Genomic DNA, 132,440 nt, shown 5'->3' on the forward strand with positions numbered 1-132,440 from the left:
ATTGTGGGGCTGGTGCGGGATCGGGCAGTGTTTCGTTCTGCTGTGCATGGGGTCGCTATGAGTCGGAAACGACTCGACGGCACTTAACAACTAACAATAGTGGGCCAATGATGCTTGATCTTTAGGGACTGCCTTTTCCCTGAGGGGGAGGCATTCACTGTGTCTGGCTCTTGCTCATGTGTTTCCCAGCGCCTGGCACATTTTGGTGTCTGGGATTATCAGGAGATCCTGTTTCTAAGGAGGTTGGGACAGAGCCCAGGATGCTGGGTGCCATCAGGGAATGTAAGTTATTACCGTATTAGTGGGGTACTGAGATGCAGTCTGATGACTCCCCTGAGATCACAGCCACATCCACAGCAGAGGTGGTGGCAACACAGATCAGTTGGATTTGGTGGCACCGTCAGGGATTGAGTAGGACCCTGTCCAGGTCCTGGGGAGAATATTCTGTCCTGGGCTAGGGGGCAGCAGTGTACTGAGGCAGGGTCTCTGAGCACCGGGTGCCCATGGCTGCCCCCGACAAGGCTGGAGGGCTGGTGGCATTGAGGCTGCAGCCTGGCACTGTTCCGAACTGAGTGGAGTTTGTTTGGCCAACCGCTCAGTGGCTCATGGCTGGGGCCTGGGTGCCTAGAGGCTCTTGGCTGCCCTCTGCTGGACTCTGCTGACCTCAGTCTGGGTGTGCAAGCGATACCAAAGAAGCCTAATTAAGAAGAGAAATGCCTTGTGAACAAATGTAGTCATGTCATTCTCACACGCTTCCCTGGGTCCTCCAGCTCTCACCCAGACCTTCTGGCAGGACACAGTGCCCTGCCACCACCCTCCAGGGTCTACAGTTGGTCCTGCTTCCCTTCCCTGAAGCCCTATCAGACTCATCTCTGCTCTCTGAAAATGATGAGTGTCTAGGGTTTTTGTTTCATTTTTTTCTGTACCCGAAACCTTCGCTCATGCTGTCTCTCCTACCTGGAGTGTCCTTCTCACCCCGATGAGCTCACACTAACCTTCTAAGCCTCTAGGCTTCCACAGTGCCCTCAACCCCACCCAGTGCCCCCTTCTGTCCAACCTTTAGCACCTGGGGTTGTGCATCTTTCTGGGGACTTTCTCTCCTCCCTGGGACTGTGAGCTCAAGGGGGGACGAACGACATCCGATTCCTCCTTGTGTTCATCTCCTGGGAACGAGCCCAGAGCAGCGGTGAGAGGGCTTGAGGGATGTTGTGGAGGCATTCACTCATTCTGCTTATTTATTGAATCCTATAGCATCCAGGGCATGCCAAATGATGACTTGCCCTGCCTAGATCCTGTATAGTCAAGTCTCTTATCAGGAAGTAGACTTACTTAGAACAGAGCCCAAATCTTACTCTTTTTTTTGTTTTGTTTTTTGCATTCACCAAAGCAGAAAGTTGGTCACACAGGAAAGACACAAACTTTTCCAATAGTAGATTCTCATGGAGGCAGGTGGATAAGGCTTTGTTTACCTCATTTCACACAAAAGACCCAGAACAGTACTGAAAGGGAATTCAACCTTTGAGGAACATTTGTTGAACGCATAGTTGTGACCAACATTAGTTCCAGGCACCTGGAAGGCCATTTGTGCATTTGTACCTAGAATTGTGCCTGACAAGTGATGGGTGCTTGATAGGTATTTTTTGAATAAGTAAATTCAATCTGCAGTCGTGGAAGCCGTCATGTACTTGCTATATAAATTGTGCAAGTCACTTCACCTTAAATTTCCATCAGTAAAATTGGTTGAATTACATACTTAGCTCTTTGGGTTGCTGACAAAATGAAATAACTCTTCCAATAATAATAGCTAACTTATTGAACTGATGCTATGTGCTAGGATAGATGTGTTACATGTCCGATCTTCAATGCTCACAGCAGCCCATTTAAAAAATTGAGAGAAAAGTTACCACTTCAACCATTTGAAAGTGTACAATTCAGTGGTTTTTAGTATATTCAAAATGTTGTGCAAACATCACCACTAATTACGGAACATTCTCATCACTCCAAAAAGAAACTCTGTACCCATTAAATAGCCACTCCCTATTTCACCCTTCTCCTAGCCCCCAGAAGCCACTAATCTACTATCCCTAAGAATTTGCCTATTCAGGACATTTCATGTAAATGGAATCATGTAATATGTGGCCTTTTGTGTCTAACGTCTTTCACCTGGCTATGAGTCGGAAACGACTCAATGGCACTTAACAACAACAACAACGTTTTCAAAGTTCATCTATGTGGTGCCATGTATCAGTACCTTATTCTTTTTTTGTGGCTGAATGATATCCCACTTATACGACACTTTATTGGTTCATAAGGAGCTCTGGTGGTGTAGTGGATAAGGCACTTGACTGCTAACTGGAAGATCAGCAGTTCAAACCTGCCAGCTGCTCCACAGAAGGACAACAAAGTGATCTACTTCTGTAAAGATTTACAGCCTTGGAAACCCAATTGGGGGTCACTATGAATCAGAAATGACTTGATTGCAATGAGTTTTTGGTTTGGTTTTATTGATTCATGAATTAATGAACATTTAGGTTGTTTTCACTGTTTGGAGATGATGAATTATGCTACTGTGGACATTTGTGTACGAGTTTTTGTGTGAACTTGTGCTTTCAATTTTTTGGGGTATATGTCTAGGAATGGAATTGCTGGGTCATATGTTAACTCTAAGGTGCTCTGGTGGCACAGTGGTTAAGCATTAGGATATTAACCAAAGAGTCGGTGGATCGAACCCACTAGCAGCTCTGTGGGAGAAAGATGTAGCAGTTGGCTTCCGTAAAGATTTAAAGCTTTGTAAACTCTATGGGGCAGTCCTACTCTGTCCTGTAGGGTCACTATGAGTCAGAAACAACTCTACAGCAAAGGGTTTGGTTTTTCCAGTTAGCATGTTTTGTTGTTGTTAGGTGCCATTGATCACCTCAAACCCCATGTACAACAGAATGAAACAACACCTGGCCCTGCACCATCCTCACAATTCTTGATAGACTTGACCCTATCAATGCAGCCACTGTGTCAATCCATCTCTTTTTTAATTTTTATTGTGATTTGGGTGCAAGTTTACAGAGCAAATTAATTTTCCATACAGCAATTCACACACATTGTGCCCAATCCATCTTGTTGAGAGTCTTCCCCTTTTTTGCTGACCCTCTAGTTTACCAACCACGATCTCCTTCTCGAGGGAACTGTCCTTTCTGACAACATGACCAAAGTACATGAGATGAAGTCTGGCCAGTCTCACTTTCAAGGGTCATTCCGGCTGCACTTCTTCCAGGACAGATTTGTGATTTGTTCGTTCTTCTGGCAGTCCATGATATTTTTAATATTCTTTGCCAACACCACAATTCAAAGGCATCAACTCTTCTTGTCTTCCTTATTCATTGTCCAGCTTTCACATGCATATGAGGCTATTGAAAATACCATGCTTGGGTTGGGTGACATCTTTGCTTCTAACACTTTAAAGAAGTCTGTTGCATCAGATTTGCCCTGTGCAATACATCTGAATTCTTGCCTGCTGCTTCCATGGGTGTTGATTGTGGATCCAAGTAAAATGAAATCCCTGAATACTTCAATCTTTTCTCCATTTATCATGATGTTGCTTATCAGCCCAGTTGGGAGGATTTTTGTTTTATGTTGAGGTGTAATCCATACTGAAGACTGTAGTCTTTGGTCTTCATCAGTAAGTGCTTCAACTTTCACTTTCAGCAAGCAAGGTTGTGTCATTGGCCTATCACAGGTTGTTAAGTGTTAATGAGTCTTCCTCCAATCTGAGGCTGCATTCTTCTTCATACAGTCCAGCTAGTTAGTACATGTAAAGTGACATCCTGTTGTGTTTTTGATTTGTGATTCTTTTATACTTAATGATGTTCATCATATTTTCATGTGCTTATTGGCCATTTCACAGAAGTCTTTTGAAGTAGGTATCTCCATTTTACGGTGGAAGAAACATTCAGAGTAAGCTGATTCGCACAATGCAAGGAGTCATTGGGCTTGGGCCTCGTTGTGTCTGTCTCCAAAGCCCATGCCCTTCCCTTTCGCTGCCCGGCATAGATGAATTAACAGTAAAAATATAGGTCTGGTCTGGGCGGTTGGAGAACCTGGTCTCTGGTCTGGTCATTCACCTTGGCCAAGTCCTTCCTCCTCTCCGGGCCGGTCTCCTTCCCGCCACTGGGGGCGGTAGACGCCAAACATCTCCCGACTAGTCTAGGGATCGCCCTCCCGCGGAGTTTGCCCCGCCCTTTTAGCCCAGGTCGCCGGCGGCGCCGGAAATGACCGGCCCTTTTTCTTTGTCCCCGCCCTCGGCCCGGAAGTGCTTGTTCGGGAAGATGGCAGCTGTGTCGGTGTGTGAGCGACCGGTTGGAGGTTTCTCGTTTGATAATTGCCGCAGGTGTGCCTTGTGAGGGGCTGGGTACGGGGCAGGATTGAGACTGCGGTGCTTAGATCGGGACTCGGCCGAGGTTTAATCCGGAAGGTCTGACTGTGGGTTAGACTACGAGGCCTGCGGCCCCTCGGCTTGTGTGACTCAGGGCAATGAGGGCCTGAGCGCGGGTTTCTCCTGAAGCCGGGTCAGCCCTCCCACCTACTCAGCTCCCTTGGACATCATCTCCTTAGGCGAATCGCAGCCCTTTTCTGAGGAGCTTTTGTCTAAAAAGCGGAGACAGTACCCCTGATACTGGGAGGGCTCAGTGAACAGATGAGCGTGACAGCACAGTAGTTTTCCTTTTTCTGAGTTCCCTATGGCGCGCTCCCGGGCCAGTGCAGCGCAATGTGGTTCTGCCCTTCAGCATTTTGCTCTCTCATTTGCACTCAGGAATGCCGTCTTGGAAGCCGAGTTTGCAAAGAAAGGCTACAAGCTTCCCGCAGCCCGGAAAACTGGCACGACCATCGCGGGAGTGGTCTATAAGGTAAGCTTGAGCAGAAGTAACTGGATTGGACACAGGAACCAGACCGCTCAGTCTCCTTGCCCTCTCCTTGCTCGATCTGGAAGTGCTGATGTTACAGGGTACCCCAGGAAAAGGCCCTTGAGGAGCGAGTGCGTTTGTTTACAGTTCTCATTTTCTCTGTTTGCAGAGCTATTGACTGGAGGGTAATTTGCTTTTTTAAGCTACTGCTGTAGGAAGCAGGATGATACAAGGGAATATTTCGGGTTTGACATTTATCATTTCACTTCTGTGCTGCTTCCAGCCTTGGACAGGTCACTCCTCACAGTCATCTTCACCTCAACCAGCAAATGGAGGTGATGATTCCTGCCTTAAATTGTTGTAAGGGTCAAAAGAGATAATGATTACTGCTGTAATTATGTAAAGAATGACATATTTTAAAAAAGAAACTGACAGAGACAGCTCTTTGGACGGAAAGATTTCTGGATTTTCATCCAGACTTGCCCTAGCTTGTTGTTACTGTTCGGTGCTGTGGAGTTGATTGTGACTTACCGTGACCCTGTGTACAACAGAAGGCAACACTGCCTGGTCCGTGCCCTCCTTAAACCTGTTGCTGTGTTTGAGCCCATTGTTGCAGCCACTGTGTCAGTCTGTCTTGTTGAAGGAGCTTCCTCTTTTTTGTTCACCTTCTACTTTAACAAGAATGATGTCCTTCTTTAGGGACGTCCCTCCTTGATAACATGCCTAAGTACAGGAGATAAGTAAAATCCTCACTTCTAAGGAGGATTCTGGTTGTACTTCTTCCGAGACAGATTTGTTTATTCTTTTGGCAGTCCATGGTATATTCAGTATTCTTTGCCAATACCATGATTCAAAGACAACAATTCTTTGTTCTTCCTTATTCATTGTCCAGCTTTTGCGTGCACATGGGTCAATTGAAAATACCATGGCTTGGATCAGGTGCATAATTGTCCTTAAAGTGATGAAGCTTTGTTTTTTATAAGGCATTCACTGAATCTCTGAGGCTTATTTTTGAAATCTGAAAATGGGGTTGGCAATTCCTGCCACCTACTCAGGATTCAACTAATAAGGTTTATTCATGAGCCTTTTTTTGAACTTATAGTTCAGTATTTTCGGGACCTTTGGCTGGGGATAGGGGGTTGAGGAGTCTGTGGATAGCTAACGTTGTTTAAGTTAAACTAGTGAGCAGTCGTTTTTCTAAAATTGTTTCAAAACTTTTTTTTTGTGAATAGGATGGCATAGTTCTTGGAGCAGATACAAGGGCAACTGAAGGAATGGTTGTTGCTGACAAGAACTGTTCAAAAATACACTTCATATCTCCTAACATTTAGTAAGTATTGATTAGTTTAAATAGCTGTGTATTTTCAAATATTTTGTTGTTGGGTGCTGTCAGATTGATTCCAACTCATAGCAACTCTGTGTGACAGAGTTGACAGAGTAGAACTGCCCCAAAGTGTTTTCTTGACTGTAATCTTGATGAATATAGAAACCTACAAGGCCAAAATTGAATGTATTACCTTCCTTATTAAAACTTAATGCTCAACCTGTATTTTCTGTCTCTCTTGTTGGAATTTCCACCTACCCTGTCACCAAAGCTAGGCATCTTCAAGTCCTCTCTTTGCTTTACTCTCTAATGCGATTGATAGCCACTTTTGCCTTCCATGTGCCTCTTGAGTCATTCACTTATAACCTTTCTACTGGTACTGCAAAAAGAACAAGGAGGCCACATGTTCTGACCTCCTCTAATCCCACAAGAGGAAGACAGAGTCATCATCAATAACTCAAGGCCTGTTCCTGCCAGGCCGGACATGCTGCCTCCCTCCAGCCTTTTCTCCAACCGTTCCTCCCAAAGCACCCATCACTTCTCTCTTGGGTTCGCTTATGCACTGCATTGGCCACACAGAGCTCACAGATTATGGGGTTTATTAGGGAAGCACCACAGGCTACAATTCGAGTTCAGGAAAAATGCTCAGTCTCTCTCCCAGCCCACTGTCCCTCAGCCAACAGTCTCTCGCAGTCTCTTTCCCAGCAGTGTTGGTCCCTTGGTGTCTCGCTCAGCAATGCGTGTCTCTTGTGTCTCTTTCCCAGCAGCACGTGTCTCTTTCAGGGGCAGGTGTCTCTTTCAGCAGCACGTCTTCCTCAACCTAGTTCTGCCTCTAGGAGGCCTCCTTTTGAGCCCGACAGGGTGGTCAAACTAGCCAATCATAGCATCAGAACTCTAAGCACTTGAGAGAGAGTGGGCACCTCCCAGAACATTGTTTTATGCCACTCCCAAAAGAAATCCTCCAGGTGAACAACTTCAGCAATCAGGAGCTCCTCAGTTGCTCATAGAAAATCCCACCTTGGAGTTTACAAAGACTTATGGGTAGAAAAGCCACACTAAGTAATTTACTACACCGCAGGTACAGTCTTGATTCACATTCCACCTCCCACCCCCCAATTGATCTATTACAGTTGTCATTAGGTTGCCTCTCTGTCTTGGTCTCTTCTTTTTATTTTTATTCCCCTGCCATGTTAATGTTTGTAAAATACAGATCTCATTATGTCCCTTATGTGTTCAAAAACTTGAAGAGACTTCATGTTTCCACCTTGTTTTCAGAATAAAATCAAAACTCGGCAGCATATTTCACGTCTAATATGGTCTACCAGCAGCTCATCTTGGTACTACTTTTCACCTGTCATCACTCCAGGCTATAGTTTCACTGGACTGAAGGATATCCTTCGTGTATAGTACATTCTTCAAGCATTTGCTACCTTTGCTTGTGCCAGCCCTACTGCTTAGAAGTGCTCTTTCTATTGAACCCACTCCTGTGGCTTTCGGGGAAACAAAAGACAGGCAGATGAGCTGAACATTTACATTAGGTGATACACGCCTTAGGAGTTCTGGTGGTGTAGTGCCTAAGGCACGTGACTGCTAACCAGAAGGCTGGCGGTTCAAACCCATCAGCCACTCCTCGGAAGGAAGGTTGGGCAATCTACTTCCTCAGTGATGCTGCTTCGGAAACCCGTGGAGGGGTCGCTGTGAGTTGGTTTCGACTCAACGGCAGTGAGTAGATACACTCCTTGGAGAGATCAGTCATGGGAGAATAGAAGGGCTGTATATGCACAGAGACAGCTCGGGGGGCAGGGGAGTGCATGGGAGGGAAGGACACAGGGAGAAATGGCTATGGGGAGGAAGTGGGAGGAGAGCTGTTGCATTGTGGGAGATTGCAGTCCAGTCAGAGTCATGAGACAAAGTGTATGTGAGCTACTGTATGGAAGATTAATTTGCTCTGTAAACTTTCACCTAAATCACAATGAAAGAAAAAAAAAAGAAGAATAAGTGCTCTTTCCATCTTCTCTGCTTGTAGAGCATTTTTATTCATCCAAATCCAGCTTATGGGAAACCTCTCGAAGATCAGAATTCATTGCTCTCATAGTAGTTTTGTCCCAATGGTACTATATTATATGGGGTATTAGAATTTTTTGTCTCCATGTGTCTTCCACTCATCTATGAATTCATGTACCAGGATATGTTATATATATATTTTTTATTTCTGGCACTTAATAAAATCACTGGTACATGGCAGATACTTGATAAATGTTGAGTTGCAAGATTTTTCATTTGTCGATATATTTGATATCTTTGCATAAATGCATATGAAGTGTCCTCATACTTTTTCACAATTATGTATTCCTCCATAGTAAGGATATGTGTTGTTGTTAGGTGCTGTCAAGTCAATTTTAACTCATAGTGACCCCATGTGACAGAGTGGACCTGCTCCATAGGGTTTTCAGTCTGTAATCTTTATGGGAACAGATGTCCAGATCTCCCGTGGAGTTGCTGGTTCTACCCACCACCTTTTAGTTTGCAGCTGAGTGCTTAACCATTACACCTGAGGCCTTCTTGAATTCCAAGATTTTGAAGAAAGCTGTTCTTTTATAAAAGTTGGATATATTTGTAGGGTTAATAAAATGCATTTTCTGTTAGGAGCATGGAAGCAAATGATTTGAAGTATTCCGTTGAGTCACAGAGAATGCGCTTGCACATAACTGGATGAGTATTTTCAGTTTTAATGTTTTGTTACAAGATTGGTTAGACATAACAGTTAACCCATTGCCACTGAGTCAGTTTCAACTCATAGTGACCCTGTGTAGTCCCTGTGTAGGACTCAAAACATCTCTACACATGAACTCTGTGGAAGTTATCTAAGAAGCTTCACTTCTGATTGTGTCTTATGGTAACTGAAGGAGCTTTAGTGGTGCAGTAGTTAAAATATTTGGCTGTCTGGAATTGAACCCATACCTGTGGCTTCCAGCCAAACAAAAGACAGGCATATGAGTTGAACATGTACATGAGGTAGATACAGTCCTTGGAGAGAACAATCATGGGAGAAAGAAGGGCTGTTTATGCACAGGGAGATAGTGCAGGGGGCAGGAGTGCATGGAGGGATGGACACAGGGAAGAGGTAACTATCGTAAGAAAGTGGGAGGGGAGCTGTTGCATTGGGGTAAATTATGGTCAATGTCATGAGACAACGTGTGTGTGAACGGCTGTATGGAAAGTGAATTTGCTCTGTAAATTTTCACTCAAATCACAACTTAAATAAAAAAAGAAACAGCCAAAAAAAAAAATTTGGCTGCTAACCAAACAAAAGTCAGTGGTTCAAACCCATCAGCCTCTCCATGGAAGAAAGATGAAGGAGTCTGCTTCCGTATGATTACAGCCTTGCAAACCTTATGGGGCAGTTCTCCTTTGTCCTATAGGGTCGCTGTGAGTCAGAATTGACTTGATGGAGTTGGGTTTGGTGTTTTGGTATGGTGATTGACTTTCAGCTAAATTTCTAATCATGTGTTTTAGTTGTTGTGGTGCCGGCACAGCTGCAGACACAGACATGACTACCCAGCTCATTTCTTCCAACTTGGAACTCCACTCCCTCTCCACTGGCCGCCTTCCCAGAGTTGTGACAGCCAATCGGATGCTGAAGCAGATGCTTTTCAGGTAAGGGTCCAGCATGGGGGTTTCTATATTATCTTTTTCTCACGTCTTAGTAGATTTTCAGCAAAGGGAAGCCTAGAAGGTAGAGCAGAAGTGTTCAGAAATAGGCATTTGTTTCAGGAATTAATTTTTATTGAAAAAAAATCTAATTTCATAAGGCTTTTAATAGTGCATTTGAATTTATGCAGTCAGATTTTTGTCACGGATAAATTGCATGTGACCCATTAAGTCATTTCATGAGACATAGTGATATGGGTGTAAGGAACTTTTTTGCTCATAGTTAGAAAAGCTGGAAGGAACCTGTGAGGTCATCTTGTGAAACCCTGTGTGTGCCTTCCCCGTCACATGCCCACATACATATGAACACAAATACTTTTTTTCCCCTTCTTTTCTAGGGGCAAAGTAACAATGAAAAGAAGTTTGATATTTGTTACTGGCAGTGAGTGGGCATAATAATACTAGCCAACATTTTTCTGTCTCACTCTGTGACAGGCCCTGCTTTACATATGATCTTACTTCATTCTCTTAACTCTGAGAGAGGGGCTGTTATCATCCTCTGTTTATAAATTAACGAATTGAGTTTAAAAAGGTAAAATAATTGTCTGACTTGATCTTCACTCTTGGCTGGCTTCCACAGACAGTCCATACTAGTAGTTTTGTTTCTCTTTCTCCTTTAATAATCACAGCATCACTTTATCTTTATATAGTTCTAGGCTTTCAAATTTAAGTCCATTTTCTTATTTGTTCCTCCTAAGATGCAGTGTATTACAATGGAAATAGCCTGGACGTTGAGTCCTGAATTTGAATCCTGGCTTTCTCTTTTGGGACTTGTATTATTTTTAACAAATTCTTGCCTCTTTCCCTTATCTGTAGAATGAATGTTGTAAGAATTAAAGGCAGCATGAATAGAAAGCAAAGGTGAGAAACTGGCAGCTCACAGGCCACTTTGTAGCCTGGAGAGAAATTTTACTTGGGTCACATGTTACTTAAAAAAAAAAAAAAAAAAATAGTGGCCAATAACTATCAGTTGGGAGATTTTAATGAGAAAGTCTGCATTTCCAGCTTCTTTTTTTTTAAAATTGTGATTTGGGTGAAAGTTTACAGAGCAAGTTCACTTTCCATACAGCAGCTCGCATATACTTTGTCTCATGACATTGACTACAGTTTCCCACAATGCATTTCCAGCTGCTTTTGTGAAATTCAGAAAGAAGGTGGGATAATGCATCGTAGTGGTCTTTTGGAGGAGAGTGTGTCTGTTGCTTTTAGAGGGTGTCTGTGGGCTGCAGACCCTGCCTGGCTCACTTCACTTTCCTTCCTGCCTGGCCTTTGCCTTTCTTTGAATTTGCAGCTTCTCAGGTACATGTCTAGCATAGCTCCCAGTCATATAGTTCCCATTTTACAGATGAGGCGATCAAGATGAAGAGTCACGTGAACAGGAAGCCTAGTCCTGTCTACGTAATTCCTGCTCTGGCTATAACCAAACCTAACCAACTGCCATCGAGTCATTTCCAACCCATACCAGCCCTATACTGAGCTCTTATATCAGTGATTTCTGTTTATTAGTGTGCATAATTATCATTCTGAATTACTGGTTGTCAAATAAATTCTAGTACAATGTGAGTAGAACTTGTTAAAAGCATATCTATTAAGATATGCTGAAGATACTTGTGTATTTTGACTTAAATCCAAAGCTCCCTCTGGTGGCACATGTGGTGCATTGCATTTAAAATCATTTTTAAACTTGTAAAATTGTTCGAAATAGAGTATTTCAAGATTCCTCACAGTGCTATTTAAAGCATTTAACTAAATAATGTAGCACGTTTCTGTGAATCTCTTTAGAATGTTTTAGAAATTCTAAATTGTTTTTTTTCAACGTTTTATCATTTTTAGTTTAATATACTTGTAAAGGTTAGATTGAGTTAGTTTTGAAAGGAAATTTAAAAAATTAAATGAACAGATTTATCGTCCTTTATGTCTTCTGACATTTTGGATGAGTTACATAAAATGAGAGTGGTGTTTTTTTTTTTTTTTTTAAAAAAAAAACCAGCATAGGGTTTAACTTGAACTTTGATTCAAGTCCCATCTTATACCACCTAGAGCTCAGTAACCTTGGGCAATTCACCTTACCTTTCTTAGGGTCAGTTTTTTCCTGCAATAAAATGAGGATAGTTTCTTTCTTTCTGACTTTGAGGAGTAAATGAATACAGAAGGAAGATTTATGAAAATGCCAAGGACAGGGCCTGATGAAAAGGGCTTTTGTGTTAGAATGTGCATGGTCCTGTCAATTCCAGCTCATAGTGACCCCGTTGACAAAGTAGAGTTAATCTCTACGGAAGCAGATCCCCAGGTCTCCTGTGGACCCACTGGTGGATTTGAACTGCCAGTCTTTAAGTTAGCCAACTGCTTAACCATTGTGCTACCAGGACTCCTTATGATGGACAGTCTTAACACCAGACTCACTGCCACCGACTCAATTCCAACTCACAGTGACCCACGTTGGGTTTCTGAGGCTGTAAATCTTTACGGAAGTAGATTGGTACATCTTCATTCCACGGAACAGCTGGTGGGTTTAAATCACTGACCTTCTGGTTAGCAGCCAGATGCTATCAGCAGTGCTGAAAAAGAGTTCAGAATGTACTCTTCTTGCTATTAATGAACATTTGTTTCCCCCTGAATAGCCATTTCCTCATATGTGAGTCAGTGAGAAAGAGAGTTTGATAAAACAGAAGTGGGCATTTTCCCCTTACTTGAGCAATACCTTTATGCCTTTTACATGTAGGATGGCAAGATGTTGAAGATGTAAGGTGATACTTGATTCTTTTCAGCACGGAATCTCCTTGTTGAGTGTAACAGAAATATGCTTTCTTTGTGCGGTATTCCTTATTTGGAAAATTCTCATTGGAATCCGTAGAGGCCCTCTTATTTATTTTATTATATTAATTGTAGTAATACCCATTCATTGTAGCAAATTTGGAAAATACTGAAAAGCCCAAAGGAAAAAAATAGAATTTTGATGTTCAAAGAGAATCTATCTATTTTGTTTTGGTGATATACTTATTCTTTTTTACCTTTTAAGTTTTTTTTCTTTTGTCAAATATTTGTATATGTTCGTGGTAAAAAGTTAGAAGATACAGAGAAGTAAAAAGAAAAAATATAAAAGCTATCCATGTTGTGTATTAATAATGTATGTGTACTAATGCATTGTATGTGCACTAACTGCTGGCAGATGAGCGTGCCTATTCTGTATTAGTAATACATACTAATGCACACGCTACTGTGGTCCAGGAATTTGCATTTTCAAAGTCCCTGGCAATGCCAGCAAGTATTCAGGGTTGAGAACGGTGCCTCATACAGAACTTTAGCAATGCTGCTTCATTAGTATTAGTATATTACTACTGCCTCAGTGGACAGTGTATTAGTGTACACACATTTTTTTTTCATGTTTACTAGTATACATTTTGTTTTATAAAACTGGGATCATAGTTGTATGCTGTCCTACAGCCTAAAATTTTCACCTAACACTACATCTTGAATAGTTTTCCATGTTGGAACATTTCAAACTGAAAATACTCCCCCCCTTTTTTTTAAGTAATTTATGATCATTATTAAAAACTCAGCTACTTAAAAAAATGTGAAAAGAAGGTAAATACTGCCTGATGTTCTGCTTAAACACAGGCATTTTACAGCTTTTGAGATCTAGTCTTTCTGACCTTCTCTACATATAGACTCATATTTATGCATTTAGAAAGATGGAATCCTACTATAAGTGCTATTTTGTAACTTACCCTATTCATTTTTCTTTTTGAAGAGCTAAAGGCTCACAGCGGTGAATTTTAAATCCAGCATGTCTGTCTAGCAAAGCAATTCTAATGGTAAAATATTGAACCAAATACAGGGAAAAGAATCTGTAGAAATGGAAAGCCAACAAGGTAATAGGCTCCAAGGAACAAATAACAGGCACAAGTAAATGGGAATGTTCCCGTGTCAGATGTATTCTATCTATATCCCTGAAGAGTTGTGTGGGTGGTAGCTGTGCATTTATAGGCTATCATGGAGTAATGGCCTCATTCATATCCTTCAGTGATGAAATACTTCTTTTTTTTTACTCCATGTGACCTCCTGTCTGTAGTTTTAATTTTGAGGATTTATTCAAAGGAAAAGGTGTTTTGACATGAGCCATTTTCCTACAAAGCTCTGGTGATGTTGCTAACTTGAACAGTTTGAGTATAGCGACTCCTCATTGTTAATCTTGAAGGTAGCTTCTCTGTTGATCACAAAAGGGTGCTGATGATCTTTGGAGTGAGCCAAACTTGGCTCTGAACCCTGGCTCTGAGACATTGTGTAAGTACTTAGATGTTTTTGGGCCTTGGTTTTCTCATCTGTAACATGAGGATTATAGTACCCTCTTTTAAAGGTGATTGTGAAAGATTAGGTGAAATAAGGTATGTGGAGTACCTCACACAGTTTACAGTTTATATCGGCTGATGGTAGATGTCCAACTAATGCTATTTTTATTGCTAATTGTTCTCATCGAAACAGTAACCTCTGAATGAAACAGTTTCAGTATAGGAAGCTTTTTGTCTGATTTTCATGCAGTTTTTGGTTAAGTTACAGTGACACAATGTAGACTCATTTTTTTTTTTCTCTCTTATGCATACTCTGATCACCAGGTATCAAGGTTACATTGGTGCAGCCCTAGTTTTAGGTGGAGTAGATGTTACTGGACCTCACCTCTACAGCATCTATCCTCATGGATCAACTGATAAATTGCCTTATGTCACCATGGGTGAGTGTAATGTTTCTCTAATGTTTCCCAATCTTCTTATGTACCAGGATAGTCTCTTAAAGAGGTGGACTAGTTCCTGTTAGAGGAGGCAGTGCAATACAGTGCTGAGTCATTCAACAAATACAGTACTTATTGAATGCCTACTATGTATTAGGCCCTGCTCTAGGAGCTTGGAATATACTAGTGAACAAAATAGAGGTAAAGATTCCTACCCACAAGGAGTTCATATTTTAGGGGGTAGGGAGACAATAAACAATTTTAAGTATATCGGGAGCTCTGTTGGTATAGTTGTTAAGGCATTTGGCTGCTAACCAGAAGGTTGGTTGTTCAAACCCACTAGCCGCTCTGTGGAAGAAAGATGCAGCAGTCTGCTTCTGTAAAAATTTACAGCCTTAGAAACCCTACAGGGGTCGCTATGAGTCAGAAACGACTTGATGGCAGTAAGTTTGGTTTTAAGCTATAATAAGTATCTGGGAAGAGAGGTCAGGCAGTCTGTTTCTGAAACTCAGCCAGTGAAAACCCTAAGGATCACACAGTCCAGTCCCCAGTTGACCACAGGGGTGGCAGCGTTTCATTTAGTTGCACGTGGGGTTGCCGTGAAATGGCAACTAACAACAGCATAATGTTTATAATATGTTAGAAAGTGGTAAATACTGGGCGAAAAAAAGTAATGGAATGATACCGTAAAAGATTTTGTAGTTATATGGTATTTTACTGTTGAGGGAATTGGGTGAAGGATAGATGGAAACTCTGTATTATTTCTTACATCTGCATGTGATTGTACAGTGATCTGAAAACAAAAAGTAAAAAAATTAATGCAGGGTAAGGGGACTTGGGAGTGGTGGGCGGAGGGTGGGGTGGGATACAGATTACAGCATTAAATAGGACAGTTAGGGTAGGTCTGTGAAAAAGGTGAGATTTAAGTAGGGGGTCTGCCAGCCAGAGGGAAGGTTAGAGTGGAAGCCTATGGCAGATATATACGAATAGGCTTGGTTTTTTCTTTTTAAGCTGAAGTGACTGAGGTCTCTCTTTTCCACTGGCTCTCTGAGGAACCATGGGTATCTTTTAACTCCTCTGTGATCACTGGCTGCCTCATCTGTGAAATGGTGTCAGTAATGTTTACCTTTCCAGTGTTGTGATACTTAGAAATAGTGTGTATGAAGCATCTGGTCTCATGCTTGGCCTATAAATGGGAGCTCCTCTTTGTAGACCAGCTTTTTACATTTGTGTTTTCACTCTAACTGCAAGATAAGAGGATTTCTTTTAATAACCCACCCACCCCCCAAAATGATAAAATCATGTTTAGAAGAATTGAGATTTTCAAATTCTAGCCTTTATGTTAAATTACTGGGTCCCATTGTGTAAGGTCCAGAAGTTTGAACAGGTCTTGTTTTTCCAGCTGTTGTTTGTAGCTTACATTTCTTGCCTTGGTATCTTGGCTCTGCAGAGCTAGGAGTACTGCTCCTTTGGATAGTTTGGAAATTGCCGGTTTGAGACTGTTATTCCACTGTGTTATCTAGCCTTTTATAAAATTTATACAATGTATGTTCCTGGTTTGTTGAGAATGATTTACCCCCCCTCCCCCAATACCATAAAGATAAATCTTGGCAGTTATTTTAAAATGAAAATACAGTAATTTTAGAATTGTTCTGAATTGCCTTTCTCAAGTATATTCATCTCTTCATCAAAGTATTGTTGTTATTTCTCTGCATATAATTCCTTTAAAATGGTGGTAAAAGTGGAATAACCTTTTCCGTTAAGTAATTTTATTTAGTTTTACTTGAAAACCCAAACTTACAGAAAAGTTACGGTATTGTAAAATGTGTGATCATAAACCCTTTGTGCAGATTTGTCAACTGATACTTTACTACATCTCATACAGTTTTATTTCTTTCATTTTTTAAACAGGAAAATTGGATTGTTTTCTCTTGCTTTAGAACTATAATAATTTGTCTTCTGAGCTTAATGCTGGATTTAGAAGTTATTGAAAGTGAATAGACAAACAGATTTGTGTCTGCACATTTCACTCTGCAACCACTTTGTACTTTGTCCTGACCAATGGTGATCTTGCATCTTGTCAGTCCTAATTTAAGTCCAAGGTGATGGTTCCACAGTCCTGTGAGCTTATAGGACATAACCTGTGTAGAAACTTTATTCCACACAATCTGGTTTTGCTATCACTACAAGGTCAGCCTTTAGTAAAACAGTATCTGAATTTTAATACTGCTGTTCTGAGGTACCATCAAGTCGGTTCTGACTCATAGCAGCCTTGTGTACAACAGAACAAAACACTGCCTGGTCCTGTGCCATCCCCACAATTGTTGTTATGTTTGAGCCCATTGTTCAGCCCACTGTGTCCGTCCATCTCGATGATGCGGAGGGCCTTCCTTTTTCGATGAACCTCTACTTTACCAAGCATGATATCCCTCTCTGGGGCTTGATCCCGCATGGTAACATGTTCAAAGTACATGAGATAGTCTCACCATCCTTGTTTCTAAGGAGCATTCTGGCTGTACTTCTTCATTCTTCTAGCAGTCCATGGTATATTCACTATTCTCCAACACCATAATTCAGATGCATTACTTCTTTTTGGTCTTCCTTATTCATTGTCCAGCTTCCATATGCCTATGAGGTTATTGAAAATACGTGGTTTGGGTTAGGCACATCTTAGTCCTCAAAGTGACATCTTTGCTTTTAACACCCAGAAGAGGTCTTTTGCAGCAGATTGGCCCAATGCAGTATGTCATTTGATTTCTTGGCTGTTACTTCCATAGGCATTGATTGTGGCGCCAAGTAAAATGAAATCCTTGACAACTTCATTCTTTTCTCTGTTTGTCATGATGTTGCTTATTGGTCTAATTGTGAGGATTTTTGTTTTCTTAATGTTGAGGTGTAGTCTGCACTGAAGGCTGTATCTTTGATCTGTTTTCCTCAGTAAGTGCTTCACGTCCTCTTCACTTTTAGTAAAGGTTGTGTGAGCTGCATATTACAGGTTGTTAATGAGTCTTCCTAATTTTAATACACGAGTAAATTATTATTTTGAGGTTATATTTATGAAATATTTATTGGATGCTTTAGCTATAGCATGTAGAGATAAATAGCAGGTAGAGATAAATATGACGGTCCTTGCCCTCAAGCTACGTGCAGTCTGATGGGGAAGACGGATAAACTAACAAGGGCAGTGGGAGCTGAAGGGAGTCCTAAAAGAAGAATAATACTTTCATTTATCAGCTATTTTTTTTTTAGCATCTACTGTGTATTAAGTGCTGCACTACAGTAATCAACAAAAGCATCTGCCCTGAAAGTTTACAGTGTCATGGCATAGGGTATGGAACAGGCATTAAACAAGTATATAAAAACTCAAAAACCAGACTCACTGCCATTGAGTCGATTCTGACTCATGGCGACCCCCATTGGGTTTTGAAGGCTGTAAATCTTTATGGAAGCAGACTGCTTCATCTTTCTTCTGCGGAGCAGCTGGTGGGTTTGAACTACCAGTGTATTATTAGCAGCCAAATGCTTTAACCACTACACCACCTGAGTTCCTTAAATAAATATATATACATATTAATATAAAAGAACACATTGTGATAAGCACCCTAGAAGAAAAGAACAGTAATAAGAGAGGAAGGGATATGTGGATAATGGGTATTTCAGAAGTCTTCACTGCACAAGTGACTTAAAAACATTTTCTAATGACAGTAATTTATGGGCCTCATAAAACATTCAAGTGGAACAAGTATTACAGGAAAAACGTGTCTCTAGTCCATATCCCTCCCCCAGAGTAACCACTGTTAAGTGTTTATTGTGTTTTCTTCCAGAAAATGTTTTATGAATACACATCCCTTCATATCTACCCATCCATCCGTCTGTCATCTTTCCCTTCCAAAAATACACAGAGATCATTTTATACATAATATTCTTCCATTACGATTTAACTTACTTTGCAGATGTCTTTGTATCAGCATATGTAGATCTGTATCATTTCTTAATAGCTGCACATTGCGTTATGTGGCTGTAACACGAGTTACTGACCCATTCCTATTGGCTGGGTATCTGGTTTTCAGAATTTTGTAACCAGTGTGTCTTGGTGGACTTGTGCAAGTATGTACCTGAGAAAAATTCCTAGTAGTGGCATATCTGTATTAGGTATATGCATGCGTCGATCATAATTTTCTGTTGCAAAAATGGAATCACTGCATGGTCTAAGGAAAGTAGAAGTTTTACAAATGATAGCAGCTGTCTCACAAAATAATTGAGAGGATGAGAAGTAGACTTAGGGTCACAAGCCAGGAACATTGTCAAAGATCATGCTGCAGAGTAGCCATTGCAGCTGAGTACATGGTGCTCCAGTCTGCATTGCTGGCACCCTGCTCACTCCACTGCCCTGGCTGCTTCCTCTTATGCCTTTCACTGCCCTGAGAGTCCCCTGTCGGGGAGAGTGGGTGCTGCTGACTGGTGAAGCTCAACCTGCCACTCATAAGGTGGCGAGTTCCCCAGATGTAGGAAGCAACTGCAGATGCCAGGCAGCCCAGAAGAGTGACAGATGGCCAGACGGTGCATTTCACCTTCTGAAGCTGTTGCCAAATTGCACTCCAAAAAGACTGTGCTTGTTTGCACTCCTACCAGCAGATTATGAGGATGCCTTTCTCTCACGGCCTCCCTTTGGATGTTTTTGTCAGTGTAATAGGGAAAAAGGGAAAGATGTAATACTTAAGCTGAGACCTGAATGGTAAGTAGGAATTCTCCAGGAATTTGCCCCCTACACGCTGCCCATACCCCACCCCTAAGGGAAAGTTTACTCCAGGCCCTGTAGTGTACAAAGGATCAGTGTGATCAAGGGACAGAAAGGCTGGCATTGGCTGGCTGGATGAGGCAAGTGCAGCGTTGTGTGCGGGGAGGCTGGTGGGGCAGAGTATTCCATGTAGAGGGCACAGCAGAGGCAAAGACATGGAGGGGTGACGAGGATTGGCGTGTTCTGAAGGGTGGACTGAGGCAGGCTGGAGAAGGGCCGGAGAGGATCCAGATAACCAGACCACGTGGTTTTGATTTTTTTCCTGGAGGTTCCTGTCTAATGTTTTCAGGCTAGGGGATGGTAGGAATAGATTTGCTTATTAGAAAGAGCAATCTAATGGCTGTGGGAGGGAGATTGGCCCGAGAGAATCTGGGGTGGCAAATTGCATCCTGGCCAGAAATACTGAGAGGAGAGACAGGTCCAGTGCTGTGGGGGAGCACTCAAAGAAACCAGCCAACCCTTAGGCCAGATCCCAGGTCTCTGTTGTCAGTTTTCCTTGCTGACTGTTGGCTGCAGTGTTATAGTAACTCCTCTACCTGGTGCCACCTCCCCTAATTGGGTTCTAGATCTCTTTTCCAGTCTTATTTCCTGTTCTTCCTCTGCTTGTACCCTGGGCCTTTTTGGCAGCAGGCCCTTGGCCCTTCCCTGAATGCGCTTTCACACCCATGCCGCAGTGCTGCCTTCTTTAGAAATTCCTTTTCTGCCTGGTGGGCCCCTATTCATCTTCTAGCCCAGAAGCTATGCCCTAGTGTCTACCCCAGGCTGGAATAGCAAGTCCCTCTTTTAGGATTTGGTGTGAAACAGGGATTCCAGGATTCCAGCCCTTGTCTTTCTCATCCCTGTGAAATTTTGAGATATCTACTTCCTCTCAGAATCTGACAGTTCTGGGTGGCTCAGTGAAACTTTACTGATGGTGAGTTAATTTTCTGATTCTTTACCTTACTTATACCAAAGAATCCCTAAAACTTAGTGTTGGAAACCTTAGCTCCTCTTTATTGTCTGTGAATAAGCAGTTTACAGTAACCCTGGAAACATGGTGGTTTAGATTGTGTCATTTGTGTGATTTCAGGTCCTCTTTTATTTATTTTTTTCAGTTTAGTGTATTTTACATTTAAAGCATATTTCTGGAGTGTGAGTGCTGTCATTCTATTTTCGGTTAAAGTTCTATGCAAGGCATGCTGTTTTCTTGTTGAGAAACCTGAAGCTTAGAGAGCTGTAATAGTTTACCTTTTACTCAGCCCATACATAAGTGGCAGAGTTGGAGACGGAGCTGTTGTCTCCCAGCTCCAGCAGGCCCCCATACAACACAGCTGCTGGCATTTTATCATTTTACAGATGTTCTATCATTAATCTAGTAACCCTTGTTTCTCGATTCCAAGAATATTTATACAAATTCCTGATGGGCATTTATTTTTTGGCAGATTCTTGACTTCTCAATATGTATATTTTTATCCTTGTTAGAATAAAAACGTATTTTCTGAAACAGCTCTACAGTATCAAAGGAGATTAAAAACAAAACAAAAAAACCATTGGCCTCAGCCCTGCTACCCCAAGCCGACATGGTTTTTTTGTTTCTTTGCAGTCCAAGCGCATTGCAAAGAGGAGCCCTTTACTAGAGAATATGAAACACCATTTCTGTATTGCCCTGGGCTTTTCCCTCTTTTAGTCTCTTTCAGCCTCTGTTCACTTTGGAGTCGCTCGCATGTGTCTTTCCCGTGGGTAGTGGGTGTTCAGGACTGCTGGTCTTCTAATGACTGAATGCAGTCTGATTTTGGGTTTTTGTTGTTTTTCTTTCTATCTTTCCTTTTTTTTTTTTTTGAAGGAGTTTGGGGATTTGATATTGCGAGAACTTCGGCATTGCCAACATTTGGTGGCTTTTGCTTGGTTGCCATTTTAACAGATTTTTAAGTTTGTAATTCAGTGACATTGATTGCATTCACCATCTTCTACCATCAACACTATCCACTTCCAAAGTTTTATATAACCCTGGAGGCTTTTGTTTTAATTCATATTATTTTGGGTGCACTACAAACTAAACCTTAAATGACAAGTAAAATACAAAACTAAAAACCAGGCCACTTGCTCTCATTCGATTCTGATTCATGATGACCCAGTGTGTGTCATGGTAGAATTGTGCCCCCCAAGATGAGGTGCTCCTGTGGAGCAGTAGCATTCCCTGTGGGATTGAGGCTTTCCGTAAGTGTAGCTTAAGTGAGAAAATGAATATTTCATCTGAATTCACATGTTTTAGTTAAATTGTGCTTTTTTTATTATCAGAAATAAAAACTTTGTAATTAACCCCCCTCCCCCAGTGATTTGACAATAATAGCTGGAAGGTACAAATTACCCATAAGACAAGGTTGTCTAAATTTTGTCTACCCATGGGCCTGTATTGGCAACCAGCCAGGTGCCTGAAGACTGCTCTTAATTTACATTGAATAGAAGACACCTGTCTTGTCTTGCTCATCTTTAACTTGCTGCCACAGCTTGATGCCACATTGAGCCAGGGTCCAGGAGACTCCTCTCTGAGGGCTTCCCTTCCCAAGGGTTTACTTGGGAGAAGAATGTATTGCACTCTTTGTGCTATGGCCCTTAAACCTTTGTAGATAGGATGTTAACAATAGCAGCATTCATCCATTCCAACTGTAACACCAGCAACTCTTGTGGGGTGTTATACTAATTTAATCTCTGCAACACTCAGTGAGGCAGGAACTATCATCCCTGTCTTACAGATGAGGAAACTGAAAGAGAGGTTACTTGCCAAGGTCACACAGCTGTGAAGTGCGGGAGCTGGCATGGTAACTCCAGTCTCTGTGGCTTTCCTCCTTTGGCTGTGTTAGTGCTGCAAGTGGTATGTGACCTGCTGTCCAGACCAAATGTGATTTGGTCTGTTCTCACAAAAGAAGAAAAGGCCCCTGAGGTTTCATTTAATTATTTCTTTTGTATGAGATTGTAGGTGATTGAGTGTGATTGTTGAAAGCCAGGCAAAAATTCCTTGACTTTTCTTTATTAAGAAGGGGAAAAGAGTTTTAGTCATATTTTTTATCGACAAAAAGTGGGTTTTTTTAGCTCTCAGATTAATTAGCTTATTCTTTTAACTTGCCAGCTTTTCTTTATTAGGCGTACTGAAGTGTCAGAAGCAGCTTGGGGACCATCCTTTGCTATTAGTTTGGCAGTGCTTCTTGTAGCAGCATTGGCAAGGTACAGAACATTTTTATTTTTGCCCACTTATTCACATGGAGAATTAACATGAATAAAATTTCAAGTATGGTATTCCTGGAAATGAGGCCCTTGGACAATTTAGGAATACTAAGTTAAGGAATAAACATTGGTATGCACCATTGGGAAGACTTGGGGTCACTGCCAGGGCCATCCAGGTAAAATTCTGTCTCCAGGTAAACTGGTTATACAATTTCCTAATTACTGGAATGCATCTACTCAATCCCAGTTTACAGGGCCCCCTAGCAATTAAAAAGATTCAGGACAGAGTGGTAAACACACCAATGTCTTACCTTGTGAGCAAAAGAGTATTAGAATTGGGTTGAAACAGAGGAACATCTATAGGGAATTCAGACCTGCCATTTTCTCTGTAATTTTTACACTAAAATGAAGCCTTTTTGTAGACATTTTATTATCTCCAAATGACTTGATTTAAAAATTATCTTGAGCTGAATCAAATTAGTACTTTGCAAGATGGCAAATGTTTCTTTCATATTCATTTTCAACTCTTAAATCAGGTATGAATTTAGCAGCAGCTGTACTTAGTTTATAGGCCTGCGTAAAAGCCTTCTCAGAGGGCGTGTGGACTTCTTAATCTCTAGTCTTGTTGAAAATTCTTTTTGCTGAACTAGTGTGGGCTTTGTGTTTGACTGGGTATAGGAGGCTCCCTGAGCACCTGTCTCCATCAGCACTGGGTTGAGCCTGCTTCTGTGCTGTAGGTGGGCCAGAGGCTCTGAAACAGAGGAACTGGCTGGTCTAGGAATCCCTGCTTTGGTGGGAGCTTTGCCAAAGCAATTGTCAGAGCAGGCTTTTCTGTAACCACCTGAGTATAATGTTTAGTCCTGGAAAAAGAGATGGAAGCCCTGGCTTCAGTCTTACCGACCATGTCCTAGTCACCTGACATCTCTGAACCTCAAATCCTTTATTTCCAAAAGGAAGGCTAGTGGCTGGTTGACTTGGGGAGTTCGTGGGGTCTTTGGGACACTGGAATGTCATGTGGTATGTGAACATACTCTTTAAATCACCGTGTGTTCTTGAGCTCCATGTGTTGCTCTTAGTGTTATTTTTGAGACAGTGGCATAGTGAAAGGAACTGGTCTTTGGAGTCAAATTGGATTCAAATCTTAGGTCTAACACTTATTAGCTGCTTAACTATGAGCATTGGTTTCTTCATAAAAAAGGCAATTAGAGGAACTGTCTCATGGAAAATGCGTGAGGATTAAGTGAGATAATATATACAATGCATGGTGTTTTCATTTTAGTGCTAACACATGCTTTGTACGTGGTTCTGGGTACTGAGATTGCTTTGGCTTTGATTAATATAACTAGAAGTGTATTTTAGAAGATTTAAAACATCCAGTGCATCTTAAAATGTATGCTGCTATGGAATGCCAGAAATAAAACAATTGGGAAGCACAAACCCATGAAAGTTGAATTATGCATCTCGATTCTGGTTGCTACAAGTTGGTACTAAGCCAATAGATGGTGCCGTTACGTTACAAAGTGAGAAAATATTTACTTCTGAAACTGTTCGTGTTGTTACAGGAAATGCAATAGAGTCCGTGACAAGTCCTAAACTGTTCTAATTAGGAGATGGGCTTTGTTTTTGATTCTTCATTTAAAAAAAAAAAAAGTCTCTTGTGGGTAAAACGGTGAGGTATTGAATTCATGTATAGGTCCTATGTCTTTTTCATTGTTTTGTTTTTGCACTGCTGTTTGACCATGGAGTCTGTTCTGACTTTTGAGTTCAGCCCTTAGTCTGCACCCAGTAAAAGCCCTTGCCAGGAGTACTTTTCAGGACAGTTACATGTTAACAGTTTTAAGTCTTTTACTTTAAACCTACTTCAGAGAGAGTGAGGTTAACTAATTCATCTGTTCTTTACCTGCTCTTATTTCAGAAGTGGAACAGAATTAGACTTATTTAAAAAAAAAAAAAAGTGCCTTTCCACTGTCATAATCTAAGAGGGCTTGATGTTCTTCACTGTTTTTGTTGATGATACTAAATGAAAAGTCATTTTATGCTTCAGAAGACTTTTCATTGTGTAGTTCATAGAACTGGAGATTTGCTGTTAACCAGATCTGGGTTCAGATTCATACTCTGTGATTACTAGCTGTGTGACTTTAGGTAGGTTCCTTCACTTCTCTGAACTTAGGGCTTTTCATCTAAAAAAATGGAGATTATACCATCTAGCCCGCAGATGAAGTAAGTGAGAAAACATATTTATATTAAAGTACTCACACATGTTTTTTAGTAAGCAGGATTTCTGTTCGCACATGGGCTGTATGGACAAAGACAAAACCTTCACCTGTGATTAAAGCTGAGTGTGCACTAGAAATTCTTCAAATCTGATCCTTCTGCCCTTGAGGGTTCTGAGGGACATGGAAACTTGGAAACCTGCAAAGTGAAATAATCTGCAATATGGGAAGTTATTTTGAAAATGAGGACCAGAGTACAGGTTGCCTTTGAGGGACCTGTCAGCTAGGGCTACCTTGAGCTCCTGAGGCAGGCGGGAGAGGTGTGCACTGAATCACAGACTGCTGAGAGTCGTTGCCTGCCAGAGCCTAATGTTGTGGGAGACTGATTAAGAGAGGCATATTTTAAGGTAATTTGCGTCCTCCCATTTTTTCCCTTAAACACAAGGTTAGGTGACTCCTCCGTTTTAAGGAGAACAATTTTCTCTCTTAATACCTTGTGGCATTTCATTAAAATACGCTAATAGTATAAAACCTTTCACTTTTTAGGTCTAGATGCCCCTGGTTGGTAGTCTTTTCTTAAGAGGAAGTGTTTATAAACCTGTCAGGTCAATGAGACGTTGCAGTTGCAATTATAAGAAAAAAATCCCTGTTCCCTTCAGGTGGTGTTTTAAATTATTTATTTACAGTAAAATTTAACTCCTGTTTGTCGGCATTATGTAACATTTAGAAAAAGAGCTACAAATCTTGAGAATTTAGATTTTGAGCGAAAATGTCCTTGGATGCTTTAAAAACGTTTCTCAGCATATTAAATGGAATGTTTATTATTATTGTTATTATTCATTGAGAATAAAAGGTAGACTCTGACATTGAGGTGCATTTGCTGATGAAAAGGAAGCCTTCTTCCCTCACGAGGGGTTTAAATGTAATACTCAGTGCTTACTCAGGAGTGAAAACATCAAATTAAACTGTTTATGCTGACAAAGGACAAATCTGGATTTCAGCAAGCGATGCAAGATTGTCTGATTGCTTGCCTTGCCTTGCCTCGGAAATCTTTTGGCCAAGACTTATAATGAAATGCATGCATAAAATTAAAGCATTTCAAGTCTGTCTTGGTTTTACTGAGCAGTGAGAGGTGTTGCACTGCTCTCTAGTGGCTGCCCATGGTCCCCTGGCAGCAACACTGTTTTAGTTTATATTCATAAATCAGCTCTTCACACGTCGGCAGTGCTACCCTCCAGAGCAAGCACCAGTACCCGGAGAGTAGACCTGTAGACAGGTGGAGTGAAAAATGACCTCAGCCTAAGGATCTGTGGAAAGCACCAAATTTCACCCAGAACTAGTGGCCATTTGACTAACAATGAGCCAGCGTGAGTAAGCACTCTGTCAGGGAGAGCTGACACTGATGGATGAGAAAGTTCTGCTTGTTACTCTTACTCCTTGGCAGGCCAGGTGGCAAACAGGTCCTTGGGTGCTTACAACAGACCGCTCTTTAGCAGAAGAAATAGCTTTTCTCCTGAAAAGATCTGGTTAAATTGATTTGGGAAAAGAAGTAGAGATCCACCTCCTGCTGTCTCTCAGAACCTCATGAGGTTGAGAGAAGAAATTTTGAAGAACTCTGTTTCCAGTCAAGCTGCCAATTCTTGAACTTGTTGAGAATGAGTATATAAAATAGCTCCTGGAGGACAGGGACCTTATCTTAGAATAATGACAGTAAAAAACCCAAAACCAAATCCATTGCCATCAAGTCGATTCCAACTCACAGCAACCCCGTAGGATGGAGTAGAACTGCCCGCATAGGGTTTCCAAGACTGTAAATCTTTACGGAAGCCGACTGCCTCATCCTTCTCCTGTGCAGCAGCTGGTGGGTTCAAACGGCTGACCTTTTTGTTAGCAGCCCAGTGCCTTACCCACGGCACCACAGAGTTCCTTCTGGGACACAGGAGACCCTCGATAGTCTGAGTGTGTGTGAGCACAGACCTTGGTGGAGAAGCAGATTGTCCACTGGCTGGTTTTCAGATCCTTCCTAGGGTTTGACTTTGAGAAGCAGATTTTAGAAAATTATTTCATTCTTCTGTTGTTTCCTGTGCATGTCTAATAAGATTGCTTAAAGAATCGCTAAGTTTGATGTTAGTCCTTTAGTGAACGCTGACATATATAAAAATAACATGTTAGAACACCACTGTTCCTAAGCCATATTAATGCAAGCGTTTTAAATGTACAGACCATGTAAGAGCAATATTTACAGCAAGATTGTAAACTTGATACGTTTCAGATTTTGTTGTGAGTTCAATTGTTCTGTCAGAAAGAGTTAGGTTCAAATTGAACTAATAATGTTGATGGGCTAAGATCAAAAACATTTTGAGAGGTTTTAGAAAATGGAGACTTAATGTCACTGACTTTTTTTTTGGTATGAGTTCATTTTTAGTTCTAGCTATTTTTAAATAAATGCCTTTAGAACTGATGTTTGAGTGGCGTTGCTAAACGTTTGAATGGCGTATGTTTAATCTCTTAAAACATTTAACTGAACTTCTAGTTCCATTTGAATTTTCAAGCAAAAGAACACAAATTAACTATATCCAGATGTGTGGTAGCCATTCTGCTGAAATCTGAAGGAAAAAGCAAGTTTGAAAGGATGTTTTTTTGGGGTGGAGAGCTAAGAAAAGATAGCTGCTGCTTGCAGGCTGACTTGCTAATCTTGATTTCAGGTGTTTGAAGTGGAAAGAACATAGCACACTTTTAAGTCAGAAAGATTTGAAAATCCCAGATTTGCTGATCACTGGCTGATCTCTGAGTTTCAGGCTCCCCTCTTGTAAAATGGGACTTAGTCCTACTTGCTCTGTCTCCTTCCCGCCATTAGATAATGATAAACACACACCAAAACACAACAATCCATCATACTACAGGTACAGTTAATTCAGTGACATTGATTACATTCTTCAAGTTGTGGGACCATTCTCATGATCTCTTTCCCAATTATCCCACCACTGTTAATACACATTCAATGCATACTATGCAGGAAACTCCCTATTTCCCCCTCCTTCCTGACCCTGGTAACTACTAATTACTTATGGTTTCTGTATATTTGCTTATTTCACATAAGTGATATCATACAGTATTTGTCTTTCTGTGACTGACATTTCACTCAGATCATGTCTTTTAGGTTCATCCATGTTGTAGCATGCACCGGGACTTCATTCCTCTTTCTGGTGCTTTGTCTGTTTCTGTAAGATCAAGCAAAACAGATGTGACTGTGCTTTGAACTTTTTAAATGCCCTGTGCACATATTGTAGTGATGGCTGCTGTAGCCTGTTTAGTACTTTGCCACAGAGTAGACTTCTGGAAAGTGAGGTCTGGCTCGGAGCTCATATGCTCAGAGGACTTCATTATTAAGATGATCTTGCCTCTAAAGCTGGTCCTATGGAAGACCTCCTAAATTCAGTGGTAAAGCGAGACATGAGGTATTTGTTTGTTTGTGGTGATTGATTGCTGTCGTTCCTTGGGATTGTTGACTCATGCGTGGATTGGCCTTTAGGCCCCTGTATGCACATTTACGGGATAAGCTGCATGCTGCTGCTGTTACACAGAAGACTATCACAGCAGCTGGCGAGGTCCTGCTTGGTCTGTTTGCCTTTTTTTTTTTTTAAATCCCTTCACAATGATGCATTCTTATGTCTCCAAGTTTATACTTATCTTTGCAAAAAAATTACAAGTAATGTATGCTCTTGAAGAAAAATGAGAAAGTATAAATAAAAAGAAAATAGCACCACCCAGAAATATGCATAATATTTTTATTTATATTCTTCCAGATTTGCATAATATGTATTTCATAAACATCTATTCATACTGCTTTGGGGAATATGTTTTCCCCCACTAAATATGTATCAGGGTTATCTTTATTGCTAAATCTATCTGTCAGTCTGTCTGTCTCTCTCTCTCTACCTACCTACCAACCTTGTTGGTTCTAATGACTGTACATACAATACGCTATTTACTTTCTCTGTCTCCTTACTGTTGGACCTTTACATTCATCTCCAGATTTTTTGCTAAACAGTGATCTTTTTTGCGTGCATGATTTGGGTGCTTGTCCATTTGTTTCTTTAGAGTGACTCCCTAACAGTAGAATTGCTAGATCAGTGGGTATATACTGCTCTATGATTTCTGATTGATGCTTCTAAGTTGACCGCAAGAAAAGTTCTTTTGATCTGCTTCTACCAGTGTTGAGTGCCCATTTCACCACACCTTGGTTAGTTAGCACTGGGCATTGTTATTCTTTTTATTCCTTGCTAATCTTACAGAAAATGGTGATTTTGTTATAATTTATGTTTCTTTGACTGCTAGTGACTTGAGCAGTGCTTCCAGTGTCCTAGGTCACTTGCTGCCTTTTCTCTTCTTTGTAAATTGCATGTCCTTTTCTCTCATGGGATATTGATGTTATTTACCTGTGAACCCCTTTCAGTTATTAATGTTTTGCATATTACTAATTTTTTCTGAGTTTCAAGCTTATATTTTACATTTCTCATAGGTGTTAGTAATTTTTTTTTTTTTAAAGCCAGTGGCCTGCTATTGATAAGAACAGATATTTCATTTTCATTTTAAAAGATTGGCCTGGCTGTTAAAGATAAAGCCAAGGGGACATCTGGCCCTTGTGGTACTTGTGCTTGGGACCTCCTTCTAGGGCAGGAGACGTTGATGACCCCCATTGTCACCTTGAAGGTCTGTGGCTGTTAGGCCTTGACAGAGATGGTGAACAAATCAGATTTCTTTCTGGGACGTGCAGGAGGAATTCTTTCAATGAGCATGTCACAGGAGCCGGTGGTGTCTAACAGAGTGGGTGGTGGTGACCCACCCAGGAAGTACAGAGCATTCCCAGAACCAGTTGTGATGGAGGCCTTGTGTTCACCCAAGCCAAGCCCCTCATCCCTATGTCTCTCCCATAGCCTGGCTCCTGGGTGGTTTGGGAGTCAGATGTGATCAAGCAGAATGGGTGAATGGGTGTAGGTGGGCATGGGGGAGGTATGGGTGAACTTGAAGGGAGGATAGTGGATGCAGCAGGTAAGTTCTTTAAATGCTGGTCAGTGAATTGCACTTGATTTTCTGTTTTAAAGAGCTTTGTTCCAGAAGCAAAACTGGCTACCCAAAAACTGTGGGTGGGCTGAAAAAGGCAGACTTGGTGAATGTTGCTAAGAAGCAGCTACATAGAAACTACTGATGAGACAGAGAGCTTTGGTAATAGAATGCAGAAATCTGAGGAGGGCATTTCACTTCTGTGATGTCACAGTGGTTTGGACCAGTCTGGGACATATAATAGGACATGGTTTTGTGGTTTTAAAGCCTTTATTTCTTTTTGAAATTGAGCCTGCTTTGCATTTTGAGTTTGTCTTGTATTCAGCCCAGTATGGTAAGTTAGGCAAAAAATATTCTTTTGCACTTTATTGAAGTATTTCCTGCTATCATCACTCCTTTAGGACCAGTTCAGAGTTTTCCAGGCTCCTCCATTTGAACAGTTGTTCTCACAATTCAGTGTAGCTTGAGTCAACAAATACCTGTTTAGTGCTCACTGTGTGCCAGAGATTGCTAGGTATGGGGCAGGCAGATATGAAAGGATGGACAAGTTGCAGAGATGACAATGGCTGGCGGGGGTGGGGGGCGGGTGGGCAGGGAAGGCTTCTGGGAAGACCTAATCTCTTAGCTAGGGTTTGAAGGGTGACTCGGTGTTCCCTGTGTACTTTCAGTGGGCCACAGGGCTTATCTTGTGCCGAGGTGGACATAGAGCATTGGTGGAACTTGGTATTGGTGGAATATAAAGTATGTTTGTATTGGGGAAGAAGAAGAGGGTGAAGGAGGCAGAGACCTGGTCATGGAAAGTCTCAGGTGTCCTCTCTGACTGTATGGTGGGATACAGAACTTTCTGTGTGAGGAAGTGGCAGACACAGGGTCGCCCTTGAGGCAGAGATCTACCCCTGTGCTTGTTAGTTCCATAATCCTAGACAGGAGGCCTCATCCTGATAATGGGTTGTTATAAACGTAACTGAATGACATAAAATATGATGCTTGGCACTTGGTAGGAGGTCAACACATGCTCTTATTTCTTCTCCTTGGCTCCTTCTCCATACTTCAGTATAACATCTTTGAGGGCAGGCCTCAGAGGATTTTTGCCTTGGTTTTCAGGATGAGAGAGAGTCCCATGTTAGGTAGTTTAGATGCTGAAATAATGGTAAGTCTCAGGACATTGTTATGGCTTATGGGAAATTTACCTTTTTTTTTTTAATGGCCAATTCTTATTCTTTCCTCTAATTACATTGCTTTGAATTGATAGGAGAATTAGCAGGATGTTCTCTTGCCACTTTGGGCAATTGCAGTCATGTTTGAAGGTCTCATTCTAGTTTTCTAAATAGCAGACACACATCCAGTTACCTAGAAACCTGTTGACAGTCAGTTGTTCTCCATTTCCTAGCACTTTGGTGTATTTCTGAAAAGGGGGCGCCAAAGGCCTCCTTTCCTAAAAAAGTGGGAGCAGGAGCTAATTTGCAAGTGATTTAGAAATTGTTTTTAATGTTGAATTTCTCTTTTCCACTTTATTTTGGGACCCACTTTTATTTGACTTCAGGGGAAGCAGAATCAGGCAGGTTAGGAAGTTCCTGCTACCTAGAAAATTTCTCAGCTTTGTGTGTGTGTGTTTTGGAAGGTGTGGGGTAAAAAAAGGAGAAACCAAAAATGCAAGAGCTCCCGTGCCTTTCGGTGTCCTACCCCTTGCAGTGCTTTAAAACCCCCCGCCAGTTTCTGATCATGTGGAGTGGGTCCCCACTGGGTAGACCCTCTGTGTTCCTGAGTCTGTGGATCGAGTGTGTAATTTCCACTTAAAGAAAACCTGTCGGCAGTGTTGTTTCTAAGTAGGAAAGAAAGGTATTGATAAAGGAAGAATTAGTATATTGAGGGAAGTATTTTCATTTCTTAAAATATTGGATGAAGCTGGGTAGAAGGAAATATATTGTATGTACATAGGGAAAATGAATGAGACTGATTTATTTATTAATGAACCTGCCCAAGAAAGGGTGGCCCAGGAGAAAAAACAAAGCTAGTAGTTTTTAAGGAAAAATGCTTTAAGGTCAGCTTAGATTTCCCTTTCAGCAGTAACATTTTTTGTATTATTCCACAGAATTGTTAGCTCTTATGTAAATGTACCCTCCCCTGTCCTTTTTAATGTTTATTTCGGACCTCTGGTTTTTTACCCTTGGGCAGAGATATTCTTGGACCAGGTTGGAAAAGGCATACCTGCTGTTGGGCTCTCTGCAGGAATGTCTTGTATTTAGAAGGTGGTTTTTTTTTTTTTTTTTCCCTGAGTTTTCTCATTTGCAATTTTCTTGTGTCTTCATGACAGCTGTCCTTTGTTTTCCACACAAAATCAGCTCATTTTTATTATTAAACCACAACTGGTTCCTGCCTGTGCCTTAAAACAGAAACTTTGGTTACTTTCTCTCTCTTGACCTTTGAATCTCAGAGTAAACGAGTGACTTCCAAAAACGTAGGTGGGAATTTGGTCCTTTCTCCAGATTTTCCAGGATGTTTACTTTGCATGACTTTGAGATTCAGAGGTTTGGTTTTGGTGACTTTTACACATAGGCTAGTTTTATCTGAGTGCATCGTTTATAAGCTGTTTGATTTCTATCTCCTTTCCAAGGGGTTTTCTTTTTAAAATCTCTCTTTAGATTCTCATGTTAATTTTTTTTCTTAAAGAAGGGTGGAAAAAAAGTGTGAAAGGGGAAATGGGAAAGCCTTTTGCTCCCAAAGCCTAAATGAATAGTCATTGCTTGTAATGCTGGTCTACGCTTGACGCTTCCTACTGCTTTAGCTGTGATGTATCCGGTACTGTGAAGGTAATGATCCTCAACCGCAGCAATATTCCATAACAGGAATATCTGTCATATTCATTGGGATTACCATGTTCATTGATTTGTGTCTGTAAATCTGCTGTTTCTACCCTTTAAATTTGATCTATAATTGGACCTCCTTAAATGGTTCAGATAAGGTAGTCTGTATTTTCTCAGTGCAGCATTGCTGTCAGCTTCCCCTTTTTCATTATACATTCAGCAGACTTGAGAAAATCAGCAGGACACCTCATTTGAAACTGTTTAATCGCTGCCTTTTTCCTTTGCTAAACCATTGAGGTGGTCAAGCGATGTACACAAATCATTTTAAATAGAAAATATGGTTTTCTCTGTGACCCAGCTAAATAGATAGTGTTATGCAAAACAAGTTAAAAAGTAATAAATGCCAAAAAATCTTATAATTGGAGTAAAAAATGGTGGGCAACTCTATCCTTTCTCCAAAACTAGCATATTCTGAAATATTGCCAGGGCCCAGTAAAGACAAGATGATGGTTTTCTAAAGATTCTCTGGTTTCTGAACAAAGCAGGTTTACATTTTCAAATAGTGCCGAGCTGCCTTTTACATGCATTCCGAGCTAGCCCACACTTATTTGTAATGCCTTTACACCCTACTTTTGTAAGGATAAATTTGCTATCTGTTAATATCTATGCAGCATAACCTTTCAGCCATTTGCTATTGTGATAATAAATTTTTGTTTCTTTGTCTGTCATATTGTCTACTCAGCTGTTACTCTTCAAAGTACAAACTAAAAATAATAGCTCCAAATAAACGCCATATAATAAAGTGTTTTACAGTTGGAGCTGGAATAACCTGGTGGCTGCAGCTCGCGGTCCTATTACCATTGCTGGTGTGGTAGTTTCTTCCCTGTGTGTCAAGGTGACTGTACCAGGACCGGCTCATTAAAACAGTCTATTCTTTCCAACTGGCTTGGTATTTAGCTCTCTACCCAGCAGCCTGCCAAGGTGCAATTATGGAGCACAGGGCCCACGGCACAGGAGATGAGAAATTATGTGGCATTCCTTTTTTGAAAAAATAACAAATTCTCTATAACCTCATTTTCATGCTTCAGCATTTTGCTGTGAATAATTTACAATTACTCCTGTCTGTGGTAGAAGAAGGGCCAGTTGCTGTTTTTTCCCAAGATAGTGGTAAGTGTGACTCCAGGCTTTTGAAGAACACTGTTTACCTGGTTCAGTATGGCCCTGCAGGATTAATATTTACATTGTATTTGAATGTGACACCAGGAGTGTTTTGCCTTTTTTGTTGCCCAGAGGTAAATTTGAGATGGAGAAGTTGGGAGCTGGTAAGATATACTAAAAGTGCATCTTTTTCTTATAGGTTCTGGTTCCTTGGCAGCAATGGCTGTGTTTGAAGATAAGTTTAGGCCGGATATGGAGGTATGTAAAGTCCCTGCAGTTTTATTGTCTCTCACGTGTTTTCCCAGCTGTGTATCAAACATTTACAGGTTGATTGCTGATTCCTCCAAAGCTGATACAGCACTGTTAGTTGGAATGCTCTTTGGTGCAGATACTACATTATGTTTGCTGAGGAGATCGGTTGCTCAGGGAAGCGTCATTTTGCAGTGGTCCTGCCGTGGCCTCCATCAGGCTGGAGGAGCTTTTGCTGAACAGTGTCTAGGAATCTTCTTGGCTATAAATGCTGCCGCAGTGTAGACTGTTTTCTTGTGCACTAAGCTTTCTGTATCAAGATACCTCAAAATGACAGGTTTTTCTGTTCTCTCACTAAGAACATAGAAACTCTCTGTGTCTTTGTATGTCACGCAGACCTGACCTGAAAACAGGAGCCGTTTTAAGAATCCCTTTACAGATAGGCGTTGCTTAACATCTATGATACGTTCTGTGAAATAGAATGTTATGTGATTTGGATATTGTGCGAACACTGAATTAAAACCTTATAGGAGCTTGCTTCCGGTCATCCTCACTGCCACTGCCGCTGCGGCTCTAGCTGAGAGGGCGGCAGCGGGAGCAGAGCAGGAGGAAGTGGGGCATTCCCAGCTCTGCCTGGTGTTCCGCTCACCTGCCCGCCAGACAAAACCTGGAAAACCCGCGCCCTGAACTGTGTCCTCTGCCTCACTGGCGTGTGTCCCACCTGTGGTCCAGTGCTGCAAGAGTCTGGGTTTGGGGTCTTTAAGACCATTAGAGGGAAATAATAAACAAAAGGAAAGCTGTTTCTCTTTTTTAAAAACAAAACAAAACACAGGCTTATGGGACCATGGACATATGAAGTCAGAGTTGGACGTCTGAATGGGCATTAAGCAACGTTAAGAACAATGTAGATTGTTTTGCATTTGGCAGAAATGGGGACAAGATCCTGTGTGTGGTGGACTCTTCTCTCTATGATGGATCTAGTGTCTTAAACATATTTCTAAGAGATTCTTTTTTCTTCTAAGATATAGGTGGTCCCCAACTTGGGATGGAATTCCATTCCAACGACTCTGTCATAAGTTATTTCTGATGTTAAATCAAATAATTTTTTTTTTAAGTTTTCATAGTGCGCTATATGGCACCGTTTTGAACAGTCAGTAAATCATAACACTGAACATCTGTGAGCAACATCTGAGAATGATAACATCAGCAAATTATGTACTGCAACATCGTATATAGTACATATTACTAATGATGAGGTGTACCCCCTAAAATAAAAATACTTGGTTTGTTATAATTTGAATAGTCATAAGTCTGGGACTACCTGTATTATTTTCTTTGGTGGTAGGGAAGGTGGTATCTTCTGAAAGAGATTCCACCTAAAAACCCCCCCCTGCCTTCAAGTCGATTCCAACTCAGAGTGCCCCATAGGACAGTAGGGTTTCCAAGGCTGTAACTCTTTACATAAGCAGACTGTTTCATCTTTCTCCCACAGAACAGCTGATGGGTTTGAACCACTGACCTTTTGGTTGGCAGCCTAATGTTTTAACCACTGTACCACCAGAGCTCCTTTATTCTACCTAAGTTGTCTTTAATTGTAGATGTGCCTCTTTCATTAAGTAACCCTTCCACAAACTTGAGAGCAAATTACAAGTCTTCCATTCTCACCTTTAAAGGAATGTTCAATATATTTGGATACTTCTTGGTACCAATTTATTCCTCCACTGTGTTTCATCCTTGCTACTTTAAGAATGTAGATACATCAGTCCTGAAGGCAGCCTTCCTCAGCTCTTAGTTTTTTGATGGATGTTAATTTTGTTGTCAGAAGGAACCATTCCCTAGAGAAGGATATCATGCTTGGTAAAGTGGGGGGGGGGGGGCAGCGAAAAAGGGGAAGGCCTCAACGAGATGGATTGACACAGTGGCTACAACGATGTGCTCAGGTATAGCAAGGATCGTGAGGCTGGCATGGGACTGGGCAGTGTTTTGTTCTGCTGTGCATAGGGTCTTTATGAATCAGAGACAACTTGACGGCACCTAACGACAACAACAGTTTTTTGATAGGGTGTATCAACTTCTTTTCAACATTAGCAGGCAGTTTATGGAATGGTTTACTCTGTTTTTTGAATATGTAGGTTTCTGCTGTTTCTGGCTTTGCAGTATTGTTTTGTTTAGGCACCAAACGATGTCTCTGGGAATTACTTCGGCAGTGTTATGCCTGATCATCTTTGATCACATATTTAACCATTTTTGGTTTTCTACCCTTTCATTGTCGTTGGAGCCGCAGGTATCATTGAAGCTCTGAAGTGCTCTCTGCCCTTCAGCTTTAGCCAGGAGCTGTGAGAGCCCTAGACCGTAGGGCGGTGGTTGCTACTCGGCCAGAACAGTCTCCTGCTGGAGATCACTGTGTCCTGGGAACATGAGGCTAGTACACGTCAGCGATTGGGTCACTGATGGCTGGATTTCCTTACCTTTCTTGGACATTTACAGAAATTAAAACATGTGGCTATAGATAGGATTTAGCTAGCTATTTCACACTAAAAACAATAGTGTCTTGCTCCAATTAAGTATCAACTATAAATGAGATAGGCTTTTATTCTCATTTCTCACTGTGAAAATTTATTCCCATATCAGCATTATTTTCTATTTGGGGATCTTAAATACCCGGGGGGGGGGGAGAGACATACTAGGCCACTTAAAAAAAAAGGAAAAGTAAAAAAAAAAAAAAAAAGTCTTCAACTCTTCTGCCTAGAGGAGAGGTGTTTCCTAAGGTCCTGCAGATCCATTTGAACTGACAGAGATACAGGGAGAAGGACTCTTGATTTTCATTTAGAAAACCGCCCAGTAATGTCAAGCCATTCTTTAAGCCACATTAATCTTTTCACATTTTCTCGAAAGCTTTGTCTAGTTCCAATTGATTGGGACCTCCATATTTTAAAGAGAAATGGGAATTGGGTGGTAGGAAGTATAACAAGTGACTTAACACTCAGCTGAAGTAATGTTATATTAGTAAAGAGTTTGAATTTGAGATGATTTAAAGGCCATGAATTAAATATTGATAGCATTTTTGGAAAGTAAAGGGAAATGTGAATAAAACTCTTCTGATGTTACCAATTTGAAGAGTGTACTCCTTAGATCAGTTTTATCTGTAACTCAGAGTACTTAATGTTCTGCATTAGTTGGGAGGTCTTAAAGCAAGTTGACCAAGTTCCCATTTCAGGTTGATGATCTTCATTTACAATTAAGCTGACTTTTTATTCCCTTAAGTTTCTGAAACTTGATACAGAGTAATAATCAAATGGTACCTCTTCGAGGTACAAATGGTTAACTGTGCTTGACTGCTAACCAAAGGTTGATGGTTCAATGGTTTGAGTCCACTCTGAGGGGCCTTGGAAGAAAGGCTTAGCAATCCGCTTCTGAAAAATGAGCCTTAAAAACCCTGTGGAGTACAATTCTAATCACATGTGATGGTTGTAAGTTCAAGTGGACTGATAGCAACTGGCAACAATTGTCAGCAATTAAAGTCACTTTATTAAGGTTAAGGTAGTAACTGCCTTTCCTGTGGTTAATTGAGTTTAAAAGTAAACAGAAGGCAAATAGTAGTATAACAGCTGTCAGTAGGTAATACTTTAGAAATCTGAAAAGACATTAATAGATATAAAAAAAATTTATCATGAAGACCAAGCACGTAACTAACTGCTGGCCACAATACTTGATTGGGTGCTCATGACATGATACGATGTCAGTTGAAGGCTGAGTCTGCCTAGGAGAATTGAGGGGAAACTGAGTCAATGAACTTTTTTTTAATAAAAGAGCATTTGGCCAGTGTCCTCTCTGGCTCTGCATTTTTTGCATAGAACATGTGGAAACAAAGGCACATTAGTTTCAATTTTCCGAACTTTATTTTCCGTCTTTCCAGGAAGGCTTTTTGCCTTCCTGTGTGTGGCAGGAAGCCCTCCATAACTACTTCTTCTTGCCTGTTTTGAGTTACCTGTTTGGTGACTATTTGCTTATGTCATTTATGGGAACAGATTCTGGGCATGGCTGAAACAGAAACCCAAGAGAGCAGCGTTACTGCCTCTCACATCTTGTATGGATTGCTGGAACACTAACAACTGCACACTTCACAGAATTGCATTAGGGGGAGGTGGCTAAAGCCTGTCACAATTATGAATTGTTTGCCAAACAGAATTTTTAGGCCAGGCTCATGAAACAAACTCTTGGCTTTATTGTTAAAACAGAAAATTAGAGGAAGCTCTGAGTCTTTTTTTCTTTTAAAGTATAAACCTGTGTGTTGGACAGAGCCTCCCACTTTGTCCAGAATTTCCTATTGTGATCCTGATCAGAGAGGTCAGTAGTAGTAGCTAGGTAGCCAGGCACCATCTAGTTCTGGTCTCAGGCTAGTGGAGGCCATGGTTCATATTAGTCTTTTGGGCTCATTGTTTCTTTGAATCTGATTTTTTTCATTCTCCTTTGCTTTGCATGCAAGAGACCAGTAGTTGTATGGTCTTTAGATGGGTGGTTGCACTTTTTTTTTTTTTTTTTTTTGCCTTGAGAGAAAAATAAACACTCATCTTGTTTAAGCCACTGCTATTTTTGGCCTCTTTGTTACATCAGGAGCTGTGGTGGTGCGGTGGTTAGGGCATTCGGCTGTTAACCAGAAGGTAAGCGGTTTGAACCCACCAGCCGCTCTGTAGGAAGAAGATGAGGCAGTGTGCTTCCTTAAACATTTGTAGCCTTGGAAATCCTATAGGATAGTTCTGCTTTGTCCTATAGGGTCACTATATGTTGGAATTGACTAGATAGCACTTAGTTTGGTTTTGATTTTATTAGAACAGCAGGACATTATATTAACTGATGGCACAGTGCCTAAGGCATCTGACTGCTAACCAGAAGGTTGGCGGTTCAGACCCACCAACCACTCCACGGAAGGAAGACTGGGCAATTTACTTCCATTGCCTCAGAAACCCATTGGTGGTCGCTGTGAGTTAGAATTGACTTGATGGCAGTGGGTTTGGTTTGGTATGGGACAAAGAACAGTTTTATGGGTCTTCAGCTATTAACTAAGAGATAAAGCCTCACCCTACCCAACCTCTACTTTGCCTGGCCCCGTTTTGTCCTCACCTACCTAGCCACTCCCACCTCCTCCCATAATCCTCTAAGCACTTGCCAAGTTTTCAACAAATTTAATGCACTTGTCTCAAAAGCCAATGGCAAGGGAAAAATACATAAAATAAAAATGGAATCAAGGAAAGAGGGCCCTCTACATGCACATGGAGAGGAAATAAAGGGGCAGGTAAGCAGCTGGAGCAGAGAGGTACCCTTCTTTGGGTAACATATCTCTTCCTATGCATGGTCCTCCTCTGGGAAGTCACCTATGACCACAACTGATGGCTTGACAAAGGTGCTGTACTTGGCCTGGCATTTGAAGTAGGATTTCCCATTCACGCTGCCATAATTTTCCCCTAATGGCTCATCGTAGTGGACACCAATCCAGTAACCAGGCTTGAAATCTGTGAGTCCTACCTACATACACAATGTGCTCCAGGGAAGGAGCTGCCTGGGTGCCTGCACCTCGCAGCAGCTGCCTATTAGCAATAGCATTGGCCTGGGTCCTTTTGGTGAGGCACTGGGTAGTCTCAGCCTCCTATTGTGCCTGCTTTTCATTGTGTTGGCCTAGCTTGCTGCATTTCAGGAAGGAGTGAACTCAATCTTGTCTCTGGTCAAAAGCTTTCTATGAATTGTTATATTTCTCCACTTTGGACACATCCTCATATTCCCAAAGGTGGGTGGTGATGTGGGTGTGGCAACCATCATGCACAGAGTACGAACCCAGGAGTGCATCTTCCCAGTCCAGCTTGCTGTAGAACTTGTAGTCAGCTTCATGGAGCTCAAGTTCCATACACAGAGCACGGCTGCCTACCACCAGCTCCACTTTACGCTACACGGAGGGGGCTTCTCTTGCAGTCTTTTAAGACCTCGGTTAACACTTACCAAAGTAGGTTGTAGAACATTGTTTATGGACTATGTATGCCACTTGACCTAGATGTCCCCTGAAACTGTGATCCTAAGCACTCAAACCCAGTGACTCAGTCCCTCAAGATGTTTGGTTGTAGCTAAGTAGTTTGCATAACTTTGCCCTCTGTATGCTCTGCTATAAAACTGGATATATTTGTAGCACATACAAATATGTATGTAGAAATATCCTCTGCCAAAGCTATATATGCTTGTCGGTGCACTCCCATGTGCCATCCCACACCTGTTCAGCTTATATATCTACCTATACTTTTCACTTGCAAATCATTGTTTGTTGTTACTGTTAGTGCAGGCTTGTATAGGTAGTAGTATTTACTGTTGCCTTTTACTTCTTGCCATGGAAGGAAGATGGGACGATCTACTTCCGTAAAGATTTGCTACCTTGGAAACCCAGTGGGATCACTATGAGTCAGAATTGACTTGATGGCAATGAGTTTGGTTTTTTATTTTTTTAAATGTGTGTTGTTGTTGTTACATGCCGTCAAGTCGGACCCGACTCATAGTGACCCCTCCTTGGGTTTCCGAGGCAGTATGAGTATGGAAGTAGATTGCCCAACCTTCCTTCTGAGGAGTGGCTGGTGAGTGTGAACCGCCAGCCTTGTGGTTAGCAGTCAAGTGCCTTAGGCACTATGCTACCAGAGCTCCTTTTTTTAAATGTAGCTGCTAGAAAATTGACAATCCCATCTGTGGCTCTCATTATGTTTCTATTGGACAGGGCTGGTATGGCATGTTTCTTGAACTGTCATTTGCATATTACAGTTAATGCTTCTGCCATATCTTTGTGCTACCTGTACTATTACTTTTCTTAATTTTTTTTTATCAACTCACTTTTATAATAAATTTAGATGTAATTTATATAGAATAAAATGTACAGATTGTACATGTACATTTTGATGGGTTTTGGTATTTGTGATTACCCAGGTAACTCATACCAAGATAGAGAACATTTCCTTTTCCTCAGAAAGTACTCTTTTCCTGTTAATTGACTCTCCCCTCATTCCCCCAGCCAATTCAACTTATTTTTTAAACTTAAATGTATTTTTAAATTATTAAAAATATGCAGTTTTTATCTATGAAGTCCTGGGTGTGATGTGCTAGTTATATTTTTTTCCTGAAACACATAAACATGAGTGCATCTTACAATATACAAATAAAAATATATTAAGGTACCACTAGCAAGCGTAACTTTTGGAGGTGTGAGTACTGAGTCTTGGGAGACATAGAGGTCTGCATTTTTGCTCTACTTTACTTGTTCTTGCCTGCTCACTGTTCTTTGAATATACAGGTAGTCCCCGACTTATGATATACTCAAGTTATGATGAACTACGCTTAATGGCCATCTTTTTTTTTTTTGTACATCTTATAGTTATTAATATGTTTAGTAGTAATATGTACTACGTCTAACATTGCGGCACATAATTTGCTGCAGATGTTCACTCGGTTATTCAAAGATTAGATTTATAATGATACTGATAGTAAAAGGCAATGATAATGAAAACAAACAAAAAATGTATTACGTCAGAACCTGCTTATGAAGGAATTACTGGCATAGAATCTGGTTGTAAGTTGGGGACTACCTGTAGTGCATCCTTGCTTGCCTTTGAATCCTTCTTGCTTCCGGTGTCGGCAGAAATGCCTTCACTTGCTTCCTCATTTGTGTCCTTATACGCCACTGTACACTCTTGTTCCATTTGTTTTATGGCTATTTTCAGGGATGAATCCCTCACGTGGCCAGTGAGACAGGGAGCTTCTTGAGTGTAGGTACCATGAAATCATCTCTTCAACTACTGATGTTCAGTATGTGTCACTTGAACTGAGACAGGATAGCTCTGAGCCAAAGCCAAATCTGAGTCATCAGTGACCACCTGGGAGATAGTCTCTTCCCCATCTGGAGAGTACTGAACATCTTCTTGAGATCACAGAGGATGGTTAACTAGTACATTAACTAGTACATTTCTCAGTAATCCACAGTTTTAGGGTCAGAGTCAACAAAGCAAACACCTCATTAAGTAAACAGGCTAACCAAAGAGGGGGCAAAGGGCAAATGCTTATTTGGAAATTGTAGGCTGAAAAGCAGAGCAGTGAATCCAGGCTAGGAGTCAGAGAAGCCTAAGATGAGCTGCTGCGGTTTGAAGTTATTGGACCAGTGTTTTGTCTCGGGTAGAAGCCCTTGAGTTAAGATTTCAGAGAAACTGTCTGCTAACCCACGTAAGTTTAAGGCACTTTCATTAGAAATCTGGAAAAAACAACAACAAAAAAAACTCTACTCTGATTGTAGCTCTAATAATGGTTGCCTTTAGTGTTTTTGTAATCTTCTTTTTTTCCTCTTTGCTGTTAGTCTGAAAGTTCTTTGAGGCCAGGGACTGTTACTATTTTCTGTTTCCTTATGCCTAGTACGTAGCAGGTACCTAGTAGATATTCAGCCAGTATTTGTCGAATGAGTGGAGGGAAAGATGTCGAAAGCAGCTTCACTTAGCTTTCACTTGCTCAGTGACTGAATCCTGAGACAGTCACACTTCTCCAGTAATTTCCAGATTAATTTTCTTTTGAAACAGTTTATTAACTTTCACCTTCAGTGTTCATAGCACTCAGTTGTGATAGGAATGGAGGCATAAAAATTTGTATTAGTTACTGGTGATAAATCTCAGGGTTTTTTTTTTATCAGCAGAGGTGCTTATTCAGATATTATACCGATGTATTAACAGAACAGTGAATTGACCTAATGACAGAGGTAAGTTATGTGACAGGGAATTTTGGTGATGATGAATTACATGGAGCTGTTCCTCTAGATTACTGTTTTTTCTCTATTGCTTGGGCTGGTTCTAGAGTTAAGCCCCTGATCCTGGCTGTTAACCACAGCCTAGCTGAATGGGAAACTGGTGATAGTCATACTCTGACCTTTTCATTCTGTTTCCAGTTAAGTGTAAGGAATTTAACCATAGGACCCAGAAATATAAATTCAGGGTGTCAGCTTGATGAGGCTGTGTATCTTGAAAATTGTTGAAATACAATACAGAATTTAGATTGGAGAGGTAATTAAGGCGATGAATTAGATAATTTACGTTAGTTTTTCTTTCATTCTGTTTCTTTGTAAGAAGGAATGTTTCCATTTGGCCCAGTGAGAAATTTAAACTCTTGAAGATTACAATTTATTAAAATGGGTAGAAGATTAATATTTAGTCTGTCAAGATCAATACTGTCCCTCCTTTGCACTAATTGTCAGGCTATCGTGTGAGGGCTGCTGAAGGGTAGTAGTGTACGGTAGGACCCTCACACACAGGGAGATGATTCAAAGGCAAACTGTCCTGCACCCTCTGGTATCGACTTGCAAATTAGCATCTGGAATCTAATTAAACAAGCTTAATGAAAGTAGCAGCTGAATGCTGCTGGAAAAGACAATCAGCTTTTTTCCTCCTCTCTGATACATATTCTGTACCATTGAAGTTGGTCACCAAACACATCGCGTGAGCACAGTTTAAAAAATTAGCATTTATTTGAAGAATAGAAACTGTTTTTCATTCTGTTATGCATTTGGCATGCTCTGGCGTCCCATGAGAGCCATGCCACAGCAGATAGTGCACAATATTTATAAATCCATGACAGGCAATAATAGCAACTTGAAAAATTCTTTTGCTAGAATCTCAAGTTGAGAGCTGCCAAAAGCTGAGAGGATCAGATCTGCAGTGGCAGCTGCTGTGCCCTACAGTTAGAATTCTAGACTTTGAAGATGCTCAACTTAAAGAAATGAAGACTGCAGGCTTAGCCAATTTTTGCAGGTTTCTAGAGCTCTGGCTCTCTGCCTTTTGAAGATGAGTTGCTGAAGCTTCTGCCACTGCCTGAGGCGTGCTAACACCAGCAGGATCTTTTTTTCCCCTAGTCTTAGTGTGTCTTCAGTTTTAAGTAGCACATGCTTAGTCAGTGCCAACTGTGATGGTTCTTTCTCCGTTTGCAATACCAGGGGATGAGCTCTTACCCTATAGCCTTCAGAGAGAAGCTACGAAGATAGATGGTGACGTATACAAGTGCCACTTCAGCTGTCTGATTTATGGAGTCATATTTCATCACTCGGCAAGTGCTGGCCTCTAGAGAAGCCCTTATAGACTGCTAAAGATGTGAGCAGCTATCGCCCTAAAGGCTTGTGGTTACCTCACAAATGTGATGCCAAACGCCTAGCTACCGAGGAAGCAGAATTAATCTGTCATTGCGGGCAGCTATAGATCCACCTTAAATAATGAAAGAATTGATACCAATATGGTATCTTAGATGTACCTGTAGGTTTTTTTAAAAGTCCAGCAGTAGAAAGATGTTGAGGTTGCACATTCGTTTGTGCTTTGCAGATAGACAGTGGTGTGAGAGATCTACATTATTATTATTACTATTATTATTATTTTTTAAAAATCTGTTCAGTTTGGCACATAGAATGGTCCCAAAGGAAAAATGAGAGCATGCATGCAGTTGTGGTCAGATGGAAAAGGGGGCATGGACTGCAAGTTGGCTTCCTCTCTGTACTAACAGAATGAATCTGGCAAGTCATAGAGCCCTAAGGCTCTGCTCACCTATAACATGGGCATCCAGATAACCCCACTGCCACTGCCTTCAAGTCGATTCCCACTCACAGTCACCCTAGAGGACAAAGTAGAACTGCCCCCACAGGATTTCCAAGACTGGAAATGTTTAACGGGAGCAGACTGCCTTATCTTTCTCCCTTGGAGCCAGTAGTGGATTCGAAGTGTCAGCCTTTTGATTAGCAGCCAAATGCTTTAAACATTGCATCACCAGAGCTCCTTGGATATCCAGATACCTAGCTCCAGATGACTGTGAGGATTAGATATGGTCTGCAAAACAGCTTGTATGTCAGCTTGCACAATGTAGACTTTAAAATATGGTAGCTGCTTTTATTTTTTAGTTATTCAGTAGTAGGATACAAATAACACAGAGCAGTGGCTAACATGATTATTTGTACCGACATTGAGCTTGGTGGTTTATAGCATAATATAGATAGATATGATCCTTCTTTCCCATCTGAAAACTTAAAATCAGAGACAGACCTATGTGTAGTGGTCATAATGACAGTAGAAGAAGCCTGCACATTGCACAGACCACAAAAATATTAGCTGTTTTACTGTGGGGGGAAGGTATTGAAAACACTAGTCAAAATAGCTGATGCTCAGTGAGTGCTTATGATATACCAGGCTTTATTCTAATAGCTTTTTATGCATCATTTCATTCACTTTGTAACAGTCTGGTGAGGTGTCAATACTTTGTTATTCCCATTTTATAAAGAAGAAAATAGGGTCATTGGAAAGTTGAATAACTTACCTGAGATCACACAGCTAGTAAATGATGGAGTCAGGATCAGAACCCTGGTTAACCTGACTTTAGGGCCCTGTAATATAATCAGTCACTATTGTCTTCTGCTTCTTTTCAAAGCTTGAAATTCTTTGACAACAGTGTAGGGAAGACATCTTATTGCAGGTGAGCAGAGGTGTGATCTGATGAGGTCTTGTGAAGATGGCAGAAAGCCAGACAAGTGTCAGAGGAGATGTACAAGCCTTTTTGGTACATTCAGTGGTGGAACGGAACCCAGCAATAGATAGGTGGTCCAGAGTAGTCAGCAGTAAAGAGATACTGGTAAATAAAATAGTCATTTAGTTATGGGAGGTATAGAATTCACTTTAAATTTTGGATTTTTTTTTTCCATCTTTTTAACTGTTCACTATCCCAGGTATCCTGTAATTTCTCCTCCCCCCCAAAGTTTTCAAATATTCTTTGCAAGAAAGCTATTTTTCACTATATAGCTAATATTCAAATGACATAGCCCTCCTCATATTTAGTAATGAGACCAAGAAGTCTTTAAATATTGGTGGATGGCATTTGTCCATTTGAGGCAAATCATGAATAACTTGAACAAAAATAAAAAAATAAGCAAGAGTATCATATTTGAATAATGAGGTGCTCTTTTTTCCCCAACTGCCAAAACTTTTTAATCTTCGTCAACAATTGTTCTGTCCTCCGTCTTATTTAGGCTGCATCTGTGCAACTCTGAGCTCAGGAGCCCTGACAAGCGGCATATGAATTCTGTATTCATTAGTGATCTTGATCCAAATGCCTCTGTCCCTGCCACGGGGGCTCAGGTGTGGAAGCTGCTGGCTAATCCCACCAGCTGACATTCAGAGGTTTAATGACTCCATAGGAAGGTGACCACTCGCTGGGAGGTTTGCTGGCGGAACCCACACAGCAGACAATGGAGATCAAGGAAGACTATCAGTGTTTAGCTGAAGCGCCTTCCTGTGCGACTTGAACCCTGTTGGAATCAAACAGAGTTTTAAGTAAATGCAAAATTTAAAAAAAATCTGACGTTTGATAAATATAAACAATAGTTTCCCTATCTGTATCGATGCTGTTTAAGACTGTTTTTCTTGTAGCATTTTAATAGGTGTCAGGTTAATGAGCTGAATCTGACTCATTTTTAGATTTTAAGGTTATGTTTGTCTAGTTACATCTATTTAAGCATGTAATATATGTGGGAAAATACATAGAGTGAAGTTTTCTTTGCTCTTAAGGATTTATCCTGGCATTTTTGTTTATTTTAATCTCTAGATTTTAAGACATCACTTTTAGTCTGTGAGTTCTTTGACTTGAGACATGTCATTAGACGTTTTGACTTATTTAGGTCTCCTATTCTAAGTATCCTTTCACCATACTTAATCAATTTGTATATTAAGCAAATAATCTGAGAAGTTGGACTACATAAAGAAGAATGTAGCATCAGGATTGGGAAGGACTCGTTCATAACCTGTGATAATGTAGGTGAGACCTGGCTTGGTGAAAGTGAAGAAGACTTGAAGCCCTTACTGATGAAGATCAAAGACTACAGCCTTCAGTATGGATTATACCTCAACATCAAGAAAACAAAACTCCTCACAACTGGACCAATAAGCAGCATTTTGATACATGGAGAAAAGATTGAAGTTGTCAAGAATTTCATTTTACTTGGATCCACAATCAAGCAGCAGTCAAGAAATCAAGTGATGTGTAGGATTGGGCAAATCTGCAAAAGACCTCTTTAAAGTGTTGAAAAAATCAAAGATAACACTTTGAAGACTAAGGTACACCTGACCTAAGCCATGGTATTTTTAATCACCTCATATGCATATGAAAGCTGGACGATGAATAAGGAAAACTGAAAAATAATTGATGCCTTTGAATTAGGGGGTTGATGAGAGAAATATTGAATATACCATGGACTACCAGAAGAATGAACAGATCTGTCTTCAAAGAAGTACAGCCACAATGCTCCTTAGAGGCAAGGATGATGATACTTCACCTCATGTACTTTGGACGTGTTATTAGGAAGGAATGAAAAGTCGCTGGTGAGGGACATTATGCTTGGTAAAGTAGAGCAAAACAAAAAAGAGGAAGACCTTCAATGAAATGGATTGACACAGTAGCTGCAACAATGGGCTCAAACATAGCAACAGTTGTGAGGATGGCATAGGACTGGGCAGTGTTTCATTCTGTTGTGTATAAAGTTGCTTTGAGTTGGAACTGATTTGACAACACCTAACAAAAACAATGACAGTTCTAATAATGTTAGACACCATTATTACTATTTCATGATAGCATCATTGAGGTATAATCTACATCCATATAATACTCCTCTTTAAGGTGTACAGTGGTAGTTTTTGAGTATAATCACAGAGTTGTACAGTCATCACCACAGTCAGTTTGAGAACATGTTCATCACCAAAAAATAAATCCTGCACTTATTAGCATCCACTCTCCATTTTCCTCATGGCTTCCTAGACCTGGGCAACCATTAAGCTACCTTCTGTCTCTATAGACTTACCTATTCTGGACATTTAATATAAATGCAGTCACACAATATGGGGCCTTTTGTGTCTGGCTTCTTTCCTTTTATACAGTGTTTTCAGAGTTTGTCCATGTAGCATGTATCAGCTTCATTTCTTTTTATGATTGAATAATATTCCATTGTATGGATAATGCCACATTTTATTTATCCATTCATTAGTTGATGAACATTTGAATTCTTTTTTGGCTATTATAATACTTTGTTATGAACATTCATGTTTTTGTGTGGACATATGTTTTCAATTATTTTGGAGTAGAATTTCTGGATTATACAGTAACTGTTTAACATTTGAAGAACTACAGACTGCTTTCCAAAGCACCTATACCACCAGCAGTGTATGCGCGTTCCTGTTTCTCTATATTCTTCCCAACACTTGTTATTATTTCATTTTTTGTGTTTTAAAATGTTGTGTTTTTTAAAATTATTATAGCATCTTAATGGGTGTGAAGTGGTAATCTCCTTATGGTTTTACTGGATTCCATATTGATTGAGAGTTAATGCAATTGTGGAAATGTTTAGATTGAAACACTTGGCAGATCTTTAGCATTGGATTTGGGCAGTAATTCATTTATGGTCAGGTCTTTATGCAATGGATTTGGGCAGCAATTCATTTATGGTTGAGTGGGTGACTTGGGGAATTACCTGTTAAATCTCTAGAAGAGATGATAATGAGACACTCTTGTTGGTTAATGCTTTGTACCAGCATCAAATATTTTCTGTTGTCACCTTTTTAGAAAAATGGATTTGTTTTTGAATTTGAGCCCATTGGTAGGCCAACTTGGGAGAGACAGAAAGGAACTTCTTGAGTTAAATTTATGAATCCCTTGGATCTTGCTCGAATTTTCGTTTTAGGATATTCTGTAGGATAGAAGAAGTTTTCTTTGGTGCTTTACTTGGTGATTCAAGAGGAGGACTTAACTTCCTGCCACACAGTTTGGAATTTCACAAGTCATTGCTTCTCTCCCTTTGATTCTCTAGTATTCATTAGTCTTCCTTGAATAAGAAATGGCCACTTAAATATACGTTTTTCTGGTAGCTTGTGTGTCTTCCTCATTGCTCTACCTCCAGAACCCCAGTTTATGGTGGTGGCTGGTTATCCTCTCTACCCTTGCTCTCAGGTTCTGTCTTTGATGAAGCTGAAGTAAAAAATGGGCTATTTTTGGAAATTGGTGAAGGAAATCTTAGAAAGTGTGTGTTCTCATTTAGTCTCAAGAACTAAAAGGGAGTTAAATGAGAAGAGGTCATGACAGAAGTTATATTCACTGAAATGCCAGTGATCCGGGAGTGGATTCCTCTTGGGGTCAAACCTCTGGAATTTAAGAATCAACAAATCTTAAGAAAGTGATCCTGTTTCTAGTTTTGGAGTCTGTATCTCCAACTCTTTAAGAAGTAAATGAAAAGCCTTCCAATTCTACAAATGATATACCGACTTGGAGAATTCTTTGTTGATTCTTCTGCCAAAAATATTTCTGTGCAAAAAATTTTCCACGTCTTCTACCCTGCTATGTAAATATTAAGGAGCTCTGGTAGCACAGTGCCTAAGGCTAATCAGAAGGTTGGTGGTTCAAACCCTCCAGCTGCTCCGCGGAAGCAAGACTGGGTAAAGTAAAGTAAATCTACTTCCAGAAAAATTGACCACCTTAGAAACCCAGTGGGGGTTGTTATGAGTCAGAATCACCTTGATGGCAGTGGGTTTTTTTTTTTTTTAAATGTAAATATTGAATTGTATTTTCTTCCATAATCAGTATGTGCTCAATCAAGCAGATATTTATTAGATTCCAATGGAGTGCAAGGTGTTACTTTCTGGTGCTGTGATCCAGGGGCAGCATTGAAAGAGGCTGTTCTGTATGGCAGCAAAATTCCTTATACAGCTGTTGGCAAAGTAAATTGAAAAGAAGGGATTATTTTACCCCATTAGGTAATTAATTATGATACTTTTTTTGGAGCAGGTGTTCCATTTGAAGTGGTTTTGGTTTACATATTCCCTATAACTGAAATGTAGGAGGAAATACAGACATTTTTCACAGAGTCTATTACTTGCTGCACCTATGGCAATGGTCCAGAAGGCAAAATGTTGTAGCTTCTTCATGACCAGAGACTCTTCCATCAGAAAGAGGCAAGAGTTAGAGCCAACGTAATGTTAAACAGAATAAATGTATTGTGATTTTTCAACTGCATAGGTGTAATTAAAAGGAAGATATTATTGCTAATAAAATATTCTGCGTCATGATTTCAAAGAGAAAATGGACTTCCTTACCTATCTCTGATCATTTTAAATCATCTTTGCTACCTTGGGCCCCAGATACATAATTTAAGGCACTGAAAAAATACTCCCTTCATTTAGGTTGTCTTCCTGTTACTCAAGCCAAGCCAAGAATTGGAATGCCATAAGCTTCTTGGGTAAAGAAATAAAAGAATCTCTCTTATTCATTGATTTTATTCCATCCTAGAAATCTATTTTATAAAAATTTTAAATTATAACCACTTACTGAACAATGGCTTTTAGGGAAAGTGGGGCTAAACTCCATGAATTTCACTGTCAAGAGTAAGGTGTTCTGTGTTATAGATCCAAGAGGTTATCTGTTGTTAGAGACTTGCTAGCTCTTGAACAATTGGTTTCCACTTTCCTTTGTAGGCAGGCTAGAGAAATAGAAGAAGTGAAATACGGGGCTGAGTGTTACTGGATGGCAGCTTAGAATCTTGTAAGTTTTGCCTTGGCAGGTAATTTGGCATAAATTGTTAATGTAAATCTGAGTTAGTGGTGAAGATGTTATTTTAGTAAAAAAGATAAACTGCTGATTAATTCAGCATAGAACTCAATTACAAATTGAAAGTGTCTCTGCGGGACTCCCGGACCCTAAAGACAGCAGATGTTGAATTGATACTCCAGCATATTTCACAGTGGTATGAAATATTAACATGGTTTATTATACTTGTGTGGTGTGTGATATCAGTAAGGGGGAGGCGATGAGCATGTGGGTGTGCAAAGCAGCCACACATTACACATTCGCTAATATACGCTAAAGTATGATTAAGAATTTAGGAAAGTTTCTTCTTTTTTTAATCTAAATCAGATAGCTCTGTGGAAAAATTAAGTTTAAAATAACATTTGGGGCTAAATATTTAATTGTGGTACCTGTGTAGGTTTACATTGTACATGTAAATGAACATAAAATAAAAATCACAAACTTACTAACAGTGCATTAAGTGAAAACACACCTAGAAGAGTAAAGGAACTTGAGGGCATGCTGTATTTTAGTGAGTTGTCAGCTTTCATTGTTGGAAAATTTTAAATTGTTGGCTATATTGTTTTTTACCTTCTGATCCAAAACATACAGTAATTTTAAAATGCCCCTATAATTTGCCCAGGCAGAGGGGTTTTGTTTCTAGCCAAAAAAGCTTCACAGTTTTCATATATCTGTATCAACTCAAGGGAAGAAAAGTCAGCAAATTTTATATTTCGTAAGATCTGACTAAATGCAACTGCCAATATTTAATGAGACAGAAAATTCTTAAGTACAGAGGGATGAGAATGAAGTTGGCTTAGCTATTGCAAAGCTATTACTACTATTAGAGTTACTTTTTTGTATAACAGCCAGTAGCAAGTCTAGGTTTTGCTAGCCAAAGTAAGAACAGCTCTAGAAATAGCCAAATGATTATGGTTAGAATGAATACGTTCTGGATACCTTCTGCTTTTGTGGATGCTTTAAAAAATGATACTTTTTTTCAAAAACTGCTAGGACACAGCAAAATTGGCAAAGGCATACGGGCAGTGGTACCAACTTGGTACCAACGCTACCGTAAGAATGTCTTCTGTATCAGCACTGGAGTTGCCACTAAGGGCTTAAGCTGTATTATTAGTTGTAGTTATTCAGAGTTGTTTGATGGCTGGGTTTGTGTGCCATTCGCCCACGCTTGTTTGCTCTCCACCATATGCCAACCTCTGTTCCTGGTTACATAACACAGAAAGGACAAGTGGCCCCTTTCTTAGAGACATTTACAACCTAGTAAGAGTAGACAGATGGAATCCATCTAGGGGACTTCAAGATGGCCTCCAAGAGCAAGTGACTCCTCACATGAACATTTTTATCTTGGTCCTTGGGTAAGAGGGAGACCAGGGAGACCAAAGAGGAGAGGCGAGCCGTTCAGCTGACGAGCATCTTACACAGAGGTCTGTGGGCTCCTGCCCTAACTTTCCCTCAGTTGTGTAATCCTGGAAGTTTGGACAGCTGACACATACTTGGAAATAGGAAAACAAAACTCCAGACAGTGTCTAAAGTTGTCTGGGTGGTCATTTCCTGAGTCAGTGTGGCCTTTTAATTAGCATTCGCTCGTCAGTGTGAGATAGGACTGGAGCTTAGCATCCCTGTCCCTGCTTGTGAATATTTAGTTTAGAAGGCTGCCTTGTTCTATTAGAGGTGGTTGTGTTTCAGCAGTGGGTGCAGGAGCTGTATAGACTTTTCAAATGTCCTTTGAGATTTACGTTGCAATGTAATTGGGAGATGCTGGTACTTAGTGTGTTGTGCATGGCAGAATGTGAGATTACCTGCTGTAATGAGACCCCAGCAGCATACCTCAGGAAGGGAGTTACAGTTTTAACCTTAACGGATAATGTTACTCGTGGGTTTCTATGAGGTAATTTATACTACTCTCCACTAACTCTGAAATTGTGCAAAAACAAAAATTTAAAAAATGATAAGTTGTGTGAAAGAGATATTTTAAAATTCTGCCTAGTAGTATGGATTTTTTTAATGACTTTTTGCAGCAAACATTCTCTCTGTAGAACGCAGGTACACTTGTGGTAGTCATCATCACTCCAGTCGGGATGGCGGAATCCAGCTCTTCTAAACCCAGAAGGGGCGATGTTCACTACAGCGGTATCAGAATATAAGCACTCATGTACTTTGGTTGCTGGACAAATACACGGGCTTCTTTTGGCTCAGATAAGTTGAATCGGGGTATTAAGAGGACTGAAAACAGGGGCATGATGGCAAGCGCGTGTGTGGGCTTTGAAGTGGTGTAGATGTGAAGATTGATTTTTGCCTCTTCTGTAACCTCTGTAGTCTCAGCTTATAAGATAGAACACTCACTTGTAAAATGGGTAGTCAGTACTTCAAAGAACTGTTAGGAAAGACCATTTTTGTAAATTTCTAGACAGGCTTAACAAAATTTTGTTCTCTTATCCTCTAACTACCTCTTCCTTTGAAACTTTTAAAAGAAAATTAAAACGCATTAGCCTTTTCTTGATCAGTTTTTATTTATGATTTATAATCAACAAATGGCATGATGGGAAAGTGAAGTTAAGTGTTATCTTTTTTATTGACAGTTTATAAGGTGGTCACAAAATAAGTTGGCGCATTGTTTGCTGAGAAGTCGTGTGTGTGTGTGTGTGTGTGTAACTTTTTTTAAGAGCTCCCACCTGTTTGCTAGTTTGTCATACTGTGGTGGCTTGCATATTGCTATGATGTTGGAAACTATGCCACTGATGTTTCAAATACCAACATCACCCATGGTAGAAAGGTTTCAGCAGAGTGTCCAGACTAAGACTAGGAAGAAAGGCCTGGCAATAAACGTCTGAAAATTACCCAATGAAAGAAAACAGCAGAACATTGTCCGACTCGCTTTCTCTGGACATGTTACCAGGAGGGCTCGATCACTGGAGCAGGGCGTCGGTTATGTGAACATGCCGGCAATCATGAGGACGATGCCGGACCGGGCAGCATTTCATTCTGTGGTACCTAAAAGGTCAGAGTCAGAGTCAGCTTGATAACACCTAGCCATGACAGCGTATTTAGGAAAACGTTAAATGTTTGATGTAGTACTGATGCAGTGAATTAGCTAGGTGTTTGCTTTGGAAAGTAAGGAATATAGAGTCTGTATTAGAGGTGTTCTTAATTTTACCACATGTGACAAGCTAGATGAATGATGAAATATCAGAGTAGCATTATTTAAGCAATATATTTAACAACTATGAAGAGTTTTAGAGGAAACTACTTTAACCCATTCATGACTTAGTTATTTTCTGCTTTGAATATTTTATTGATACCATGTGCTTTCAGTAATAGGAGGCATGCTGAAATCAAGGGGAAAAATTTTTTTTAAAGGTAATACGGATTTTGATATAATTAGGTGGGACACGTAGTCTCGAGTGGGTTCTGTTGGTAGGTTTGGTGGGGTAAGGCCCATTTCTTCACATTCGCTCAGTTATACAGGTTCCTTCCTGCCAGGTGGTAGCATATACTACAACTGGGATAAAACTAAAACCAAACTCACTGCCATTGAGTTGATTCTGACTCATAGAAACCCCCATTGGGTTTCCAAGGCTGTAAATCTTTATGGAAGCAGATTGCTCCATCTTTCTTGTGCAGAGTGGCCAGTGGATTCAAACCACTCTCCTTTTGGTTAGCAGCCAAATGCCTTAACCAGTACACTACTAGTGCTCGTTAGGCACCTTGCTAGCAGTAGAAATGTTGAGGGACTTTACACTAAAGTCACATGGCTTGTAAGTAACAGGACTGAATTCACACCTGGATTTTCATTCTTTCCTCTCTCTCCACAACCTCTTATCGCCACAGTCAGGATAGTGTATAGATCTGGTAACCTCAAAAGCATTAAGGATAATGCTTTCTGGTAATGGTCCCTCCTTTTAAAACCTTGACTAGCTATTTGTTGGAAAGCTTTGTATGCTTTGGGTCCCAGGAGAAAGTGATCAGCTGGGGGCCTGGTAGAGGCCCTACAACAGCTGCCTCTCCTGATGCCCGTCATCCCTCTCCATCTAGTCTGCATCTGTGCTTTGGTTGGGCCTGTCTACTTCTGCTTCCTCACAGCTTGACTTTGCACATGCCTGTCATGACTGAGCTTCTCCTTTAGGGTTTATTTCTTTACATTCTTTCAGCTCTTATCCCACAAGTAACTTGTACTCAGTCCACCACACTCTTGGTGCCAGACAGGCGTGTTCAGAGAGCCCTGCTGTGGATGAAATGGTATTTACAAATTGGTTCAATGTTAGGTCTGATTTCCAGAACAACCTGAGTTAGACTTCCACTCACTTTTCTTGTCCTTGTTGGTGACACCCTTTTAGGGTGCCTACTGCAGAAGCTTACCAGTGTCTAGAAAATGTAATTAAGTTAATCATTGTCTTCCCGTCCACCCACTAGAGAAACAGCTACCAAGAAGTTCCAGAAGGCCTCTGTGAAGGCTGGGTTTGTTCAGAGGAGTGGTCAGTGCCCATGACTGATGTTAGAAACGCAGGATGACACCTTCTGCTTCTCCTCTCCTGCACTCCCTCCTCCTCCCCTGACTGCTTCTTCCTCCTCCCCCATCTGGTCTCCCAGTCCTGTTGATGGCCCTCCCCCTCCCTGTCTTTTCTTCCCTGTACCTGCCGCCCCCCCCCCCTCATTAGCCATACTGTAATTACTTGCCCTCATCTCCCTGCTTTTGGCCTTTCTATCCTCATTGCTTTCAGGTTGCAGTTTCTAAAAGTACAATCTGTCATTCCCCAGCTTAAAATTATCCACAGCTTCTCACTGTCCAGCATGAAGGGCCAGCTGTATGTGTGACCCTGCCACCACCACCAGCCTCCCCTTAGGCCACTCAGTGCCTCAGGTTTTGCATTCAGCCACACTTTTTTCCTTTCCATTTTCATGGTTTTACTCCTGCTGTCTGCCACTTCACCCCTTGGCTTGGCTACTGTTTACTCACATTTCAAGACTCGGCCCAGTCGTCATCACCTGCACCACACGGAACCTGTGTACACCTGTAGAAGTTCCTTCAGCTGGCCTGCCTCTTAATGGCTTTCACTGAATTGTGGTGAGACTGTCTTCTGTTTCCCCCTCTGGACTGTACACTCTCACGATCTGGGCCTGTGTTTGCTTATCCCTAGTGCTTGGTCCAGCACCTGCAGAGCTGTTGGTTTCAGAGTGCAGTTAGCGCTTGCAGAACTACACCGACCTGTCCTTTTCTTTCGGGGGATTTGTATCGTTTGAAATTCGTGTCAGTTGTGGCCACTTTTTACACTTCCCAGAACAAGGGTACTCTGTATTTGGATTTCCTTCCTGTCCTTCCTAATCCTTCTGAGGTTATAGAAGCAGGATCATACACATAACATAGTCCCAAGAACAGCCTTCCCACACACACCCTGGACCTTGCAGTGTTTCTGTCCTCCAGACTGGCAGTGGACAGGATCTGTGTGAACTTGGCCCTGCTGCTCATCTCACACCCTGGCTTCAGTCTCCACTTCTGACAAAGTGGAATTTCTGTTGTCACTTCCTTTCCTAATCCTGGGAATCCCCAGTGCTGGCTTCTTTTTACCTTTGCTGTGAGTCAAGTAACAGATATACTTCATGCCCCCCCCCCCCCCTTATATTCAGGTGATAGCCTTTCGGTGTCTCCAGTAGTTTATTGGCAGTTGTCACTGAACACATTGTTTTATGGAGAGAAAGAAATATTAAGATCTTAGTATCTGAGGCAGCTTGGTTTTCATTATGAGGATCTGTGAGCCTATTTCTCTCAATCTCTTTTTCAGACCTAGTCTGTCGTGTTTTATTTCTCCAATTACATTGAATTCAGTGCCGCCTTGGAGATACAGATCTGTGTACACATGTGCTGTGAGTGCCGATTTCTCCTCGTACAAAGCAGTATGCTCTCCTCTCTTTTGGTCCGTTTCCCTCTGGAAGCATAGGTGTTTTTCTTTTCATCTGCTGTCACGCAATCCGGCAAACCACTTGCCTGCCACCAGTTTTATCCTAATGGTGGGATAGAGAGGAGAAAGGTTTTGGTGCTGCCAGGCACTAACTTGGCTTGAAACCCTGGCTCTTCCACTTACTCATTCATGTGCCTTTGAGTACATCAGCCAACCTTCTTGAAATCCTGTTTGTTCTTCTGGAAAGTGGGGATAAGAGGCCCCACCTCACATGGCGATTGTAAGGATTCAATAAGTAGCATTGGTATTTGGCTCAGGCCCGGGGACGAGGTGGGTGCCCCATATTGGTGCTCCTGATGTCCTTCCCTCTTTACTTCTACCCTAGGACTTGCCAACAGTTCCCATTCTATTTATAAATCTATGTGGTTGAGGGTATTTCTAGGCCCTTATTCCTCACAACAGCCATTGGACAGAGGCATTATCCTCATTGTCCTGGTGGGTAACCTGTGGCTCAGAGAGAGTTAAGTAAGTGTTCATTAATGACCCAGCTCGCGGGGGCCTGTCTCATTCATTCCATGACAGCCTTTCCCAGCCCTTGTGGTTGTGGAGCCTCTGACTTCTCCTCTCCTAGCCACAAGTGGTGAGCAGGCTTTTGCCAGATTCTACAGTTGGGACAAGGACTAGTAACCTAGTTGGCAATTCTTTCAACATGAATACCCTTTCTATCCTTGCTTATCAAACCAAAACCAAACCCACTGCTGTCGAGTCAATTCTGACTCATAGCGACCCTATAGGACAGAGTAGAACTGCCCCATAGGGTTTCCAGGGCTGTAAATCTTTACAGAAGCAGACTGCCACGTTTTTCTCCCACCAAAGGCTGGTGGGTTCAAACTGCCAGCCTTTTGGTTAGCAGCTGAGCACTTAACCATTGTGCCACCGTGGCTCTTTGCTTAATACCCCTTAAATCAGCCCAGCACGCACAGCAGGTTTTCCCTGTTATTTGCATCACCCCAATTTTGTTAACCAAAAAAAGCTATTGAGGAAAGAAATGACAGCACCATCCAGAACTCACTGCCCACTCTGGGTGCACTCGGTACCAGCTGCAACTCAGTTATGCTTAACAGTTCCCAGGTGTTCATGTCAGCTGACCATGTTTACCCAAATAGCTCAAGCCAAAAACAAAACTCAGACATCTTTGCTTTTGTCATATAACCCAGTCTGAAAAAAAAATTAAATTAACTTTTTCCACTATAAAATATGTGGCTACACATGGGATAGATCAGGTCTGTTACACAGTGCAGGAAACACACTGCTTTTAGGGGGGACTGTTTTAAACACTTTTTGAGCTCTTTAAATTTTATTCAACCATCAGCCATTAATGGCTCCTTCAGGCTGCATCAGTGGCATAGGCAGAACCTCAACTTGTCACCAGGCCCCTACAAGACATTGTGTTTCAACCTCTTTTTTGAGTGTTTAATTGGAGTGTCTTCCAATTTTGTTGTTCCTTGGCTCCACTTAGGACGATGTGACTTTGGAACTACCCCATTTTGAAATTGATCTGGCTCATAATTTGGTTTTTTTAGTTTGTCAAAGCTGTGAATGCATTCAGAGTTATCGTTTCACTTATTTGTTGGTATACAGACCAAGCACTTTGCTAGTTGCCTGGGATACAGAGATGGAGAAGGTGTGAGGTACATTCCTGAGGTGCAAAATTTTGGTTCTCTTTTTAGTGTCTAAACCTGATCACACCCAGACTTTGATCTACTGCACTGCAGATCACCAGACCAATAGAATTTTTTGCTGTTTCAAATCAAAAAGACAAGAGGTAACGCAGATTTTCCAAGATGAAATTGGGCTGCTTCAGTTCTTGTTGCATAAAATCCTAGTTGTTAATAAAGGAGCAAACTAAATAAAGTCATGAACTGAGTGGTCCTTATAGCTTCAGTAGCAAATGGAGGAAGTGATGAAAGTTGTATGAGAGTTAAGCCATAAGACTGTACGCATTCTTGGTCCTATGGAACAGAAGTAGGAAGGGCCACTACCCCTTGATTTCTGGTGTGGCGGGAGGACCAAAGGCAATGGGATGCCTAAAAGGGGTAGTAGAGTCAAGGGAGCTCTGTGGTCATGAAGGAAGCTCTGTATTCCCTTCTCCACCCCCCCTTGTGAGCTCCTCAGTGACATAAATGGAATGTGTTTTCCAGTTAATGACCAATTTTATTTCTTTTTAATTTTCAGTTACAAACTGATTGTCTGAAAATGACTTGCCATGTATATGTATCTTTGCATTCCAAAGCTGTATCTAAACTGCTGTTAGGTTTCCAGTCAAATGCATATTTCATGTTTTGCCTGCTGCCTGTGTAAGTAAAGCACTGTTCAGTATGCAGAACTGAACAGTCAAATATGGAGGGTTTATTTAAAGAGTATTAGTTTGGTGCTGAACTGTCCAGGATGCCATTGGCTGGGGCACGTAATGTTTTACTCTTGTGACATTCCCTATTTGAAAATTACTTAAGTGAGAAGAGAAATTCAGTGGTAGCTGTAGACAAGAATAATGTGAAAAGTTTCTTTGCAGTACTATTTTGGACCTGCACCATAGTGGATGCCGAGGTAATCTATCAGTTTGTGAATGTCTACAAAATGCAACTCTCTAGATAACAGGTTTAAAGTAAAGATTTAATACAGTCTCCATCTCCTATGATGTTGCAGTGACAGTTTAAAACTCATTCTCTAAATCTCAGCAGACTTTATAGCTAGCAGTGGGCCAATATAAAGTTTAATAGCATTACAACACATAAATCATCTTTTAAAGATGCTACTAGTAGCTCCAATATTAAATGCAGACAATCGCCTGTGTTATAAATAATTTATCAAACACCATTTCAGATTAGCCTTCCATGCTGAGTTATTTATTTTAGCCTTTTCTGTACGATTCCTAAGGCACTTTTTGAAAGATCCATTACTGGTCAGTTTAATGAACTTGGGGGTCTGTTTTGTCCCCTCAAGCACTCGGGTACAGCTGTGGTGACCATTACACGGCCGACGTGGACCTCTTTGTGCCTTTTACAAGTGCTGCCCATTTGTCATGTAGCGGTAAATGGAGCTGCACATTGGAGTCCAGGGACACATTGTGCAATGCAGTGATGGAGACAAACAGATAGCTCTATAAAGTGCTGCTTGTCACAGCTGACTTGTAGTACAGTACATCACTCTTATTGTAATCTCATTTAAGAAGCAGGGGTGGCCCGGGGGACTGATATTCCCAGTTAGTTTGGTCTTTGTAGCTATAAAGCAGGAAGTGTTCCTTTTATATTCTCTGAACTTTTAGGGAGTGTGCTTTTTGCTTGGATTAATTATAGGAAGTTTGCTGGCACTGCATGAAGATTTGTCAGCAGGTTTGTTCGGACCTTCTTTTCTGGCCTGCGGCTTGGTAGAGGCTGCTTAGAAATAAATTACACTTTTAGGAGCCCTTTGACTTGCTTTATTAAATAAGTTACCATTTATTAAGCATCAGCACTGTGCCAGACGCTTTTATTTCTAATCCTTGCAGCAATCTTGTGAGGCAGGACTTAGTATATTACAGAAGAGGAGAGTGAACTCAGAGAGGTGAAGTGACTTGCCCAAGGTTGCACAGCAGTAAGTGCGAGATTGGGGATTCAAACCCTGTCTGTCTGCCTCCACTTCTGCCAGGATGACCTTGAATCTGGCTCCCCCAACTCGTTTTCAATCACCAAGGTCATGGTGGTCTTTTCGCTGAGCATCTCAAAACAAGAGGGAAGTTATTATTGTCTTGGAGGGGCACTTTTCTAGTAACCAGGATGAGTCCTCCTGGTCCATATACACATTGAATCCAAGCTCCTTTGTGACTTGCAATGTATAAAATCCATGAGCAGCTGGCCATGGGAGGATGCTGGCCCTGGCAGACCCCGGCAGGGAGAGAGCATTGCACATGGGGCTGATCAGCTGGGGTCATGGGCTCTGCTGGGCCCTAGTCAGAGCCCCTCTATAGTAGCTGTCCCCAGGCAGATGTTGCTCACAACGCAGGTTGCTCTGCATTTTCAGAAAGGGGAGGTGCAGGTTCCCTGTGAAGAATGAGTTCTAAAGGAAGAAACAGTGCTTCCTATATTTATTGTGGGCGAGAGACAGATAAAAAACATGGTGTTTTCCCCTCTTGCTTTTAGTTTGTGGATCTTTTTGATGGTTTTCCTAAATATTTAGTAGCACGTGTTAGAGACAAAAGTTGTTTGTGAAATTCCATTATAAAGAAAACAAAGTAGGAATATGCCCAGCAGCATATTTGCATATGCGTGTAGAATTATGGGTGGGGAAATATGTAGTCAGAGACAATATTCAACATATGAAGCAATTCCTAGGACATAGTAGGTCTTCATAAATAGTTATTGAAGACATTACATAAATAATGTATAGACAATAGAGCCTTGGAAATTTTTATCCTGTTTGTGTTTTGAGAGTTGGTTTGTTGTTTTGTGGAATATGTGAAATAATACCTTAAGATCTTAATTCTGGTATCTGACATTATTACATTACAGAAATGTTGCTATAACCTGGTAGATAGTGAAGAAGGCCCTTTAGGTAGTGGTCTGTAGGCAGTTTGGGAAACACAGCATTCTCTCCCCCTCTCCCAGTGGAAGTGACCTGCAGAGATTCTGCTAGTTGACCCAGTGAGAATTGTCAACCATCCTTTCCTGACTTGCCCAGTCCTGAGCATCCTGGTGATGGGGGAGTGGCACAGCCCTGAATCAGGGAACCTGCTGTGTCCCCTGTGTGCGGCTAGCTGAGAAGCCCCCAGCCTAAGGCTGAGGCAGACCATTTGTGAGCTGGTGTGGGATATGTGTTCTGGCTCTCAAGCCCTCAGGAGCCAGGTTTGAATAGCAGCTCCTATTTCCTTCTGTGAGACCTTGGGCAAATCATTGGATCTCTAGTTTCTGACAATACTAACCTCATAGAATGGCTATGGGGGTCAAAGTGGCTAACTTGGTACGTTGTAACAGGTGCTTGGTAAAGGTAAGATTAATTTCATTTCATAACATCTGCCCTGTGTATATGAGAGGGAGGTGGGGCTGGGGTGGGGGGTGGAAACAGATTGCTGTGAGATTTTCTTACTTAAGGAATTTTCTCCCTTAGGATTGGTGGGGAGGAATGAAATTTAAAAGGTATCGTTTCCTACCTTCATAAAGCCTGTACATTTAAATAACAGTAAGCGTGATAATTATATGAGTAAATTGAGCTATGCACAATGTCCTTCAGTTTGCACATTTTTAAATTGTGTAAGTTATCTACACACAATTTTTGCAAAATAGAGGAAGGATTACCTGTAATCTCATATCCCTACCAGCAGTCTGAGATTCATGTGCCCAGTCTAATTCTTGGACATTAGATCTACATGTCTAACATCACATGTGTATTTCAGTTTCTTCTAAATCTTCCACAGCTCTATCCCCCAAGAAGAAAAAAAGTGGGGAAATTTAAATGTGCAGTCCTAAGTACTGCCAGCAAGAAGAGTGATGTCCACTCGATTCTCATGGCTGGCTCAAGGCACTAGTGGCAGTGATGAGAAAAGACAAAGCAGAGGAAATAATAAAACAGCAGATAAGAGGAGGGGAAGAGGAGATGGTAGGTCAGGAGCAGAGGAATATACAGGGTGTCCCACTACACACACACACACACACCCCTGGGGTCATTTGATAAACTCAAAATTTCTAGGGCTTTGCTTTTTAAAAAGGTAATCATAAAAAGTCTACTGACCATCTTCAAAGAAACGAGTTGGAATGAGGTTGCAGTGTTAAAGCAGTTGGTTTCTGTGGTCTGTACGGTAGCAGCAGCAGCAGCCATCTCTGTCTTTATCTGTGTTTAAAATGTTTTCTTTGCTACCACCCTCACTGGTTTCTGGCAAGGCTTTTGGCCTCATAGACTATTGGGAATCCCGGGAGAGAATCCTGACTAAGGGAATTCCTGTTGAAATTACTCTTAGAGGACTGAGTATATAGGGTATGTGCCTTCATTGGCCCCACTTAGGTGCCATTAGGGAAGTAAAGAGTGAGGGGATAAAGATCAGGATAATGCCCTTGCCCCTGCTGCTGGGTTGCGGAGGATCCCACTGCCAGCAGCGCCTTCTCTGTCTGTAGAGGGCGCTCATGTCACTGAAATCTCACTTCCTGACTTGGGGCAGTCAGAGGAGCAGGAGCCCTGAGTGGTCTTTCAGGTCTTCTCACAATTCGAAGTCAGTGAATCCACCTTTGGAGGATCTCAGGACTGGAATTTTAGGCAGGGAGTCTGTGTGTCTCAAGGGGTTTTACTTAGTTGAGCGCCTTAGTTCAGCTAGCATGGTGTATGGACTCTCCTTCCCTGGTGGATTGGGAAGGGGCTGCGGAACGGGTTGGATTCCCTTTTTTGGAAAGTGGTTCGTTTCTGTTCTTGCTGCATGAAGAGCTTTAACTGGATGTCCCTGGGCCCTGCTCTGCCGCCTTCTCTGCCTCCCTTCTGTCTCACGACCTTGCTTTCTGAAGTGCTCGGTGTGCCTGGCCTTCCGCCTTACCTGAAGCCTTCCCTGACCCAGCAAGTGTTCCACAGCTGTTGGTTTTCCATTAGCCCCTTATCACATTGCATTGTAGTTACGTAGGGTCCATGCCCCCACTGAACTCTAAGCCCCTAGAAGACCAAGGACCTTGGGGCCCTATCTCTTTCTGCAGCCCCTGTTCTTAGCACAGGGCTGGCACACAGTAGGCCTTGTGGGATGGGAGATAAATTAATCCACTGGTTCACTAGTAATTTTGGGGGACTTGGATGTGCTTCCTAAAGTGGAGCAGAGGAGAGAGGGATTCAAAGAAATAAATCACTTCAGTGAACTTAGGCTCTTTAGAGGGAGGAGGCTCCCACTCTTATCACTGCCAAAATTTCCCAGACCATTGTTGTGTTTGGTGTTAGTGATTTTTTTTCCCCATGATAATGACTTTTTCCATTATGTGAGCAGGAAGCAAGTTTCAGCTGTTGTTGGACATCTTAGGTCAGAGGTCAACAAACGACAGCCTGTGATCCAAATCTGATCCACCACCTGTTTTTGTTAATAAAGTTTTATTGGAACAGAATCATGCCCATTTATTTATATATTGTCTATATCTATTTTCATGCTATGATGACAATTGAGTAGCTGTGACAGAAACTGCATGCTTGCAGTGCCTAAAATACTTGTTTGGCCCATTACAAGGAAAGTTTGCTGACCTGTTTTTGATGGTAAATTGTCCTCTGTTGGCCCGGAGTTCCCAGTTTTGCAGAGACGACCATGAGGCAGTGTGGTGTGGTGTGAAGAAGGTGCATGCTCATATAGGGGTTTGAAAGGCCCAACTTTCCCTCTTACCAGCTAAGAGACCTTGGGTATCATTCAGGTACTGAATCATTTCCTTCATCTATAAAATGAGTGTCGAAAATAATGCCTGTGGAAGCACTTTGTGAATGGAGAGCGAGGCCTCAGTCTGGCTGTGGACACTATTGTTGTCATTCTCTTTTTCAGGAGGAGGAAGCCAAGAAGCTGGTGAGTGAAGCCATTGCAGCTGGCATCTTCAATGACTTGGGGTCTGGAAGCAATATTGATCTCTGTGTCATCAGCAAGAGCAAGCTGGATTTTCTCCGCCCGTTCTCAGTGCCCAATAAGAAGGGCACCAGGTAAATGACACTCATTCTTCCCTGTGTTCCCCGCCTTCCATGGCCGCCTTTGGTATCTCCATGACATCTGGACAGGTTTTCCTGATTCTTTCCCATGCTGAGTAAATCCATTGTTCCCCAGACAGCTGTACACAACAGACCTTTGAGGCATTCTTTGCTTTATGATTGTGGGCTGCTGTCAGGTATAGGAAAGTGATTTAATTTGTAAAGTGTTGATGGGAGAGGTGATATGGGGCCCAGGGAAGAGGGCTAAGCTGGGCTAAGAGAGACGTGTTTCTTAAAAATCTCCTGAAATTCTAGGAGAAGGTACAGTTTTTAGAGCAGACAGCCCATAACAACCTCCACCACCACTTTTTTTTCTCCCTCAGAGTAGTTCATGACTCCCAAAAGGTTATAAACCATTGGTTAATCATATCCAATGCTTGGGAACGTTCTGGGGTTTCCTGCTCTGGGGGATTCCTGCCATTCTGGCACAGGCTGAGCAGGCGCCATCTCAGTGGTGCGGCCCAGGTGAAGGGTGGGAGCATGCCGATCTAGTTGATTTCCCGAACAGAACTGGAAGGTCATTTGTCATTCTTCGTGGTTGTCTAGCTGCTGGGCCCAGCCCATGTCTCCTAACCTCTTCCTGGAGCCTGACTAGCCCAGAATGGGGCTCCTTCCGAGCTCTGCTTCCAGCTGCACTCATCTGTGTCAGGGCCGAGGGGACTCACAAACGGTACCACCTGCCATTCAACCCCACAGCTGGGCCGGAGGAGAGCAAACACGTCACTTTCTGGAATAGTTGCTTTAACCCTTCTACACAAGAATAGAATATTCAAAACAAATAGGTATTCATTACCACTTAAACTCAAAATTATGAAAGCTCACTGCTCTGTGTCAGAGGGCATACACTGTACCATCAAGTCCACACTCTCTTGGATTTCCCTATCATCTTTTTGTCAGTGATTGTGGGATGCTGCCTGGGTTAGGAGAACCCTATATTCGGAGTAGGGGCAGGCATCCTGTGCCTCACACCACTGTGGACTACTACTTGTTGTTAGGTGCCGTCAGTCAGCTCCGACTCATAGTGACCCCGTGTGCAACAGAATGAAACACTGTGGACCTAGCTTTGAAAATTTTTGTCGTCTCCCCCAACTCTTTGCCCTCTGTAGTCCTAGTCTGCAATGCATTGTTGCTTACGGTAGAAGTCCTCTGTGTGCCGCCGAAACCAGGAGGTGGAGTGGTTCTTGTGTGTCCAAGCCTCCTGGCAACACTGAGGTGTGGTTCAGCTGAGTCAGGCGTACAGGGGCCACTTGGGACCCTGGCTCCAAGTCTGCCAGCTGGCCAAGTTTCCAGGCTGGTAGGGAGGGACCAGGGTGTATTTTTAAAAATTTGGATAGTGTGTGACAACAGAAGGATGAATGACCCAGTCATAAAATGCACAAAGGAGCTGAATAGGTTTTTCACCAAAGAGGACATTCACATGGCCCCCAAACACAGGACAAGATGCTCAACGTCATTAGTCATCAGAGAGAGGCAAATCAAAACCATAATGAGATGCCATTTCACTCCCACTAGGATGGGTAATGTTAAAAATTAACAAATAACAAATATCGGCAAGGACATGGAGAAATTGGAGTCCTTACCCATTGCTAGTGGGGATGTAAAACGGTATAGCTGTTGTGGTAAACAGTGTGGCGGTTTCTCAAGAAACTGGAAATAGGACTAACAAACATATGACCCAGTAATTCCACTCCTAGGTGTATACCCCAAAGACTTGAAAGCAGAAGCTCATCCAGAGATTTGTACAGCAGTGTTCATTGCAGCACTACTCACAATAGTCAAAAGGTGGAAGCGCCTGAATATCCATCAGCGGATGAATGGATGAACACAATGTGGTACATACATTCAGTGGAATACTCTTCAGCCAGTAGGAAAATGAAGTCTTAATACATGCTACAATATGCATGGAGCTGGAAGACATGCATACTGAGTAAAATAAGTCAGTCAGAAAAGGACAAATATCATATGATTTGACTCGAAAAGAGAATGCTAATATAGAGAGAACAAAGGTTATTGGTGGTTACCAGGGATGGGAGGTGAGGGAAAGGGGGGTTGATAGTGATAGAAATAATTGTCCTGATTAAGGGTAGGGCTGCACAGCCGATTATTATAATTGGTGCCAATAAGTTAGACACCTGTAAAAGTTGAATTGGCAAAATTTATGTGAAAGACATATTTACAACAAAAAATAAAAGAGTAGCTGCTGGGGCTGCTTATGTACAGCCAAAAACCTCATGGGATTTGGTGTCTTGGTTTGGAGGTTTAGAGCCATGGTTTCATGGGACATCTCAATTAATTGGCTTAATAACCGTTTAGTGCCTCTGTTCGACCTCTTAGTTCGATGCATAATGCCTGGAGTCTTAAAAGCTTGCAAGAGGCCATCCAAGACACAACAATTGGTTTTTGTTTACCTTACTTGGAACAGCAGAGGAAGAAGTAGAGTCGGGAATAAGAGGAGGATATGGAATGTATGCCTAATTGCCTCCATAAACAACTAACTGCCTCCTTTTCCATGAGACCAGAAGAACTAGATGATACCCAGCTACCATTACTAAACATTTTGATGAAAGATTCCATAGAAGAATCCTTATCAGAAGGGGGGAATTGCAGAACAGAATTTTGTACTTCCATAGACTTAAGACTTTGGGAGCCATGAAGGTTGGATGAACCTGTGAAACTATTGCCCTGAGATAATCCTTAAACCTTAAACCAAAAATATCCCCTGGAGTCTTCTTAAAACCAAACAGTAGTTCAGCTCACCTAGTGGAAATGTCTGCTGTAAACGTTGTGCTCTTTAAGAACTATCCATGTGGAATCAAATTGACAACAGCAACTCAAAAGATTAGATAGGAACTTTAGAAGGCAGAGAATTTATGTTCATGGGAGAGGACAACTCAGAAAAGGAGGGTGGGAATTGTTGCACAACTCAAAGAATGTGATCAGTGTCACCGGATGGCACATGTAGAAACTGTTGAATTGGTGTGTGTTTTGCTGTGTATAGTCTCAACAACAAAATGAATGAAATTACTAAAAAAAAAAAAAAATAAGAGTGTGGTGAGGGGGTAGGACGTTTTTATAGAAACGAAAGCAAGTCATTCTTGGCCACCCAAGCTCCTGAACTGGAGACTGAACTCTGCAAGTCTCCCTCCCGTTGTTCTGTATCTTGCTCCCTCTCTGAGCCCGAGTCCCCTTTTGGGATGCTAGGTTTCTGAGGAACACATGGTATTCCATGCCCATGTGCCAGGTTGACAGAAATAATGCCCCAGCTAGGGACAGACCAGAGGGATAGTTGGGTTTGTGATGCTGTTTGACAGCATCGTAATTCCTGGCCCCACTGTGAGAATTAACAGTTCAAATATGTACCTTACAGACTGCCTTGTGCTCAGATTGACTCCATGAAAAGGTGTTGGCTGTGTCCTTTTGGCGATTCACCTTGTCCCCATAAGGACAATTAACTCTCTTGACAAGAGTCTCATGGGTGTTATATAAAGTGACAGGTTCACAGTTTGGCGGTGGATCATTTTATATTGTTTTATGTTACCAGGTATTTTTTAAATGTTTAAGGTAAGTAATAGTTAATGTCATTCTTGTTGCTTTACAAGAAACTTAGAGGATTTACTTCCTGTTGATTACTGAAAGAGGTTTTAGCAAGATTGGAGCTGGGATCAAATGACCAGATACTTTGTGGCATCTACTGGGGATGTGAGGTGAGGAAGGAAATTTGAGTGCCAAGTGCTTTCTCTGTGTTATCTCTTTTAACGTGCATTACACCTGCCACCATTTGTCTGTCTGTCATACTGTGGTACCTTGTATATTGCAGCGATGCCGGAAGCTGTGTCGCTGGTTTTTTGAATACCAGCATGGTGGATAGGTTTCAGTGAAGCTTCCAGACTAAGATAGACTGGGAAGAGAGACGGGGCCATCCACTTCTGAAAAGATTGGCCACTAAAACCTGTATGAATAGCACTGAACCACTGTCTAATACAGTACTGCGAAACTATCAATATCAGTGAAACATCATCTGGTATATGCCAGAAGATGAGCCCCTCAGGTTGGAAGGCATTCAAAATATGACTGGGAAAGAGCTGCCTTCTCAAAATAGAGGGACCTTAATGATGTGGACGGAGTAAAGCTTTTGAGACCCTGATTTGCTAATGGGACAATTCAAAATGAGAAGAAACAGCTGCAAACATTCATTCATAATCAGAATGTGGAATGTATAAAGTATAAATCTAGGAAATTTGGAAATGAAATGGAATGTATAAAGATCAGTGTCCTAGGCTGAAATGGACTGGTATTGGCCGTTTTGAATCAGACAATCATAGGGTCTACCACGCCAGTAAGGACAAAATGAAGAGGAATGGTATTGCATTCGTCATCAAAAAGAACATTTCAAGAACTATACTGAAGTACAGTGCTGTCAGCGATAGGATAATATCCATATGCCTATAAGGAAGACCAGTTAATACTGTTATTATTCAAGTTTATGCACTAACTACTAAAGCCAAAGATGAAGAAATTGAAGACTTTTACCAACTTGTGAAGTCTGAAATTGACCAAACATGCAATCAAATGTATGAATAATTACTGGTGATTAGAATGCTAAAGTTGGAAGCAAAGAAGCAGCATCAGTGTTGGAAAATATGGTCTTGGTGAAAGAAATGATTCTGGAGATTGCATGATTGCAAACAAGACCAACAGTGTACTCATTGCAGATACTTTTTTCAACAACATAAATGGCAAATATACATGTGGATCTTGCCAGGTGGAATACACAAAAATCAAATCTACTACTGTAGAAAAGGTGATGGAAAAGCTCATTATCATCAATGAGAACAAGGCCAGGAGCTGACCGTGGAACAGACCATCAATTGCTCATATGCAAATTCAAGTTGATGCTGAAGAAAATGAAAACAAGTCCACAAGAGCCAAAATAGAACCTTGATTATGCCAACTGAATTTAGAGACCACCTGAAGAATAGATTTGACACATCGAACACCAGTGACTGAAGAAGTCCATACGAGGTGTGGGATGATATCAAGAACATCATACTTGAAGAAAGCAAAAGGTCATTAAAAGGAAAGGAAGAAAAGATCAAAATGGATGTCAGGATAGATTCTGAAACCTACTCTTGACTGGAGAGTGGCAAAAGCAAATGGAAGAAATGAAATAAAAGAGCTGACCAGAAGAAAAAAGGGTGGTTCAAGAAGAAAAAGTAAAGTATTATAATGAAACATGCAAAAATCTGGAATTAGAAAACCAGAAGGGAAAAGCATACTTGGCATTTCTCAACCTGATAAAACTGAAGAAAAAATTGTAAGCCTGGAGTTACAATTCTGAAGGATTCTGTAGGCAAAATAGTGAATGATGCAAGAAGCATCAAAAGAAGAGATGGAAGGAATACACAGAATCACTGTACCAAAAAGAATTGGTTGACATTCAGCCATTTCAGGAGGTAGCATGTGACCAAGCTGCACTTAAAGAATTGGTGAAAAATAAGGCTCCAGGAATTGATGGAATACCCATTAAGGTGTTTTCAACAAACAGGTACACTGAAGGTGCTTACTCATTTATGCTAAGAAATATGGAAGTGTCCTTCCTGGCCAACCAGCTGAAAGGATCCATATTTGTGCCCATTTAAAAAAAATACGGAACTTAACGAACCATATTATTGTCGCACACGAGTAAAATTTTACTGAAAATAATTTAAAAATGGTTGCAGTAGTGTATTGACAGGGAACTGCCAGAAATTCAAGCTGGATTCAGAAGAGGATATGGGGAACAAAGGGTATCATCACTGATGCCAGATGATCTTGTCTGACAGCAAAAATGACAGAAAGATGCTTACCTGTGTTTTAGTGACTATGCAAAGGCATCTGACTGAATCATAACACATTGTAATTATAGGTAATGTTGGAAAGAATGAGAATTCCAGAACACTTAATTGTGCTCATGAGGAACCTGTACATAGACCAAGAGACAGTTGTTCAAACAGGACAAGAGAATGATGCATGGTTTAAAATCAGGAAAGGTGTGTGTCATACTGCACTGGGCAGGTCTGCTGCAAAAGACCTCTTTAAAGTGCTGAAGAACAAAAATACCTCTTTGAAGACTAAAGTGCGCCTAACCCAAGCCATGGTATTTTCAATAGCCTTATATGCATATGAAAGCTGGACAGTGAATAAGGAAGACCGAAGAAGAGTTGATCCTTTTGAATTGTGGTGTTGGTGACGACTACGGAAAGTACCATGGACTGCCAGAAGAACTAACGAATCTGTCCTAGAAGAAGTGCAGCCAGAATGCGCCTTGGAAGCGAGAATGACCAGCCTTCATCTCACCTGCTTCAGTCATGTTGTCAGAAGGGACCATTCTCTGGAGAAGGATAGTGGGCTTGGTAAAGTGGAGGGTCAGCGAAAAAGGAGAAGGCCCTCAAAGAGATGGCTTGACATAATGACTGCAACGATGGGCTAAAGTGTAGCAGGGATTGCGAGGGTGGCACGAGACCAGGCAGTGTTTCCTTCTGTGGCACATAGTGTCACTGTGAGTTGGAGCCAACTCAGTGGCACCTAACAAGAACAACAACAAAGTGGAGGGTCAGTGAAAAAGAGGAAGACCCTCAGTGAGATGGATTGACACAGTGGCTGCAATGATGGGCTCAGGCGTAGCAAGGTTTATGAGGATGGCCCAGGACCAGGCAGTGCTTTGTTCTGTTGTCCACAGGGTCACTATTAGTCAGAGCTGACTCTCCAGCACCTGACACCACCACCACACCTGCCAGGGGTCCCCTTTGCAGCACTTCAGAGTTGAAGAAAGTGAGCCTTGGGGAAGTTGAGTTCCTGCTGGGGTCACCAAGCTGGGAATTAGGAGAGCTCTGATTCCAGGCCAGCCCTGCTTGCTGCCTCTTCCGAATATTTTTCAGTGTCCTGTCCTCTGCAGGGCATCTGAAGGGGAATCCTAATGTGCTTTTGTTTCTTTCTCACTAGGTTTGGCCGGTACAGGTGTGAGAAAGGGACCACTGCCGTCCTCACCAAGAAAGTCACTGCCTTGGATATTGAGGTCCTGGAGGAAACAGTGCAAACAATGGACACTTCCTGAATGGTGCCAGCGGCTGGCTGGCTGGTTATTGCTCGAGAAGACTGAGAGCATCGGAGGGTCTCCTCTCCATAAGACACTCATTTGGCCACTGTTTGCTGAATGAAACTCAATAAAAAGAGAAAATCAAATTGGGGTGGCTGAGGCCTGGGGGCTGCATGTTTTTGGGGGGGCTGCTAAGGTCCATCACCTCCTTTAGGATGTAAATTTCTCCTGGAGTACCAGTCTGGGTTTTGGTGGGTGTAAGAATGATGTAACCCTCCTAAACCCAGAGGGGTGATGCCTCATCTGTTGCAGGAGGTCCAGCTGGGGTCCTTAGATTCTTCAGGTGAGCATTCACACCCACCCCTCGTGCTCACCTGTGTTCAAGGTAGCCTCGGTTTGTTTCAGGTTGAGTGCTGTACAGCCTTCTACTCCAATAGCCAAGAAAGAAAGAAAGAGGAATCTCCAAGTTTGATTTCTAGAGCCCAGCTCCCTTCCAAATACTGAGAAAAACGGGGAGGGATGGACTGTGTGCCTTGCCCATAGCTTCACTTGAGTTATCTACACTGTCTGGTTCCACAGAAATCACAAGGAATGCTTTTGGGTTTACTGTTCTGTAATAATTAAGACAGGGTCATTTCCCAAACATACAGGCCCAGTGAGTGGTTGAAATGGATGTCGCCGGGGGGTCCAGTGGAGTCAGGCAGAATTGTTCTCGATGCTGAAACTGGATGGAGTAGAGCAAGCAAGTTTGTGTTTGGAGACTGATTTTGCCAAGAAGAGACACAATAGGGGTTCTGGGAGCTGTGAGAGGAGTATTTGCTAAATATTTGTCGGGCTCAGAACAACTTTCAGTGGAAAGTGCTAGGCATGGGCAAGAAGGACTTGACTTTCCCCGGGTCGAGCATTGCTGGGCCTGGTACCACGGTCTTCCAGGTGGACCCACTGGTAGCCAGCTTCCCTTCAGCTACCCCAAGTCGGGTGACGAGAACAGTGGAATTATTTAGGGCAGCAACTTGGCTGGTGAGTTATTCAGTCACCTGGAGAACTTAAGAAGATTCCACGATTGCTCAGAATGTCTGGGGCCCAGGAAATTGAGCTGCTGACTCGGTTTTAAGTTTAGGGCCCATGAGTTTAGAAGGAAAGAGTATGAAACATTTGAAATTATCCATGAATCACACTCATTCAAAAAAGTAACCCCTCTTCCCCATTTTATTTCAAACATGGAGAACAAGTACAAAGCAAAGATAGCATCTGAAGAAAATCTCTCAAAACCTACAGTATCACAGTAGAATAGAGTTCACACATGGAAACAGCAATGCCCCAGTCCCAAATCCTTTTATTTCCATGGAGGCCTGGTCAGTGAGCTCACCGAGTCAGCCAGGTGAGTCAGAAACCCCTGACACCAGTGGAGCAAGTGTGTGTGTGTGGGGGGGATTATGCTCTGGTCTGGAGGGCTGAGCTGCCACCAAGTCAGTGGACATCAACTAAGGCCATTTGAGGGTTAATTTGAGTACAAAAACAAAATTCAAACTGTTTCCTTCAGAGCTTGAATTCACATTTATAAATTAATCTTCACAGTTAATCCTATCTGGGAAGAAGATATAAATGAACATATGTCTGGTTTCCTACACATGGTATAGCTGGGCGTGAATTCTTGACTGGCATAATCCATGGACTTCAGTTTTGTGAAGGGAAGAGTGGCTGCCATTTTTGGAGCATCTACTGTGTGCTGGCTGGCAGGCATGCTTAATTTCAAAATCTGTCAGTCAGCAGCTCTGAAGGTAGGTATCATTAGTCCCGTTTGACAGATGAGAAAACGAAGGCTCAGAAAGGGTAAGAAATTTGTCCAAGGTCATACCAGGAGGCTGCAGAACCAGAATGTGTGGATTGGACAGCGTGAGGGTAGAGGCTTTGTTCCTTTTTGTATCCCGTGCTGCCACGGCTTAACACTGATAATGAAATCAAGTCTCAGCATCCGATGCAGCGCCTGGTACACGGCAGGAGCTCAGTAGAAGATGGCTGAACCGGACTCAAGGAAAACTCAATGGCTTTCCAAATCATTTGCCTTCTGAAGTGCTACACCAGATGCTGTGTTCTTATTGCCATTCATTAAGTTACAATGCAGATAAAAAATATTAGCAAAATCTCCACTCTATGTGGGGGGAAAGTAAAAAAAAGATTTCCACATTATTGCTTTACAACAGACTAAATTAAGCACACAGATTGCTGGAAAAGATACTAAACAGAACTACTCACCATGTCAAAGGCTCACTATACAATCACAGTCTCCTGCGATTGTGTTCGAATAAATGTAGAAGAGTCACTGAAGGGCTTCTCCAGAGGATTCACATTACAATCCAGATACAAGGGGCACTTTGAGGGCCTGCTGACCAACCTCTCTCCTTGTTAACAACCCAGCCTAGATTGTCCACAATAGTTACAGACCATTTTGAATATGACCAGTGCCCACCCCAGATGGTGTCTTCAGCATCTCTGCTGTAAAGCCCGGCCCCCTTGGGCACCTGCTAAACCCTCTTGTCTTAGTCCTAGGCTACCAGGTGGCCACTTGTGAGAGAGGAAGACTCAAGTAAGGCAAAGTGGTGCTGGCTTTTCGTAAGGCATGGTGCATCCAAGTTCAGGTGCTTGAAGTCCAGACGTGCATCTGTTTGGCAACCTGGTGCACATACCCGATGTCAGGTCTTTGGTTGGGGTCCGGGTAGATGCACATGCTGACCAGTTCTCGTAACTGTGAGGAGAGAACGGTTTGTGTTACTCTTGAGGAAGCAGTCTTACTCAGGCACTGCACTCAGCGTTAGCCCATTCCATCCTTAAAGCAACCAGAAGATGTACGGTCACACAGCTACTGAGTCATATCCAGGACCAATCCTAGGCCTGTCTGGCCCCAAGGGCCACGCCTGGGCACCCTGAGCGTGGCTACCTCCCTCTAAATAACTTTGGACTCTTCCACTGTCCTCCAGACCACTGAGCAAAGCCATTCCTGTGGGTGTTTCTGGGCCGTCAATCATGCAGATGCCCAAACCAGAGGACAAAACTCAAGGAAGGGCTTATTGATCATAATAAATGCATTAACATGCAGCAGGGCCGCAGTCTGCCCACCCCCTGGCCTCTTTATTGTGCTCATGAAAGACGGAGCTTTTAATTATACAGACACTGAAGGCTGCTCCGCCTCAAGGTGGGGGAGGGGATGCCTTGAGCCTCTGATCGCCTCACATTCTTCTGATAGTCAGAGTGCCAATTATTTTAATGGTAATTAAAATAATGACCTTAGAAAGCCTGCATCTTAACTTGCATCACCGGGCTCACCACAATGTTTTTCATTTAAATACCTGCTGCTGGAGGGGCTGGCTCGCCCTGCGGGGTCACGGGCAGCAGCGGGGAGAAGGGAGGCCTTGGATAAGGAGTCTCGAGTGGCGTCCCATTGCTATGTGCAGTGACGCTGGGCAGGGCCAAAGGGTCATTCTGGAGATTTAGGGGCAACTGTACAGATTGCCTGATGAGGGGGTTTCAGGCCGAATGGGCCTGGGCCTCCTGCAAACGGAGATCGTCTGGATGGAGAATTCTCTAACTGGTCTACAGAGCTTTAGGGCATCCCCTTCAAGCTGTGCATGGGTCTTTCTGGGATCCTGGTGTACAAAAACCCTGAGCAGGTGACAGCTGAGCCTGTAGCCCCTGCGGACACTCTTGGAGTCAGGTCGCCTACGGATGAGATGAGGCCTTTCTGAATCTTAAAATACTGAAGGGGGAAGTAGCTGTGTGTGGCCTCTGACAAGTTAAAATACCCACGAAAACTAGTTTAAAGCAAAGTGTATGTGAGCTGAACGGCTCACTTGTGAGTAGCCCACACAGTACAACGTGTGTGTACTTGAAATTTTCAGAAATCCAGGGAAACAACAAAAAGCATCTTCCTTCTTTCCATTTCTAATAGATGATAAAGCTTCAGAAGGGGTGTGCTGAGGGGTTACAGTGACAAGAAGCACCCCTGGCTCCCAGACAGGACCACTGAGCACTGTGCGCTTTGGGGAGGAGTACCCCATGAACATAGGACTGACTTGGGAGAGAAGGGGGCTGATTTGTCTGTTTCAGCCTTAGATTCCAGTTCTCGTTGACAGACGGAAAACGGACGCACTGAAGTGGTTTGCTCCTAGTGACTGGCTTCTTGCATCTGAGTAGTACAGGATTCCACGTGCATACAAAAGATGAGGAAAAAAGAAAAACCAAGGGCAGCTGTTCACTGTTTCTTAAATTGTTTTTTCCTTTCCTACCACTTTCCACCACCAGCCACTCCCCAGAAGGAAGGTTGGGTGCTCTACTTCCGTAGAGATACCGCCTCGGAGACCCAACGAGGGGTCGCTATGAGTCGGACCCAACTTGGTGGCAGTGAGTATGGTTTTCCACTTCAGAGCATAAGTACTGCCTCCAAAGACACATGTATGAATTTTATAAGTCATTGAAACAGAAGCTGTGGCTGAGAGGAAATGTGCTATACAACTTTATGGGAAGACATGGGTTGTTAACCCTAACTTTGTCCTCTGGGAGTCTGCAAAGCCAGCCAGCACTGCACTGAGTACACAAGCGCCTGGCAGAAAGGGTGCCAGTGACCATGGGCGTCTGTGATTGGCTGGGCCACAAGGTTAGAGGACATGGGAGTACCATGGATTCTTGACCCTGAAATGGTTGAAGATTGACCAGTTCTTTTTGGTACAGTGACTCTGTGTATCCCTTCCATCTTTTTATGCTTCCTGCCCTTGGGGGTTTTCAAAGCCCTTCCGTGTCATTGTTTCCTTTTTCTGGACTATGACAAGGCAGAACATGTACTGCTCTCATTTTGCACGTGGGAAGCTGGGGCTCGGCAAGTGGATGGAATCCCAGAGCCAGCAGCACAAGGTGGTCCAGGCAGGGTGGTGGGAGGTGTGGCCACCAGGCTTGGAACCACCACAAGGGTGCAGGTCTCCCTGCCTTGGCCGCAACAGCTTCATGGCCCTCAGTGGCTTGTGCTCCCCTGGGGCCCCAGTGTGGTCGGGCAAAACGGGTGGGGGCTTCCACTTACTCAAGCTGTCTTCTGCCCAAGCCCACCGAGACTCAGAAATGTTCCCGTCCCTCAGAGAAAAGTAAAGTATTATAATGACATATGCAAAGACCTGGAGTTGAAAAACCAAAAACCAAGCACACACTTAGCATTTCTCAAGCTGAAAAAAACTGAAGGAAACTATTCAAGCCTTCCGTTGCATCGAATCACAGTGTCTCTGGGACCTACAGCAGCAAGCCTCACACTCAAGCACGGAGAAGCCAAACGTGTTGGCAGAAGTGTGCTGATGGCGTTATCTGCCAGTTCCCACTGTTCCACTGCCGCTGGATGGACCACGTCCTGCTGTTGGGAGCCCACACGGCTGTCCATGAAGCCCCTTTTGTAAAATTAATCTACTTGTTATCCCTCTTGGGTCACTTTCCTAGAAATCTTCTCTTCTCCATCCTGTTCAGTGAACCCTACAGCTGTGGTATTTCAGGACTGCCCCTCCTCGTGAGCGACTGCTGGCCACGTGGGACTGGCTGGGCTTGGCCCCTGGCTTCAGCCGTGCCAGGTTAGCAAGCAGACTCACCTTCTCAGAGTAATGTTCCCCAGGAAGAGGCGGGTAGTCACACTGCTCGATCTTCTGGCAGAGGGAGAAAAGGTTCATTTTATCTCCATAGAAGGGGCTCTGGAGAGCGGCCATCTGCAAGGGGAGGAGGACAACAAAGATGACTTTCCAGCCGAGGCTAGCACTTGAGAGGCAAGAAGGGCCGCTCCGGAGGGAGTGCACGCTGGTCCTCACGGCAGCGGCCATCCAGTAGGGCTTCTCCCCCCAAATCCTGAGGAAGCTGTGATTCAACAGGAAGGAGCAATTTTAACACGTCTTTGAGACCTCTTTTTCTCTCCTAAGGCACTCAGGTGGCACAGTGCCTAAGGCATTTGCTAACCAGAAGGCTGGTGGTTCAAACCCACCAGCCACTCTATAGAAGGAAGATGAGGCGATCTACTTTATGAAGGTTTACTGCCTTGGAAACCCATTGGGGGTTGCTGTGAGTTGGAATCGACTGAGGATGGCAGGTTTGTTTTTCTTTGTTTATTTTTCTCTCTTGGTGCCCTGGGGTGCAGTGGTTAAGCACTCAGCAGTTAACCAAAAGGAGAAAGATGTGACAGTCCGCTTCCATTAATATCACAGCCTTGGAAGCCCTATGGCACAGTTCTACTCTGTCCTATAGGGTTATTATGAGTCAGAATTGACTCAGCGGCAATGGGTTTGGTTTTGTTAGTTTTTTTCCTCCCCCCCTTATAGCAAGGCTCTGGTGGTGTAGTGGCTAAGGCACTCAACTGCTAACTGGAATGTTGGCAGTTCAAATCCACCAGCTGCTCCACGGAAGGAAGACAGGGTGATCTACTTCCATAAAGATTTACAGCCGCGGAAACCCAGTGGGGGTCACTATGAGTTAGAAACGACTTGATGGCAGAGTTTGGTTTAGTTTCCCCTTAAATAAATTGGGGACAAGGACTTCAGTGAGAAAACCTAAAAGGCAATGAGGAAGGGGCAGCTGAATACTGAGGGCGGCCAGTCATGTGCAGAACCGCCCCTGCCTCAGGCCTCAACACTCAAGGAATGATTGTGGTTGTGTGCACGCAGCAGACAGAACACGGAGGCATTGCTCCCCGGGCCCAGCAGGTTCCCTTAGTGCATTGTTATATTTGTGTACAAAACAATTCCAAAGTCACCCAAGAGAACATGTCTAATACTAAGGACTAACGTTTTTTTTTTTTTTTTTTTTTGGGTAGAAGTAAGTGAAGCATGTATTTTTGGCTTTTTAAACCCTAGGCTGTTCTTGCTGGTTCATTACAGAGTTGTCTGAAGGACTAGAGTTAGGGTGGTGACTGCTGCCGTCTGCAGAAGCCAGATGTCCAGATACCAGGGAGCGAAGGTGGGAGGAAGGAAGGCTGGGTGCAGGGGGCCTGGGTCCTCCTCTTCAGGGAAGCTCCAGGGTGGAAGGGAGGTATCTGGCTCTGCAGCCGGCCTGAATTCAAGCTTTGCCACTTGCTTGCTGTGTGACGGCCTTGGACAAAATCTCTTTTCTTCTCTAGCCTTTGGTTTCCTCATATGTCAAATGGGAAGAGGTTCCACCCACAAGGCTATGATGAGGCTTATATGGCGTGGGGAGAAGGCCGCACAAGCAAAGCTGGTGTCGTGCCCAATGAGCCCACGGCCCTGGGCCCACTCCTGAGGAGGGAAAGGACTGGTTTTCATCCAGTTAAGAAACTACCAGGCCACCCCCTTCTGAAGGGTGCCAGACCCCCCTACCCCACCATTCAGAGCACTCACAAGAGGGTGCAGCAGGGACCGTGGAGGGGCTCTGTGAGGCACGCGTCCCGGCAGCCCAGCATGGTGCCTGCCAGCCCCATCTGCTGATTAATCCATAATGGGACTCAAGTGCTTCTCGTCACTCCCGTTCACCGTCGCCTGCTGCCGAATAACGGCTCAACGCCTCCTGCTAACGAAGTGCCATTGGTAATTGTGCCCGCCACCCGTTTGGTCCTGGTTCCCTTCTGAGAAGCCAGTCTGCCAGGACCACTCTGCACAAGCTTCCTGCCCATGGGCCCCTGCTGTGACTGTGACTATGGTCGGGCACTGGAGACTTGAGTCCTCTCATCCTTGTGCCCAGGGGGTGGAGCCGGGAGCCCTCTCTCAGGGCAGGAGAGGTCCGTGGCAGCTGGGTCTGGGCTTGCTCATTGCCTTCTGTTTCGCAGCCTGCCCCCATCCTCTGCTCACCCCTCTGAGCGGGTCTGGTGACCCCAGAGCAGGGCCTGCTTCCTTCAGAAGAACCGAGGAGGGCTTCAGAGCCCCGGGTAGCATCCTCAAGTTTGGAAATGGCCTTTGGGGAGGCCTGGACATTTGGGTGTTCCTTCAGAACCAGGCCCTGGAGTCCGCCCCTAGGCAGCACTCATGTGCCCAGGTACCTGGGCCAGAGTGGTCTTCAGGTTGGTGTTTTGGGGGCAGCATGATTTCTTCCTGCTGCTGGCTGTCCACCTGGGCCTGTCTGAGGAGGGCTGGGCCCTGTCTGGACTATGAAACTCCTCTGGAAGAAGCCAGGGGAGTGGCTCTGCATTTTGCTTATGAAAGATGCAGCGTGTGCCCAAGTTGGCTAGGAGCTGGCTTTACCAGCGAGTTCGCAAAATGACATCCCTTGGGTGATGCATTTCCAGTAATTAAAATGAGAACCTTGGGTGCAAAGGGTTAATTCGGCAGTTTCAAAAGGACATCTGTTGCCATAGCAGAGAGCGGCTGAGACTCCAGGGTGGCCTCCCACTGTGATCTGGTGCCCTCTGAGGCATGGCTGGAGGATTAAGATGGAAACTGTTACTGTTTAGGGTTGAAAGAGGGGACAGTCTAAAATCTGCCCTGCTAAGGCAGGCCCTGGTTTTTCCTGTACTCCATCTGGGAGAGAGTCAGGTGATCCCCGAAACAAACCCATCTGATCTGGCTTTCACGAGCCTCACTGCTTTGAACTCCCAAAGGATCCCAGAAATAGAGGTGATAGTCCTCTTATCTCCACCCCCCACCCCAGATGGTTTCCCCATCCTTTCCGGCATGCTTCCTGCATCATTTCAGGAAAGTTTCTTTCTGGGAGGGTCAAGCAGTGGGCCGTCATAGGGGCTCCCTTGAGGCCCCCGCCGCTGATGGCAGCTTTTCCATCCACGAATGCGTATCTGGAGAAAGCAGTGTCCCCGCCTGTCCCCGCTCCAGTTGCCAGCCTTCCACACAGATCAGGGCAGCAGGTTGTGACAGGGCCTCTGGGGCTGCTTGCGACACTGGGATTAGAAGAATTACTCTGGATGGCGAGATCCCCTCTTACAGGTGACCACCCAGCCTCTGACGGTCGGAGCAGAACAGGCACTGCCGTCTGGGCTGATACTGGGGCTTCGTTAGAACTGCCGCCATTGCTCTCTGTGCTGCTCCTCAAATGCAAAACTTTTTTCTCTTTGGTGTTATTGGGATGACACATAGCCAAGGAAAAGGGAATGTGTGGGCGCTCGGGCCCGCTGGGAGGACTCAGAGAAGCTGGTGTGTGATCTGAGATATCAGAGGGAGAAGGGGCAATCTGACTTCAGATAGAACAATGATTGTGTTTGACTGCTGTCCTGTGAGGGCCTCAGATGCCCGTCTTGCCACCCAGTATTTCCCAGGCACGTCCTGGAGTGAAGGGTGAGACCAGAGGCGAGTTACGAAGGCGTCCACAGTCCCACTGCCCCACAAGGTAGGGGCATCCAGACTTTCTGCCAGCTCCAGCTAGTTTTCCAGAACAGGATTCTGTGAGAGGCACGGCTGATCACTGGGGTCTTTTCCCCCAGCCTGCTTTCTTACTAGATCTCAATCTCGGGCAGCTTTTTGCAGGCTGCAGTGAGATGTGCCCCCACCAAGGATCCTGGGGCCAGCGCAGACAAAGCCAGTTCCTTCAGCTCCAATGCCGATACGGAGCTGAGCTCCCATGTAAATAAATAAATTCTGCAAAGCCCAGGCAGCCTGCTGGGCGCCTCCACGGGGCACACTGGGTAATGAAAATAAAGCAGCAGCCTTCCCACATGGCCATGCTCAGGCATGTCTGCTGGGAGCTCCGGAGACAGAGGAGTAGCTGCTGTGGCCGCGGGATGGAGCCGGGGTACCGGGGGTTGCTCAGACTCCTCAACACTGGGCTTTCCCCCTTGCGGGGGCTCTGGGCCAAAGACCCATACCTGTTTATCCACCATGGCCACCTGGTGGTTGGAAGAAAGCCCCACACATCCATTCCTGTTTTGGGGGCCAGGCCCTGGCTCCTGTAGATTTTAAAAAAACAAAACACTGCCACTGAGTCAATTTTTGACTCACAATAACCCTCATTGGGTTTCCAAGGCTGTAAATCTTTACTGGAGTAGATTGCCTCATCTTCCTCTCTCAGAGCAGGTGGTGGGTTTGAACCACCAGTCTTCTGATTAGCAGCTGAATAAATGCCTTACCCACTATGTCACCAGAGTTCCTGGGCTCCTGTTGATAGGAGGGCAGAATTCGACAGTTTAGGAACCTGTACCCGTTTGGCCGCTTCTTTGCTGTGTGACCCTGGGAAATCCCCTCCCCTCTCTGAGATTCAGTTTGCTCCTGAATAAAGATGCTGGGACCTGCCTGGCCTCATGATTTGCTCCACTGGCCAGGGCAGTGCTGCTCCTAGCTGCTGGGCCACGTGGCACATTTTTTCCTGATGCTGACCTCTTCAAGACAGACTCCACTTGGCCCCCAGCCCTGCAGCGGGCAGGCCAGTTGTAGAGTTTTGTGGCAGTGCCTCACTAGCTACAGGTCAGCATATTGAGGTGACCTCAGGAGGCCCTCAGTGGAGACCTGATGCTCAGGTGAAAGGAGTGTGATGGGTGAATAATGGCTCCCAAAGCTGTCCACGTCCTAATCCCTGGCCCCTGGGAATGTTGCCTTATGCAGCAAAATGGACTTTGCAGATGTGATTAAGTTAAAGATTTTGGGATGGGAAGGCCATCCTGGATTACCCAAAACCAAACTCCAAACTCTCTGCCATGGAGTTGTTCCTGATTCACAGCGACCCCTGTTGGGTTTCCAAAGCTGTAAATCTTTACAGAAGTAGATCTTCCTTCCACAAGCAGCTGGTAGGTTTGAACCACTGACCTTCCAGTTAGCAGTCAAGTGCCTTATCCACTAGGCCACCAAAGCTCTTGCATTACCCAGGTGGACCCTAAATGTCCTAACAGTGTCTTTATAAAGAAAGGCAGGGAGCGATGTGACTACAGATGAGATTTGTGACGAGAGAAGCAAGAGGAAGGAGTGATGGGAAGGTGGGGTCACGGACCAAGAAATGCCCATGACCTCCAGCTGGAAAGAGCAAGGAAAGGCTTCTCCCCTGGAGCCTTCAGAGGGAACCGGCCCTGCCGACACCTTGACCCAGTGAAACTGATTTCAGACTTCTGGGCTCCAGAAGAGAATAAATTTGTGCTGTTGGAAGCCACGAGTTTGTGGTACTTGGCTACAGTAGCGACAGCAACTAATACAGTGGGGCTTTTGAGACTCCCAAACCACGCTGTTCCTTCAGGGTGGGCCGAATCCTCCCCCGTGGTCTGGAGCGGGTGAGTGGGGACTTCGTCACATCCCTTCAGCCTGGCACCCTGGGAAGACGCTGCAGCCTGCGCAGTGGGAGACTCCAGGCGTGACTCTGGGAGGCTTCCTTCCAATTAGCGCAGCCCTGGTTCAGATGTGGCTCCCCTCCCCTCTGCTGAGAAAACATCCGCTTCCCCTTCCCTGCAGAGGCTGGGGGAGCCCAGTGTGCCCACCAGCCCGGGGTTTCACCACTTGGCTGGGTTGACCCACAACCCCGTCCATCACCCTCGGCGGGGCTGGCAGCACTGCCCGGGCAGCCACGCTGGTTCTTGCCTGTGGGAGCCCCAGGGCCATTAGGTTTAGACCAGCGCCCACTGACCGTAAGGACTCTCGATTCCTCCGCGGGACTTTATCGATTTATTTCATTGACTTCCCACTGCCAATATCGCTCTCCCTGGCGGCAAGCAGCACGGCCCCACACAACGCTGACGAATAAATCAACTTGGCTGAACCAGAGCCTCGATGCCAGGGAGCCACTAACGCAGACGCTGCCTCCTTACACGTGCGCTTAGGACCCAGGATGAGTTCTGGGCGAGGACGTCCGACTGGGAACCCAATAGGACTGGCGCCTTAGGGCCCCGGCTCAGACAGCTCGGCCTCAAAGGGGTGGAAACAAAGGCTCAGGCAGCGGCAGGGCTGGCTGTGGCAGGAGTCTTGGCACAACCAGGGGGGACTGGCTGCCACACTGCCCCCACTCGGCTCTGGGGAGATGAGCATGGCTCCCTTGGTCACACCCTGGTGTGCCTGTTTATGTGTTTTGGTCTGGAGGTCCTCAGGTTCATAGAGGGCAGGAAGTGGTTTACAAAATTACAAAACACAAAATGGACGGATAAAAGGAAAAGCCATCTGGATCAGGAACAATATAAATGAGGGTGAAAGAACAAACCCAAGCCCTCCACGGGGACTGAAGCTGAGCTGCCCTTGGGTTTCCTGCTGGCCATAGCAAGAAGGGAAACTGGGCACGCTGAGCTGCGAGGCCTCGCGGCTGGGGGCAAACGCTGTTTCCCAAGGGCCTCTCTGAACCGGGGCCGCACTTAAGCGTCTTATTTACTCTTCACAACAAGGCAGAGTGTGACCCCATATTATGTGTGGGGTAGCGAAGCTGAGGATGAAGGAAATGACTCGCCCTACATCCTTCAGTAGGCGAGTGCTAGAGTCAGGATTTGAACTCAGATCCTTCTGACCAAAGCCTGGGCTCACCTGAGGACCCTGCACTCTCTCATCATAATTCCCATGTTGTTGTTGTTATTGTTATGTGCCGTTGAGTCAAACCCGACTCATAGCAACCCCTCCTTGGGTTTCCAAGGCAGTATCACTACGGAAGTAGGATTGCCCAACCTTCCTTCCGAGGAGTGGCTGGTGGGTTTGAACCGCCAGCCGTCTGGTTAGCAGGCAAGGTCTTAGCCACTATGCTACCAGAGCGCCCCGTAATTCCCATAGCTATGTGAATTGCATCATTTCTCTCTCTCTCTCTCTCTCTCTCTCTCTCTCTCTCTCACACACACACACACACACACACACACAAATCTAAATCAAAACTGTATTTGCTGGCTGCCTACTACACCGAGGGCATTTGCTTGGACCTTAAAAAACCCAGAACAGCAGTTTCTGTCTCTCTGGACTTGACACTTGGGTGGATTTATTTGGTGTCTGCATAGCCCTTGGGGGTTTTCAAAGCCCTTCCGTGTCATTGTTTCCTTTGGACTATGACAAGGCAGAACGCGTACTGCTCTTCTCATTTTGCTCATGGGAAGCTGGGGCTCAGCAAGTGGATGGAATCCCCGAGCCACCAGCACAAGGTGGTCCAGGCAGGGTGGTGGGAGGTGTGACCACCAGGCTTGGAACCCCCAAGGGTGCAGGTCTCCCTGCCTTGGCCGCAACAGCTCTGTGGCCACGAGTGGCTTGTGCTCCCCAGTACGCCAATGTGGCCGGCCCAAAATGGCTAGGGGCTTCCACTTACTCAAGTTGTCTTCTGCCCAAGCCCATGGAGACTCAGAAATGTTCCTGTTCCTTGCTCCAGGCTGCCTGCCAAATCTGGAAATGGCCGCCTGGTGGCTCCATTTCATGGCTCACGGGAGGGGCCATGGTCTTTAGTGAGACTCTCGGTACTAGGCCAGGAGGGACATGGATACCACTCACCAGGAAACCTTTTGAGGGCATGAACCAGGCCTGATTTCTCTCCGATCCCCAGGGCCAGTGTGTTAATATGGTTACCAGGGAAATCGAGGTCGCTGGGGATCGGCAAGCACAGGTCATCTGAGCAACCAGATCCCCCACCTGTGCCCCTGCCTGTGCTCCCTCCACAAGAAGACACTGAACTCTCCCGGGGGGGACTTCCGGTCTGTTTCCCTTCTCAGACTCAGAGCAGGCCAAGGGCGAAACGGCACTCAGTCTGCCACTCACGGCCCACCTCTCTGACCTTCGGCCTGACAATGCCAGTGGCAGAGGCTGGGCCGAGAAATGAAGGTCAGGTCCCTGGGGGTAGGGGTGCTGCAGGTGAGCACTGCTCACCTGTGTCCTACCCTGAGCTGATAGGCAAGGCCCTACCCTGATCAGAGGCCCACTGTGTGTGTCTTACCAAATGCTGCCAAGCTCTGGGCCAGAGACTCACCTCGTACAGCAAACAGCCCAGAGACCAGATGTCGGACTTGAAGTTGTAGCCATTCTCATGGATCCTCTCCGGTGACATGTAGTAAGGTGTCCCAACTGAAACACAGCAAGGGGGGTGCTTATGCTCCATGTAGGGGCAGGGCATGTGGGTGAGGTGGAGAGGCAGCACATGGGGGCTGGGGAGAGACCTAGCCTTAGTCTTGTTGGGACCCTGGGCATCCCTGTCTCCCCTTCTGGGACTATGCCCTCTCTAGCCAATGAGGGGGAGTGGGCCAGATTGGAGGTTTCCCCCGTGGTAGGGCATTAGAACTTAAAAAAAGGAAATTCCCAGGACCCAGCCAGACTTAAGAATGAGCATGAGGATCAGGCAGCTGGGATCGGTATTTCTACCCACTGCTGATAGAAATTCAGCAGAAAGAGCCGTCAGTCAATTTATGAATCTGTGTCGGATTCTATTGGGAAAGCAAATTGTGACTCCAAGTTGTAACCACTTATATATTTTGGTCATGAGGGAGCAAAAGTAAAATGAACGGCCAAGTGTGAAATGGATGACTTGTCAAATCTCAACCACAGGATGAAATCCAAACAGTTCACAGTTAACAGTGGGAATCCCAGGACAAACTGTAAGTGGATGCTAGCACCCTGAGTACCGCAGACGTGCTCACAAGGTGTAAATTGTCTCCCACACTGAAAGGAAATGTGGAGTTGATGGGATACACACAGAGATGGCGGGGAGAGGTGGAGGTCCAAAGCCCTGTCCTCAGAGAGGGATGGCATGCCTCTTCTGACTGGCTGCAGCCAAACTGCAGGCCACGCTCCTTCCTGGCTGGGAATATGGGACCTGGCCAGACGCTTCTCCCTTCCTCAGTCTCATCCTTTACTTGTTTTAGATCTGTCTGGTTTCCAGAGCAGAGACTCTGTGGGGACAGATGACCTGAAGAGTGGCCTGGGTTTTGGGTGGCGATGAAGGACATGACTTGCCCCCAGGCTGGGTTCTGGCCTGGGGCTGCACTGGCCAGGCTGGGCCTGAAGCCCTGACACTGGGCTGAACCCCATCAGGAGTGGGCCCATTAGAAGGTAGTTGCTTGTCTGGGTAAGTATGCACATGGAGCCCGTTAACCGCTAAGGCTGGACTGAATAGCAGCCACAGCAGAAGCACCTGTAGGAGCCTGTTAAAACTCTTGACCCTTGACCCAAACTGTGGGGTCAGAATCTCCAGGAATGGAGCTCGGACAGTGGATCTCCCACAAGCCCCTGGGAGACTGTGATGTACAGTACAGTCTGAGCCTGGCCATTGCAAGGCTTTTGTTTGCTCACCTGCTCATTGTTTCAGATGTTCAACAGACATCTGTGGAACAAATGAATAAACGAATTGATGAAACTTTACCCAAGGGAGGCTTAGCCTGTCTGTGCTGGTACTGACTGGTTCCTCAGTGTTCCTGCCCCAGGGGTGGGCCTGATCCCCTTTAGTCTACTACAAGGCTATACCATCTCTTCCTGTCATGCCTGCTTTTGCTGAGAGCAAATCACTAAAAACATGATTTTTATATTGACAACAAATACTCAAATATCAGAGAACATAACACACAACTTGTATAAGTTTTAAAGATAAAACAAGAGACTTCAAAGAAACCCTGAGCTTGCAGTGGGACAGTCTTGGACTTGGGCCCTGAGGCCATGCCCAGGCCAGGCTTCCTTCTATCCCGGAGGCCTCCGGGAGACCTCTGGCCGACACAGCAACAGGCCAGTGTGGCGTCTCCCCGCCCGGCCTCAAGGCGGCGCTCTGACGCAGAGGCTTCCAGCAAGGCTTTCACTCCCTCTCCTCGCAGTGGGGGACGGCGCTCAGCATATGAAAGAGGAGCCTAACCAACCCTGACCTTCCCGGCGTCGGCACCAGATTTCAAACCCGGTAGATATCAGAGGAGGACGCGGGCCCTCAAAGGGGGAGGCTGATTAAAGCGGCCGCTTCCCCGAGACGCGTCGCTCCTGTCAAAACAAACTTAGCAGTGTTTTGAAATGCTCACGGTGTTTGAAACATGTTCGTTAGATATAAGAAAGGCAAAGATTTCACAGGAAAGAGACTCTGACGTGGGTGCCATGGGTGAGTTGCAACGCTTCCCCAAACTGCGGTTTCAGAAATGGCTGGAGAAACGTGGTCTGCTGGCAGACATCGTCTCCGCGCCGGGTTCTGGCCGGGATGTCTGCGCTTCAGGGTCGAATGCTGACGGCCCAGGAGAAGGGATGTGGCTAAGGTAGCGATCGACGCGGGTCTGAACTTAGTTCGGTCGCTCACTAGCTGGGAATTTAAATTCTCTCTCGGCCTCAGTTTCCCCATCCATAGAAGGGAGGGGATGAACTCCCTGTGGTCCTTCTTTTCACCTTTCTGAGCCTTGGTTAGGCGCTCTGGTAGCATAATGCCTAAGGCACTTGACTGCTAACCAGAAGGCTGGCGGTTCAAATCCACCAGCCACTCTTCGGAAGGAAGGTTGGGCGATCTACTTCCATAGTGATACTGCCTCGGAAACTCAAGGAGGGGTCGCTATGAGTCGGGGCCGACTCCACGGCAAATAACAACAACAGAGCCTTGGTTTCCTCTCAAAACTGGGGATAACAAAACCGACTCTACTGGGATCTGCGGTGGAAAGGGCCCTGCCGCCACAGACCCCAGGATGGAGCGGGTAAAACAAGGGCTGCGGGTGGGGAGGAGAGTGAGGGAACGGGAAGAACAGCAGGTGGGGCGGAAGGAGACCAGACGCTAGAGCTTCCGGGCGGTGGGACCCTGCGCTTCAGTCTCCCCTGTGACGCGGGCCCAAGAAACTCCCTGCCCCTCCCTAACATTCCGTCAGGTTCCAGACGCTCCCTTGTCGCCTCCGCTCTAGCGCCGCAGCTGCCCTAGCGGGCCCCACCTCACTTGTCTGCACCGGTCCCTCACCGTGTTCCGTTCCCACCCTCCACCGGAGGCAGAAGCCACGCCCCCGCCCCCCAGGCCTAACCTCTCCCATCCCTAAGGGAGAGAGGTCAGATCCTCAGCCTGGCATCTGAGAACGCTCCACACTCATCCACACTCATCCGCCTCCCAAATTTCAGCCTGGGATCCTTGGGCAGCAACGCTCACACCAACGCCATCCGGCTGGCCCCTAGCAAGGCCCTGTGGGGTTGAAACAGAGCCAGCCATACCTAGAAGAATCTTTGATGGGTGAGAAAAAAAAAAAAAAAACCTGAAATTGTCCACTACAGATTAGTAAGTAAGCACAAGTAAGCATGAGCTTAACTTGCTTATTCGGTAATCAGACACTGATCACAAAACCAGAACCAAACCCTTTGGGAGTCCATTCTGCCTCATGGAGACCCTACTGTGTTTCAGATTAGAACCCTGCTCCATGGGGTTTGCAGTGGCCGTGATCTTTTAGAAGTATATGGCCAGGCCCTTCTTTGGAGGCACCCCTAGATGGATTCGAACCAACCAGCGGAGTCCATGCTGAGCTGGGCAAAGACTAAAGAAGAAGCAGGGACATTATTGCCATTGACTGTATGGTTGTTGTTGTTGTTGTTATGTGCCGTCGAGTCGGCCCCGACTCATAGCGACCCCTCCTTGGGTTTCCGAGGCAGTATCACTACAGAAGTAGGATTGCCCAACCTTCCTTCCGAGGAGTGGCTGGTGGGTGTGAACCGCCAGCCTTCTGGTTAGCAGTCAAGCGCTTTAGCCACTATGCTACCAGAGCTCCCTGTATGGTTACATGGTGCAAATCCCTGCCCTTCTCCAGCTCTCAGAGTGAGTATATCCAACATGGAAATCAGGTAGGCCACACCCATAGTTCTACATGGCACCCTGTATTTTCCTGACATAAAGCTTTCATCCAAAAAATGGCTCATGGAATCTCAGATTGATCTTGACCTCCACACTGTAACTGTATATATCTCTATATAGCCTCCAGGGGCTGTTTGTAGATGCCTCAGGCATGTAGCAATGGGGCTTCATCACACTGTGACCTTCACATTGAGTGTGGTAATTCTCACCCCAGAGAGGGCTGGGAGCACTAAATGAGATACTCCAGCAGTGCTTGGCTCAGTGAGAACTCTAAAGGATTCCCAGACTGTAGGTTCTGCAAGGGCAGGGGCCTTGATGAATGAATGAATGAATGAACAAATAAAACAACTGTAGCTGGCATCCGAGGCCCAGGCCCACTCCTCACTTGCTGTCCCCTTCAGGTCCTCCCGTCTCCCCTTTTGGCATCAGCTTGTCTCTCTAACGGTGTGGGCCTGGAAATGCCAGGAATGTGGCAGACAAGCCAGGCCACGTGTGACCTCCCTCCCAAGTGTCAGCACTCAGAGCCTCCCCTCAAAACTTGGGCTGGAGCTCTATCTGCTGACACAGGTGCAGGTTAAAGGATGGTGTTCCCAAGGATTGCTCCCAGGTGCTCCATGCTGCTGGAAGGGGATGTGGGTGAGGCTTGGGGGGAGACCCAGGAACATGTCTGCACAGTCCTTTGTGCCTGCCTGATGGGCACCACCACCAGAAACACTTGGCCATGAGAACGGTGCACCTGCTGTGCAGGCCAGGTGGGGGGCAAACATGTCACAGCACAGGATGGCCCACCCTGGACTCCTGTTGGCCTAGGGGTTCATGGGAGTGCTTGCACAGGACAGAAGGCTCCACCCTCCTTTCCTGTGGAGCCCAGGACAAGCCCACCTGGTCCTGGGTCACCTCCTGCTGCTGTCGAGTGGGATGGGCTCTCCCTGTATGGCTGGGCACTTAGACCTGGGTCCCCCCTACTCACAGCTCATGGGGAGTCCTCTCTCAGCCCCTTCTCTGAGCACCCACAACCAAAGTCCACTTCCTGCCATGCTGTGGGCTCATGTCCCAGATTAGAGCACTGGGTGCTGGCTGACCCCAGCTTCAGCACCCTTTTGCTGGGTGGCCCCGGGCATGGGTTATCACCTCAGAGCCTCAGTTTCTTCGTCTTTAAAATGCAGACAGTAAATACTGTGATATTTTTAACAAACGTATTTTCCAAGCATTTGTTTAAGCCTCATCTTCTTTGTTAATTCACGTCTTCAGTGACAACTGACTTCAGTGACAGTGAAAATGCAGCCCTGGGTGGGGATGAAGCAGCCCCAGACCCTAAGTGGAACCTGGGCTGCGCAGGGTGAAATTTACACTGAGCCTTGCACCATGCCTACAAAGGGGGCCCTCAGCAAAGAGTTCCATCTGTCCCCTTACCCTGCCACCCTGGGTCTGACTGTATCTGTCTCCCCATTTCTTCCAGTATGGGGGTCCCTTGAAGGCAGAATGGCTACATAACCCCCATGTCCCCAGCACCCAGCTAGGGCCGGGGCAGTCAGATCAGGGAAAGGAGAAAGACTGAATAGATACGCTCCGTGGTCTGGCCAGAGGGCCCGACTGCTTGGACCCGATGGAGGCTGCCCCAACTGGACCTGCTTCCCCCAGCCCCGGGCGGTGGCACGGGGCCCTGCATGGACAGGCCCTAGATGTGAGCGAGCCTCCCTTCCCAGCCCTGCTCCCACCCATGGCCACCCTGTCACCGTCACCAAGCCAGCAGGGTCTGCTCTCCCGGCCCTACAATTTGTCTTGCAGCTGCTGCCGTTGCTCGGAGCGAGACACTTGCTTGTAGCTTGTGAGCTGTGTATAGGCAAATCTTTCATTTTTCTTTCATTACGCCGGCGTGTACTGTCACTTAATTTTTATGTATGCAATCCTTCCTGACAAATATGATCTGCTGCCTGGTAATTCGTCTGACGCTCATTCTGTTCCGCGCTCTAATTACGGCTCCTATTCCTGACACCGAGGCAGCCGCTCTGCCACTGCTGGGTACCGCACCTGTCAGCCCGGCCATGGCACTGACTAATGCCCTTTCATGCCAGCCTCATGTTAGCAAATACAGAGGTGGGGAGAGGACTGGGGGAGGGGGAGGCAGGAGGAGATAGGATTTGCATATGCCTGGCTCCTGGGTCACCAGAGCCGAGGTGGTTGCCAGGGCAACATAGCGGGCCCCACAGCATCCCCACATAGTAGGTGTGCATTAGATGCAGCAGATGCATAATTCATGCCCACGCACAGTGTGAAGGTACCTCGCCCCCTGCATTCTTCCTGAGTCACAGTATAGGGCAATTAGTCCAATCTCTTGCCCCATTAAATGTGTGTGCAAGACTTAGCCATTTTGCAGAACCTCACTGTGAAAAGGAAGTCTTTCCCCTTGGGTCCTGTGGACTTCAGGCCCAGGCTTTGGTTTTGCACTGTCATGGTCGCGGAGCCTGGGTCAGTGCAGAGGCAGGCCCTCAGTTCCGGGAACTGGTGCTTGCAAACAGGGCCTTTCAGAGCCCCATGCAGGCCTCTCAACTCCTGGGTGCTGGGCACTCGGCCGGCCAGGAGGGAGGGCAGGTCCCAGGAAAGCGTCCACCCATCGCATGGACTGGGCAGCTGCTCTGAGGCCTCGGGAAAAGCCCAGCTTCCTCAGGCGGCCTTTTCCCAAGTTCCAATTCTTTCTCATTAATATAATAAGTGCACCAGTCGAAGTCGATAAAATCACACTGTCGGACAAGACCGTATTTGTGCCCGTTGCTAATGATGTGATCGTAACTGGCTCTGACGGAGCGCGGCAGTCTTTTCTGGAGCACGACAGAGAAGGGTTGGAACTGACTGACGGGGACAGGAGCAGCGCATTTTACTCTCTGACAGTCCCTTGAATTTTTGGCCTTTTCGAAGCTCTTATACCAGAGAGGTGAACAGTCTCAAGCCACAGACACACATTGACTTTAACAAGAGAAGTGTCTCCAAGACAGGTTCCTTCTCAGTAACAGGAGAGTTGGTGCTGGGGTACCCAGAGGGAGACCCCAGCATTATTTATCTGCCAAGGCCCCCAACCCTGATCTTTGGGAATAAGCACCAACTCTGGACTGAGAGGCCTGGGTTCAAGGCCTGGCTCTGCCACTCTGCAACCTCAGAAAGCAAACTGCTCAATCTTCCTGAACTTCAGAATCTTCGTTTGCAAACAGAAGGACCCTGGGCTCCCTCCCACCTTGGGAGGCCTGAATGAAGGATCAGAAACCTCACCGACAGCAGGGCCTCGCACAGTCTATCCTTCTGAGCTGAAGGGAAGGCTCCAGGGTGCCCAGTTTCTGAGGCCACCTAGCTGGGGCCCCTTGGGAGCCAGGTAACAAGAACCACTGCTGACAGGGGCCAAGGCAGCTGCTCTAGCATCTCAGGGGTCAGATGGGAACGAGAGTTTCAAAACAACCACACTCGTGTGCACACACACCACATATTACACACACATACACAACCACACACACACTCCCGCAGCAGCTCTGGCTGCTGATTTCTAGAGGGGTGGATTTCTCCTAATTGTGTGCTCTACACTGAGTCTCTAAGCCACTGGGACCTGTATGAACAGTGACAGTGTCCACCAGGAAGGTGTGTCTCCCAGGAAACCCCATCCCATCCCCAGGAGATGCTGTGAGCATACATGACGCACCACAGGCATGCAGCTGTAGGAAGACAGGAGACGCACCAGAGGCCGAGCCCTGGAAGGGGCAGGATGATGAACAGTGACTTCCAAGGGAAGCAGCCAGCCCGTGTGGGGAGGACCCAGCTCCTTCCTATCCACACGGGGATGCGTCTGCCCAGATCTGGGGCGGCGTCTGAGGAGGTGACGATGGGAGCACCTTCCTCTGCAAATCCCATGTCAAAGAACTGGCTCTGGAGAAAACAGGGTGCCCCTGTCCACCCCACAGGCCGCTAGGAAGCATTCCCACATGGGGTCCAATGGTTAAACACTGACATGCTTCTTTGTAATGCACAAAGGGTCCTATTTTGGTGTCCCACTAGATAGCTTTGCTGATTCCTATATTCCAAAGAAAAATTCCCATCATCCATCATTCCAAGTTTCATGAAAAGTCACAGACCTGGTGATGGATTCTGAAAGCCCACCACTGTTTCACCCCAGGGTAGAGCCCAGATCAGAGCTGGGTGCTTGAAGCCCCACCTGCTTCTCTTGGCTACACCTCCTGCAGCACCATCCCCAGGACCCTGCTCTCTATCCAAACCAGGCCACCTACTCAGCCTCGGCACCTCTGCACACCCTGTTCCATTTCCTGGAACACTGTTCCCACCCTCTCTGCCCCATTGGCTCCTGGTCATGCTTCATGGCTCAGCTATAATGTCACTTTCTCCTGGGTGAGTGTCCCAGCTCATACAGCTCCACCATCACCTATTTCAAACCCCAAACTGGAAGCACCAGGAAGAACAGACAAAGTGTGGCACAGCTCTACAGTGGAATACTACACAGAGGTAAAGATGGAATTACTGCCGCATGCAACACTGAGACTTGTCTCCCCACTCGACAGGGCTATGAGGTGACTTGAGGGCCCAGGGCAAGCCCCTTACTGGGGCTCATTTCACTTCTTCCGGGTCACTGTGCTCGGCACAGAGCCTGTGCTCAGGGAGTGTTTGTGGAGTGGAAGAGATGAGGAAGACCTGATACTGAGCAATACCATCTCCCTGCACTAACTGGAGGGACAAGGGCACACTGGGAGAAAGTCTGAATCTCCCACACGGGAGCCCAGGACTGTCCAGAGGGGCACAGGAGACTATGCTTACCTAGGGAGTGGGCAGCGGTGGTCTCAGAGCTGAAGAAGCGGCCCAGGCCGAGGTCACCGAGCTTCACCACACCCGTGGCTGTGATGAACACGTTGGCCGGCTTGATGTCTGCCAGGGAAGAGAGAGGGGTTGGTGTGGGGACAAGGAAGTCCAGGTGGGGTGGGGCAGGAGGGCTCAATGAGGTAACCTGTTATACCCAGTGATAAGGACAGTGCCTGACACACAGTAGATACTGATAAATACTGATGGAATGAATGAATGAACAAATGAATGGAGGATCAGTGAAGTCAAATTCCAGCCCCTGGCCTCGAGCCCAGCAGGTACTCAGAATAGTCAGCTCCTTCTTAGCCACTCAGGGGTGATGACAACTTTTGGAAACACTCCTTTGTGGGTGTCTCACCTCCTTTGTCCAGCCAACTCCTACCAAGACTTCAAAGCCCCTATGAAAAGTTCCCTTCTCTGGGATGTTTTCCCTGACCTCCAGGTGCAGCTGGCAGCAGCACTGTAACAAACCACGCCTGGCTGTCTCCCTGGCCAGCCCCTTGGCTCCCAATGCTGTACCCCCTCTTTGCTGAGTGCCAGGGACTGGAGATGATGGGCAGAGTATGGGCTTTGTTCCCTGGGGTTCACGTGACTACCTGACAGTTGGTGCTTGTCCACTAAGGGGAGGTCCCTGACATTCAGAATGAGTTATCTGTGTACAGTGGGGCCTGGGGCCTCACACCTGCCCACTCTCTGACCCTGCTAAAGTCAGGCAAGACATTTGACACTCACCCATGTGGGGAACACAAAGTGGCCTGTCTTCCTCAGGCAGGGCCTGGGCCTTTCCCGTCGAGGGGCCAGGGGTGGTGGGCAGCACGTACCTCGGTGCATGACCCGGCGTGAATGCATGTGCTCCACGGCGCTGCACAGCTGCACAAAGTACTTCCACACCGTCCTCTCGGGGATGAGCCGCTTCTGCTTCTTAAAGTACTGTGGTGGGAGAGGACAGGAGGAAGACAGCCTTGGGTGCAGTGCAGGCCTCGCTGACAGGCCGTGGGGGAAATCAACGACAGGCATTGACCCCCGTCTTGTCTCCAGTGAGCAGCCCAGCACTTAGCCCAGGTGGGTAGTCTGGCTGCTGAACAAACAATACAAACAGGAACCAGAGTGTTCACACCCCAGCTTTGGCCCAAATCGTGTTCCTTGGGGCACCTGTCCATTGCCCACCCAACAGTGCATGCTCCCTGAGGGCAAGTCAGGTTGTGTCTGTCCTCAGGTCTGACCAGAGTGGGTGTCTAAGGTGGGTCTGCATTTGGTGAAGACTGTTTTCAATCACACTTTTTCTGGAATCTTCTGGGCACGTGTCCATCTCTTCCTCCTAATTTCCTGACATGGAGCTCCCACAAGAATAGACTGAGGTAGCCTTGCCACCCCAGCCCCAGCCCAGGCCTGGCCCAGGAGGTGGGCCCCAGGACATAGCCTACGATTAGCTCATGACTCCAGGGGCCTGCCCCTCACCTCCTCAGAGCCGGCTAGTCTCAGTGCAACAGGATCGTTCACAACATGGTAAGAGAGTTTGACGTCCTCAACAGGCATCAATCTACTTCACTGCCGGGGAAAACACATTCAGTGCTCCAGAGAATTTAAAAATAAAGTCAAACCAGGATGCTCGGAGTGTGCGGTAAGTAACAACACCAGATCCGAGAAGGATGAACGGGAACATGTCCTTGTCCCCAGTTCATGTCAATGAGTCCTGGGTGGGGGCTCCTAGGTGCAGAGCTGGGGGCTGGGTTGGCAGCGAGCTGGGAGGGTCTCAATGACTTGTACACCAGGGACTTTTCATTTGGGTAATGCTTCTGCCTCAAAGCAGCCAGAGGTGAAGCTGTGGCCCGTTGTCAGGGCAGCTGCTCTGACACAGGTTCCATTGCTTGGTCAGGGAAACGGGAACCAACCCAGGACGCCTCACCTGCCTGGGAAAGGGGGCTTGGGGTGGAAGAAAGGGCACGGAGCTCCCATTTGCTAAGCACCTGGTGTGTGCCAGGCACTGTGCTGAGCCCTCAGCAGAGATGACTGTGCCCATCTTACAGATGAGGAAACTGAGGGCCGCATGGTAGCTAGTAAGGCACAGAGTCACATCCCAACCCCAGGTCTTCAATCAGCAACCCCTGATGCAGAAGCAAGCTCCGAGAGGCTCAGGAATGTGCCCAGGGTCACACAGCTGGGGAGGCAGAGCTGGGATCCTGATCTGGTACCTCCAACAGTGTGACAGTCACAGCTGGCAGCCCCTGGCTTGTGGAGGCTCTTCCAAGGCTCCAATCTGGGAAAGGTACCTCCCCCCAGCACAGACCCTGACCCCAGGCCACCTCCAGGCCTCTGTGGTGGGCTGGGCCTGGAATATTATTTTGCCATGCTGTTGGTTAATCCTCATTACAGCATTTAAGAGGGATGCGCGTGACCACGAGTGGTGATTCTGTAAATGTCACGTCCTATAAGCACCGCCTGACATTTAGCAGGGAGGCGCAGAGTCTCTGGCGGCTTCCAGGTGGTAGCAGCTCCTGGCTTCACCGTCCCTCGTAAATAATGGCAGCCCTGTGGCCACGGTGGAGCTGCTTGGCCCCTGAGGCTTTGCGCCCTTGGGACACAGGGCCTGCTGGTCAGCAGGTGCCCAGGCCACCCTGGCAGGCTGGTGACCGTGGAGAGGCCAGCTGTGCTCTGGCAAGGCCCTCACTCCCCTCAAAGCCCAGAGGCAGCTAGAAAGTAAGACCAAGAGAACTGAGCTCCTGCCAAGCACCAGGGACTGGGAAGGGCACATTACAGATGAGGAAACTGAGGCACAGGCATTTGCCCAAGGCCACCCACTGGGTGTGTCTGACTCTGGATCCGGAGCCTCTTCACCGCACAACCAGCCTCTCCTGCTTGCTGGGGGCAGTGCCAAGCCGGGCTCTGCTGGCGAGCTGGATCAGAGGGTCAGGGGAGGGAAGAGGAACAGGCAGGGGAAGGGAAGGAAGAGGACTCTTGAGCCCCGGGGGGTGGGGGCAGAAGGAGGGCCAACTAGCCCGGAGCCCAGAAGCCATACTGAAACCCAATCTGCACACAGCTGGCACTCAAAGCCCTGCTGGGGTTAGGGGATTGATAAGAACCCAGGGAACCTAGGAAGCATTAAGGGGAGGGTGGAAGGGGGTACTTCTCCCCACCCAACTGCAGGCCAGGCACAAGGGGGTCCTGGGCACCCACGTGCCTCCTCTCTCTCTTTTAAACTGGAAGAACCTTGCACCAGGCCCTGCAGTCCCCACAGTGCTCTCGTCCTGGGAACAGGGTGGAAATTGAGGTTCAGGGAGAGGAAGGGATGTGACCAGGACTGTTTGACTCCAAAGAAGCCAGCCAGCAAGGAGGTGAGGGCTTTCAGGGAGGAGCAGGGAGCTGGGTATAGTGGTTAATGTACTCAGCCGTTAACTGCCACTAGACTGCCATGGCCCTCAGGTCCTTACTGCCTCCAGGAATCTTCCCTGGCTTTCACAAGACTAGCTTGGCTGGTGCACAGAGGCCCATGCTGCTCGTTTATGGGGCTGCCTTTCCATTAGAACACGAGCTTCCAGGGGCAGGGCCATGCCAGCAGCCCCTGGATCTCAGCACAGAATGGGCACGGAGTGAGCACTCAGTGCACGACTGTTCAGTGTGCAAACAACACATGAAGGAGAAACAAGAAAAGTTGTGGGGGGAGGAGAGAAGGAGGAACTAAGACATGATATACCACATCTGTTCCCACTAGGGATCTGTGTGAAGATTAACATCTCTGCAAATGCATTAATATGTCAACGAAAATATAAAAGCAGGTGATAACAGCTCAAGTAATGATGCTTCCCAACGATGCCCGTATTCCTCGGAGCCAAATTTCAGAAGAGCAAGCATGAGCAATTGCTCACTCCCCAGTGCCTGGTGGGAAAGAGAACCCTCTCCTGGCCCCATTTCCAAGTGTGGCTGGGACCAGGCTGTGGGACTGAGGGTGCCCCAGCCTTGCTCAGGAGCTGGACAGATTGAAATCTGAGGGAGAGGGTAATGGGGGTCCCTAATGGAGACAATGTCCAGGCCAGCAAGGAGGTGAGGGCTTTCAGGGAGGAGCAGGGAGCTGGGCTGAGGGTGGACCTGGGGGTCATGCAGATGTGGGTTCCTCTACCTTGAGGCTGTGCTGCCTCAGGCAGGTGGCTCAAACTCTCTGAGCTCTGCTTTCCTCATCTGTGGATAGTGTGGCACGGTACATGTGTCTACTTGGTCTGGTCATGGCCCAGAGCAGGTGGCTGATCGATGTGGCCTAACCTGGGAGGTGGGGTAAGGGGGCAGAGTGGTGTGGGGGTTGTCATGGGGTGGAGAGTAAGAGCCAGAGTTGGCACTGAGCTGCTGGAAGACCTGGCAAGTTGCTCAGCCTCTCTGAGAGCCCTTGACTAAGCCATCACTGGGAATGACGGCGCCCCCTCAGGGCTGGAGGAACCTCGGGGAGATCATCCTGGAGATGGTGTCCATTGTGTGTCCCAGGCTGGGAAACAGAGACCTGGGCCACTGGCCCGGCTCTGTCCCCATGTTGCTGAGAACCCTCAGATGAGTCTCTTTCCTCTCTAGGCTCAGTTTTCCTTTGTGTAAAATGAGGCACAAGACACATCCCCAGATCCGTATAGTGGGGCTTGACCTAGGCCTGAGTGCTGTCCCTGGTCCTTCTGCAAGGTGGGAGAAGTGCCCCATGTGCCTGTGGGCAGGCTGGAGCAGTGGGGGCAACCAGAGGGTCCATTCGGGCCATGGCTGGCCTTCCCCTAGTCATCTGCTTGTCTAAGCATCGTCTTTGCCTTGCTTGTGCAGACCTTGCTCTGTTGGGTTGAGTGTCCCTGAAGCCAATGAGAAGGAAAAGGCACACCCAGCATGACAACTGGGGCAAAGCCTGAGAGGGCTCTTGTGGGGCCACAGCTGAGGCCTGTGGGCATCGGCAAGGGGGGCTGATGTGTCTGAGCAGCCCTCTCTGCTAAGGCCAGAGCATCAGGGAACTTGGGCTGGGAATGGGCTGCCTGCCCCTGGGCTCTTGTTGAGGGGCAGCCTCCAGGCCCTGTCTGCCTGCCACCCACCCTCACCTTGATCATCTGCGAGAGGTCACCCGCGTCGGCCAGCTCCAACACAATGTTCAGCTCGTTGTCCTCAATAAATGAGTCCAGATACTTGATGATGTTGGGATGGTTCAGTTGCTGCCCAAGGAGAGAAAGAAAGAGGGAGGCGGCATCAGTCAGAGCAGTACCTGCCCCGTGCTGGTACCCAGCTGGCACCCGATAACGGGAGTCCTGGTATTTTCTGGGAAGATGGGTGCCTGGAGAAAAGGCCTCCCCTTGGGAGTCAGGTAGACCTGAGTGACATTGGGAAAGCTATTTTGCACCCCTGGGTCTCAGTTTTCCCATCTGTAAAATGGGCATAGCATTCTGAAGAGCAGTTGTGAACAGTAGATGGGCTAATGTTTCTGAAGCATCTAACGGTGCCTGGGCCAAAGCTATGACTCAATAGACTGTTGTGGAAACCATCACCATCATCATAGTGGTCATTGTCATCACATCCAGGACCCTCAAGGAAGCCAGGCCCTTGAGCTTAGCACCTGACAGTCTGCAGCTGGTACTTAGAGGGTTTGCCTCCTTTCTTTCCCACTCCTCCTCAGCTGCTGAATAAGTAATCCCAACGCCAGGGTGTCCTGACGAGTTTGTCTTTTGCCTTCCAGTTAAGCCTGTGTGTTTGCCGAGGTTGCCGCAAGGTGCCTGGACACAAGGGTGCCCTGTCTGCTGAAAGTCAGCCCTGCCTGGCCGAGAGGACAGCTTGGCAACTGTTTTGGTTTGTAAAATCAGAACAGAGGCTTTTTATAACCAAAACTGACTATTTGCACCAAAATCTGGGGGAAGCAGAGTAGAATCAACTGTTCTGCCATAGTATGCCAATCCACAGGGCTCTGTCAGCCAATAGCCAGTGGCCGATTTAGAGCCGATTGTCTAAAAGGCCCCATCGCTGGTGGGAGGGGACAGGCATCCATGCCCAACGCTGACCTGAGCCCATCTTGGCTTCTAAGTCCAGAGGGTGGTGGCAGACAGCGCACAGCCACACAGTCCTCATTCTCTCATTTCACAAGCCAGCCCTGAAAGGGGAGGGACCCCTCCTCCTGACGGCCCCCAGTAAGCCTTCCTCTTTCCATCCCTCATCTCACACCTCATGCCCATCCCTCTCCAGAGGGGCAAAACTCTCTCTCCGCCACACTGGAACTCCTTGAGGGGGGGAGTGGCGTCATCCCTGAGGCCCCAGGCAGCCCTGACTGTGGGATGGCCACTGAGGAGTGGATGGGTAGACAGAACCAACTGCTGCAATGCAAGGCCCCTCTTGCTTGACTCTTGCTCTCTAGGACTCATGGTCTCTCCTGACATAACAGGGAATGGCCTCCCGCACTGGGCTGCATCCCCCACGTCTAGCATTCAGTGGTGGTGAAACGTGTGGACTCCAAGCTTACACTCAAAGACGCCCTCGCCTTCCTGCCGCACAGGTGGCTGTCATCGACCCCACCTCCGTTGTGAGGGGAGTTTCAGTTTTGGGGTCTAGGCATGCATGATTGGAATGAGATTGCCCAGTGCCTCCTCTGAGAACTGCATTTCCCTCTGTGTTGTAGGAAGCACCTCATGCCCCTGAACATCCTGTTGCCTTCCCGTGGGCAGCCGGGCAGGTGGATGGGTGTTCCCAGAAGGGGCTGGGGTTGTCGGGAAGAAGTTATACTGTTATAACAGAGGGCCATCCATGATGAGCACTTGAGCTCTTCAAACGCATTGGCTTACCGACACCCCCACACCTCTGAAGACGCCCTGCTATCATCACCCTCTTTTTGCAAAAGAAGAGATGGAAGCCCTAGAGGTCAGCAGCCTGTCTACAGTCACATGGCTAGTGAGCTGGAGTGAGAGTGTGCTTGCTACCCAAGACAGGCCCAGCTTAGGCCAGAAAGAAACAAGGTGGCCTGGGATCCCCAACGGGTGGAGGCCACTTCAAGGCAGGGGCTCCAGTCACACATCTTTGTGCCCAGGGACCTGGAAAAGGCTGGCTTTGAAAAGTCACTCAGCACTTCCACTGTGCTAGTCTCCTGAAGTGTGAGCAGCACAGGTGGGTTCTTGGCATCCAGGTGGGGAGGGAGCGGGGCATGGGTGATCGGGACAATTGTTACCTACAGCTTATAAAATCATAGTCTCTGAGACCACATTTAGGTCCCAGAGCCGAGCATTACTCAGGATTTTTAAATGTTAGTATTTGAAGGCTATTTTTTCAGCTATAATAGAGTTAAAGACACCTCCCTCAGGCCTCCTCACCTCCGGTCTCACTCTGTGACCCAGTGTTGGCAGTGGCCACCAGTAAGGCCCAAAGCTCACATTCAGCCACACTCCCCCTCCAGCTCTAAGGCCCCTTCAGCGAATCCCCTTTGTTCCCACCTTCAAGCTTGTGGTCCTGAGCCTGGCATTTGAGGCCACCTCAATCTAGCCCTACCAACCTCTTCAGCCTCATCCCAAATCCACATTGTTGGGCTCCCGGCAACAGGCTCATCTCAGCTTTCTACATGATTCCAGGACAGTACCCTGGCCTCTGCAGGGCCTGCCCAGGAAGCAGGTTTCCCCTTGGGCCCCTGGGCCATGTCACCCCGGACAGTCTCCATCTGTTGCCCACCTGTTCCGTGCACCCCCCCCTAAACAAAAACAAAAACAAACTCACTCTCATCAAGTCAGTTCCGACTCATAGCGACCCCTCCTTGGGTTTCTGAGGCTGTATCTCTACGGAAGTAGATTGTCCAATCTTCCATCCAAGGAGTAGCTTGTGGGTTTGAACTGCCAGCCTTCTGGTTAGCAGTCAAATGCCTTAGGCACTATGCCACCAGCCTGCAATCCAGGAAGGCAGGTCCCAGGCCTGAGAAGCCACGGCAAGGACCAGCAGTTTCAACTGCTAAACTGAAGTTGTGTAGCTGCTGCTTTGGTGGTCATCTGGTCATAGGCAGCCCCAATTTACTGGAAGCTGCCAAGTAAACTCTGCGTGTGTTTCATGGGAAGGGAGAAGGATACCAAGTGAGCACCTATTGGGTGCTCTACTGCATGGGACCCTTTTTAGATACTAGTTTATTTAATCCTCTTAATCCTCCCAGATCCTATGTGCCAGGTAGTCTTGCCATTGAGTAGATTGGCAAACCAAGGCTCTGAGAGGTTAAGTCCTTGCTTAAGGTCACACAGCTCCTAAATGAAGACATCAGGATTTGAACTCAGACCCCTGGGCCTCCAAAGCTCACACCATTTCTCCACTCCCACACTCTTCCATCACCTCTGAGGTCCCACCAGACAGAATCCTAAGAATGGGGAATAGGGGGGATCACCAGAAGAGTGCAGACCCAGGTCAGGGCTAAAGTCTGGTCCAGAAATTTGTTCTCTCTGATTCTGGGAAGGCCAACATGGAAGCCATCAGTCAAGAAGAGAGGGACAACCATAAACTCCCTATCATATGTCTTGCACATCTGTCACTTGGTACAATCTGTCCAGTCAGCCCACCTCACCTGAACCAAGGTTCTGCCCACAGAGGTGTGGGCACATCTGGCTGCACCCTTCGGGGAGCCTGTCCTATAAACAAGAAGTTGCAGCTGTGTGGCCTGCCTTCTCCTTTCGGGAGGCCTGGGGAAGAGCCCAACAGCATGACCACACAGGAACCCCTCCAGCCCCCAGTTGACCTTGACTGTGAACCTCCCCAGGGCCCTAAGCTAGCAATCTTGACCCATCCCCAGCAGAGATGCATGTCCCAGGGGGACAAACACACTCCCATGGTTGAATATTCAAATGTTCATGGTCTGCCACAATGGAAAATAAAAGAATAAAGGCTGAGAGGAAGGATGATAAAAGGGTGAAAAAGAAAGAGAGAGGGAGACAGACACAGAACCGCAGATCAGATGTCCACACCTGACTCCTCAGGCAAACGAGTGTCCCGCGTGGTGCTGATCCGGGCAAGGACAGCTGAGTTGGGGTGGAGGGACCATGGAGCTAGGAGGTAAAGCAGAGAGAGCGCCCCCACCTCTAGCCACGAGTAAACAAATGCACTGCTGCCCTCAAGAGGGGTCCTTTCTGAACTTCATGGGCTTCGAGTCCCTGGTGCTCGCAGCCTGTGTTGGACATGACACAGCCTAGTCTGGAGCTTGGGTCACTCCAAGGAGGTGAGGGGCAGCCGCTTAGCCCAGGACACTCACCTTTAAGAGACCAATCTCCTTGACGCAGTCCTGCCTCGCCTTGGCGTCCATCATCTCAAATATCTTGGGTGGGAAGAAAAGAGAAACTGAATAGTTACAACACAGTGCCCAACACCCCCACAGGAAGCCACAAGGACCTGAGTTCAAATCCTGCTCTCCCACTTCCTCCCCAAGGGACCCTCATAATGATAACGGTTCCACCTACTGAGCATTTACCATGTGCCAGGCACTGTGACAACTCCGTGAGGCAGGGGTTACTATCCTCAACTTACAGAGGAAGAGACTGAGGCCCAGACTCAAGCCACTAAGTGACATCACACAGCCGGCAGGGGGCAGGCCAGGAAACTCACTCACAGTCTCATTTTCACCTCTGTGAAGAAGGACAGTTGCCCAAGCTCCCAGGGTGGTCGTGGGGGCTGAGTCAGAAGATATGGGACAAGTGCCTGGCATGGGTCCTCTCTCCTCCAGGCTCACAGGGCTCAGTGTGAGCTCCTTCCAGCACCTTTTCACTTACAGCTCAAACAAAGGGTGGACATCATAGCAGCCCCATCACAAAACACATCATGGCACAGAAAAAAAAAAAAAAAAAAAACCCAAGATAAAGAGAACCTCTGAAGTGGGTCTTTCCTGGACCAAGGACCCAATTGGCCACCCAGCCACCCACTGGGGGCACGAAGCCACACGTGATGTTCACAAGGAAACATGCAAGTTACCCTCTTCGCCTCCGTCTGCCCCATTCATGACTGTCTGAACTGCCTCCTTTCTCCTGGGCACCCTTGGCCCAGGCTGTTAATCTCCTTCTTTAAGGACAAATGAGCAAATTGAGAGACTCAGAAAGCTTTGCTGGAGGATTTAAAGCCAATTTCCTCCAGCAAAATGGGCCCAGTGGCTCTCAGTGAAATGCTTCCTGGCCTGACTTTGCTGTTTAAACCCCATCTGCCCAACACTTCTTTCTCCCCCTGGGGGGGACAAGGAGGTCAGGAAGGACATTCACAGCCCAAAAGCATGGCACGAACCCAGGCATCCAGGTGAGTTAGACACGGGATTGAATCTTGCCACCCCTTTAACTCACTTTGTGGCCTTGGCAAGTTCCTTAACTCTGCAGTGTGGCCTTGTATGAAAAATGGGATAATAATCCCCAGTCACAGGGTGGCTGCTATGTTCATGAGGCTACTTGTGTGAAGCTCCTACTGCAACACAGTATACAGCAGGTGCTCAAAACACACTCATTTTTCCTTTCCTTTATGCCTAATAGTGTCTTTGGCCTAGTGAGTTGGGTACTTATTGCCCTCGTTGACGGAGAAGGCCACACAGTTTAGATACAGGAACTGCTCCTGCAACGTGGCTTTGACTCCGTGGGGGGCATCAGCTCACCTGCACCTTCTTCAGAGCCACCGTCTTCCTGTCCAACAGGCAGGTGGCCTTGTACACCTCGCTGAACTGCCCACGGCCTATCTTCTTCTCGATCTGGAAGTCCGCCAGGGAACAGCGAAAAGACAGGGCAGTCGGATGCCTCTGGAGAGGAACAGCAGGGGGAGTTGATGGCCTGGACCTGGGCATCCGCTGCCCCCTCCAGAGCCCTCAGCAGCACCCCTCAAGGTGCAGGAGGGACTCTTAGGAGCAGCCCAGCTACTGAGAGCCTCCCACATGCCCATCAAATCTTTTACCCACCTGGCCCCCTGTAATCCCCACAACCACCCCATACTGCAGATAACTGAGGTTGCTTCTCTCCTCCACGGCACTACTACCATCCCTAATTACAGGATTTACCCATATGGTTGCTCGTCCTCTGTCTGCCTCCTGCCCCCAGAAGGCTCACTCCATGCAGCTGGGGCCTCACCTGCCTTGTTCACTCTTTGCCCAGGTATACAATGGACTTCTGAATGAGAGGTGTGATGTGACCTGCCAAGGTCAAGGGTGTGGAGAGACGGTGAGGGCTGGACAGTATGGACAGCAAGGGCTGTGGGTTCCACAGCTCAGCTCTTTAGCCCCCATATAATTCCTCAACACTAGCCTTGCAGGTCACTGCAAGAAATGGCAAGCTTCCCTCTTAGGGTGGCCACCTCTCATCTCAGAGATGAGAAAACCAAGACAGAGCCTTGGCTTGATTTAGATTCCTTGGCTTGGTTAAGATTCCTTGGCTTGGTTAACTCCGTAGCCCTATGTCCTGAGTCTGTCCTCTGGAGGAACTGCCCCTTTTACCCTGCCGTGAAGAAACCAGAGACTTCAGGATGACCCTACAGGGCCAGCATTGAAGGTGGAGGACCTGCCTAGGGATGGAGCCACCTAATGGGACAGCAGGTGACAATGAAACACCCCACCCCCATTCCCATAACACAACGCACAAGCTGGGCTCTGGAAAAGGGAGGAGGGGAGATGGCGACCTGGCCAGACGATTCCTGTGGTCTCCATTTGACAGATGAGGAAACTGAGCCCAGAGGGGCCAGATCTGCCCACGGCTCACAGCTCCCTGGGGCCTTCCCTGATGGTTGGGCAGAACCTTTCCCTCTCTGCTGAGTTCCCGGGACTCAATTCTGCTATCACCCCACCTACTCCCCATTCTGGGCAGAGGTCCCCAACACTAGGGACCACCACCCCAGCTAGATGGCGGCCTGAGGACAAGGTCTGGGTCTTCATCATTCCTGAGAAGCTCGCAGATAGCAAGTGCATAGAAACATTTATTAAGTTCAGTTTTTTTTGGGGGGGGGGGCAAGAAACACGGAGCACCCCATTAAAGCAGGAACTAGCAGTCGGATTTTCTGAGATGAAAATGCCTCTTACAGAAGCATCCACGAGGGTGGAGGTTCTGGGGATTAGGTTGCATCCTGGAATTCTCCCTTAGCCCAAATCCAAACACTTAGGCCTATCCAACCTGGAGGGGGCCTTTGGAAGCATGTGTGAGCGGCAGGAGAGTGTGGGGCTCAGAGATGGCTTCCAGTCCTGGTCCACCCACCCACTGCACACACCGCTCTGTGTCTCAGTTTCCTCACCTATAAAGTGGAGATCATAGAAACATATACATCTCCTAACGCTGCTGTGAGGATCACGTGAGAGAGCAATGAAAACAACCTCTCAGCACACAGTAGGTGCTCTGTGGCCACTGCCGCCATTACTGACAGGCACAGGCAGGGCAGGTCTTAGGCATCACGGGGACCGCAAGCAGCCAATGCCCCAGACCCTGCACCCAGCCCTCCTGCTCTGTGCCAGCTTCATGCCAACAAACCCTAGTGTGAGCTCGCCTGCCAGAAGTCCTGGGAGTCTGAGGCTTGTAGCCCTGTAGTCATGCTTCCTCCGTCTCTTGGCAAGATAAAAGGTGGGCCAAACTTGACTTTGAAGTCCTAAGGCTTAATTACCTCTGTATGGATGCTTTGAAGGCACTCCTGCCTGCTGAAGGAGGAAGATGATGGTAGACTCACCACATGCTTTGTGTTGGGGAAATTCTTTCTATAGCAATTTACCTGCCTGTATATACACTGGAGAGCTTTGGTAGTCTAGTGCCTAAGGCACTTGGCTGCTAACTAGAAGGCTGGCGGTTCAAACCCACCAGCTACTCCTTGGAAGGAAGGTTGGGCAATCTACTTCCGCAGTGACATACCACCTCGGAAACCCAAAGAGGGGTTGCTATGAGTCGGGTTCAACTCAACGGCACATAACAACAACAACATATATACACTGAACTCAAAAGGAGCTCTGGTCGTGTAGTGGTTAAGGCATTTGGCTTCTAACCAAAAGGTCAGCGGTTTGAACCCACTAGCTGCTCCATGGAATAAAGATGAGGCATTCTGCTTCTATAAAGATTTACAGCCTTGGAAATCCAATGGGGGTTGCTATGAGTTGGAATTGTCTTGATGGCAGCTTTTGGTTTTTATACACTGAGCCCACCTAAGAAGAGCAGGCATTTATTGAGTGCTTACTGTGTGGGCCAGGTACCATGCACATACTTTTTATATGCCATCCCGTGGACCTGGGAGTGGGCATCATTGCTACCCTCATTTCAGGAAACTGAGGTTCAGAGGGGGGCGGTGATTTGCTCCAGATCCTGCACTGAAGAAAGGCAGAGCTGGGATCTGAACCCACAACCAGGCTGTTCTTCAGCCTAAGCCCCCTACTGTCTATCTGGGGCCTCCCGATTCACATTGTGCTTTTCCTTCAAGACCCCATGACTTGCAAGCCCTGTGACCTCCTGCTTCAGGGGTGTATCTTTCAGCTACCTAAGCCAGGGGTCTGTGCCCCACCTGGCCCCCTAGACTACAGGGGCCATATCTCAGTGCCCTCTATGTCCCTGCACTGTGCTCAAAGAGTGTTTATGGAATGACACAAAAGAATGCATTCCAAACAGCCTGGTGCACTGGGGGACTCTGTGGCCCCACCATTGTCACGGCTGAACGCAGCCAAAATCACATACCCTCATAAAAGCCAAAGACTTTTCTTGGCACATGGAAGAATTAGAGATACTCATGAAAATGACACCAAGCTGCCATGTATTAGGCACCTACTATGTGTCAACTAAGGAGCTCTGGTGCAGTGGTTAAAGCATGCAGCTACTAACCAAAAGATCAGGAGTTTGAACCCAACAGCTGCTGTGTGGGAGAAAGATGAGGCAGTCTGCTTCCATAAAGATTGACAGCCTTGGAAACCCTCCGGGGCAGTTCTACTCTGTCCTATAGAGTCGCTAGGAGTTGGAATCAACTCGATGACAGTGGGTTTGGTTTTGGGTTATGTGTCAGTCACTAGACTAGCTACTTAGATTTTATGACTTAAATCTCATAATAGCCTTGTAAAGCAAGGGCTTCTAATCCCATTATATAAATAAGGAAACTGAGGCACAAGTCACATGGCTGGCTGAGGGGGAGCTGGAGTCCCCGTCCGATGTAAAGTCCAAGCTAGAGTCTGAGCTCTGTGATGCCAGCTGTGATGTCAGGTGACATGGGGCAGGGGCTTGCCTCTCTCTGGGCCTCAGTTTCCCTCCTTGTGCAGTGAAGGGTTTGGAAGATGTGGCCTCCAAGAGTCCTTGGAGTGGGAAAGTTGGCCACAGTCACCACCACGCACCACCCACCCCAAGATGTGCCTGGGAGGCCTCCTGCCTGGCTCCACAGCACGGGGGGTGGGCAAAGCTGACATGGGTGACATCACAGCTGGCATCCTGCGACTTCGGCTGCACATCTGCATAAGCAATGACCCAGATTTGCATTTCCCATCACAACCCATTTGACCTAATTAAAGAAAGGTGCCTCGGTGGCAGGGGCAGATTATGTGGGCAACAATACGCCATGCACGGGTCGGCAGTTGGGCACTGGGTACAGGCTGGGCAGGCTCCAAGGGCTAGCACTGCCCTTTCAGGGGCTGGTCCCAGGAAGTCATGCTGGTCAGTGGAGGGTACTGCAGGATACAGGGACTTCTGGGCACAGCCACCTGAGCCAACAGAGTCCTAGCCCTGATTTAACTCAGGGGCTCTGCACCAAAAAGGGAACAGTTCTTGCCCCCAAAGGCCAGGTCTCCCTATTTCTCTGCCTCAAGGCCTTCCTCCTGTCCTGGGTCGGCCCTTGGCACGTCTGCTCTTGTCCTTCCTTGCAGCCAAGTGAGCCTGGGTATTAATAACACCAGCACCCAGGATTACTCAGGATCCCTGGGGAGGATGTTGGTGAAGCGAGTCTGTGAAGCTTTAAATTGCTGGGCAAACATGGTGGCATCTGCTGCAGGAGTTTGAGGGTTCAGTGAGATAACACATCTGAAACCTCCCACTGCAGGGAGGGCCCTAGAACAGCTCAAGTAATGGTGGTCCCAATAATAATAATTAATGATCTACCACATTGATCACCTTTCAGAAAGAGTCAACTAATGCTGACTGTCCCCTGCTACCCTGACACCTCATGCTGGCTCCAGGGAAAATAAACACAACACTTGGGGTACAGTCAGCAGTCGGTAACAACTGCTTTGGCTCCATGAGCACTGGAGCCCGGAGGCTTGGGTTCAAATCTTGGCTCGGCCACTTCCTGGCTATGGGCCTTGGGCAAGCCTTTCTGGGCCTTGGTTTCCTCATCTGTACAATGGAGACAATGACAGTGTTCCCTTCAGAGGGCTGCTGGGGGTGTTAATGAATGAAAGGTCTCAGAAAAGGGCCTGGCGCATGAGTAACAATGAGTTAGTTATTCCCATTGTTGTTGATGGACTCAGCACTGACGTGTCTGTACAATGGGCATAACTTCCTAGGAGCCTGGGGTTGCAGTTGAGACAGGGGTACGCCGTGCCCAGCGTGGTGCAGTGCCTGGCCCAGGGAACAAGCTCAGGGAGCTCTCAGCTGCTGCTGTATCATCCCCAGCCCTAGAGAGGGTCTGCTGACCAGAGGGGGTTGGCAGTGACCTTGGGGAATACAGTCAAGGGTGAACTTGCACTTGTGCATATCTATCTTCATGACATCATCTTCCTTATTACTATTTATTAATGGTGGCGTAGTGCCTAAGGCACTTGACTGCTAACCAGAAGGTTGGCAGTTCAAACCCACCAGCCACTCCTTGGAAGGAAGATTGGGTAATCTACTTCCGTAGAGATACTGCCTCGGAAATCCAAGGAAGGGTCGTTATGAGTTGGATCCGACTTGATGGTAGTGAGTTGAGAGTTTGATCATCACTACATCATCTATCCTCTTACTATCAATGTCACCTGCATAGGCCATCCAGGTCAATGAGTCTACCTTGGGTCCCCTTCCTAGGGGCTGTGCTATGGGCTGAACTGTCTGTCCTCCTGGAGGCCATGTCTGACTCCTTATCCCCCTTCCCCAGGGTGTTGAGCCCCTTAGTTCTCCACTACCCTAAAGGTGGAGGTGGCAAGAGAAGACAGGGACAACGACCTTATGGCATCTCTTCCACCCTCTGCAGTGGGCCTGAGGGCTGAAGGCCTGGGCTGCCCTTGGGAGGACACAATGGAGCAGAGAGGGAAGGACCTCCTGGACAATAGGAGGAGTCTGGCAAAACAAGAGGCCAAGGAGATGGCTGAGGTCTTTAACCCAACTCTATCTTCAATCCCACTCTCCCCCAAAAATGCCACCAGCCTTCTGATGCATATCTCCTCCCCTGCAAAAGGCTCAGAGAAACCCAGGCTAAAATCAGGCCAAAAACACACCCCACCTTCACCCCACGGCACTAATTTGAGTGTAAAACATTTGAACCACAAAAAAATTTTTTTCCCAATTTTTTTTTAAATAAAATAAAACAAAACAAAAAGCAAAATGGGAGCATAAAATTGCATGTTAAAAGAAGAAGAATGCATTCGCCCAATTAATTTTCTGAAATCTCATTAAAAAATTTAGCCTGACTAAGTCAGACTTCTGACCTGAATTTTAATCATCTTTACACTGGATGGGGCTTTTTTCCTCTGATATTTGCAATGCATCATTAATTTTAAGGCAACCATTTCTATGATTTTAAAAAGCACACTTCATCAGGATGACATTTCCTGTAAACGAATTTCACCTTCAAAGACATCTGACACCACGTGTAGGGAACTTGGAATGGATCAAGTGTATGTGTACACAGGGATACATTTAAATCTGCATGCACAAGAGAAGGGCATAACTTACAAAGAGCCCACATTGTCAGACTCTTAGGAGACCAACTCTGCTTGGCTCCTCCGGATTCGACTAACTTCAAACCAAGAGCCAATCTACACTCTTGCAGACCTAGAGGCAAGAAGTCAGACTGTGCAAACACACACACACAACACACAATCAAACCCAAGGCCAGTGAGTCAATTCAAACTCACAGGGACCCCATGTGTTACAGAAGAGAATTGAGCTCCACAGGATTTTCCTGGCCATCACCTCCATGGAAACAGATCAAGAGGCCTTTCTTCCACAGTGCTGCTGGGTGAGTTTGAAACACCAACCTTTCAGTTATTAGTTGAGCATTTACTTCCTGTGTCACCCAGTGACCTGTGTAGCCTCAAAAACCTGCATAAATCCTACAAAATGAGCAAGTTCCTCATCTCAGTCTTCTCACCTGCAAGCCGAGAGACTAAGACTTCCTTCTGGGAGCTGGTAGGAGGACCAGATGAGGCAAAAGCCTAGCATCATACTCTTAATACAGCCCTCACCACCATGGTCTCAACTCCTAAGTATCCGCTCAGCTGGATAGGCCATCCACTCATGGGGACAGGGAGAGAGACTCCCAGGGCATGGAAGATGCTTGAGATCAAAACCTAACATAATCTAGATTGTAGTGGCTCCTCCAGGATAATCCTCAGAGAAAGCTGAGTTTAAACATGTGGATGAGAGGATCTGGCCCAAGCTCTGGTGGTCAGCAAGCAGAAGCTTCAAAGGTGAAAACCATCAAGAGATCTAGACACCAAGTTAGAAGGTCGGTATCCTGGACATCTCTGTCTTCCTGTTTCCTTCAGATTCTAAGTGCAATTGATTTTCCCCAGCAAGTTTCTGGACCTTTCCTCCCCATGTTCAGCCCCATAGCTAGAGACTCATTTAAGGCTGAGGGAGCATCTCACCAGTGGTGGCTCCAGCTACCTCCTCAACTCCTATTCACCTTTCTCCCTGAGCTAAGAGTGATCTTAGGAATCCTGGTGCATCTCTTGTCAACTCAAAACCCATGGTGGATTCCACATTAGCTATAGACTCAAATCCAAATGATCTGGTGAGATGCAAGGCCTGTCAAAAACACCAGCCATTCATTCTATCTTATCTGACCCAAGGGGCCATTGACCTTCAGGGCCAGCCCTATGCTCTTTCCTCTTCCTAGAATAGCCTATTCCCCTTCTTCTGTCCCAAACTCCTGGTCTTCTGCCAGCCCATATGCCATCTCCTTTCTAGAGCTTTCCTGCCCCACCCCCATGCCCTGGGCAGAACAGGCCACTTCATCCTCTGGGCTCCCAAAGCCCCCTGTCCATCCCTCTCTGGCGGCTTCCACCTCTTTGTACCATCCTTGTCTATCTCCATGGAAGGCTCGCTGGCAGACACCCGCCTCTGGAGAGCAGGCCTTAGGCACCAGGTCAGACAACTGAAAAATTTACAACATTCAGCAGGCATTTGTTGAATTTTAATGATGGTAATTTTTGGTTATAGGAGCTCTGGTGGCATAGTGCCTAAGGCATTTGGCTGCTAACCAGAAGGTTGGCAGTTCAAATCCACCAGCCACTCCTCGGAAGGAAGGTTGGGTAATCTACTTTGCTATGAGTCGGAATCGACTCGATGGCAGAATCTTTGGTTGGAGTTTCTGGGTGGTGCAAATGACCTTCTAGCCTCCTTCCTGGCAAGTTGGCACTTCTAGTCTACCTGGTGCATCAGAAGGAAGGCCGGTGTACTTCTAAAAACTCAGCCATCGAAAAGACATGGAGCACAGCTCTACCCTGATACACAAGTCAAATCGGCTTGATGGCAACTATTTTCTTCTTTCAGTCTTGAGTCATTAACCCTGACCCAACTGCCATCATTTCTCTGGGAAGATTTTCATAAAGATTTTAGCTTGTGCAATGCAGACCTCGTACAGGGACAGCTGTCCCCACCCCTGCAAAGTTATCCACATTCCTCTCTCAAAATAGTGCTTGTGTATAACTGAACTGGGCAGGTCGCAAGCAGGTTTACAAAGACTTTCCAGATGGAAGACACATTAGCTGGGGCTTTCTTAGGCAAGGATACCTTTTTCCTTCTTGGAAATCCACGTGGTTCTTAGCAGGTCAGCCAAGCCTTATGTTTCATTCCCAGTGAAAATGGTTTCCAGAAAATTGGTAAAATTATAAAGTATGGGGCCCTTTATGCTCCGTTTCTCAATGTCATTCATTCATTCATTAGAAATCTCAATAAAAGCAAGCATTTTCAGTTTTTCCAAGTAAATGTGAATTTCACGTATGATTCTGCAGGGTCCAGCAAATATATTTTCATGTGGTGATGACTCTCAAGGCTGGGAAGCTTCCTGAAATGAACAAACCACTAGCCTTGGGCATAGAAGCTTAACAAAACCCACAATGGGAGTGTTTGCTAGGTCATCTTCCTACACTGGGGGTATTATTCAAGTCTCAGGTCTTTTTCTGGGAAATGAAAATGAGACAGAATTTACAAATAAGATCAATGGCAGGCCATTTCCTCAATACCCACGATCTTAAGACACCATGCTAGATATTTCTATCATCTCACTTAGTCCTTAGGTTCACCTCATGTGGGAGGTACCATCATTACCCCCATTTCACCCAGGAGGAAACTGAGAGGCCCAGAGAGTTCTCCTGGGTGGTGAGGTGTAGAGATGGAAACCGAACTCAGCCTGGCCTATGTCAAAGCATTCTTGCTGCCCATGAAGTTTGGCCCCCTCTTCTAAAGGTGGTTCAGGAAACATCACTGCCTCCTACCACAAAGGGAAATGCTTCCACCATCAATTCAAGGCATTTCTATGTCCTGAAACAGGCGAGATTCGGTCCACGATGTCTCCCCGGACAATGTTTAAACATTGGGCTTTATGAGACCAGGAGTGAGAAAGTGCCTGACTATTCTTCATTCCTGCCCCAACCTGGAGTGGTCCCAGGGCACATCTGTCCTGTGCCCCGGTAATGCAAACCCAGGCAGATGCTGGCGGGACTGGGGGCATCTTCGCTCAATAGCCACTGCTCAGGAGCAGCCCAATTACACTTAACTATGTCATTACTCCATCCAACATGTGCGACGAGACGCTGTGGACACTGCTGCCGGTGCATCCCACTGCCTCCCAGCCTTGTTCATGAAATAATTACGGAGCTCTCTCCTCTGCCAAATGAGGCTGTAATTAACCCTAATTGCTCGAAATGCAACTGGCTAATTCTGAGAGATTAATCAAGGGGGATTCAATTGTTAATAAATGACTTAATATGACAAATTGCTACATTACCTGAGGAGGCCCCACTGCCCCCAGCCATCAGCTCAATGTCCTGGTGGACTCTGGACCAACAGTGTCCCTGGGCTTCCCAGCTTTCTGGGATCTGCCTCCCCAAATTCCACCTAGCAAATGGGCCCTGCCTTCCCACCAGGAGAGAAAATAGAATTTGAAAAGCATACTGTGTGGTCATGTGAGCATGAATACATGGGCACACACACATAACACATACACACACACACCATGTTCACTAGCTTATATGGTGTTTACGTGTGAATCAGCAAAGCTGCCCCTTCTCTTGTGCTGACGCAGCCTTCCCTCAGGGATCATGGCTTGGTGCAGTGCACAACCTATACAACTATACAACAAGTCAAATATCTCTTAACCTGAAGTCCTCCAACTGGAACTAAGGAGTTAAATGCTGTGACGAGCCTTCCAGGGTTCAGGAAGGTGGCTCCTTGAGTCTCCCTTTTGTCCTAGAACTCATACCCTGAGATGAAAAGCCCACCCTGGACAATTGCTTTTCATACAATTCAGGCTGATAGACCCACAGGCCCCTACAGGCTCTAGCTCTGGCTAACCTCCCCAGCCCAGATCTCTGGCTCCTCCAGGCCTTTGTCTGCTGCTTCCTCCAGGAAGCTTTCCTGGCCCATCTAGTTTGGATCAGGTGCCTTGGTATGGCTCAACCTGCACTTCTCCTTCACCCTATTTTTTTATCTTTCTCTCCAGGAAGGGTGCGTGCTCCCTGAGAGCAGGTCTGCGTCTGCCTCACACACAGCCATGTCCCTGGGGGTGCTATCCACATATCTATGGTTCCTTAGCTTTGTAAGCATTTGGGGACTCCTCTGGGACTGGCCTGGGACTGGTGTGTCTTCTGGTGAAGGCCCTACCCCAGAGGAGTTCTCCATCTGAGAAGGGAGGCCCACCAGGAATGAATGTCCCCAATGTGATGTGATCATGGCCATGAGCCAGTTGCACACAATTAGCAGGGAGTGGGATGGGAAGACTCCCTGAAGCAGTGGCATTTACACTGAGACTTGGAGGAGGAGTGTGATGGGCAGGGGGCGGGGGCATTCCAGGTCCGAGGAACAGCACATGTAAAAGTATGAGTGTGTGAAGTAGCTGAGAACCCCTGGAGGCCCCTTCAGAAAAGCCGCAGACAATTGCTTGGCTCTCTGAGGAGCCTACAGAGAAAGTCAGGCCGACATAGGGACACCAGTGTTCCCCAAGGTTCTAGACGTGTTCCTCTGGTTCTAGGAGAGCAGGTGCAGTTAAGACCAAAGGGGGGGCAGACTTTGTCTCAGCGTAAATAACTTACTGCTTCTGAATATGGCCCCCAAGCTCATTCTCTGCCTTCCGGCAAATCCCTTACTCTCTCCTCTGAGTGCCCACAGCCACTTCAATGTCCCTTTAACCAGCACTGATCCCTCTGAGATAAAGCTTTTCTGTTCACACGGAAAAGTTCTGCCCTGGGTATGGCACAGAGGAGGCTTCTTTGCTGAATTAAATGAAGAATTCACTCAATGAGGTAATGAGCTCTGTTACTGGAAGTATTCAAGAAAGGGCTTTGCCTAGATGCTGCCAAAGGGATGGGAGCTTATAGAAAGCAGCCTTGGGGATCTATGTTCTTCTGAAATTCTTTAACACGCTGCAGACAAAGGAAAAGAGCTTACCTGTGGGTCGGGAGGATGTGCAGGCCCTGGGTTGTGGCAGAGGTTGTTTGGGTTCCCTCCGTGGGGCATGGGGCTGGGCTGTCCTGCCATCCTGCATGCCAGCCTCACAAGGGCACAGGCTGCAACAGAGAACAAGAGCATCCTTACACACATGCCGGCTCATTTTCTCTAAGGACTTTCATTTGCCCCATTTTATAGCCATGTCGGCTGAGGTACAGAGTGGCCTGAGGTCAGACACCCAACTCAAAAGTGGCAGGGCTAGGACTCAAACATAGGCCTGATGCCAAAGGCTGTGGTCTTTCACCCTATCGCCCGGCCAGAGGGAGCCCCACCTCCATCCCAAGCCTCCTCCAGCTGGAGGCTGCTTGATGGTGGGGACAAACGGGCCAACAGCACTCAGAACACTGCTGCTGGCCACAGTGTCATAGGATGACCCTACCCCCCTGACCATGACTGTGACCCTTACCAATAACACTGATACGGTTGTGGCAGTGTGGCAGGCAGTGCCCTCCCTGTGGACTTTACATGATTAACTCAGTCCATCCTCACAAGCCCCTAGAAGGCAGTGCGATTTCTTGTCTCTGATGTACTAGATGAGGACACCGAGGCACTGAAAGGTTCAGTGACCTTCCTGAGATCACAGGAGGAGCTGGATGCCATCTCCACCAGAGTCCATGTTCTTAACCATCTCCCCACGGCTGCAGTGTTTACTGAGCACCTACTGCATGCCAGGCATATACTGCACCACAACATGAAGTACATAGTATTCTGGCACTCCAAAGATAGTCATGTCCTAATCCCTGGAACCTGTGACTGTGTTATGTTACACGGCACAGGGAAATGAGATCTGCAGATGGAATTAAGGCTGCGAATCAGCTGACCTTACAATAGGGAGATTATCCTGGATGTATCAGGGTAGGTCCAGTATAATTACAAGGGTCCTTAAAAGCAGAAAAGGGGGACCAGAGAGGAGGTCAGTCTGACGTGGCGTAGAAGGGCTTGACCCGCCATTGCTGGCTTTGAAGATGGAGAAAGGGGCCACAGCCAAGGAATTGCAGGCAGCTTCTAGATGCTAGAAAAGCCAAGGAACCAGATTCTCCCCTAAACCAAAAAACCACACTCACTGCCGTCGAGTCGGACCCGACTCATAGCGACCCCTCCTTGGGTTTCCAAAGCGGTATCACTAAGAAAGTAGATTACCCAACCTTCCTTACGAGGAGTGGCTGGGGGGGTTTGAACCGCCAGCCTTCTGGTCAGCAGCCACATGCTTTAGGCATTATGCCACCAGAGCTCCTAGATTCTCCCCAGTTGTTGTTGTGTTATGTGCCGTCGAGTTGGCCCCGACTCATAGTGACCCCTCCTTGGGTTTCTGAGGCAGTACGACTACGGAAGTAGATTGCCCCATCCTCCTTCTGAGTTTGAACCGCCAAGCTTCTAGAGCTCTGAAAAAGAACACTATCCTGCTGGTACCTTGATTTTAACCCAGTGACACTCCAGTGGACTTCTAACCTACAGAACTGTAAGATAATAAATTTGTGTTGTTTTAAGCCACTGAGTATGTGGTAGTTTGTTACAGCAGCCAAAGAAAACAAATATACCCCATTTCACAGAGTGAGTGTTGCCTGGGGGTGTCCCGGCTGGAGGACACGGTTTGAGCTGGGCTCTGGAAATCACTACAAGCTGTGTCCTCTGGCCAGGCAGCAGTCTCTCAGCGGCAGGGGGCAAAGATGGGGGATGAGACAGTTTAGAGGCCCATGGGGAGGGAGAGGACATGGGTGTGGGCTGAGGGACCCTGCAGAGGGGCCTGGAATCTGAGCCAGGAGCCCACCGCACAGGGCAGTCCTATGGGGGGATCCATGCTGACCCTGCAGCTGGTCCTCGGATCTGAGCTCTCGCTGGAAAATTTGAGCAGACGTGGGAAGGAAAGGACACAGTCCGACCCCAAAGTGAGGGACCAGTCCCACGAGACACACTGTCCCTCATTATGTCATCCTGATGAGGTAGCCAGGATTATCTCCAGTGCATAGATGGGGAAACTGAGGCTCTGAGCAGGGAAAGGGTCTATTGGCGGTCCTCTCACCACTGAGGGAGTACCAGATGTGCTCTATATGCGCCCAACTTGAAAGCCTTGCACCTTCCACAGCCCCATTCTCATACTTCTTTTGGGGCACTGTCCTACCCCTGTCCCTGGTCATTACTTCCATATGCAGTCAAGCTGGCTGCCTGGATGGCCAGAAGGGACAGACCTTGAGTCAGACTGATGCAGCAGCTCCAAGAAGAACCTCACATGCCCATCCTCGCACCAAGCACCATGACCCTGGGAAGGCCGAGGTCCCAGGCCTGCCCACAGCCCTCTGCACAGGGAGTCACTGAAACCTCCAGAGCGTGGCCTGTTGCTCTCAGAGGCCCCAGGAGAGCCAAGCAGCCAGTCCTCGGTAACCACAGCTGTCCCTGATGAAGCACCACGATGTGCCTGTCCCGAGCTGAACACCATCTGAGCATCACCCGCAATCTCATCTCCACTCTTAGCCATCTGTTCTGGCCTTCCCATTGGACAAGCACCTCTGGGGCAGGGGCTGAGGCTTACGCACCCAGAAAATGCTGTGAGGCCCAAGCAGAGAGCCGGCACCCATCCTCTGATTCTCCTTGATGTTGGGGAAGCCCTCCTGTTCAGGAGGAAAGATCTTCATTCACTCCACAGGCATTTCTGGAGCATCTTCTGTGGGCCCGAGCCAGACCAGGGCTCCGTTGGGCTGCTGCAGAGGCATGGAAGGTGTCCAGCACAGTGTGGGGGCTCTGAGAACCTCAGCTGCTACGACTTCAACCCAACCCACTGGATGTCTCAAAGGCACCCCAATTCACACATCCAAAACGGAACCCTTTCCAGGGCTGCCCCTGGGTTTTGGAGCAGCTTTGCCGATACCTCCAGGAGAGCTGGAAGTGCCTGGGAATTGAGGACCAGCCCCCCTCCCCCCCATTGTTTCCAATCCTGATGCCACACTCTTCGTATAGTCCAGCTTCTTGGATTATTTGCTCAGCATACAGATTGAATAAGTATGGTAAAAGGATACAACGCTGACATACACCCTTCCTGTTTTAACATGCAATGTCCCCTTGTTCTTGGTCTATGTGCATCGTTCCTTGGAAGTGAGAATGGCCAGACTTCGTCTCACCTACTTTGGTCATGTCAGAAAGAACCATTTCCTGGAGAAGGCTGCATGCTTGGTAAAGTGGAGGGTCAGCAAAGAAGGGAAATGAGATGGACTGACACAGCGGTTACAACGATGGGCTCAAGCACAGCAAGGACTGTGAAGACAGCACAGGACCGGGCAGTGTTTGCTCTCATACACGGGGTCGCTATGACTCGGAGCCGACTGGACGGCACCTGATAAGCACCTTGTTTGTGGTTAGCGGACCAGAGTTGCCTCTGACTCAGAGTTAAACCATGCACGGCAGATTGACATGCTGCCCAGGCCTATACCGTCCCCATGGTTTGGTTTGGTGATTAGATAGATAGTCACGATCCAAAGAGGCTTCACTGGTTGATTTTCAGAAGTGAATTGGCAGGCCCTTCTTCCTAGTCTGACCTAGTCTGGAAGCACCATTGAAACCTATCTGGCCACAAACAAGCCTCCACTGACAGAGAGTTGGTGATGATGCGCGAGGCGTGTTGGCTGCGACCGGAACTGGGGCTCCTGCATGAAAAGGACGTCTATCAAGACCTAAGACACCCACTGAGCTTGACCATCGGCCTCCCCAGCTTTGTCCCTGAAGGTACCAAGCTTCCCAGAACCTTCATGGTGGCGTCCAGCACTCATTCTTCCTCTGTGTTCACGGGACAGACCCAGAGCCCCTCTCATTGGCTGTTTTGGGGGTAAAACTGCTCTCCAGAATACAAGATAAACGGCAGAGAGCGAGGTCACTGAGGAGCAGACACCACAGATGCAGGACACAGGGCAGCAGGAGCCTTTGCCAGCTGAGTGGTCTGTAGGGCAGCCGCCCCAAAAGAGGCTGCGTGAACCTTCTGAAATTGCCAAAACTCAATCAGTTTGGATCCACAAACGTGGCAGCTTTATATGGCGCATCCTGATGTATGAAGACGAACAGGTGATCTCTTGTTCTTTCTGTAAATGTTTCTCTTAAGGAAACCAGTCAGGGCCACGGAGCATAATCTCAAGTCAGTGTCACATGGACGGGCATTATGGGCTGTGGTTCGCAGGCCTGTTCTCCCCACACCCTGCACCTCTGGGTCTCCTGGTGCCGGAGACTCTCCCCGCCAAGCCCTCCTCCTCCCTATAGGCCACCAAGGCCACCTTTCTGACATGCACATGGGCGTACAACCCCCCACACACACACATCCCCCACCATCTGTGGCTGAGCTTGTGGACTGGAACACAATCCCAAGGGACACAACCGAGGACCTGGGGTACAAAAAGCCCCAGGATAAACAGATAAACGCGGAGCAGTTTCCCAAGGCATGCTGTTACTCAGGTGGGATGTGTACACAACAGACCGGATATGAGATGGAGCAGAATGTAAAATGCGCATGAATTTTAAGATAAAACCAGAAACTCCTGCAGGCTCTGCGGCTGCTTCGGGCTGCACCCCCAGACCCCTCGGGGTGACATGTTCACTGTCCTCTGCCCTTAGGGAGACCTCCGGGGAAAGGTTGGAAAACTGTCTTTAGCAGAAAAGTTCCATCTTTATCTCAGAAAGCACCTGACTCGGCCCAAGGCCTCTGAGGGACGGTCGTATGCACTCATTCCTGCATCTCTGCCCACTGGCTCACAGGCCTCCCACGAACTGGAAACTGTGACAGTGTCCGTCTCTGAATACCCTTTCCTCACCCCACCTCACCTAGCCTCCAAGGCCCAAGGGCTACAAGACCAGTGGGCCTAGGTATGAAGCTGGCCCTGTCACTCATCAGCTGGGACCCTGAGCAAGTCTCACTGGGCAGGGATGTTTACGAATGTTGTTCCCCACCTTCCTTGTGTGGCATTAATGGGGTCCTCCAACCTCTGCGCCCAGAGGCAGCAGCCTTAGCAACTCACCCTATGGCCTCAGACGGGGTGTCCAGGAGCATCAATAGGGCAGCCCAGGCCCCAACAGAGATAACAGCAATAATGACACTAGCTAGCAGTTACTGTGCCCTTATTACACTAGGTCCCGCTCCAAGTGCTTCACTTAACGTAGACTATCCCATTCTAATACCACCACTACCATTGTTCCCATTTCACAGATGAGGAAACTGAGGCACGGGGAGGTTAAAAGATTTACCCAGGTCACACAGACCATAGGTAGTGAACCCAGGACTCCAAGCTATGATGTCTTTGCCCATAACCAGTGTGTTACACTCCTGAAAGTTTCAAACAGCAATACAAACACCAGCTACCACCATTTTCCTTTCTACATGGTTCTGCCATAGAAAAAGTCCTCTCCCCACCTAAGACCAGGGCCTGTGCTGAGAGTGTAGGGGTGATCCCAGGGCTGGTCGGCCACAAGGGGCCATTTTCCCTCCCAGGGGTCCCATGGGCAGCAGCCCCCATAGACTTTGTCCTCCAACATGTGGCCAAGTTAATGGTCTGAGAAATTACTAAGAGCTGTTCTGCTTCTGTAAAGATTTGCAGCCTTGGAAACCCTTATACGGCAGTTCTACTCTGTCCTCATTGAGTCCGAATTGACTAAGTGGCAGTGGGTATGGGTTTTGGTTTAAGAGTTGTTCTGTCCAAGCTCCCCAGTAAGAGGAAGGGCCTTTGTTCTGGAGAGAGGCAGCCAAGGAGGAGTCCACAAGTCACTGCCCACCAAGTGCCAGCGAAGGCCATATATTAAGGGGACAGAGGGTGGGAGGAAAGAAGGCAGGCAGGCAGGCAATGAAGGTCTTCTGAGCACTTTTCATGGGGCAGGTCTTTCCTGTTCATATTCAGGCAGGTGGTAGTCCTTTTTCACAGATGGGAAAATTGAGGTTCAGAGACAGAACAGTGTCATGTAGCTGCAGAGGGACGATCCAAAACCAGATCTGACTCCAAAGCCCCTGCTTCCTGGTGTGAGTCATCCGGGGCCCTGGGTTTTAGGGACTTTGTGTTCCTGTTTCTCTATGTCCCAACTGAAACTCAACCCTCTTACCGCGAAAATTCCTGCCACAACCGGCTTCTTAGGGGCTTCAGATGCAGAAAGACCAAGGCAAAGGGATTTAGCGCCAAGTGACCTGCAGAGCGGGCTGAAGACCTTTGGCACATGTGAGTGGGTGGGCACCTCTGGGGAACTGCCTGACCCCAAGATCCCTTGGCTCCTGCTAAGTTGCAGAACAATGAGGCAGCGGCTGCCAGGACCAAGTCAGGGGCCAACAATCCCTGGAATGCAGAACCCAGAGCCACAGGCCCGGATCGAACACCACCTCAAACAGGACCTTTCTTCTGGAGGGAACATGGCCCTGTTTCCAAGGCACAGCACAGACAGTGTGGCTCCAACCCGCATTTCCAACTTTGGTGTGAATGGCAACAGTGTATCAGGAGGAGCTTGGGAGCCAGACTGCCTGGGTTCAAGTCCTGGCCCAGCTTCATTTAACCATGCTGTGTCAGTTTCCTTATCCGGAAAATGCAGCCAAAACCGAGATCCACCTCTCAGGGTATTAGGGAGGAATGATAGCCTCCACGTGACCGACGCCAGAACTGAGGTCCAGAGATAGGAAGGGACTTGCCAGGGTCACACAGCTGGTAAGCAACAGGGCAGGAGCTATCACATCCCAGAGGCCTGCTCTGTCTACCGTATCCCCTGGCCTCTCTGGGATCACTCTGAGCAAACACCTTTCTCAACACTTTGTGCACTGCAGCTTCCTGTGCAAAGCCCTCTGATTGGCTCCTCCCTGCCCCCGCCCCTCCCCAAGGCTCTTACTAGGGTGGGGTGGGGGGATGACCTCAGGGAGGCACAGGAGCTTGGGTTTAATCCAGGCACTCTCAGGAAGGGATCAGCTCCTGCACTGGGCTGAGCTCTGTGGTTCCAACTGGCCTTTCTGACCAAGCCTGCTGCCTGATCTAATTTCTAGAAACTTCATCTAGGGGGGAGTTGCGCCTCTCCTTTTCCCCTGCCAACCGTCATGCCTCAGGAGCCAACAGCTCATGGGGGCCCCTCCCAGTGACCCCCAGACACCGGGAAGGCTCAGGAAGGTTCTGCATGTTGTATGGCGGTACATTTCGCATGCTGTATAGGCACATTATCTGCGTACCTCTCATCTTACTCCAAAATCCTGCTCTGGTAATGCAGACTGTGTCCTGCCTGCCTTTATCTGCACACGTGTGTGTGTGTTTGAGTGCACATATACGGTCAGGCTTCACCTGACGTCCACAAGGCTTGGAGCCAATGCACTTTGTCAGTCCATTCAGGCAGGGGTGTCACTGTCCCTGTTTGGGGGTGAGGTGGTGAAAGTCAGTATAGGTCCCGGGCCAACAGGTTCTGTCAAGGCTTCAGGAGAACCATAGAGACAGCCTTGGGCAGCTCAGCCTGAAATAAGTCTACACTGTGGTAAGAGCTGTGACATGAACTTGCTTTCCTGACTAGTGAACTTGTGAGCAACTAGAAAAAGAAACTCAACTGACTTAGTGCCCCACCACAAGGTCTGAGACAGAACAAATGGCCCACGCATGCAGACTGGCTGGAGGAGAGGATGACAGGAGATAAGAACTGTCCCACCGCCAAGGCAGCGTGTACGCCAACGCTGCACACACAGCATCTTGTCCAGCCTCACAACCACCCTAGGCAGGAGCCGCTAGAATCACACTGTGCAGAGGAGGAAACAAAAGTTCAGAGAAGTTAAGTGACAGGCTCAAGGTCATGAGCGGGTGACGGGGAGGACTGACATTTGTAATCAACTCTGTATGACAGCCCTAGCTCATTCTGCCTTAGAAGACTGAACGAGTCAATCAATCAATTCTGACCCAGAGAGATGGGTCCGGTGATGTGTCCTTCCCCTGCCCCACACCCTCTTCTCTCCAGGTCTTGAGACAAGCAGACGTTACCCATTCATCACTTGACAGGAAGCAGCCAGACCTCAGGCCAGAGTCATGGGGGCCTGGCAAGCCAGCAGGGATCAACCGCAGATGGTGTCTGGCTTTTCGACTGGTCCTCTATCCCCTCCACCCAGATTCCATGGCTCCACAACCAGTGGAAGCTGGCCTCTGTAAGGTGCAGGGGAATAGGTGAGGCACAGAGTGGCTCCTAGACGCCCCCTCTTCTTCAGGGCTGCAAGCATCCCTGCAGGTGGGCCTGCAGAACCTGGGATCCAGCAGGTGGGGGTGATGCAGTGTCCACCCAGCTGACAGGTCACCATAGCACAATGCCTGCATGGGCACTGGCTTTTCTTCCCACCAGACTCCCCTCCCTGGCATTGCTTCCCCAACCCCGCCTTTCCCTCCCAATTCAGCTCTCTTCATCTACCGCCTACCTTCTTCTTCTCTTTCCAGCCTGGAGCCTATTTCTGGAGCGCTAGACCTTGACTGTCAACAACCACAGACAACACTGACTCAACTCGTCCAGATCGGAGCTTGCCTCCCTGCCCAAGTTCCAATCTCTGAGAAGGGGTCAGTCCCTCTGCCTGCCCAAGGGTCCAGCAGGAACCCAGGCTCACCCCAAACTCCCTGCCATCCCTCGTGGCCCACACTTGGTCTTCATCCAGTCCTGTTGATTCTTCCCCTAAGTACATCTCCACCCTCCCGGAAAACCCCTGCCCTTGCCCCTTCTCAGTGAGGTCCCCGCAATTCTCCTCCTTGCTTTGCCAGTCACCATCACCATCCCCTCCAACCAGACCTCCAGCCCAGTGCAAGAAAGGTTTTCCCAACACACAGATCTGAACCCACTGCTCCTGCTGAAGCTCTACGAGAAAAGACCCCCACATCTGAGCAGGGCATGTCAACCTCTTATCTGAAGGGCACTTCCCAAGAGGCACTAGGGGAGAATCTGCCCTTCCCCAGGACGCAGCACCTGGCCCCTCTGGGCCTGGAACACCCACCCACCAAGGACCTCTCCCGAGGCCAAGTTCCACTGCTCCAACAGGCTCAGTCTCTGGGCCTTACTTTGGCTCTGATGCCTCTTATGTCATCTTGGGCAAGTCCTGTGCCCTCCCCAAGCCTCAACATCCTCACCTTGCAGGGGGCTAGCAGGACTCCACGGGCACACAGTAGGTATCAACAATACCGAGCACCCTGCTCTCCCCACTTCATGGCGTCATATAAACTCCTCCCTAACAGCAGGCTGTTAAGAGCACAAAGGGCTCCCTCTGTAATCATCTCTTCTTCCTCTGCCAATGTGTAAAGGCAGGGACTGAACTTAATGGGCATCTCTCCATCTCCTGTGCCTGGCCCAGGGCCTGGCACAAAACAGGCATCCAGAGAGAATGGCTGGATACACTGGTAACCAACACATGGAGGAGGGCTCCTTCCATCCTGGGACCCTGACCACTCTGCCTTCAAGCTCAGAATGCCCATGGTTACAGATCAGACAAAAGTCAATTCCAAACAAACCACACCACACAAGGCAGGGCTTCCAAGAGCCTTGTTGAAATTGAAGAGGCTCCTGATCACCTTTCACTTCCTCCTTCTCGGGTAATAAAACCCGATTCTGGAAGGAAAAAAAAAATGTAGGAGCCTTAAACATTTTCTCTCTCAGTTAAAGCAGCAATGAGGAATGTGGTTTCTGTCCTTGCAGGGCTGTTGGCTCTGGAGAGCCAACGTTGGCAAGGTGGCCTTGTCCTGTCTGTCCCATACTGTCCCTTCTGGAGATGAAGCTGAGACCTGCTGAGCACTGCCAGGCCTTGTACTATCCTGTCAAATCCTTGCCATGCATGGGTAGCCACACCCCCTCCCCATTTTACAGACAAGAAACCAAGGTGCAAGAGAAGTGCAGTGACTTGCCACGCTCACACAGTTGGTATGTGGCTGGGCCAAACCTGAGTCTCTCCAAAGCCTGGGGTAACCCACAGAGACCCTCTCAGAGACCCTATAGAGACAGGGGAAGCTGGACTCTCACTCTGCTCAGTCTCAGACCCCCCAGGTGGGTCCTTTGCCATCCCAAGAGCTCCTGCCTTCCTTCCTGGGAGATGAACTTCCTCTGTCCTCAAGGTCTTGGTGCATTTTGCTTCTCCTGCCTGGAACTGTCTCTTGGTAAACCCTTCTGCCCACAACACAGGGCACTTCCTCCAGGCAGCCTTCCTTGATTGTCTGGGGGCAGTCAGTCACTCCTAACACCACAGCCCTGGTCCCTCTCCCCAAGCTGTTACTGCCTACCCATGAGTCTTCCTCTCCCTCAACAGGGAGATTTCCTCAAGGGCAGAGGCCAAGCCACTTACCTCCACAGCCCCAGCAGTGGCAGAGGAAGGGAGGGCCAGGTAAACACTGACCCAACACATAAACACCAGAGGCAGGTGTGAGAAGCTGGGGCCCCTAGCCAGTTTGCCCTAAGGGCTTTTAAGGGAAGAGATTGGGGTTCAGAGCAGAAATTATCCCCAAATCCTGTCTCAGACGTGGCCATAGCTGACAGTGGAGGGTGGAGACCGAATGGAAATCCCTCAGAGAGCGTGCACAATCCGACCCACCAGCCTCTACACGGGGGATGTTCTCACAGCCCTGGCCTCCCTTAATTCTCTCTCCTGCCCGTTTTAAGGTTTGAAGGAGGGGATCTTCCTGGAGGGAAAAACTTCTGTGGAGAACTCACTGCCCAGATATCAGGAAGGCACCCAGCCCACACCCAGAGACATAGGAATTACTTTTTCTGCTTCCCAGTACCCATAGCAGTGGTTCCTGGGTGGCCCAAATGGTTTGTTCTCAGCTACTAACTGAAAAGCTGGTGGTTCAAACCCAATCAGCAGCACTGAGGAAGAAAGGCCTGGTGGTCTGCCTCTGTAAAGATACAGCTGAGAAAACCCTGTGGGGCAGTTCTACTCTGTAACACATGGGGTCACCATGAGTCGGAATTGATGGCAGGCGGGTTGGTAACCTCAGCAGCTCTGGTGAAGCCTGGGCATTATCCGCAGCAGCACCAACCCCCCCATGGCCAGGGTGGTGGCAAAAGCCAGGCTGATGACACGGCCCCACTGGCAGCCCCCACTGGGCAGGCGGTCAAGTGGGCGGCGAGTGGCAGAGATGCAGCCTGGCCCAGGTGGCGCCCTGAGCCCAGGCCAGGGAAGTCTCACAGGGCTGAGGGCAAATGCCAGGAAGGGTGAGTCTCCACAGCGAGAGGCAGGGCAGGGGCTAAGTACCTTGGGAAGTGCTCCTAAGAAGCTCCAGGAAGGGTCTGCTCTGCTGGGCGCTGAGGGTGGATGCACCATGCTCTTGCTCTGGCTGCCACAGGAGAAGCCTCTGTAGGGTGGGTGAAGGAAGAGGGGCCCACGTCTCTGTACGGGACTTCCCCTACTCAAAACTCTGGTCCCCAGCTACCGCCAAAAGGAAACTCCCCCACCACGCGCTCCTCCAAAAATAGCTCCGCTGCCACCTTCATGGTGAATGGAACTTGTCACAGCCGCCACACAGCTCACTGCTCAGCAGGGACTGGAATCTGAGGGCAGTGATCAAGGGATGGTCTTGGAGAGGGTGTATGGCCCTAAGCCAGTGCAACTGGGAACATCATCAGAGTGCAACGTGGGACCACCCAGTCCCGCTCCCCTACTTTAAGCACCAGGAAACAGAGGTGAGAGGGCTTGCCCAAGACTGTGAACACAGCAGCAACAGCACCTGGCCAGAGACTTGAGCTCCTTACCGCTCAGGCAAAGGGATTCGCCCTCCAGGTTCTATCTGTACCCCAACCGAGAACCAGGGACACAGCCAGACAACAGGTGCCAGGAACAAGCCAGCCTAGGCTCTGAGGGGATGAGGGATTCCTTCCTTTGCCCCTCATGTTCCATCCCCACCCTTCTCCACTGGGGCCCAGCAAATGCTGAGAAGCAGACACGTTCGTGCTGTCCTTAAACTTTAACCGGCGGTACAGTTAATGCGCTCGGCTGCTAACCACAAGGTTGGAGGTTCATGGTCCCCAGAGGCACCTTGGAAGAAAGGCCTGGCAATCTACATCTGAAAAATGAGTCATAGAAAACTCTATGGCACACAGTTCGACCCTGACACACATGAGGTTGCCATGAGTTAGAACCGACTTGACATTACCTGGTTATTCTCTCCTGTGTACGCTGGGCCGAAGATGCGTACTGACCATGAGAAATTAAAGCCTTGGGAAGAAGTGGTCCTGGCTTTAAGTCCTGGCTCCACTTTGCACAAGAATAGTACTTACCACCCCAGGCTGCTGGAGGCTCACCTGACACTACATGGATCAACAGTGCTTAGCACCAGCCTGGCACCCAACAGATACTCAATCAATGCAGTTATGGTTTTGCTGATTATCACATCCTTACTTGGGTCCCAAAACAAGGCCAAGCATCCAGGAACCAAGGACTCTGTCCCATCTTCCCTTCTTTCCACATGTCCTTCCAGTTGCCTTCTCCATGCAGGGTTAGTGCTGATGACTGGAGATCTGAGCAGACTTAGAAGAAATCCCTGCTCTTATAAGGTCCTCAGGAAAGAACAGATGACAGAGTCAGAAAAGAACTCCCAAGAGAATGACTGATGGGCTCCAGCTTCCTGCCAGGCAAGGTCACGGACAGGTACAGACAAAAAGTGGAAGCCGAGGTGGCCTAGAAGGGTGGGCAGGATTTGGATTGAGGGGAAGGGGTTTCCAGGTAGAGGACACAGTGGGATCAAAGGCATGGAGGCTGGACAGACCAGCGGGTCTGGCTGGACAGAAGAGGGAATAGGTGAGAGGCATGTATGGGAAGGCTCTGCAGGTCTGCCTGAGCCCTCGAACCCCGAAAAAAGCTCTCTGTGGCCAGTGCCTGCAGTCTCCTTCAGGACAAGAGCCATCTCTATCCTGGGAAGAATATGCCCTGTGTTGCCCATCTGCAGTGTGACCGCTGGGACTGACACAGGCATATGGCAGCTGAGGTCCCAGAGGATGCGCCAAGCCAGATCCTGGCACCGGAGCCTGGCCACCTGCCAGCACACCTTCCCACAAGCCCCACACAACTGTCGGGCATATGCCAGGTGCCAGACCCCTTGGTGGCTGCAGTGGTTGGACTGCAGGACTGGAGTCCCGGCCCAAGCCGCCTGTGCATCGTGCTCCTGGAGCACAGGGTAGAGGCAGCAACAGGTCCGTGTCCTGCCACAGCCCTGGTAGGCGGTGTCACCAGCCCTGATTCACACAGGAGGCTCCAGATGGGCCAGGCAGGCCCCTGAGTTGGCACTTTATCTGCCTAAATGTGATTTTCCTCCTGTCTGCTGGGGAGGAATTCTTTCTAGCACAGACCGGCTTCTGACAGGCAACTACAACCCCTCCCAGGGCCTGGCGCGGGCTCTGAGCAGCAAGTCAGCAGCATCCAGGGAGTGCGCAGATTCACATGTTGTGAGCCAGCTCTTCCTCTTGGGCCTGAGGCACCCAGGGCCTTCTGGGAGGCTAACCTGACCCCAGAGACCCTGAGTGGTACAAATGGTTAACGTGCGAGGCTGTTAACTGAAAGGCTGGAAGTTCCAGCTCAGCCAGAGGTATCAGGAGGAAGACCTGATGTTCTACTTCTGCAAAAGCAGTCACTGAAAACCCCACGGAGCAGTTCCATTCTGACATACACGAAGTCACCACGAATTGGAATCAACTTGATGACAACTGTTTTCTTTAACCTGACTCTGTTCAGCCTCTATTCCTCCAAACACACAAACTTGTGTGCTGCTCACCTCTCCAGCCTGTCTCACCTGGGGACACAAGAGTGGGTGGAATGCAGTGCTCGAGGGGCCAGAGAGGGGAGCAGGTCCCCTAGAAGGGCCATGTGCCTCCAGCAAATCTCAGGGAGGCAGAGCACAGCTTGGTCTGTTTGGGTGACAGTGTCTCCTCCAGACAGTCCTGCCACCCCACAGGGTGTTATGGGTCAGTGGTCAGCAAAGAGTCATGGTGCTGATCTCCCAACCAAGGTCCTCTTGGACCACCAGAGTCTGGCCTGGTGTGTGTGGGGGGGCATGCGGCCATTTTCCACTCTATTGTTGTTGTTAGGTGCCATCAAGTCGGCTCTGACTCATAGCAACCCTGTGGACAGCAGAACAAAACACTGCCTGGTCCTGCACCAGCCTCATAACCCTTGCTATACCCCAGCCCATCGTTGTAGCCACTGTGCCAATCCATCTCATTGAGAGTCTTCCCCTTTTTTCCTGACCCTCCACTTTACCATGCATGATATCCTTCTCCAGGGAATGGCCCCTTCTGACAACATGACCAAAGTAGGAGAGACAAAGTCTGGCCATTCTCACTTCCAAGGAGCATTCCAGCTGCACTTCTTCCAGGACAGATTTGTTAGTTCCTCTGGCAGTCCATGGTATCTTCAGTATTGAGCCATCATGTGTGTAGTATGGTGGCCCAGGACTGACAAGTCTGCCACTCACTGGCCTTGGGCAGGTCATAGCCTGTTTCTGGGCCTCAGTTTTCCCACCTACAATCCGGGTGGGTTGGACTCCACTGTCTAGGAGTGCCCTTCCTGTGCTGTTTTTTATAAAGAAGACTTGAGACCCGCCGGGATGCCCTGAAACTGAACTGAAGCCGAGATACTGTATCTAATCATGGGCTCATTTCTAGGAAGAACCAGGTCTTTTGAGTCTGGAACTGCTCTGCTCTGGGGACACTTTCTGAGCCTTTGGTCTCCCTGCACTCTGCCCTCCCTATTCACAGCAAGCCGTGGCCACGGGGCAACATGGCTCAGACGTCTCCCAGATACATAGCCAGGGAGCAAATATTTACTGAGGCGGTGTTGTATATAGGAGGTCACTCCTGGGACACCCCCTAAGTAGTGAGTGCTGGGATGGGTCTTTCAGGGATCCAACTCACGTGCTCAAAGAGCAACCTTGCAAGGCAGATGGCATGGCCATTTGACAGATGGGAAAACTGAGGCTCAAAGCAGTTACATGGCTTTGAAGGAGTCACAGCTGGGGGGAGGTAGATCCTGGATGGGAATGCAAGCCTGAGTCCTTGCTTGGACACTCTCTGCAGTGTACAGACTGGGCGCCTCCCCTTCAGGAAGAAGCAAACCAAGAAAAAAACAGGACAGAGTATACAATTGTGTTGCAGAATCACAAAAGAAGAGGATATTGATTCCAAGTTGAGCCACCAAAGGGGGCTTCAAGGAGGCAGTGGCATTGGACCTTTGAATTGAGAGCCAAGTAGTGAGGTGACAGAGAAGCAGCATAATACAAGCTCTGGAATGTGAGAAGCTCAAGTTCAAATCCTGCACTGCCTCTGTCCTACCACATGGCCTCAGGCCAGTCCCATGGTCACTTCTTTGTAGTCCAGGAGCTGTTTTGAGGACCCAGTGAGGAAATGGAAATGCAGGCCAAGTGCCCCGCCCAGGATGATCACAGCACAGGTACACACAAGAGCTTGATAAATGTGGCTGCTGTTACTGTTATGATGACTATTATCGTCATACAAAACCAGCGCGCATCCAACAGCAACAGCCCTGCAACAAACATTTCTGGCAACCCTCTTTGCAAACCCACTGTTCACAATAAAGCCAGTTCCCACTCTTGAGGGATCCCAGACTGATGGCCAACCAGGCCTTTGGGCTCAGGGACAAGACCGCAGGCCTCTAGGGCTACCTGGGGTCCACCCCTTCAGGAGGATGCAAGAAGCCACGCTGGCTCTTGCTTCAACCTCCCAGAAGCTGGAAGTGATGGCAAAGCATTTTACAAAGTTACCACGACGATGAACCTGAGGCCCCTCCCCCCAGTGCCTCAATAAAATAAATCTTGGCCTGAGTCTGGCATGAAACTCTATACATTTACATGACTATCGTGCTTCATGATCATGAGGTTTGGGGCTCTGGCAGGTGGCGTGTGGCAGGGATGACAGTGGTCCTAGGAGAGTCACTATTTTCCGATGACTTTTATTGTCCATTATATCCCGGCGTTTACAGGGCTCTGCTCCAGGCGCTGGCAGGAATATTGCACACAGTGGGGCTGGCAGGCCTTAGTATTCCAGTCGCGGTGCTGCGGATCCACCTTTAGGTTTCATCCATCCTGCCCAAGCCTTTGTGTGAGACTGAGACCCCAGGGGGCTCCAGGGTCTCTGCTGGGGGAGGCGGGGAGGGGGTGGTTCCAGAAGCACAGTACAGGCCTGACTCCCACCCAAGCCCATTTGCTTGGTTCCAGTCTGCTGTCCCGGTCCAGGGGTCACGCCTAACTCTGTGGCCTTGCGCATTCAAGGGACTGTGCAAAGGGGAGGGGTGCAGAGATGTGCAGGAGCGGCTCATGGCAGCTGATTGTTAAATTTTTAGGAATCTTGCCAAGCAGCAGATTGGTTGCATGACATCAGCCATGATGAGAATATTTACACCATGGAAATTGGCACAGCCTACAAATCAGGGCTTCCCTCCTCCCTCTCCTCGCCCCCTACTGGGGAATCCTTTGTTAAAACATTTATCAGCATATCCTGAGTAGGAGTGATTGACTTTGAGTAAATTATTTCAGCTTTTTGAGCACCAGCTTCCTTGTGTGATAAATGAGGGCATATCTAAACTCCTGGGGCTGTTGTGAGGATTAGTGCACTCATGAAAAGTGCCCAGTGATGTCTGGTGTATAGTCAAACAAAGAAAGAAAAACTTGGTGTCATCGATTCTGATTTCTGATGACTGCATGTATTGGAGAGCACAGCGACTCCACCAACAGCATGTGTTAGAGAGCACACCTACTCCACAGACCGACCAACCAC

At 46.7% G+C, this 132,440-nt stretch overlaps 2 protein-coding genes across 2 annotated transcripts; one reads left to right on the forward strand and one right to left on the reverse strand.

Annotated features, from left to right (window-relative positions):
* The first annotated feature begins 4,319 nt into the window (after window positions 1-4,319).
* PSMB7 (proteasome 20S subunit beta 7) lies at window positions 4,320-71,505 on the forward strand. The gene is made up of 8 exons (XM_007936619.2): window positions 4,320-4,381; window positions 4,805-4,898; window positions 6,128-6,225; window positions 9,736-9,876; window positions 14,544-14,659; window positions 34,094-34,152; window positions 64,216-64,367; window positions 71,394-71,505. The coding sequence occupies exons 1-8, from the start codon at window positions 4,320-4,322 to the stop codon at window positions 71,503-71,505; spliced, it is 834 nt and encodes a 277-aa protein (XP_007934810.1).
* A 2,617-nt stretch (window positions 71,506-74,122) lies between these two features.
* Window positions 74,123-115,820, reverse strand: NEK6 (NIMA related kinase 6). Its single transcript, XM_007936620.2, has 9 exons — window positions 115,668-115,820; window positions 104,528-104,668; window positions 103,154-103,216; window positions 99,006-99,116; window positions 94,773-94,881; window positions 93,910-94,017; window positions 85,294-85,388; window positions 77,106-77,219; window positions 74,123-74,233 (listed from the first exon to the last, which is right to left on the reverse strand). The coding sequence occupies exons 1-9, from the start codon at window positions 115,818-115,820 to the stop codon at window positions 74,123-74,125; spliced, it is 1,005 nt and encodes a 334-aa protein (XP_007934811.2).
* Window positions 115,821-132,440: the final 16,620 nt, after the last annotated feature.

The sequence above is a fragment of the Orycteropus afer genome, unplaced genomic scaffold (assembly GCF_000298275.1).
Source record: "Orycteropus afer afer isolate SDZICR_OR568_19922 unplaced genomic scaffold, OryAfe1.0 scaffold00037, whole genome shotgun sequence".
NCBI classification, from domain to species: Eukaryota; Metazoa; Chordata; class Mammalia; order Tubulidentata; family Orycteropodidae; genus Orycteropus; species Orycteropus afer.

Bases quoted from the DNA above. Each gene is read 5' to 3' on its own strand.
- PSMB7 (XM_007936619.2), top strand. From the start codon at position 4,320: ATGGCAGCTGTGTCGGTGTGTGAGCGACCGGTTGGAGGTTTCTCGTTT. The intron at 9,877-14,543 runs GTAAGGGTCCAG...TCTGATCACCAG, and splicing joins CTGAAGCAGATGCTTTTCAG to GTATCAAGGTTACATTGGTG. The intron at 64,368-71,393 runs GTAAATGACACT...CTTTCTCACTAG, and splicing joins CCCAATAAGAAGGGCACCAG to GTTTGGCCGGTACAGGTGTG.
- NEK6 (XM_007936620.2), bottom strand. From the start codon at position 115,820: ATGTGTGTAAGGATGCTCTTGTTCTCTGTTGCAGCCTGTGCCCTTGTG. The intron at 104,669-115,667 runs GTAAGCTCTTTT...GTTCCTCTCCAG, and splicing joins CACATCCTCCCGACCCACAG to AGGCATCCGACTGCCCTGTC. The intron at 77,220-85,293 runs GTGAGTCTCTGG...CTCCCCTTGCAG, and splicing joins TGGGCTGTTTGCTGTACGAG to ATGGCCGCTCTCCAGAGCCC.